Source organism: Festucalex cinctus, chromosome 7 (assembly GCF_051991245.1).
Source record: "Festucalex cinctus isolate MCC-2025b chromosome 7, RoL_Fcin_1.0, whole genome shotgun sequence".
Lineage (NCBI taxonomy): Eukaryota > Metazoa > Chordata > Actinopteri > Syngnathiformes > Syngnathidae > Festucalex > Festucalex cinctus.
This window is the reverse complement of record NC_135417.1, coordinates 24,236,891-24,381,069: the sequence shown is the minus strand read 5'-3', so window position 1 is coordinate 24,381,069 and position 144,179 is coordinate 24,236,891. Positions and strand designations below refer to the sequence as shown.

Genomic DNA, 144,179 nt, shown 5'->3' with positions numbered 1-144,179 from the left:
CCAAACATTCACACCTTTCAGACACCAGTGTGAGTGGTGCTGGAGGTAATCTGTGTGAAGTGTCTTGCCCAAGGACACAAAAACACATGACTTGGGGAGAGCAGGGATCAAACAGCCAACCTTCTGGTTACTCGACGACTGGCGCTACCTCTTGAGATACGGCCGCCACACACCCTGGAAAGCCACTATGTCCATCGATCCATCCATCCATCCATCCATCCATCCATCCATCCATCCATCCATCAATCCATCCATCCATCCATCCATCCATCCATCCATCCATCCATCCATCCATCTTCTACCGCTTATCCGAGGTCGGGTCGCAGGAGGCAGCAGCTTTAGGAGGGAAACCCAGACTTCCCTCTCCCCAGCCACTTCAAACAGCTCCGCCGGCGGGATCCCAAGGCGTTCCCATGCCAGCCGAGAGACATAGTCTCTCCAGCGTGTCCTGGGTCGTCCCCGGGGCCTCCTGCCGGTGGGACATGCCCGGAACACTTCTCCAGGGAGGCGTCCAGGAGGCATCCGAAGCAGATACCCGAGCCACCTCAGCTGGCTCCTCTCAACGCGGAGAAGCAGCGGCTCAACTCTGAGTCCCTCCCGGATGACCGAGCTCCTCACCCTCAGCCACTATGTTCATTTAATTAAAAAAATTACTTTCAGTAATTGAAATTGCTGCTTTTTTGCCTTTTATATTCTTGGTGGACGGTGTGAGTGGTTAGCACGTCCACCTCCACGTCCACCAGTTCTGAGGACTCGGGTTCAAGTCCAGGCTCCGGCCTTCCTGGGTGGAGTTTGCATGTTCTCCCCGTGCCTGCTTGGGTCTTCTCCGGGTACTCCAGTCTCCTCCCACATTCCAAAGACATGCATGGTAGGTTAATTGGGTGCTCTGAATTGTTTCTAGGTGTGCTTGTGAGTGTGGATGGTTGTTCGTCTCTATGTGCCCTGCGATTGGCTGGCAACCAGTCCAGGGTGTACCCCGCCTACTGCCCAAAGCCAGCTGGGATAGGCTCCAGCACCCCCCGTGACCCTTGTGAGGAAAAAGCGGTCAAGAAAATGGATGGATGGATATATTCTTGGTATAGGTGGAGGGAGACTAGCAAAGAATTTCATTGCTCAGTGATATCATTGTGTTTTTACTGTGCACATGACAAATATATAAAATGTTTTCTATTGTGTTGAATGTCTTCAGTGAAACATACAAACACTCTACACCACCAGTTCTTCTTTATGTGAAGTCGGGAAAATGTGTGGCTTCAGTTTGCTTCCTATTTGAAAATCCGTTTCATATATATATATATAAAAAAAAAAAAATGTCTGTGGCTCGGCTGTCCTTTGTGTTTACCACAGGAGGATGTTTAACATTTATGATTTTCTGCCCATATAGTTTTCAGATCATGCTAGTGAGAACGAAATCATTGTTTACAAACACAAGAACGAGTTGGTTTAGATGGCCTGTGTGGAAGCAGCTAAGGATAGTGGATTAAAAAAAAATGTGCAGTCCCGTCCTCTCAAAGACATAAGAGCCAACAAATTTGACTTTGACCTTGACTTGTGTTTTTGCAGAGTGCCCTGACCTCCACTCTGACCACAAAACCCAGACGTGACTGCCAGGCTAAACTGCTCGTGGAAGTGGCTACAAATCTGTGGCACCAGAATTCCACAGGGCGTATCCTGCACGGCTGCGCGTTGAGTATATCGTCTTCCTCACATACATTATGCTCCATCTACGACATCTTCCCAGAGAGCAAAGTGAGCTTTTCAAAATAAACAGACTGCTGTGTAATGGACATGAAAACCAGGTCAGAAACTTGGCAGCTGCCGACATTGTGCAAGATTACTGCTGACAATTGCTGATGGTCTTAGATTTCATGATGCCTTGTGTTTTGGATTCGTGTTGACGATTTTGGTGGGCCACTCAAGCACAAATCACACCCCAGAGTTCTTTAAATTATGGGCCGGTTTTTATATTCCTATTTTTTATTTCATACTTGTCTATGTGGATTTATAGTTATGCTCATGTTGAGGGTGATGTATATTATGTTGCACATGCAGAAGTGTTTCCACAACACTCAAAGCTCAACTAATTTCCAGCCACTATTCCATTTGCTCACAAACTCCAAAACACTCTACTAATTTACATCTCTTCTACTTTTGGCGCAGTGCATGCACCAATCAAATCCCAATTTGAGATCAAATTGATCTCAGTCACTGTGGATCAGCAAAATTGCTAAAGGCGAGAAGCCAGGTTAACGCACACGCCGATGCCAGTAAACTTCTCTGCAGGCTCCCTGAGGAACTTTCTGCTGCTCATCACGGAACAACTAACGCGGCCAATATTTTGATAGTTACAAGAAGAAGTACACACCTAAGCTTCCAGTACACTGTAAGATGACCATCAGTGTGCTGAAAGATGACCCAGAAAGTGCCAACTGTCCTGTTTGTTATATTTCCACCCACATCTCAGGCTCCTGCCACTTTTTCCATTTGAACTGCTGCCAGCACGCAATCCTTCTCATATTATAAAAACGTTCGGAAAGAAGCCCATAGCAATTCAGTTCTGTATTTTAAAACGTGAGATTATGAAATGCTTTTCCGACCACAAAGGTTATACACAATTAAGCTGCGAATGAAGTTGTGGAACTTGCCTCATGCATTTAATTAAACACTGTCTGAATCTTTCAAACCAAATTTTGCTTGCTTGCTTATATACTTCCTTCACAATTAAGGTTTGTAAAAATACAAGACTCCAGATTGTTTTCTAGTCCCAAGTCTGGGTGGGTGTTTCATTTAGGAAAAAGAAATAAAGAACTGATGTTGGGGATCATATAGTCAGACTTCATGCACACGTGCGCAGATCAAATAAGCTGTAATTAGATGTTGGCCACCTCTGTTATTTGCAAATTTAACACCATTTTCCACATCCAACCCACAATCTTTTAAGTGAAATGGTGGGAGACAATATAAGTACTGAAGAATAAAAAAAAAAATGAAAATTTATGTTTTTATTGTCCGAGCTCTGCCACACAAAACATTTTATGTGCATCTTATTTGCAGTCAATGGAATGTAATCGAAATGATTTTGCAATGCAGAAACGATTGGCAATGCCAAAAAACAGAGAATAAAAAAAAAAAAAAAAAACTGTAGATAAATGGTTCTGATAATGGATGGATGCATGCACGGACAGACGGACGGGTATTACATTCGAGGTGGATTACCTTACCTTTTACAAATATGTAAACAAAAGTGAATAAGAAAAGGTGTGAGATCATATTTGAATGGACTTTTTCCTGAAGCAAAAAGGTGAAAGAAAATGTCATAAGATGATGGGACCATCATTTTATTGTAGGCCAGTAGGAACAGAGAACTTTCAGTGTAACTAAAAATACAAACAAACAAACACAACATTCAGGTTCACAGAGAACAACGGAATCTAAAAAAATGCTGAACAGAGATTTTAAATGCATCTGCATGTGGAATTGCAGCAAAATGTAATTGTACTGTAATTTCCCAGCACATGTGCTTCTAATGTGGATATATAATCACACAAATGCATCGCTGTTCCTTGGGTGTTGTCTCACAAGTTCTGAATTTTTTTAACTCCTGAAGTCCACTTCACTTCTTCCATGTGTAAATGGCAGTGTGTGTTTGAAGACCATCAGAGATGGGAACTAACATGTACTTTGTACTTTACTGAGTTTATTTACTACTAAGTAATTCTACTTGTATCTGTTCCATTTTAACATAAGTATCTGTACATTTTACTATTTTGAAAACAGGTTCTTTTTTTTTTTTAATGCATGAAAATTAAAATAATAGAACTAGGGAAAAAAGCAGCCATCAGTGATTCTTGGCTCTGCCAATCATATAAAGCAGGGGTCTCCAACTGGTGGACCGCGGTCCAGCTCCAGACCCTGAGACCCTTTTATCCGGACCTCCAAGAATTTGTACTGGGAGGGGAAATAGATTCAGTTTTTTTCTAAAAGGTCACCGCTCGCTACTGGTATACGCGTATGCTGATCTGACGAGGTATGCTGATCAGACAGAACAGCACCGAGTTCCAAAATCTGTAAATGTTGTCGTGCAACTTCGGTAAGCACTCCACTTGACAGGCTGTCTGGGAGCATTTCCCACCTACAGGTTGCTTATATACATGTAGGTTGTTCTGGCTGAGTGAGGACAGACGAGAATGCACAAGAGTCAGTTGAAAGATGAGCGGACGCTCAAGACACGCCCAACGTCCATATAAAATCTGAGCAGTTTACGTGCCGAAAATCCAAGCACTTGAGTAGCAGCAGTCGGACTCGGACAAATAAAAGAAAGACCCACTCGCAGCCCTGCCACCGCCAGTATGTGGCAGATGACAGCAGGTAAGTCTCATCATTTAATTCCAATCGCAAATCTTGCACATTAGTTAACTTTGGTGAGCAAACTTGTTTGCAAACACCAATGCCATTCAATAGGTGTGACAATCGTGTATGTGACTCCGCATACTTTAACTTTGTGCTCACTTTCTGCTTCATGTAAAAATTTTGTATGTAAAATGTTCACAGGGACACAACAGAAAAGTTAGCTAAAGATTGTTGGCTAGGTAACCTACCTGTCGGGCTGTCAACTTTCTCATCCCTAAATAAGGGACAGGTGCACGGCAGGGTGCCATGGTGGTGTGAGCATGATGCGTGAAATCAGTGTATATTCTGATTAGATTCGAAATGCTCAGTTTGTACATTCCCTTTAATCCTTACTGCAGGCCATCATTTTATAACCTCATACAAAACCTAAAAAAAAAACACAATTTGTCTTTTTCCCTAAAAAAATAAATAAATAAATAAATTGCAAAAGAGGAGCGTGACTCACCAAATTGACTTTTTCCATGGATACTTTTTGCTGCTTCTGGCTGACTCGAGCAGTCTTCTGTCCTTCTCACAGTATTTGTTCATAAATAGTACGAGAATACATCTTGTATTCCCCCCTGAGATAAGCCTGCTTACAACCGCCCCTGACGTAGCATAAGGGACACCCCTTTTTTTCTTTTTTCTTTTTTTCAACCATACTAAATATGTCAGTTGGGGAAGATGCAGGTTGCCTTAGAAAGAGGACATGGGCGAGCAGAAAGTGAAAAGTGTGGATTTATTGAAAGGTGGGTTCATGCTCATTCAATATATGGACCTGAGATGACATGCGCACATTCATGTACTGTACATTTTTCCCACAAACTTCTCTATTACATCCACTGTGCCGTATGAAGTTGGGTACGTATTGTTGCAAAAACCCAATACAGTATATGTGTACTGTACTGGATTTTCTTGGCTTGGCAGTGCGGCAGTCCCGGTTGCTTTGAAATTGATTAGAAGCTGTCAGCGAACTCCGCTTCCAATACTGGGGCACAGAAGATGAGCGGTGCTTTTCTCCAATCAGCGATTAATCTGATCTCTCCACTATCACCTTCCGCTTCAGATAATTTATTTAGTTGTTTTTAGCTCGCCCTGAAGTGCAAACCGGAAAGGACGAGAGGCACAGTCAGTCAGTCATCCAGTCTGATCATCGAATGGTTGAGTAATGTCACTGTGGTTTTTTTTGTTTTTGGTTTTGTTTTGTTCTGTTTTTTCATTTGCTGTTGTGTTTTATTTTTTGTTTCCTGTGTTGTTGTTGTGTCTTGCCTTTTTATTGTTTTGTTTAGTTGTTTGTTTTGTGTTTTGATTTGCTGTTGTCTTTAACTTTTTTGTTACTTTTAGTTATTTGCTTTGTGTGTGTGTTTTTTTTTTTTTTTTAATTTGCTGTTGTTTTTAGTTTTTTGTTGTTTCATTCAGGTTTGTCGTGTTTTTGATTTGTGGTTGTGTTGGCTTCTCAGTCATTGCTTTTTTTTTTATTTGTTTTTGTCTTCTTTCATTTGCTGTTGTATTTAGTATTTTGTTCTTTTGTTCAGTTTTTTGTGTTTTTGATTAGTGTTTGTGTTTAGATTTTTGTATTGTTTAATTATTTGTTTCTATGTTTTGTTAATTTGTGTTATGTTTTAGTTTTTTTTCAGTTATTTAATTTTGTGTTTTTTCATTTGCTGTTGTGTTTAGCTTTTTGTTTTTGTTTGCTTACTGGTTTGTGTCTTTTCGTTTGCTGTTGTGTTGAGTTTTTTTTGTTCAGTTTCTCTGTTATTGTATGTGTGCGTGTGCGTTTCTTAATTTACTGTAGTATTTAGGGTTTTGTTATTTGCACTTAAAGACTGCCATAATACAGTGGTCATGACTGAGCAATGGTTTTCTCTCTCTCTCTCTCTCTCTCTCTCTCTCTCTCCAACTCACACAAACATCTTTTCACACTAACAAATGAATGGAGTGAGGGACACTTAAGCAGGCAAGCAAAGAAATTGACTAAAATTCTCACTCGCATATATTTACAACTCATGATGATATAAATCACCTGCCCTATTTTTGGTTGGAGTGGGACATGTTTCTTTTTCCTGAAATTCCTCAAAAAGATCATCTGTGATTTATGGCGTGTTTTCCACTGAGGAGACTGATACTGGGTTCTGGATTCTAAACATTGCTCAGCCATGTTTATTTTCTTTTCATTTAGTACTGCCTCCGCTGATACTTTACCTTGGTGATTTAAGAAGGCTGTGAGTGCTTTTGGAATAAAACCAGCTGGCATTGTATGTGTGGGTGTGTGTTTGTGTGCCTGAATTTGCTTGTGCACATCCGTTGTACTTCAAGTTATTTAAAAAAAAATGGCAAATTGTAAAAGAAAAGCTGGAAACATCTTTACCTGGCTGGTAAGATGCACACCTGCCATAAGAATATGTGCTCATGTGTCGAAGGAAAAGTGTTTTTTATTTTATTGAAATTTTTTTTAACGAATATATATATATATATATATATATATTAGTTCGGGTTAGGCTGTTAGTGTTGTGTGAAAACTACACAGCCAAGTTTCACAAAAATGTTTTTTTTTTTTAGTTGTTTTCTGTTTTTGCTAATTTACATACAGCACATTAGTTTTTGCTAATTCACATACTGTCGATTACCACCAGTATAACACACGCTGACAATGAGGGTGTCACTCCCACCTGCCATAGTGGATGTGCAATTACGCTTTATTCTAGTACAGCAAAAAATAAAAAAAATAAAATAGCATGTTCCCTGTCATGTCTCTTTGCTCAGGCTTGTTGTACTGTGTTTCAGCCCAGCTTGATTGACGGTGGGCAGATTCGCACACAACACAACTGCGGCATGTAATCAGGCTGCTTTATAAGGACGCTGAAACTGCCTGCCAGCTGTCGGACTTTTAACCATATAGCTTACCCATGTGTAACAACAACTCGTTTGAATTTTGCAGTACTTGTACCCCTCCAGCCACCGTGGCAGTTACAAGTGATCCGTCGTATACTGCACCTTCCACATCACACATACTTCCGCTTGGTTTGCCAACTTCTCCTGGAGAACCTACTCTGTGTTAAAGCTGAAAAGTGCGAGTTTCATTGTGGAGCAAAGAAAACTTAGTGTTGACCCAGCCAAGATCTAATCCGTGGTCGAATGGCCAACTCCGACAACAAAGAAGCAGCTCCAGACGTTCTTGTTTTTTGCCAACTTCTTCCGACGATTTATTTTCAACTATAGCCAGAGAGCAGGACCTCTGACGTGGCTAAGATTCCATTTAAACGGTCCCCAGAAGTCGAAAGAGCCTTCGCCGAACTTAAGCAATTGTTTTCGTGCTCGCCAATATGAACTCGAATCCCGATCTCGTTTTCATTGTTGAGTTTTATGCATGAGATTCAGGAGAGGTGGAATTCCTGTCCCAGCGCTCTTCAGTCAACCATCCCTTTATTCTCCCGACGCCTGAGCCCAGTCGAGGCCAACTACGATGTAGGAAATCGTAATTTACTAGCCATTGATCTCGACCTGCAAGAATGGAGGTATTGGCTGGAAGGAGCCAAGGAACTGTTCACTGTGTTCACAGACCATAAGAATTAGGTATACAGTAGCGCGGGCAAGACACTCTATTCCCGTCAAGCCCGTTGGGCTCTGTTTACTCGCCCGTTCAACTTCGTCCTGACATACCGCAGTGGGTCCAAGAACAATAACACTTGTCTAGGCTCCATGATTCTGCCACTGACGACACCAGAACTAAGAGTATCATCCCTGGAGACAGAGTGATGGGAGCACTATGGTGGGAAGTGGAGAGGAATGTCCAGGAAGCCCTGAACCAGCCCCAAGTCCCTGAAGGATGTCTGATGGGGAAAATGTTCGTCCCTGACCAGTTACGGTCAGAGGTGCTGCAATGAGGACATCAACCTTGCATGTCACTCCGGAGAAAGTTGCATGCACTTCCTCATCGCAGAGTGATTTTGGTGGCCTGGACAGAGAAAAGGCATCAAATAATTCAATGGCGCTTGTTCTGTGTGTGCATGCAACAAATCATCCCACCAACATCCTGCTGACCTACTGTGCCCTCTGCCCACACCTTCGCTTCCTTGGCCACACATATCCTTTGACTTTGTCACAGGACTCCCCGCTTCCAGAGGCAACACGGTTATACTTACCATTGTGAACCTGTTTTCCAAGATGGCCCTGATCAAGCTGCCATCAGCTCTCAAGACGACCATTCTGTTGATCAGCCACGTTTTTTGTCTCCATGGCATTCCTCTCTCCCTGGTATGAAAGAAATTTTGCATGGCCATGGGGTATCGTCATGTCTGTCTTCCGGTTACCATCCCCAGAACAATGGCCAGACTGAGAGGGCAAACCAGGACTTGGAAGTAGCTCTTCGCTGCGTCTGTCACCAAAACCCTAAATCCTGGGTCACTCATCTGGGTGGAGCACGCCCACAACACACTCGTCTCTTCCACCACCAGTCGATCACCCTTTATGACCACTGATGGGCACCAACGACCCTTGTTTCCCACTCAAGAACGCAGAGTAGCCATACGCTCCGTGCACGTCACCTCTGGAGGACCCTTCAGGTGTGGTGGGAGACCAGCAGATCGCCAACCGACGACTTGCTCCTAGCCCCGGACTACCACCCTGTCCGAAAAGTGTGGCTGTCGCGTGATCTGCATCTGGAAGGTCTCCTTGCTCAATCAAGCCAGTGGCCACTAGTCTCCTGGACCTTCCTGCCGCGTCTCCTTCTCGGCTGGTTGATGGAAACCCACTGTACACAGTTAAGGAACTGCTCGATTCCAGGTGAAGGGCCTGGGTGTACAGCAACTGGTTGACTGGAAGGGATATGGAGCATCAATGGTACCCCCACTCTTGGATCTATGATCCGTCTTTACTGCGCGACTTCCATCCTACCCGTCCACCCGTCGAAGCCAGGTGGAGGTTCTGTTATGTCTCCACGCTCAGGCTTGTTGTGCTCCATTTCAGCCCAACTTGATTGACGGTGAGCGTATCCTCATGTAATGCGTGTTTGTAATCAGGCTGCTTTATAAGAGAGCTGAACCTGCTCGTCAGTTTAGACTCCCTGTTCCTTACCTCGCTTTCAACCTTGTATTGTTACCTCACCTCGATCTTGGATTTTTGGAAGTATTTGTCTAGTTCCTTCTTTCTGCAAGGAATTGTTTTTTTGTTAGTTAACACTTCTGCGTTATTCTTGTGTGTGTGTTTTTTGTTTACATTTTTGCCCCTTGTCATTTGGTCAGCATTTCCTGTTTCTACTTTTCCATTGTATGCAGTTGGATTGGTTTTTTGAAAATACATTTTTGTAAAACCTCAGTTATCAGTTTCTGTGATCTTCAAATCTCACCCATAACACCATAACATTCAGCGGGGACTGTATTAAACCAGTGGCCCTGCCACAGATAATGATGGGATATTGTATATCACCTAGTTAAACAATGAGTCCCAGATGTATTTATAATGCTTTTTTGGAGATGACAGTGGAGCTCGAAAGCCATATGCTCAATATATTTTTATTTTGTCAAAGTAAAATAGCAATTCATTGGCTAACAAATCTGGCTTCCACATTATGTGATGACCAATCTTTGGTGTCAGTCCACTAGTAGTCACAGACAATATGCCTATAAACCTTCTTAGGGAACATTTTCAGGGTGAAATAGGGAGCTCATTAAGATCAAATGTTGCGTAGACTGCCAGGTGGCACTCAGCTAGCTGCTAAGTGTTGCTCATCAATCAATTGCTCAATTCCTCATTCTGCCATCTGTCATCATTAGCCCACCCAACTAAGCAATCAGATGATCAACAATTGAGTGGAAAATGTATACATAGCCCATCAGCTAGTGCAACTTTTTTGCCTTGAAATATGCACAGTATCATTCAATTGGCTGATACGTTCACACACAGTAAGTGTGTGTGCAAGAGAATTGAAGTGAAGATAAGTGTGCTGCATGGGTGTGCTAGTGTATGTATACATGCACGACCTGGAGTTATTTTCTATAACACCCCCCGCTTCATTTCAGGTTTGGTTTGGGTCCAGGTGGCTGGTGTTAATGCAGTCCAGATGGTTGAGATAGTAGAGAGTGGCCAAATTTCTCCAGCGTTTTGGTCAAACCAGGGCCTTGCTAATAAAAGCAGGGGAGATTTTCACAGTTCCACAGACAAAACCTCGCATTTTGATTCTCCAGGGGACCAGAGAGCGAGAGGGACCGCAATGTTATACTTTGTTTTTATTAAAGTGGGGTGATTGACAGCTCGGAGAGAATTTTCCAGCATTAAACCAAGGGCCTTATTGGAGAGGACAGAGTGGAGAGCTGAGGGACCTGGCGAAACACAGCAATTCTCTGACAAGTTGCTACTGATGGAAGGCTTGGCCCCTCTTGCAATCCTCCCCTACTCCCCATTCCCTAATTTCTCTTGTCATGCTCTCCTACTTTCTCTGTTCCTGCGCCTCGGTCTGCTATCCACACAACTATTTGCTCTGTGATATACAAAAAAGATTAACATGTTAGGCAACACTGTATTAATTAGTTTGCTAGAACAATCATGCTTGGAGGTTATTCAAATTTTGGAGTGTCTCTTGATACATACAAACTGTCAGTGGTTTATAAGGTAAAATATGCAACTCTTTTTTTATTTTTTTATTTTTATTTTTTGTGCATTTACATTCTAGTGCTCGCATGCAAGATCAACTGGTGACAATGGTGGGCGGTTCGAGCCAGCACTGCTGGCCAAAATGTTATCGGAAGCAGTGGCATACTTACAAACCAAACTGTATTTTCTATGTGATGTCTGTTGTGTGCTGAGAGGTTTGGATCCCAAAGGCGCAGACACAAATAAGATTTTATCTATTTATTCACATCGAGAGGCAGAAACTCAGAGACGCTGTACACAGGAACAGGTGGACAATAATCCGACAACCACACACACTTGTCAGACAACTTATAAAGACAGTAAATCGATCTCATTGGTTGTGACTAGATATGTGGGCACCAGTACTGACATGGAATCATCTGATTGGCTGTTGACTGGTTTCTAACCATATAGAGAGATTAAAGAGTCTTGACATCATCTAGTTACAAGCCGATTGCACCAGTTCAAATAAAACACATAGAACCAAACATTAGACATTTGCCTCAAACAAATCATCAATTCACATAAAGTCAACTATCAGACATTTGCCGCAAACAAAACACAGTCATGATAGTTTAACCCGGCGTGACCCCAGACATGACAGTACCCAAACATTACTCCTGCATGACTCAATTCATATCAATGTTAAATATAATTATGTACTTTCATTTATTGCCAACTGGCTATTCTCTTCATTGTATAACGTTTCTCTTGGATGTACTGCTCCCAGTACATGTAAAGTATATGGATGTTTGATTTTTATTGATTTTATTTATTTTTTTGTCCCACAATCATGCCATAATCTGGCAGGGCCTTCAGAATCAACAGTGCTGGCTGATGTCATTAGCAATCAGTTGTCAAAATCTTCAGCATTTTTCCATATTCTGATTGGTTGGTCAGGGCAAAACTTGTTCCAGCTAACTTCGACTTGCAAAACATAACTGTAATGCTCTGCACAATATTTTAGTCACGTCATTCTGAAATAGGGTGTGTGTGGTGTAATGCCTTGGAGGTGGAGTGGTTGGACATCTGACCCCAGGGAACATGTTATAAAAATATTTTGTTGATATATTATAATAGAGTGAAATTGCATATCCACTACAGTAGGTGGCCATGGTTCCCTCATTATCAGAAAGTGTGTGATTTTGCTTTCCATTCCAGACACCAATAAGTTATTCCCTAATAGCTCTCTAAGTGTAAATCTCGATAGCACCCTGTAAAATTTCATGGAATTATACATTCTTTATTTTCCGCCCATTCAAAATCAGTGTTGCCGGTAACGCGTTACTTAGTAACGCGTTACTCAAAAAAGTTGCTTTCTAAAGTAATTAATAGTCTAACGCGTTACTTTATTCTACAAAGTAGTCTGATTAAAGTTACTGTCCAGAGAATCAATGCGTTACTCCACATTTTCATGAAGAAGGCAAACTATCTCACTGTTGTAACAGTCACAAACAACTACTGCAAACTACGAAGATGAGGCAGAAGTCATTGATCACCACACTGAATTCAGCCATGGTCTGGTCATGAATGGTTTGCACATTCAAAACAAAAGTGATGATACTTTTACTACTAGTTTTATTAACCAACAGGCACACAACACAAAAAAAAAGTGTGCATTATGGACCATAAAAGTGGTAAAAAAATTTTTTGATTTCCATCCTCAACTGGTCCGTGAAGCATTATGGGATGAGGTCGTCTCCGCCCTCTCGCCAGGGGGAGTGACGTCAGACAAGTTACGTTTTCAGTAGGGGTGGAACAAAAAAACGATTCGACCGAACCATCGTTCGTCAAGGGGAGCTAAACGACCGTATCGGTTGCGAGTGAGGCTTTATGGTTTTCATAACAATAGCAAGAGTTCTGCGCCGTGCTCTACTTGTTTTGTTTACATTTCAGTAGCATCACCATTCAAGCTACTTCCGTGTTTCCGTGCTCGCGACACGGCGCGCGCGCGCGCAACGAGTGACAACTTACAAATGGAGACAGTTAGCAGAAGCCGGTGCCGTACATCTCGGTATTTCCCATGGCTATCGAGTCCTCTCGGTGCACTTGTATGTCCCGGGCCGGCGTTGGTACTGCGCGCGAGCCAAAAAGAATAACTCCCGTGACGATCCAATGCATGGATTCAAACGACACAGGTATGTCCCACAGCCAACACACCAGCTAAGCTAAAAGCACACTGCAAGTATCTCATTTCTCAGTTTGTGGCTCCCTGTCAATGTCTACAACTAGCATGAGCAGCAGATAGGAGAACTGAGACGTGCCCGCGATTACGACAGCCCAAAAAACAAAATATAAACAGTAGTGATTCTGTGGTCATCATCGTGTCTCAGATTAAAAAAACAAAAAAAGATGTCATACATTAACCAAAAATGAAAGTGATGACAAAAGAAAAAACAATTGTTAAATACAAAAATTGTTGATTAAAAAGGGAAATGAACTTTTGGAAATATTTTTGCATATATTAAGTGGTTAAAATGTGTTTGATAGATTTATTGTTCCATAAGGTGGCTTCATATTTCTTTTGGCTGGACGGTAGGTTTATTTCATGTCTTAAATTTATGTTTCTGAAATACTTCACAATGTGCAAATATTCTGTTTAATTGTGTTGGTGTCTGTCTAAAGGTTAAATATTTATATTTAACATTAAATTATCAACCTTTTGTTTTCCTGATCCTTATTTTGAAGAGAAAAAACAAACAAACCAAAAAACAATTATAACTGTCAATAACTACTAATAAATATTTAAACTGATACATGTGTACACACTGGAATAGCGGAATAAACAAACAATAGAGGAATTTGGGGGATTTTCATTTTCAACCTGGATAGATTTTTATTTTTTGTTTTATAAAAAGTATTTACGTTACAAGAAGTCAAGAGAGACTGCCTATTTTGTTTTTCATAAAAGAAACCTTTATTTTCATGTTAAAAATGCACTTTCAATAAAGTATTTGGAACTCCGTTTCTACTGCATTATTTTTATGTTGAGATGGTGTTATCGGCAGCTGCTGAAAGTAACTAAAAAAGTAACTTTTAATCTAACTTAGTTACTTTTAAAATCAAGTAATCAGTAACGCAATTTAGTTACTTTTAAAACCAAGTAATCAGTAAAGTAACTAAGTTACTTTTTCAAGGTAACTGTGGCAACACTGTTCAAAATAAATACAGTTATTTTTACTAATGTTGTTAGTCTTAGGAAATTGCTGAACTAGTATCTCAAGTTACACTTATTACAGCTGTATTATGTCTGTTTGGTTCAGCTTAAGAGCTGGTGCCCTCAGGTTTTACCTCACAATTATGAACATGTGGAACCCGACATGAGAAAGTGTGGTAATGGCATAGCAGGCAGTGACATCACCAATGGGCTCCTAATGATATCGGTCTTTATGTTCTGTTTTTTCAGTCTTCCTTGTTCTGACTACTCACTTTTGTTACAGTATTGTGTTGAATAACATAACAGATATAGATTCGGATATCAAGTAAAAAATACATTTCAGAAAACAATGGTTCTAAATTTGTACAAAAATACTGGCATAGAAGAATATAAAAACCAGAGTCATACGCAGCTTCTTTCCAATCCAGCATCCTTCTTACACTTGTAGATAGCTGCAGACTGTTTAGCTGCCACATGCTTGTCACTTGGGATCAATGTTAGAGTGTTACTGCTTAGATTATTGGTTGATTAAATGTTTATGTATGTGAAAGTTAACATAAAAAAAAAAGATTTATGACATGAATGATGTTTTATTAGCCCTCCTGGTTTGTGATTAAAGTTGAGTTTTTTGTTTTTTTTAAGTTAATCATTTTTAATCCAATTAAGTAATTATTAAACTGGTTAATGCCTAGACTTACTTGTATGACAATATCAATCAATTAACCCATCAAAAATTATTAATAAAGAACCTTAAAAACAGCAAATGTTCAACAAAGTGTTCAAGAGTACGAAAGTGGTTATATTCAATTCAATTCAAAATTTTATTTCACTCTTTAAAAATGAAAAAAGAAATGAAAGGGGACAGAAAGAAGTAAAACTTGTGATATCTGCCTCTGATCAGCACAAAAGAATAATCAACAAAAAAAATAAATGGCAACAAGCGGTCAAGACAATTTTACATTTAAACAAAAATAATTCAACAGCATGACTTTGTGCTATATATATTTTTCCAGTAATTGTGCTTGTATACATAAAAAAAAAATACAGATAGACTGAGATTTAGTTGCGTAATCAAGACACCTTGAGTTGAAATAGATTTTTGTTTTGTTTTTTCTGTACAGTATTTAGGTTTGGAAAAAAATATGTTCCTCTTAATTTGTACTCACGTTCCCTTTTTTGAATTTGATTTGCATGTTGATTGGTACAATTTCATGATGGACTTTATACATTTTTTAAGGGGGTTAAATTCCATCAATTCATTATGTTAAAGTTTTTAGTTGTATAAAATATTGGACTAGTGTGATCTCTGTATCCACATCCGAAAATGACACAAATAGCATGTTTCTGTGGAAGAAAGATGGATTCGGTGTAGGTTTCGCTAGCACATCCCCACACTTCAATGCAATTGGTCAGGTATGGAACGATCAACGAATTATATAAAATTACTAAAAGGCGCTGTCTGCCAGTTTCAATCTGGAAAAGGCACTTTTTAAATACAGGATTTAAACAATCAAACTACTTCTCAATTTACAGATCAGGGCTTGTCTTCATTTCTGTTGGTGAGTTTGTCTTAAACCCGCACCCCCCAGCCTGTATTTTACCATTTTGTGTTTGTTTTGTAAACAGCTGGACGTTTCTGTGAGAAGACAGTATTTACAACCCTCCAGCCAATCGCAGAGCGGGGGGGTCGTCTCGCAAACGGGGACGGCCGAACGTGTCAGCTGCGCCACGTCACTCCCGCGGCAATTTGAAAGCACGCACGGATTTTTTTTTTCCACTCACTCATTCACCCTTTTAAGCTTCTGTGAATGTGAGAGTGAAAAAAAAATAAATAAAAAATCCGTGTGTACTTTCAAATTGCCGCGGGAGTGACGTCACGCAGCCGACACGTTCGCCCGGCCCCGTTTGCGACACGCCACCCCCCGCTCTGCGATAGGCTGGAGGGTTGTAAATACTGTCTTCCCACAGAAAAGTCCCGCTGTTTACAAAATAAACACAAAATGGTAAAATACAGGCTGGGGGGGTGCGGGTTTAGGACAAACTCACCAACAGAAATGAAGACAAACCCTGCTCTGTAAATTGAGAAGTAGTTTGATTGTTTAAATCCTGTATTTAAAAAGTGCCTTTTCCAGAGTGAAACTGGCAGACAGCGCCTTTAAGAATATATAAAAGACAAGTTACAAAATCAACCAAAACGAGTAAAGAATCTGAAAATGAAACAGATCCATGCTAGGGTGAAACCAAATGAATTATTATTTTTTTTCACTGAGATTTACAAACCTTTATAGAGGCACCCTACCCATTGTATAGTTTCTGAGCAGTAGCTGAGTAGTGTAATCACATCTGAGCAAGTTTTTCATTGATTTCTTGAACATACAATATGAACACATTAAAAAGGGGGAAAAAAATACAAAATTGAGAGAAAGTAAAAGGCCATCTGAAGATGTCTTAGTTCAGTGCAGTTTACCAGATCAAAGTGAGTAGGATAAAGTAAAAAAAAAAAAAACAAAAAAAAAACATATCTAGTCTTATCCCCTGTTCTCTATAAATTAATATTCATATCATGCCAATACTAGTAGGTTATTCAGATACAGTCATGTATTCCCAAATAAAAACAAACAAAAACACACTCTACACATGTGCAAATAATGTACATGTATATTAGAAAAACAAATGAAGAAAATGTAAAATGTCACTTAAAACAATGCTGACACGACAAGAGGAGGTAGGACTCAGACGCAGAGTGTAAGTTGGCCAACAAAGCTGCAGCTTTAATCGCACGAAACGCAAATCGCCTCTCAAGGAGGGAAAAAGGCTGACCAAAAAGAGCTCCAAACTGGAGATACAAAAAAGGGCACTCAAAAACAGGGACAACAAAAGGCGCTCCACAAGGGAGGAAAACCAGGGCAAACTAAAGGCGCAAGGCAAGGCAAGGCAAGGCAAGGCAAGGCAAGGCAAGGCAAGGCAAGGCAAGGCAAGGCAAGGCAAGGCAAGGCAAGGCAAGACATCAAACAAGGACTGTGGTACGATGACTGGGAGGACGCTTCCATGCACTGAGATTTGTGACACTTCGGCAACCAACTGGCGAATGAAAGTGGCTTTTATTGTCCGGGTTGATTGGAAACAGGTGGTGCTGATCATGGGCGTGGACCGGTAATCATTGAGCTGCAGGAAGGGTAAGTGACCTGGGGTGAGAGTAGAGTCAGGACTATCAAAATAAAACAGGAACATGACTGTAAAACAAAAGCATGAACCGCCACTGGTGGCGGCGTGACAAATGCCTGTACAGTAGACTTAGACTTCGACTTGACTTTAGTGATCCCTTTGGGATGGCTCCCTCTGGGAAATTTACATGTCCAGCAGCAATAAGAACAGATAATAAAATAAAAAAATAATTCAATCAATAAATAAGGTTATTACACCAGAGATTGAATTAATAATAAAAATAAAATAAAAATTCAATCAATCAATAAATAAGGTTATTACACCAGTGATTGAATTAATAATAAAACTAAAATAAAAATACAATAAAAAATAAAAATTCAATCAATCAATAAATACGTTTATTACACCAGAGATTGAATTAATAATAACAATAAAAATAAAATAAAAAATAAAAATTCAATTAATCAATAAATAAGGTTATTACACCGGAGATTGAATTAAATAAATTAAAGTGCAGTAAAGTGCCATATTTGTGAAGTGAAGTGCATGCTACACCCTCATCCCCCCCAGTGAGGAGTTGTAGAGTACAATGGCATGGTGGACAAAGGAGTTCTTTAGTTTGTTGGTCCGGCACTTGGGGAGCGTCAGCCTTCTACTGAACAGACTCCTCTGAATGCTGATGACAGTGTGCAGAGGGTGGCTGCTATTGTCCATAATATCCAGCAGTTTGTCCAGAGTCCTCTTCTCTGCCACTGTCACCAGAGAGTCTAGCTTCATGCCGACCACAGAGCCGGCCCGCCTGATAAGCTTGTCCAGTCTGTGAAAGTTCTTCTTGGATATGCTGCCCCCCCCCCCCCAGCACACCACGGTGTAAAAGAGGATGCTGGCAACCACAGCCTCGTAAAACATCTTCAGAAGTTTGCTGCAGATGTTGAAAGTAGATAAACATATTATGATGACTGGATCAAGTGATTCCAAATACAATTGATCTCATTGCGAAATGTTTCAAAATAAATCAAATCACAAAACAACTAGTGCAACAGAATGGCTTGAGGTTAGATGTGTTCAGTAAAATTACTGTTATGGAACACCCCCTCTGCGATTGGCTGGCAACCGGTCCAGGGTGTGCCCCGCCTGCTGCCCAGAGCCAGCTGAGATGGACTCCAGCGCCCCCTGCGACCCTTATGAGGAATAAGCGGTCAAGAAAATGGATGGATGGATGGATGGATAGATGGATGGATGGATGGATGGATGGATGGATGGATGGATGGATGGATGGATGGATGGATGGATGGATGGATGGATGGATGGATGGATGGATGGATGGAACACCCCCTGTAAAATGTAATTGCAAATGTGTCTGTGCACTTTGGTGCCACTGGATGGGGCCGATTCCAGGGCTCTTGGTGACATCTGGATGCTGTGGCCCCCAATCTTTTTCCCCTCTTTTTTAAATTCAATTCAATGTAAACATGAATTTCCCCCATGGGAATTAATAAAGTTAAAAGAACTATTATTGGATTGAAACATAATTTTACTTTGTATTGAATCTCTTTTCCAGACAGACATTAAGTCTGAGTCTAGACAATCAAGAGGATTCTAATGAATGTGGAAAACCGACCGAATAACAATGAATGAGAACATCAGGAATCAAGACACTGGCTGCCGTGGACAACAGCAGTTTTTTTTTGTTTTTTTTTAAATACTTTTTGGCCAAATCAACTTCAACCACAGACTGAACTGCGTGAAAAGATTCTTAACACGTAGAGAAAAAAAATGGGAACAAGACATCTTGCAAAGCACACTACAATGATTGATGATAATATGAGTCAGAAACACTAACAGGAATGTATGTGTGCATAAATCAGGACTGCAATGCAAACTGACTATAAACGCACAAAGTCACAACTGTGGTATACTCATCAGGAGGAAATGCCTTTTATGAAGCAATTACAGGTGATGCAGGCTGCGAGAGCAAACAGGCACAATGTTTGCTCAGGGTACGAAAAGAAGAAAGGTGAGGAAAGAGAGAAGAGTGAGTGTAAGTTGGGGAAAAGCAGGCCAACTACATGGAGTGCTGATGGAGGTGGAGTCCAGGATTCGGCACTTTCACAGGTGTGCACATCAGGGGGGTTGCAGAGGAAGGAGTTGCTATGTGTGTGTGCGTGCACGTGTGTAGAGGCCAAACTGGCCACCTGTCTTTGCCTCATTGTAGCTTTAGTGTTTCCTTTCATCCGGCCCTCAGCAGCACAGCTCCCACTAGGAGCAGTTAGACTCCTGCCGAGAGAGACCGCGTGTGTCTTGAGTGTGTGTTTTCGTGTCGGTGTGTTTGCGTAGCTCTGATCCCAGTTGGGCTAGAAAGACGAATGCTCCTAAAGGTGCATTTCCCTCCTTCCTGCACGTTTTATATCTTTGTTCTTTTTGTTTTATTGAGACAGGTTGAGTAGAGGCAGGAAGTTGGCCATCAAGCCGACAGAGCAGGAGAGTATACCGGAGGAAACGCATGCTTCTAAAGTCAACAAGTTTATTGCTCCATGAACATCCCTGCTGCCAGTCCATCATTAATTAATATATCGCACTCAACTGGGTACCATTTGACAACAAAAAGAAATGGATTCTCACTGCTCCATTGTCTTGGATGGTCAATTTTATTGAATTCTTGGGATCGTGATTTCAATCCTTTTTCATATACATTTCAAAAGTTGAACATGTCCATCCATCCATATATACATATATATATATATATATATATATATATATATATATATATATATATATGTATATATATATATATATATTTTTTTAATACCGTTTATCCTGTTCAAATTCACAGCTGATTTCGGCCAGTTGAGAGACTAAACTAGGGAAAGACCGATTATCAGCCAGGCCGATTATCGTGCAGATATTCAGCATTTTAGCAAATATCGGAATTGGCCTTTTTTGAAAAAAAAAAAAAAAAAAAAAAAAAAAGATGGCCCATAAAAGATCTATTTAAAACTGTGTTAATCTCAGGGAGCTAAATTTTCAGGTAACTTTATCAAAGATTCTTCTGACCCTGGGTAAGCTCTGCACGTTTTGTGATTTTTAAAATTAAAACAAAGATGAGTAAAAAATGTAACATTTAAGATGTTTCAACATTTTGGAAAACTTTATTTACTGGAGAAATTAATATGGAGCTATTTACTTAAGTTTTCAGTTAAATTTTTTTTAAAGTCGTGCTGATGACCCTGGGAACTGCCTGAACCTTTTGTTAGAATTTTAAAACAAATATGCCTATTGTCTAACTAAAGAATAAAAATAAATAAATAAATAAATAAATAAATAAATTAAAACATTTTGCAAATCTGAAAAGTTGTTCAATAATTTCAATTAAGGACTAGAATTTGTATTTGTATTTTTTTTTTTACATATTCACACCAATATTTGTTTCCCTTTTACTTAAAGTGAATATCGGCTCCATATATCAGCTGCGATTGGCTGACAACCAGTCCAGGGTGTCCCCCGCCTACTGCCCAGAGCCAGCTGAGATAGGCTCCAGCACCCCCCGCAACCCTTCTGAGGAATAAGCGGTCAGGAAAATGGATGGATATATCAGTTATCAGCCTCCTTTGCTACTAATAATTGGTATCGGCCTTGAAAAAAAACACATTGGTCTAAGTCCTGGATTGGTTTAAAGTCAGTCACAGGGCACTGTAAAGACAGATATACGTTTTTCTGCTCACGCATACAATTTCACCAAGTTGGAAATGAACTTACACTACCAGTGGGTCAGTCAGGCAAAGTGCTACACCACCAGTAACATGTGGGCAGACATATTGATTGCAGTTGTGAATGATTTGGGTTAAAATAACTACATTTAAAAAAAAAAAAAAAAACTTTTTGGATCAACAAGGTCTTGCAGTTTTATTTTGTCGGCGATAACTGATCTTAGAAACAAAGTTAAAGAGAAAATGAATTCCAACGTGATATGGAGAAAATAGGAAACATTTCAATAAACTGAATTGTCTGTGATTATTCAGATAAAATATGTTTTGGGCATGAATGCAATTATGGTGGCATGGTGAGTAAGTGGTTTACCCGTGCACTTCACAGTTCTGAGGTTGTGGGTTTGAATCTGGCCACCTGTCTGGCCCCCCCAGTGCTTCTGTTGGTTTTCTCCAAGCTTCTTCTCATGTTCCAAAAATGTGCTTCTTTGCTTTATTGGATACTCAAAACTGTCCTTAAGTGTGAATGTCAGTGTGAATTGTAGGTTGTGCTTCTGTGATTAGTTGGCAACCATTCCGGAGTGTACCCCACCTCTTGCCCAAAGTCAGCTGGAACAGGCTCCAGCTCACTCATCACCCGAGTGAAGATAACCAGCAAAATGTATGAAATGTAGGTGAAGGCAACCCGTTTTTGCACAACATCAGCATATCATGCTAGAGCGCAGCTCCACAACAATCGGAGCGGATCGGCTCTGCAAAAATTAAATGATAATACAATAATTAATAATAATAATAATAGTAGTAGTAGTAGTAGTCGTAGTAGTAATCAGCCGTGAATAATATACACTTTCACTTTTAACTCTAAGACATAATTGATTTATCCAAAAGTCCATACCAAACTAAACCTAAAAATTTGGCTATAATGTTTGTTATTCCTATAAACTTGTCCCCGTCTCCCGCAGTTCCAAAATCCCATCTGTGCCCCTGCCAACAAATACCACTGAAAAAAACATAACAATACAATTGAAATGAGGCTTGTTATGGCCTTCAACTGCCTCCTTCACTAAATACTTTGCTCATCATGAGATAATGACATAAACGTCATACATTTTTTGAAAGACTGACGTAATTCTCTCGTGACTGCGCCCGAAACACCAGTCTGTCAACAACAACAATTTTTGCCTCCTCGATTTTATTGATTTAACTCCCTTTTTTGGACTTCATTTCTGCCTCCTCGCTTGCCTACCTGCACTTGGGTCCTCCACCACCACCCCTACCTGACAGCAAAAAAAGTTATAAATTGCCCATAACTTGTTGCACAAAAAAAAAAAAAAAAAAAAAAAAAGTTGCCATGAGTTCTGGTGAGGTTCCTCACTAGCCTTTTTTAACTTGCAGGATAATAGTGTTTATAAAAGTATTGATTTTCTCCACTAAAGGCCATATAATATTATATATAATATATATAAAAATCTAACTTTCAGGCACTATATGTGCGGCGCATTAATATGGCGTTATTGTGACAAGATCCGGCCTTTACTTTTAAACTTAGCACATTAATTCAAGTTAAAATATTTAAAGGGATTCTTTACTTATTTAGCCATTTTTGGCAGTCAAACATTAATATTTTTCCAATAATAAGTTTGATATTTTCATTATGTTTCATGTACAATTAGTACCTTTAAAAAACACATTTTGCAACTTGCTGTCGACTGAAAATGACATCACAAGGGCTCAGGTAACCAATCACAGCTCAGCTTGTGAATGTCACATGACCAAACCTAGAAAACAGGTGAGCTGTGATTGGTTACCTGATCCCTCGTGATGTCATTTTCAGTCGACAGCAAGTTGCAAAATGTGTTTGTAAAGGTACTAATTGTAAGTGAAAAATAATTAAAGTATCAAATTAATTATAGACAAACTATTAACTTTTTATTGCTATAATGGGCTAAATGAGTGAAGTGTCCCTTTAAATGTATCTTTTACTTGAACAAATTACCTCAAAGAGTTACTTACGTTTGAACATATGATATATGTTAAGAATTGAAAACATTGATATGTCAATACGTATTATGCATTTATAGTAAATTACTAATGGCTAAAAGATTTTTTACAGTGCAGAACACAATTCTTCATTAAAGGTTCAATCTAATTCTTTGCTTACCAGAAAAGCCATAGGTTTAACGTGTGAACGGATTTAAAAAAATTTTTCCATATTAATCCTATTTTTTATATTGCTTCATTGTTCGGATTACCTTACCAGCATCTATTTTACTTCCTCAGCAGCCAAATTTCCATGAGGGCATCTTCTTCTGAGACCGTTTTATTGTTCAGAAGCCTGCCAATCGTCCACCTCCGGTTCACCTTAGTCCAAAACCGCCCACTGAAATACGCAACAGCTGTCTGCCCCTCAGCTGATCTGTTTTCATCAATGTAAAAATCAGAGCTCATTAGACAGCTAAGCTATATCACAGATCCTGTAAAGTGTGTATGACTGCACATTCACGCATGGGTCCACTTATTTGTGCACGGAAGTTCATCAGTGCGCAAACTTTCATCCGTCTGCATGCGTGCATGTGTAGGCGTAGGAGGAATCTGATCTGGTCTATGTGTGGGAGGAACCTCCCCCCAATGCTGTCCAGACAGACGGCCTGTTAGAGAGATCAGACTGTCAGACCAACTGAACCAGAAGTCATTAGTACGCACTAGACATCAGCGCTTTCTTTTACGCGCACTCAGTCCACATTGTCTGTCTCATCGCCAGGGGCGCGAACAGGGATTTGGGGCCCTAAGAAATAATACCACTCCATTACCACTAATTGAAAGTAGCATTGCGAAACTGTAGCACAGACCTTCGTCACCTTTAAATGGCAGAAACGTAATAAATGTTTTGTTTTTGTTTTTAGGAGGTCCTTCGTGTCAATAAGGACATCCTCCTCTCCAAAAAGATGAGATGATGGCCAGGGTCCGAGGCAGTTGTCATCCAAGGCTCACGGGACTGTCCTTACCAAGATGAGATTTTTTGTCAGGGTTGTCTCCTTTAGCTTTTATCTGAAAAGGTTGAGCCACCCTGTCTGGACATGCCCACGTGCCAGTGGGCCCATCACAGCATACCACAAGGGGGCTCCATCTCTTCCCCTGCAAGAACTTGGCTTCCGACTGACAGGGTACCCGTTCATCGCAATTACCGTCCTCCGGGTGGATTGCCCCAGGAGAGTAGTCTCGGATCTGCCTGTGAGTAATTACTAAGGAAGCCGACACATGATATGCCCTTCTAACACCCGAAATTAATGGTTTTTATTAGGAGTGTTAAAAAAAAAATAGATTCGTCAATATATCGCGATTCTACAGCACGCAATTCTCGAATCGATTCAATAGGCAGGCGAATCGATTTTTTAACATCCATTTTTGATGAAAAAATATTCAACAAAACGTCTAACTTTCACACCTTAAGCATGGAAGAATGTTATATTAATGGAACATTAAGTCTTAATATTTTATTTCAATGCTGTTCTAACATGAAAAAGGTTACAACCTGTTTGTTATATACAGTGGCTCACAGTTATAACACTTGAAGTTTGAGGTCAATAAATAATAAATTTTCACACAAATCTTACAGTGTACATGTACAAGTTTACTGAATGGTATTTTCTAAATTGAGTAAAAAAAAAAAATCGTAACAATCGACTTGTAAATTCATATCGGGATTAATCGGTATCGAATCAAATCGTGACCTATGAATCGTGATACGGATCGAATCGTCATGTACTAGGCAATTCACACCCCTAGTTTTTATCATATTGATTTTTTTTTTAAAATTATATTCATAAATTATATATTAATATAATAAATGCAATGTCACTGTAAATGATACAATATATATATTTAGTTACAAAATATTTGTTATATTAATGTATTTATAAAACCTTCAAAGCCGGCATCATTTCTGAGGAGGCGCACAGTAACGACTGACCTCTGACAATGACATTGGCAATGATGAGAGGGAACCTGGTGTGTTCGTTTCAGATACAGAAGATGAGGACTTTGAGAGATTTGTGAATGAGGATTGCTCAAAAGCACCGTGAGCACATTGTTAAATACTTCAACAAAGTACAACCGAATTCAGTTTTGCTCCTCGGCCTTTTTAAAAACATATGCTACCATTTTTAGGGTGAAGGCATGCTACCATATGTTTTGTGCGATCGTATGCTTAACCGTGCCTGCGTCCTATTAGTGCCGTGCGGCTTATGTGTGTGCTAAATACAGAAATAGCACCCGTAACTGAGACTGCGCCTTTTAATACGGTGTGTCTTATGGTCGTAAAAATATGGTAGATTGAATAGATGTCAGAAGTCTGTCGGAAGACTCATGGAACTGAGCCTAGTTGTTCTGAGGATTCCAAAATCAGTTCTAAAAGTGAAAACTCCCCTCTTTTCTCCACTGTGCAGGAAATAAGAATGTTGCTAACATGTAGACCTCGGTTGGCATTGGAGCTATTCTGGGTTTTTTTTTGGTTTTTTTGTTTTTTGTTTTTTTCAAGTTCCTGGACAGAACGATTGTAAACTTATCACCAGAGGTGGGTAGCAACGAGTTATATTTACTCCGTTACATGTACTTGAGTAACTTTTTTATCTAAGAGTAGTTTTACCACACAATACTTTTTACTTTTATTTGAGTACCGGTAGATGTGTGAAGAAAGATCGCTACTCTTACTCTGCTATATTTGGCCATACGAAAGTCGTTTCTTTTTCTCCTTTTTACATTATCTTTAGCAGAGAGCCAATAGCGGTTCTGCCACATGACTGCATTTCACCAATCAGACGTAGCGTCACACCCGTCACCATGGGCGGGCCATACGGGTCCGTGCCCGCCCACCAAGATGATTGTGCCCACCCAGTTGAGGCATGAGTCTCTAAAATGGTTCTCCTTTTTTTATTATTATATTTTTCCATTCATTTGGTTTAGCACTTATATCCGAGTGTCAGTAAACTCAACACAGGTCTTGCGGTGTCGGAGGTATGTTACGTTTGTGTTGGCTGCTTCAGTTCATTGCTTCTAATGCTCGCCGCTCGCCGAATTGTTCTTGTTTCTGGCGTCGGCTACGGCCAACGGTGGCCATTTGTACAAGTAACGTTTTCTGGCGGCATTGTTGTAAGATGTCACAATATGAAGAAATAGTGGTATGGTTTTGTCTTATCTGCAACAGCCATCACAGTCTTTCTGAAAATAATGCAAGGTATGCCTTACGCTGACTTATACGCATACGCGACAAATACAGTGTTCCCTCGATTTCCGCTGGGGTTAGGTTCCAAAAAATACCCGCAATAAATGAAATCCGCGAAGTAGTTAGCTTTTTGTTTTACAATTCTTATAAATGTTTTAAGGCTCTAAAATCCCCGACCGCACAATTTATACACTTTTCTCATTGAGGCATTTACATGTTCTCACATTTCTCTCTTGTTCAAACTTTGACAATGTTCAAACCTTCATAAATTTTATAAAATCAGTATATTACTGTAAAAAAAAAAGTGCAAAATTGCACTTAAAAAAAATCCGCGATACAGCGAGACCGCGAAAAGTGAACCGTGTTATAGCGAGGGAAGACGGTATGTTAATGTTGGCGTTCAATGCAAGAGTCATGTACATTTTGTACAAGTGAAGCTGCATGTTTCTGAGGACGCTGGTGCACAAGACAAGTGAGGAGGGACATACTACAAACTTCTTTCGTGTCGGCAACTAAAGAGTCATTTGGAAAAAAAAGAAAAAACTATACGGGACCCACATATTGTTTTGGCATCTACAATGAGGTAGGATTTTGCTTTCCTTTTTTCTTTGTAATTCTGCTGCAGACACCGTTAAAACAGGTGGCCGTTCGAAGCAATATGTCAGCACATCCGCCCTATTGGATGTGGCAATTGTATTTGCCATTACATCGGCAAAAATAGTAAGATTGACTTTGAATGGGATAATATAATCAAAGGTAATAATAATTCCTTATTAATCCAATGAGTTGTGGCTTGATGATACATCTCCAAGGAGAAACAGAAGGAGGCATCTTCACAAATAGCTTCACTTTGCCTCATCCAATATGGCTGCGGCGTCAACGTACTCACGACGCCACTGCAGTCTACTTTATGTGTGTATACTGTAAATGCGGTCTATGATAATACTGTCAGCGGGCGCCATTCAATGGATAGATGCACGACAGTGCTACATAAATTTATCCAAATATATTGGGCAAGTTAATGCTGTCAGTATGGTATTCATAATAATTGGGCCCGCCCATGCATTTCATGTCCCCCCCTTAAGCCTGGGCTCTGGTGACGGGTCTGCGTAGCGTGTTCGGATATGAGCATGACTTGACCGATTCGTACACAAAAATACGATTATGTGAAACAGTAAAACCACTGCAGCAGAATTGCTCAGATTCTCTGCTGGTCATGTCAAATGTTATGGACAATTGTAGCTCATCAGCGTTCATAAAACTGCCCTCTATAAAAAAGAACGGAATTGTTATTTGCAGCTTTATAAAAGACAACTAGTGTTGTTTGGTCCTATGAAATAACAGGGACCTCTTACATTGAAATTATGACTTATAAGTCTTTTCTTTCTCAGTGTTTCACTTTGGAAAAAAGAATTTCAAGCATAATATCTTTAACTGCACTTTTTTTGTTGACTTTCCCAAGAGGATTCTGCAACTATCCTTAGTTTATCGTTTGGCTACGTTTTTCCAACTTTTGCTGGACTCCTTGTTGCATTTTTTTCCCCAAGTCACTTTCACTTTTCTCCCAAATGAAACACTTCCATGTTCTCCCTTTATCACCATTAAATTATGGTTTTGTGACGTTTGTGAGATTGTACACACCTAATAAATCGACCTTTCTTGTCAGCATGTGTGTGTTTTAGTGCATTTTCCACCAAAAAACAAAAAAACCCTCTCACTTATGTTGTTTTATAGGTTGGACTTTTGTTGTTGTTGTTGTTTACTTTTTATTGAGCCATCTTATCAGCTCCACTCAATACAGCAGTTCAAGTTTGTCATCGTATTTGTAAGGCAGAGCAGAGATGGGACATCCAGGTTCAGAAAGTAAAAACCCTGCAACATTTGCTTGAGCCACACGTGCTTCTCTTCAACGGAGCTCATTTACCTGCCAGTTGAGTATAGGCACCTGTGGCTAAAGCCAAACTGTGGCAGAGTTTTTACTTTCTTGGCTACTTGTATAGGATGTCGTTCTTTTGGTCACTGGGTCCGCTTTTCCTTGGCCAGGACAAAAACCACACTCAGGAATCTGATATTCGACTTGCAGACAGACCATGCTCTCCAGCACCCCCAAACTGACCATACCAGTAAGGCTGAGGAATGTGATCCTCCTGCAGTTGAAACATCTTTTAAAAAGGGGGACCACTACCTTGGTCTTCCAATCCAGTGGTCCTGTCCCTAATGTCTACCAAGGGAGCCCTACAATATCCAGTCTTTCGGAATTCACATCACATTCATCATAACTTGCTAGAGAGTGGGTGCACATTGAAGCAGGGTTCCTTACGCCCAATTCACACTGATTGCGACACGTTTTACGTACGGATTCCGCACGGACTGCAATTCACACGGCATACATTGCGTGTCCGGAAATCTGAACCCACCAGACCACAGGATCACGGGGGTTCACGCTGGAGAGTTGAGTTCACGCGATAACAACCGTGTGTATAGAGTCCAATTTGTAAACAATAGCCACACTTGTCTGTCGTCACATCAATATGCTTTTTGGACATTATTTCTAGGACTTCTACCATGGCTCTTAGTAGTGTTATTTTGTCATGTTTAATTTATTATAAGCTATTTTGTTTTTCTTAAATATCCGACTCATGTCATGCTATGTAGTTAGCTAGCTTCCATCCATGTCTTTGGAATGTAGGAGGAGACCGGAGTACCCAGAGTAGCTAGCTTCCCTCCCCAAAAAAGAAGTCGGTTTGAGTCGGTAATTGTTTTATTTTGAAATATACCATATTTACCTTGATGCGAGACGCCTGACTTCCTGTCCGGCCTGTGTCATTTCTTCAGGTTCATGTGGAGTCCGGAGAAAATAGGACGCTTGTGGAAACCTTCCGCATCGTCGCAACCGTTCCACACCAGAGATGCGCCGCACCGGAGCTGGTGTGAATTGACACGCAGACTCGAATGCTTTCTATTCTTGCGGTGTCCCTTTCTGCAGTCAGTGTGAATTGGACATTAGGAGCTTTGCAACCATCTTGGCAACCTTAACCCTAGAGATGGGAGCGCCTGAGTTCCCAGATTCTGTTTCCTTCAAGTCAGTCAGTCAGTGCTGGTGGAATTGGAATTGGAACTGGAACTGGAGCATTCTCCAAAATCCCCTCCAAAATGCTATTCAGGACTCACCCACCATGGCAAAGGGACACTATCTTCTTCTTGAACCCCAATAGGAGTACAATACATACATAGATGTAGAAATACTGTACTTAATTTATGTTGATGTCTTATTTTTATTCACTTATTATTTAGTCACAGACCTGGTAGACAGATGGGCAGGCGGGATAAGTGTTGACATGCAGTATATGTGCCTTGCTTTGTGAGTTGTAGCTCATATAGGAGCTTTGTTCCACTCTCGAGGTTGTCGTTCCAGGATTTTATGCAAGGTCAAGATGGATTTTGTTGTAAAACCAGCAGAAAATCTATAGAAAATTGGGATGATTTGTCTGAGGCTGTTCACCTGAAGCCATATATATACTCTAGCTTGTTATTGTAGTTTAGTAGAGGAGTACTTTGATCAGCCTGCAATAGTGGAGACATTGCATGATATGTTGCTTGCTGCTATGCCTTTCTGAGCTCAGGAAGAAGGAAAAATAAGACATGTGTCAAGTCCATTGGAATGCTAAGACAAAACTTAACGTAGGAGCCAAGTTCCTTTCCAGCCCTGACGTATGCTCAGTCAAATCATTCTGATTTCATAGTAATATAGTAGTAGTGCCACGGGTTCAAAATAATTAAGCACAAATACTTTGTTACTATACATGAGTAGATTTGTCATGTATCTAGACCTAACTTTGCAATTGCCATTCTAACATTATTTTATGAATTTTCACCGACTACTTGGAAGTACTGAATATTTATATATAGTTGTTTTTTTTTAACAAACTTCGTTTTTGTGTCATTTGCTGTCAATCAAAGATGATTTTCTGCCACCAAATTGTCAGATGCGTAAATGTGCCTGGCACTTGTCAAACATGGGAACGCCCACCTTGGAGCAGAGCGGTCTGCCAAAATCCCAAACAGGCACAGCGAGGCTTTCCGCACTGTCTATGAGATTTCAGCGTATACTGTAGACAGGATGGATAGATAGATAGATAGATAGATAGATAGATAGATAGATAGATAGATAGATAGATAGATAGATAGATAGATAGATAGATAGATAGATAGATAGATAGATAGATAGATAGATAGATAGATAGATAGATAGAAAGAAAGAAAGAAAACAAGGTAACAAGTGTTGTGAACCTACACACCCTGGAAAGTCATCACCACTAGGCCAGTGGCCCTCCAGGGAAAAGGAAGGAAGAGCCAAGGAGGAGGCGGAGAGAGAAAGAGCATGTGGAGAGGTAAAGAAGAGGACAGCAAAGGGACACAGGCAGATGTCCAAGAAGCTATACCTGCAGATTCAATTCCACCTCATCCATCCCCGCTTTCCCCCCTCTTTTCGCATTCCTCTGTGCTCCTCTTCTCCGTCTCATCCTGTATCCTCCTGTCTCCCTCAGCTCTGATCTTGCTGCCCCCAAAGAGCAGAAAATGGAAAAGAGTGAGATGGGCGGGGGCAGCACGTTTGGTATAAGGTACAAGGAATGGAACCAGAAAATAAAAGTAGAATTCAGGTGCAAGCATCTGTAGCCGGCCAGAGCCAGAGTATTGCGCCTTTCTTTCTTTCTTTCTTTCTTTCTTTCTTTCTTTCTTTCTTTCTTTCTTTCTTTCTTTCTTTCTTTCAAAACGATTACTCATGTCCAATATATTGTTAATGTCTCCATATATTCACAATAAGATGTGATGAATCAGACGCATGACAAAGTTGTATTCCACCAAAATATGAATTAAATGTACTCTTGGATACAAAACAATTTATTGACCAACCCAGCACAACACAAAAATATATTCTCAGAAAACAAGAAAACCACAACAAGAGTTCCAGCATGTAACCACCATATAATGCCATAAATGTGTGACAAAAGGCAATATTTTGTGCAAGCGACTCTTAATTATTTTTAAAGAAATTGATATGCCTGTTAAATAACATAGTTTCATATAAAATGTTATGTCACATAAATATACATTTATATTACAGTTTACACAGCTTTTGATGAATACAAATTTGTCTTTCATAGGTTTGGGTGTTTTTGTGATCATGTGCCAAGTGCTCTTTTCACTCTGCGAATACAGTATTAAAGTCCCACAATTAAAGGGTCTTCATGGCTTTTATAGGCACGTCAAAGAGAGTCTTGAAATGCTGTTTTTCCAAAGTGAAAACACTCAAAAAGTTCCTTAAGTGCACTGGAGAAAAAGTTATACTAAGACTCATTTTGTAAAGTTTGTGTAGAAAATCCGATGAGAAGTGCTTGAAGTACTTGAAAAAATGTCTCAGAAATGTGGCACGTCTGATGAGTCCTCAAGTTGCTGTATTCAAAAACAATAAATCACTGAGAGCGTCGGCCTTTTTCTCCATTCGCCTGTTAACTTCGGATGGCCGTCTTTCTGTCTCTGTCTTTGTTCTGCAAGAGAAAGCAACTTTCAGATCATTGTGTACCCAAACCAAATACATGATGAAAACAAAGTGGAATTAAACAATCACTTTTTATCACCAGTTTTTTTTGTTAATTTTAAATATTTAAAATTCAAGGTAACTAGTATTCTAAGAATGAATCCCCCTATTTGATTTAGCAAAAGGAAAGTTATGTCTATTTATGCAGCATCTCATATTATTCACACTATTAATTTTGACCACCGATGATCCTTTAGCTTGAGAGCGGATGGTTAGCTGCATGCATTAAAGTAAAGCATTTAATAAATGTTAATAAATGTTTGAATGACATTCAGAATATTTGTTCTAGTCAAAATATTGCAGTCATTTTTCTTTCATTTTAAATTATGCAAGTAATTAACTGATTAGAAAAAGAGGAGGATGAGAATGTACAGTGGATCAAAAATGAAGGTGTCCACATAACATTAAATATAGAAAGAATTAATACATAACAAATGGTCTTCAAATTTAGTGGGCAAAATGTTGAGGAAAAAGCCTTTTTTATTATGTGATTAATCATGATTAATCAAAATTCTAAAATGTGATTAACCTGGTTTAAAAAATGTAATCATTTGACAGCTATAAACATATATATATATATATATATATATATATATATATATATATATATATATATATATAAACACATCTATTATGATAACAAGAAAAATGTAATAATACATCCATCCATCCATTTTCTTGACCGCTTATTCCTCACAAGGGTCGCGGGGGCTGCTGGCGCCTATCTCAGCTGGCTCTGGGCAGTAGGCGGGGGACACCCTGGACTGGTTGCCAACCAATCGCAGGGCAATGTAATAATACAGTGAAATCAAAAAATGCGGAAAAAACATTTAAACACGTCTACTTTACTGTCAAATTATGTTAATCTGGGTATCTAACATTATTTATGAATTACAAAAAGTGAAATAATGTGCAGAAAGAAATATATAAATCAAGTTTTCTGTGTTGCAAGAGGGGCCTCAGTGGCCTCCTTCCTCCCTCCTGTATCCATTTAAGAGCCCCTGTAGATCACGGCGGTAGCCAGCTAAGAGGCCTTTAAGGTTGCGACCATGGTCATTTTTCAACTTCGCAGGCTGTTGTTTGTATTATGTCAATGGAAAGAGTGATGTGTGATGTCACAAACACAGAAATCTGCTCATTTTCGCTTTCCCATTTATGTGCACGAATTATGGTTGCCCAAAGATTAACACATTATAAAAAACATATACATGTTGGTTGCTGTGAAATGTGAAACAGCATCAGTTTTGTATGTTCGTTTACATTCAAACATTGTCTTATGTCTGTTTTGTTTTTTGTTTTTTTTAAATAATCTATGTTTGTCATAATTTTTTAGTATCCAAATGTAGCAACTCTGTTCCAAATCCTCCGTTGAAAGTGCTGTAAGTTGATCTGATTGAAAGTTTACCTCACACTGTAAATGGCATCGTTTACTGCAGAATTAACTCGTCAAATGAGTAGCAGAGACTTCTGACTTTTAATTGAATGTGATTTCCGTCTGACATCATGAACTGGCATTTGACAGAAGAGTATTTATCTGTGGTATCAGAGCAGCGCACTCTTGATTTCCTGGCTGCTGGACTGCTTCTCTATCTGGCCAGGAAAATAACATCACTTTTTCCCTCCCCCTCACTTCTCGGCTACTATTAAACTTTCAAGTAACGCTCGAGGGATTTCAGCAAACGGACTACTGAGTGATACGCAACACATCATCCCCGCTTCGTTTATTGTTTTTTCAGGGCTGACGTTTCATAGATTAACTCACAGCTGACAAAAGATGTGCAGCCTTTCATAAACAAGAGAAATAAAATCCAGAGAAAGTTCATTTAATTAGGCTCTAAATGTGCTGACATAGTAGTAGCAGGATTAGAATATACTTTCTCTCAGGTGAAGTCAACGATGAAAAAGCGCTCTTTCTTCCTCCCGTCTGTCCTCTCCTGACTTGCCTCTCGGATAGTCTCGACTAACCGACTTCCCACTCATCAGCCCCAACACCTGTTCCACATTTCCTTCCAGACTGTGCAAAAGGTGTAGGTGTTTGGAAAGAAAAAAAAAAATCTGCTTGGCCGACATCAACAACGGTGGGTAAGTGATAGATATCAGGCCAGAATGAGGGGGTGAGATTATTGGATTAGGGCAGGAGTCTGTCCTCCCACTCACTAAGGTGATTTGAAATCAACAATCATTCATTCAGACAGCTGAAGACAGAAAATCAATTATGGGATTTGTATTATGTTATTGCTGCTTTGTTTACATAAATCTGACACAAATTCTAGAACAAGAATGTGATTAGTTCAGCCTCTGGGACAAGAACAATCCAAACCACAGAAGGTGCTCCTTGACCTTTTGTGTACATTGATCACCAGCAAAGACAGCATTATTGTCCAAAATGGAGGACTGCCACTGCGGTTTTGGTTACACAATGAAATATTTGCAAAGTGAACCATGAGAGGATATAATAATATTACAGTGATTAATAGACTAAAGGAACATTAAACCATAGTAATATTGTTGCCTAAACCACACAGCTCAAAAATACAATTTTATTGCGTTAATTAAGTAATATTTTAAGCCTGTTGGTACAATTCAAGAAAAATTCGGTGCAGGTGTTTTTTATGTTATGCTATTTTGTGACCTGATATTATGCCAGCAGTTTCACTTACTCAAATTGATTGAACACAATTGTAAGCAATTATTTCATGTAAAAATACCATAATGTTGTTTTTGTCATCAACTAGTATTGTTTTTTTTGTTTTTTTTTGTTTTTTGTGTTTTGTTTTTAGGCAACACTATTGCCATGGTTTAATGCTCCTTTATTTCATTAATCACACAAATCTTGAATTTTAAATGAGACAATTCAAAAACTGGGGGGGAAAAAAATCAAATATATGATGACTTGCCTAGTATCTGACCATGATTCGATTTGATAGGAATCTATAAGTTGATTATTGCAATTGTTTTTTTTAACTCAAATTTAGAAAATACAAAACAGTACATTTGTACATGTACACTGTCAGATTGGTATGAAAATGTATTTATTTATCTGAAAGTTCAGGCTTATAACTGTGAGCCACCGTATATAACAAACATTGCATTTTTTTTTTTTTTTTTTTTTTTTCAACGTCTTATCATCATTGGTCTTTTTTTTTGTGTGTGTGTGCGTGCGTTTGTGTGTGTGCGTTTGCGTGCGAACATTGCATTCTGTTTCATATTTGAACAGCAAATAAATAAAATATTAATGTTCCATTAATATAACATTCTTCCTTGTGTAAAGTGTGAAACCTAACCCTAAGTACATTTATTTTGTTGAATATTTCCATAAAAACAATATGTTTAAAAATTGATTCGGCTGCATATAGAATTGCTGTAATATTGCAATATATCACCAAATTGATTTTTTTTTAACACCCCTACATCGCAGTTAGCACAAATATAATATTCGGTTGGCCCATAATTGTACCTTTTAATTCTTTCTTGACTTTACTGATTGGCTTAGAAAATTTCACTGCGTCATAGTGTGGTGTTTGGGTCCATTTAACACCCACTTTAGTGACCAAATAAGTAGCTAGCTTGATAAAGGATTCAATTACTTCACCATCAACCAACTAAAATGTCACCAGACTGTGGAAAAATCATACGGTCCTCCAATTTGTATAATTAGGAATTTACTTCTGACCGCCATCACCTGCACTCGTGCCCCTCTGGGTGCTGAGCGACAGTGCCACAGCTGCTGCTGGCGGTGGAGGGCAGTCGAGCTGGGGTGTGACTAGTTCAGTTAAAAAAGGGAGAGGAGGGTGGAGGGGAACTTTAAGGCTGACTGGGTAGTCAAAACAATCTCTTGAAGACTAATTCCAGCACAGTCTCATGACATCCATCTCTCGCTCACCAAACACACACACACACGTTTCCCATCGGAGCCATTTGTCCGATACTAATAAGATTACCTGATAATGTTTACTTTAGATACGATATGATGATCTTAGCACACTGAGTCAGTATTATTGAGTGTTAATCTTAATGGGAAGACAGTAAACATTCACTTATCAAATACACAAGTGAACTTTCATTCAATCCAGGTCTTTTTTTTTCTGTGGATTTTCCATGCTCTCGGTCTAGTTCCTTGTGTTAATCCATCCTGTCAAATGCAAACATCTAATTTAGTTCCTGGCGGTAAAAAGAGAGGAATAACTGGTTGGAAAATATAGCTTCATTGGGCCCGGCTCTGTAAATCATATATGGAGATTGGTATTCAAGCATGAAATAAAAACTGCTCATATTCCTAGAGCTATAGTATGTAGTAGATAAATTAGCACTTGGAGTGTCCTATACACGCTGTAATTAGCTCCATAAAAGTTCATACATTTGACAGCAGATTAGATTAGAGGCTCACATTTAAATAGTGCAGTAAAGTTGACGTCGCAAGTGAACACACTAACTAAGCCTCACTCTGCCATTATGTGGCTTTGATACATTAGACACGCACTTCACACTCACTGTGGTTTGAAAATAAGCGTCTTCACAGTATCGAATCATGGTTGACCTGTATCGTTCCACCCCTAATATATATATATATATATATATATATATATATATATATATATATATATGTGCTGTCAAAATTACAGCATTAACATATTGATTAATTAAAAAATAGCACATTGATCATGTACGAACGCAGATTAACGCTAGAATTTTGACCACAGATGATCCTTTAGCTTGACAGTGAATGGTTATGTTTTTGTTTTTTGGTTGTATTTGTTGTTTTTACACAATCTTAAAGGAAATACCAATATGGCAGCAAAAAAAATTAAAATAAATACAACAAGTGAGTTAGAAAGCCATTATGAGCTTATCAAAGAGAAGAAGAATCTAACATTTACCCGTAGGCAGTATTGTGACCCGTTTTGGGATTTTTGGTGGTTCTGACCAAGTCATTTCAAAATAAGATACTGCCTACGGGCTACATAACAAAAATATACTACCAATGCTATGTATCGCCTCAACAAAGATATCTTCAGCATAAGTGAATTATTACTTTTGCAAAAATATTTCCATATCCATAGCAGCACACATATTAAATACAGTATATACAATTAATCAAGCTTCTGTAGCACCAAATTTCTTTTACATCGAAGCTTCCTTAAGTTTCATTTTATATTTAGAAACATAGATTCGGTTAATAAATGTGAATTTCCATCCATCCATTTTCTTGACCGCTTACTCCTCACAAGGGTCGCGGGAGTGCTGGAACCTATCTCAGCTGGCTTCAGGCAGTAGGCGGGGTACATCCTGAACTGGTTGTCAGCCAATCGCAGTAAGTGTGAATTTGTATTCCATAATTAGACCCCACGATATCTTAATAAAACTGACCTCGAGATGTGTGATACAATGGGAAGTGCAAATTGTTGACTTGTCTGGTTGAATAAGAATTAAATTAAGAATTACAAATTAAAAAAATCTGAAAACTTTGAGGCAAGTCTGAACCCATGCACATGTGTTTAAACATAACTACAGGCATTAAATTAAAACATTTAATAAATGTTTGCATATGATATTCAGAATATTTGTTTGTGCCAAAATATTGGGGCCATTTTTTTCCCCATTTTAAATTATGCAAGTAATTAACTGATTAGAAAAACACAAGGTTGAGACTGTGCAGTGAATCAAAACATGTTAAAGACGTCCTCATAACATTCATTAACTGTCGAAAGAATTAACACATAGCTGTTCTTCAAAGTTGCTAAAAACCTTTTTTAAATTAAGTGATTAACAATGATTAATCAAAATTCAAAATTCCAACATGTGACTAATCTGATATATATATTCCCCCGTCAATGAACATCAACCTACAGAAAGGTTTTCATGTTTCGATTAAAATAACTAGTTTTGTTTGGAGGTTATGCAGGAACAACCGTTTTCCCTTGAGACCGAATGACAACAAAACGATAGTTTTACTAATAGATTTTGTTAGTTATATGACCCAGCTTCATCTGTTGCTGTTAAATTGGGCTTTAACTGTTTCCATCTGTGCTGAGAACATACAGACAGGTCCACGCATGACGGCATCGAGTCGCACGCGCTGATCAAGGCGAACACACACACGTCAGTCGTGGGCAAGAATATATGTGAAAATTGCCCCTCCTATATTAGCCACCTTTGATGCACCTCATTAGCATCAGCTAAAATTAGAGACAAAGTGGCAACGGCAGCAGTATCAGCAAATGAGGGTAATTTAGTTTTCATCTATGACCGTGAAATGTCTACTTTCATGCACACAAGTGATGTCATACTTTTTTCCATCCAAAACAGACTAATAACCAAATGACTGTAAAAACCACAGTCATTAATGTGCTCCTAAAAGTGCTATCCATGCAGTTAGGCTCTCATCGACGCATGCTCCATTTGGCCTCCATAAAGAAGTAAAGTGGAGTTTAGGCAAAAAAAAAAAAAGCTAACTGTCCAAACTGTAGGACAAATGGCAGGCTGATTATCCCACTGAGTCTGTGGCTATTTCTCTCCCTTGTTTTCTCTCCCTGGCCATGTCTGTTTCCACAACTTCCTGCACGCCATTAGTTAGGACGTGTTGAAAGGGCTGTCGTGATGCAGGCCTCCTTAACTGAGCAATCATATAGGGGCTTTTGGATGTCTCGAAAGCAGCAATGAACTGCCGTCTGGCTCTGGAAGAAAAACGAGGAGACTTGGAATGACATGGTTTTGATCAAGTCTGTTGCGTGCTGCACACTGTGCCCAATGGGTGCGTGGTTAGGCCTGCATGTGTGTGTATGCATGTCGTAAGGGTGTGAGTGTGAGCGGGGAGGGAGTTTTTTTTTTTTAACAGAGCACTTTCCAGGCTTCTTTAACGTCACCATCAAAGCTTAACGTCAATGTGTTTCTAATAGCAGCAGCTGAATTAAACACGGGCTGTACGGGCCTCAGCGCAGGATAAATCATTTTCAGAACAATTAGCTCATTTGTTGCTCTGCTCTGCACCGACAATGATTTCCAGACTCAGAGAGCAAGTGTGTGGTGTGTGTGTGTGTGTGTGCCATACAAGCAAGTTACCTACTAAATTTCAGTGGCAGTGTCACCAAATACACATGCTTATATATATTAACTGGTATGGACAATAGTCACCCTGACTCCCCAAAACGATAGGCCTGATGCACAAACCCACAAAAAGAGATTTCCAGCTGTGCTGTCTTCCTGCTCAACCACACACAACAGATGGAGACTTTTACTGGAGCGCACATGTAATTAAAAAAATAATAATAAACAAATTTAGAAACAGTGTACATCACTTTGTTTTGTTTACAAGTTTCAGTAACAACATCCCTCTGACTAAATGAAAAATATCTTAAAATACAAGGCTATCAAACTTATTAAAGGAGTTGGATTTTTGTCACTTCAGAAGTTTCATAAATTATCTTTGTGACTGAATTTTGATTAATGGTATGGATATAAGGTTAACAATTTAAGGGGAAATGCCTGAATGGCAGATTGACTGATTGTCTCAGTGACTTGAAATTTTACTCTTCATGCTTTGGGCCAGAAAAAGTGGCCCAAATGTACAGGCAATAGGTCAAGTTTTTTTTTGTTTTTTTTTTAATATTTTGTATGACAATGATAAATTCAACTTAGTCGGTAATGTGAAATACAGTGGGCGGCTGCAATTTTTAAAAATTTTAAATGAATATCCCTTATAAAAAATAATAGAAATACAGTATGGTAGGCTTTCTTTTCGGTTATAGAAGAAGTTTTAAAAGAACTTAAACATTAATAACGGCAAAAAACAAAGCATGCCTTAACTTTAGTGACAATGAGTACTGCTTGGAATAGAAATTGGCATGAATGAAGCATTTCAGTTTGTAACATTATAAACTGACATACAAGAATAAAAAGCAGTTATTCAGTCATAATCATTGAAAAAATAAATAAATAAAACTGAGGACGAAGGGAGTTTTACTGCTAAACAAATGACTTCGCTTTTAAAGACAACCTGCTTTCGATGTACCTTCCCTTCTTTTTTTGTATTGTTGTAAAAGAATATTATACAGTATATGTTTATCATCTGTGCAATATTATATTGTGAATCACAACGTACAGTACACCCACTTCATTTCTAGCTCTCAGGTTTCCATCACATTTCTCCTTATGGTCACCTTTTCTGTGGTGGCCTTTGTGCAAGTATCACAAAAAAAAAAAAAGACTAAAAAGTAAATGTTGGAATTAATTATTTAAATGTGCACTAAACGACTCAAGAAGTGAGTATGACAGAAGACAGTGCAATTGGAAAATGTGATTGATGTGTTAGGTGAAAAAAGCAGAGAGACTGCTTCGATGAAACGTAACAACCACGTGAACTGAGGAAGAGTGCACTCAGTCAGGACACCAAGTTCCATTTTCCTTTCCCAATCGTTTCCCCTGTTATCACCCGCTCCGACTGCCGTGGAGCCCGCTTCCTTCTTTCGCTCTTCGACAAATAACAGAAGTCCATTTTGGCAGCTATAGTGGCTTCCAATATTTTCATTGCCGAGACATGGGTTCAGATGCAATTATAAGGTTCATCCATGTTCGTTTGCTGTACTGTATTATAAAGGAGAGCGTGAAATAATGCTGGGACCAAAAGCCCAGGGAATTGTTGTCAGCTAAAGAGGCCCACTCCAGTCATTAGTGTCACAAACTACATGCATCAACCCTCGATGTTGTAGTGGATGACAACATTACTGTTAATATGTGTACTTCTTTACTTTGAGTCATTTTAACTGACTGTAACTTAATGAAGTATCACATATTGATGAATGTGATAAAGGCGATTTTATGTTTTGGAAATCAAGTTAGGGTAGGTAATGAGTATCACTTTAATACATATAACGCCATTATTAGATACACAAAAATCTATACTTGATCAACAACACGTTTTTGCATTGTTGGAGTGACTGTAATATGACTGGAAGTGCTTCTAATTTTTTTTTGCACTTTTAATGTAGCCAAGTAAGATAAAATAATTTCAGATCTACTAAATTGTGCAAATTTGCACCACTGCAAAAAATAAAAATAGTAAATATTATTATTATTATTATTATTATTATTATTATTATTATTATTTTTACATATTAAACATTTGTAAATTAATACTTCCATGAAAGCAAAACTCTCACTCTCTTTGTGAAGGCCGAATTATAAAAAAACATATATTGGATCAATTGTGTACATTAGGTGTCGAGTGAATGTATATGAAAAATGTCTGCAATAATAAAAAAAAATATAAAAAAAATAAAAATAATAATAATAATAATAATAATAATAATAATAGCTTGGATTTACTATATCACATCTTTCAAGGGTACAAATTTTTCTATTGATAAGGGTTTTTTTTGGGGGGGGGGGGGGGGGTTGTTTGTTTTTTTAGAGAGAAACGAATCTAAAATGCAGTCCAACATTTCCAACATTTTACACCACATTACCTATAAAAACTCTACATCATATAACATATGAACACATTAACACTACCGTCACGCACGGCACCGCACCGTTGATTTGCGCATGCACTGAAAGCACAGACCGTCCTCAAGTCAAACGCTCTTCAACTTTCTGACTGACTTGATTTGAAAATCATAAGATGCTTAGTGATACTGTTTGACTCAAAGTCTGTAGGTGGTGTTAGTGAGCTATTATTTATTTATTTATTTATTTATTTATTTATACTGCAGCTACTGTTGCTGGGTCTCATGGGTCACTGCTTCCAGACTAAATGCGCAAAATAAAAAATCAATTCCTCAATCTGTACCAAAGGTAAATACATTATTTTGTGGCTATATGCAACACCCAACTGTAAAGTTTAGCATCATTTGTTAGCTGCTAATTAACTAACTCACCAACAAATGATAATCAAAAGATATCCTATCTCTATATGTCTGTCGGAGGAAATAACAGTGGTGGTGGAGGCAAGGCAACCATGAAAAAAATATCTATTGTAAATACTGTAACTGCTGAACTGTATAGTATTTGTAAGTATTCCTATACTTGAGTGTAATACTAGCTGGCACCACTACAGTGGCCTGCATGAACACACAAAATGCATGTCCAGCATACAAAAGGCTAATAGGAAACAGAAAAATGTGGCTGAGGCTGACGCCCTGGAGACACAGAAGTTTGAAACCAGTTTTCTACCCAGCATGCATTTTCAGCTCCATCATGCATCAGCAGTAGTGAGTTGACAGCAGCAGATAGTATTACACAGCTCCTACTGACAGCGCTGACCTCCATGCGGCTGATCGATATGGCGACGTGGGGGTGAGGGAGGCTTGGGGAACGGGCTTGAGGAAAGAAGTGAAATGGAGATGTGGGTGAGCGGTGGGCACGTGCCAATAAAGAGAAAGTGTGAAATAGACAGTGGAAGGTTGTAGATCAAGTAATGCAATGTCATTCTTAAGGAAAAATTGGCAACACAAATTGTTTTTGGTTGAGTGGTTGGTGCTTTGAAATCTGACAACTCAAATATCATGAAAAAAAGGTTGAACAAAAATGAAGTAGTAAAGATAGTCACATTATTTCATCAGGTTAAATTTCAAAGTACCATCGCCAATTACTGGCCTAGTACAGAGTTCAGTAGTTTTTTTTCTTTTTTTCTCAGGTTCGTGTAAACAGTAATTGTTTTGACAATTTAGTCTCACAAGACTTTTCACTTGCCTTAAGGTTAAGTGTTCTAATTGTTCTGAGATTATTTATAGGAAGTCTAGTGCTCTCCTCTATGTCTTTAACTCTTGTAGGTGTGGAGGAGGGGGAGACACACTGCTGAGATCCAGGTTATCCCTCAGCAAAAGGGTCTCTGGGTTTAGACAGTGAGGAGAGTATTGGCTTTCACACACTGCTAGGCCAAGGGGGGAGTCTGCCAGATGTCAACTCCTTCCTCATAAATCCTGCTAAATGGGCAATGTCCAGATTAGAGAGGCAAAGTTGAGTGGACATCACCTCTAGATCACTTTCGCTGCTGGAGGTGTATACAATTCAAGTTCAATGTTTTCACGTCTCTTTTCACCGCAGCACTTTGCTGACGCCAACAGTGCTCTCAATCTTATCATCCACTTCATGCTGTGCCTTAAATTTGAGTTTTAAATGTTAAGCTAAATGGAGCCGTATGAGAAAGTATGTGTTAAATATTGCATTTCTTTTGTGCAAGTCCTTGCTAGTCAAATTCTTCAGGATCTCAAGTCAGTCCTGATTAAAATGTTCACTTTTTTTTTCCAACAAATGTTTTAATACTAATTTAAACAAGTGTCATGATTTATGTTTGTTGATTTAGTTTTGGATTTTAGTTGTCATGTTTTCCTGGTGTCCGTTGTCATTGTCTGTCTTGTTACGTTTTTAATGTGGCCAACTGTGTTTGTCAACCTGGTCCATTGTGTCATCCAATCAGCTCCCTCAGCCACGTGTGTCGTGCCCAGTTCTCTCTTGTTGTCTTGTCTCTCTATTTATATGTTTCTTGCTTTCTTTCAATCCTCGGTGGTTCATTGTCCTGGTCACGTCGCCCTGTTTCGATGAAAGTCATGTCACTTCTTCTTCCTATTGTTTAGTTATTTGTGCACCCTGTTATGTTGGACTTTTGTTTATTCAGCATTAAAGTACCACATTTGCCTTTTTGTTATTTTGATTATTATTATTTTTTTGAGTGCAAACCTGCATCATCACCCTGCTTTGCTGCAATTGGGTCCTCAACCCCACACATAACATATATTCACTGATATGCCCTTTGTTAAACTACATGTCTGTGAGACTTTCCGTTTTTTTGATATATTCTTTAACTATGACTCACTTTTGTCAAATGTTTGTGCAATAGTTCTAGAAACCACCATGATCCTTCAAGCCACCTGCCTGGTTAAAATGTCAGTCCCAACAGTACAATTAAAAGCCCCAAAAGCAGACTTGAAAGAGTTTTGGCTTTTAATGTCCCTCGGGGCCACTCGAGTTTATAGGCTGCGTCACTGATCTCACATCAGCTTTTAAACACCGAAATGACCTGAAACCATTAACTGTTGTGACCAGATGCTCAACTTTTGTTGATTTAAAAAAAATGCTATTTTTATATAATTTCAAGTGCACTGTACTGTCAATTGTGTATTTTTGGCATTTTGCTCTGTATTTATAGAACAGGACAATGAAAGTTTCCGCACTTATTGATGCTATTTAGTTATTTTCCTGCTCACCATTTTTCTCTGGTTGCTGAGGCAGAACGTGCAAATGTGCTTGGGCTGGCCTGACTGGTCAGATCCTCGGTTGGGGGAGGAGTTGACGTGGAAGAACGGCGGCGACGGAGCGTGGCAGGGTTGTCCGTCATGAAGCCCCTCGCCCAGGAGCAAAACGTTCCCCAGATGACTGATGTAGCTGCTGGCCAAACGAAGCGTCTCGATCTTTGACAGTTTCCTAGCCATGGAATCAAAGTGACATTTATCACAGTGATGAAGCAAATCATGATATACAATGTTGTAATAAAATCAACTTATATTTGGGGGTTTGTCAATGTTGCTGACCCGAGGAGTTTGGTTTGCGTACCTGTCTGCAGGCTCAGTGGGGATGAGCGTGCGTAGCGCCGTGAACGCGGTGTTGACGGAGTTGGTTCGATCCCGCTCGCGAGCGTTGGCCGCTGTCCTCTGACGGATTTCAACAGGGGGAGATGAGCCCGAGGGTGCCAGCCTCTCTAGAACAGCCTCGACGGCTGCCGAGCCTGCTCCTCCCATGCACAGCTTTCTCTTCCTGCTCATCTTGATGTGAAAGGCCGAGGGGGACGCGGATGACAGGCGAAAGGCCGCAGAATTGGTGGAGCGCTCCTCCGAGCCTGAGCCTGAGCTGCCATTCTCATCATCATCTTCGGACAGGAGCGCAATGTCGCCGTACAAGAAGCGGCCTGCGGGAGACGCCGTGCGTAGCATTGCGAAGGTCATCTTGAAGTCAATCCCTGGAGCCTCTTTTGGACAGGTTTGTTTAAACAAATGACTCTGTAGACACCTAACTGGCTTAAAGTGGTCAACCAGGTGAGTAATGGGATAAATAATTTTGTTTTTTAACTTGTTCCTTGTAACAGCGGCGTGTTTGCCGAGTGATGCTAAATCTGCAGTGCAACAGGTGGCTGCAGCTTCCAGGATCCTCTTCTAATCTTCACATCCCAACAATCACAAGGTCAATGACTTAAATCCTCTGGAAGAAAGTTTAGTTTTAATGGCACACACACACGTGCGTTGTTGATTTGCTTCAAGCGACCTTGAAGCCAATTTGGCTCAATTTGTCTGCTTCAGTCCCAACTAAAAAAAAAAAATGACTCACCGCCTGTGGCAGCAGTTTGTTTCTCTGTCTTTCTCTTTGCCGCTGTGCTCCACGTGTGCCTGCTGTCTGAGTGTTTCCGTCTGCCTCAGGGTTTATAGCTGGTGGGAGGGCCGAAAGACTCCCCCGCTCCTCCTTCCAAGAGGCGCGGGTCCCTCTGCTGCCGTCTAGAAGTAGGCCAGAGAGACCGGAGGCAAACCATAGGCAGGAGTTTGTTTTGGCAGTACACCAGAAGCTTTCGGGGGGGATTCCACCCTTGAACACAAGCTGCATCGCTCTCGTTTGTTCTGCGGCTTTGGTGCCCACTGACGCTCATTTCTGTCAATGAGTGGAGAGACTACTTGGATAAAAAAAATATGTCTGCAATAAGACAGTGATGTGAAGCAAACAGTGGCTAGATGAAAGACTAACTGAGTAGAAGTTTGCATGTGACAAAGAAGATCAACACATACAAATCCGCAAAGTGTGTCTATATATATCTGCAAGCTCAGTCCAGCTCACCATGGTACGGTTTGGCACAGTTAACCGGATTTGCAGGCATTTTCACTGCTGGGTGTGTGCCATGACTGCAACATGATCCAGTGAATGTAGCCTAACCCAACATTAATCTCAGCAAAGAGAAATGTAACACGGCAAACAACCATAGAGGGCATACAGTATTTGGTGAGCTTTCCTTGTGTGGCATGTAGCTGTTTATGAGGGTACAATAAACATAAGAAGAAGTCACGCTTTAGTTGGGAGAAAAAAAAGCTTCTTTTGTATTCTTCACTTTCTGTTCAAGCCGAACCAGACTGCAATCGTCAAATTCTTGTCGTTATTCTAACTGTGCTTCCGTCATCGCTAAATTACAGCTGCTATTTTAGGACCGTCAGTACATATTTCACCGGTCAATCCGTCATCGTTATTATCGTGATGACAAGTGGTGATAATTGTTTTCAAATGAACAGTCTTTATTTTAGTGAAGTGACCAGGTGAAATGAAGGATTACAGTTCCTTCTTCTTGGGCTCCATCTTCTTCTTCTTCTGCTTCTTCTTCTGTTTTTTAACAAACAACTTTTGGTGCATAACCAACTCCTTCTGAAATGGAGCGTGAGTCTGTCAGCGAAACGGGAGTTGATCAGTTGATGCTGACCTGGTTATTGATGAAAACATTGACAACCAGAAAACCATTTCCGTCAATGTTTAGTTCGTCAATTTTTCGAACTTTCCCGTCATTCGTTATTCATCAAGGAAACGGGCAATATTGACGGAATGCCCACCTCTGGTTATAAATTAATTAGTGACAGCAGAAACTTAAGATATTGATTAATGCACCAAACTGAGCAGAAATGCTCATTGTCACCTTGCGAATGTGTTCAGCTTGATAACGATACTCCAAATGTTTTTTTAAATGTTGTTCATCCTCTTTTTTTTTCCTTTTTTTTTTTTGACAACCACAGAGTTTGAGTTGTGAAGCAAGAGTTTGCCTTTCCCCGTATCATCTTTTCCTCCCTCGACCTCCCCCCTCTGTGTTGTTTATGTCTCTGGACAGCAGCAGGCCTGGCGGCCAGCAGCCGCAGCCCTGGAAGCGGGCCATCAGTCGGGGCTTGTGGCTGAAGCCGGGAACTGGATAATTTTCCAGCAATGGCTAATAAAAGTGGTGATACTAGCAGACTTCTCAATCTGTCGATTTATGTGTATCTGCCTATCTGAACTCATTGCGATGTTCCAAATTGTGCAATTGGTTGCCTTGGTCATTTTTTATTTTTTTTTAACTATTCATTGTTCTTTCCTGTATGTGTATGGAATGTGTAAGTGTATGGATTTTTATCAACCATCACTATACAATTCATGACTTATTCCCAGGGAACTGACTGGACCTTGGGTATTTTTTTTCTGGTGTTCTAAAGTGTACCGTTCTCCTCAGTAGCCCAGTGCTGAAAGCTCTAAACTCAAGTGCCATTGCTGGTATGCCCCTTTTGTGTAAATTGGCAACAGCAAGTTATAGTTGAAAATTAATAGCACAATGAATAATCTGTCAGTTACATAATGTTGCAGTCAGCATTCATCACTCCTGCCTCTCCACTTCCACATGTACAGATTTGATCCTCTGCAGTGTCAGACCTCATGTTTGTGTTAAACCATTGACATACGCTCCATTTGAATACATCAGTTTGTATTGGAATACTGGAAAAATAATGTTGTAGGCAAATACATATATTCATATACGGTAGATTACGCCCTAAAAGTGGGTGGGACAAAATTGTATGAAATGTAGTCCTATAAAATACATTAAATCACCACTGAGTTTTTCAGGGGGTGAATTTTAGTGCAGAGATCATTTTTACATAATGTCTGAGTCTGGGGACTCTGAGGTGGGCTCTCCTATCTCTGGGGTCGAAATCACTGAGGTGGTTGGAAAGCTCCTCGGTGGCAGGGCCCCGGGGCTGGAGGAGATCTGCCAGGAGTTCCTAAAGACTCTGGATGTTGTGGGGCTGTTGTGGTTGACACACCTCTACATCGTGTGGACATCGGGGACAGTGGCTCCAGATTGGCAGACCTGGGTGATGGTCCCCCTTTTTAAGAAGGGGGACCGAAGGGTGCGTTCCAACTACAGAGGGATCAAACTCCTCAGCCTCCCTGGTAGGGTCTATTCAAGGGTGCTGGAGAGGAGGGTCCGTCGGGAAGTCGAATCTCGGATTCAGGAGGAGCAGTGCAGTTTTCGTCCTGGACGTGGAACAGTGGACCAGCTCTACACCCTCAGCAGGATCCTCGAGGGTGCGTGAGAGTTCACTCAACCAGTCCACGTGTGTTGTGGATTTGGAGAAGGTGTCGAGCGTGTTCCTTGGGGAGTCCTGTGGGGGGTGCTTCAGGAGTATGGGGTACCGACCCCCTTGATACGGGCTGTTCGGTTAGAGTTTGGTCCGCATTGCCGGCAGTGAGTCGGATTTGTTTCCAGTGAGGGTTGGACTCCACCAAGGCTGCCCTTTGTCACCGATTCTGTTCACAACTTTTATGGACATAATTTCTAGGGGCAGCCGAGGCGTTGAGGAGGTCCGGTTTGGTGGCCTCAGCATTGTACCTCTGCTTTTTGCAGATGTGCTGTGCAGTGCTGTTGGCTTCATCAAGCCGTGATCTCCAACTCTCACTGGAGTGGTTCGCAGCGGAGTGTGAAGAGGTTGGGATAAAGATCAGCACCTCCAAATCCGAGACCATAGTCCTCAGTCGGAAAAGGGTGGAGTGCCCTCTCAAGGTCGGGGATGAGTTCCTGCCCCAAGTGGAGGAGTTCAAGTATCTTGGTCTTGTTCACGAGTGAGGGCAGGATGGAGTAGGAGATCGGTAGGCGGATCGGTGCAGCGTCTGCATTGATGCGGACTCTGTATCGGTCCGATGTGGTGAAGAAAGAGCTAAGCCAAAAGGCGAAGCTCTCAATTTACCGGTTGATCTACGTTCCCACCCTCACCTATGGTCAGGAGCTGTGGGTCGTGACCGAAAGAACAAGATCCCGGATACAAGCGGCCGAAATGAGTTTCCTCCTCAGGGTGTCCGGGCTCTCCCTTAGAGATAGGGTGAGAAGCTCGGTCATCCGGGAGGGACTCAGCTGCTCATCCGCATTGAGAGGAGCCAGCTGAGGTGGCTCGAGCATCTGGTTCGGATGCCTCCTGGACGCCTTCCTGGAGAGGTGATCCGGGCATGTCCCACCGGCGGGAGGCCCGGGGATGACCCAGGACAGGCTGGAGAGACTATGTCTCTCGGCTGGCATGGGAACGCCTTGGGATCCCGCCGGCGGAGCTGTTTGAAGTGGCTGGGGAGAGGGAAGTCTGGGTTTCCCTCCTAAAGCTGCTGCCCCCGCGACCCGACTTCGGATAAGCGGTAGAAGATGGATGGATGGATGGATGGATGGATGGATGGATGGATGGATGGGTCTTTTATATAAGTGCCAATGTCCATCCCAATCAGGTGTCCCTTAAATTTAAAAAAAAAATGCCATTTTTGCATATATAGCTCTCTCTTTAAAATTGTCTGTCATTTTTTTTTTCTTTTTTTTCGGTGGTGGGGGGATTTATATCCCAAAAGGACTAGTGGTATCGTTATTGGTGACCAGTCAAGTGTTGGGTACTCAAACTGGTATATATGATATGACTAAGCAACGCTCCCAAGGCTTATGCTAAGTTATTTGTAATTAAAAAAATATCTATTCATTTACTGTGACATTCATAGTAACAGTAAAACAACTGAAAATTAAAGAGTGTGTGTGTGTGGGTGTTGGGTTGGATCGTATGACAACTAATTTTGGGTGACTACTTTCCCACTGCAATCTTTTTTTTTCCACCAATTTATTTAAAATCTGTGTAATAGTAATATCTTTTCTGAGATAAGTTTGATCAATTTTTACAGTAGTCCATATACTTGCGGACTTTAAGGTGATGTGTACATTTACTGCACTTTACTCCATAATTAAGATCCATTCATAATGTCATTTCATTGCCAATACAGTCTGATGTTTTTTGGGGGGGTACAGTTTTTAGATATAGTTGTTATGAAGAATGTTTTGACTATGTTGCCTAAAACGCAGCAAGTATGCGATCTGAACTTGATGTAAGAAAATGAGCAAAACTAGTAATTTCATAATCATTAATGCCAGTGCCCACTGTCTACTTTGGCTAAATCTTTTCTCCCCATGGAACAAATCAGAGTTGAAGTGGTTTTCATAACCTAGACAGTGTACTCCACAGTAGAGTGGGCGAGGGCAATAAAATACTGAGATATTTGCCAAGTCTGCTCCAACCAAGTCGTTGTGGTTCATCATTACTTCCTCTGATTTGCATCTCCCATGTGTGGGTCTGAATCTCGCACAGTATCCAATTCTCCCTGAATTGATGCCTGCAGGCCAGAAAACATAATGCAGACATAGGGGCTTTTCATAACCACACGTGGCAGCATTTTACAAAAGAATGTGGGAAGATTAAATAATTTGATTTACAGCTCGGTAATTGTGACATTTGCATAAAATTGACATGACAGGTTGACCCAAGGTCACCTTTGAGGTATGTACTGTATATATTTGAATTTCGGCCAATGAATAGAGGTGGTGTTTTAAATTCTTTCAAATGGTACCGTTGCATTCTTTTGCCTATAGATGAATCAATGACTAGTTGGCTTTTCCTAGCATGTAGAAAGTCCAATAGACTGAATTTGATAGCATTTTTTTTTTAATTAATTGTGTGCCGATTGTCTCCGGTTCGAGTCCAGGCTCGGACCTTCCTGGGTGGAGTTTGCATGTTCTCCCCGTGCCCGCGTGGGTCTTCTCCGGGTACTCCGGTCTCCTCCCACATTCCAAAGACATGCATGGCAGGTTAATTGGGCGCTCCGAATTGTCCCTAGGTGTGCGTGTGAGTGTGGATGGTTGTTCGTCTCCGTGTGCCCTGCGATTGGTTGGCAACCAGTCCGGGGTGTCCCCCGCCTACTGCCCAGAGCCAGCTGAGATAGGCGCCAGCAGCCCCCGCGACCCTTGTGAGGAATAAGCGGTCAAGAAATTGGATGGATGGATGGATGTGTGCCGATTCATATTAAAGAGATAGTTCGGATTTTTTTACATGAATCTATTTTATCCTCACCTCCAGTGGTGTGCGATCAGCACTGACTTACCCTTGACCGTGTTCTGTGACACGAGTTCTGGTCCGGTGTTGGACGAGAGGAAAATAGTCCAGCAAGTTGGTTGGGGCCACCTAAATAAAGCATTTTTCTTCTAAAAACAATTTGTGTTCAAAAGAGTGATACATTTGCATCACAAATCTCCCTCCTGAAAAAAAGTCAGACTTCATTACCGCCGGGCACTACTTCTGTTCGTTCGTATCACTGCGTGGCGCCCCGCATACAGCTGATAGACATGCACTAATCTACAAGTTGTTTGTCTTTTCGAAGGCGGAAGGCGCGACTATCAGCTGTCTACAGGGCGCCGCACAGTGATACGAACCAACAGAAAAGTAGTGCCCGGCGGTAATGGCGTCTGACTTTTTTTCAGGAGGGAGTTTTGTGTGCAAATGTATCACTCTTTTGAACACAAATTGTTTTTAGAGGAAAACGCTTTATTTAGGTGACCGCAGCCAACTTGCCAGACTATTTTCCTCTCATCCAACACCGGACCAGGACTCATGTCACAGGACACGGTCAAGGGTAAGTAAGTGCTGATCACACACCACTGGAGGTGAGGATGAAATAGAGATTCATGAATAAAAAATCCGAACTATCCCTTTAATATGAATTGGCACACAATTAATTTAAAATATCCCATCAAATTCAGTCAGTGCTAATCGCGCACACACTGGAGGTTAGGATGAAATAGAGATTCATGTCAAAAAATCTAAACTATCCATTTAAAACACCTGTGTATTACTAATTTTGACAAACAACAAACAATTTACTGTACCTCAACCACTTTGAAAAAACTATAGCCTACCTCTATAAGAGTTGTGTTAATATATATATATTAGGGGTGTCACGATTCGCCAACTCCACGATTCGATTTAAATTTCGATTTTGGGGTCACGATTCGATTTTTTTTTCGATTTTTTTTTTTTTTTTTTTCTCCGCTCCCCCACTTTATAACACAGAGGCATATGCTTCTGTAGGCTAAGGCTAGTCTATGATCATTGGTTCTATTCATTGTACAGTAAATCTTATTTCAAAAGATCGGCTACATATAGGTGATGCAATTTCCATATTATTTTTGTGTAAATTTATGTAATATATGATAATTGACATTAGGCAGGAATGATCAAATTCAAAGAATTTATTTACAATATAAAGTTAACCGTCTTGTTCTTACTGAAGTGTAAAATAAAAAATAAAAAAACAAAAACAAAAAGTCACAGTGGGTGCCTGCCATCTATTGACTGTTTTTGGTTACAACAGTGTGCTGTGCGTTCCTCTTAAAATAATGTGCAATGTGCAACAACAACAAAAAATATATTGTATCCAAAGTCATGGAACAAATACAGCCTGAACAAACTATATCCCAACATTTACAGTTGCTGGGCATACTGTAGCGTGGTTCAAGTACACTAATTAAATGTTTGAATCCAGCGTTTTCCAAGGCTGCAGGTCTGCTGCTATAAATAGACCTATGGATCTGGCGTTTCGCGCGAGCTGAAGTGTGTGGAAGTTTCACTGTAAATGAGGATGAAATAGTTGGTTGGACCGTTGTTTTCCCACTTCTAGTTGAATTTGATAAATCTAAATCTTTGTGATGCCTGCGTAAATGTCCCGTCATGTTTGTCGTGTTTCCCGTTGTTACGGCTGGCGGCTCGGGCCATTCAGTTTGAATGCGCCAGCGCGACACTCTGATTGGAGGACTGTGCCAGCGCGACACTCCGATTGGACGACTGTGCCAGCGCGACACTCCGATTGGACGACTGTGCCAGCGCGACACTCCGATTGGACGACTGTGCCAGCGCGACGCTATTGTGTATCCGTGTATTATACCCCTATTAGTTATTGTTTCTCCTCCGTTCTGTCAGTTCTGTCAAATGCGGTTATTATTTGTTCACCTTCCACTTTCACTCCCTTGTCAAACCCCTGCCTGAAATTTCAATTAAAACTACTCAGATGTTAAAGTCGACCCGTGTTTATCTACTCTATATTTTCTGTTATTGTGTTACTTCCCTTCCCCTTGACGAGCCGGGCGTAACACCGTGGCCGAGTACAGTACGCGCACATAGCATATCTTGCAACTGTGGTCTTTTTATCGACAACGTGAACGTTGTCGACATAACTCACCGGGAACGCAAAATGTTTCCAAACTGGTGACGAGAGAAGCGGGAGCGGCTTGAAGCACCATTGCTGTGTCTGTCCGCGCTTGCCATCATGACTGCAGGAGAAGTCAGCTAACAAGTGCCGTTAGCTAGTAGCTGAATGGCTGCGTCTCATTTGCTTTCCTGGGAGGTGGCGGTGGCGGCGGTGGCGGCGGGCGCGGGGGGGGGCATCGAATCGTGTGTCCTCTCTTCTATTTCGATGCTCGAAATCGTGACGTAATTTCGATCGATTTCGATAAAAAATCGAAATCGTGACACCCTTAATATATATATATATATATACATACTAACTAAACATCAAACATCCCAGTTTAAACTGGACAGTATTTAATGTATAGGCTACAATATTTGATTTTCAGCTAAATTTTGTGTCCTCCATTTTGAAAGTCTTGTCACACAAATGCTACTTATTTTATTTTTTATTTTTGCTAACGTCAGTGAGGTATTTAGTCATAGACTAAAACAAAATAACAAGGCTAATAATAGCAGCTTCCCATCCCATAAGACTGTATAGAAATTCTAAATGCTACTCCAGTTTTGCTAAAAGGAGCAAAAATATTCAAAACACCAATATACTGTAATGCAGTGCAGACCTACACCCTATTTCAAATCAGTACAGCTCTGTACAGCAACATTTGAAGGTGGGTGCTATATATCTTTCTCAAGGCTGGTTCTGGATCTTATTAGGTTGTGGCTACTTGGACACTCAGTAAGTGCTGAGCTCTTCCAGCAACGCCAGATCAGGGTAGCTGTTTGACAGGCTGCAATCACATCATAGAATACATATTTTCAACATCCAACACTAATGATGTGAATGTCTATTTCAGAAAATAAGCACAATATAACAGATGAAAAGAATATTCTGTGCTCACTTTAATCATCTCATATGAAGTAAGCACAGCAAATCACTAAAAGGTATTTTCACGCATCACCACTCTCACCATATGATTATAGCTCTAAAATAATAATCATAGTTTATATATCTAGTCATATTCCCCCTTTAAAGGCTCATGCAGCGGCAACAGCACAGTAGTAGAAGACCATCTGAGAGTCATTAGCCTCCTCTCTCTCTCCTCCTCTCGCTTGATACTCGCAGCTCAGACGTATTATTCATTAGTCTGATGAAAAACACCCACCAACATAGCTCACACACGCCACTATCACCCCCGCAGTCTCAGGCCAGCTGAACAGTTCTGGCGTGGGACCTGTCGGAACTCGGAAGCAGGCCTGGACCCAACGCAGTACCACAGAGCAGGCGTCTGGAGGGTGAAAGAGTCTCCAAGGAAGTGAGCAATATATCGCGGTCCTTGGACGCTCGTTTTTAGCCTGACGTGACAGCAGCAGCAGGACGAGGGAGGCGGAGGAAAGAAGATTCGGGACTTGTTACGGTGCCACTGAGCAGACGTCTGGAGAGGGTCATTACCAAAATCCAAAAGCATCTGTCTACTTTCCATGGCGGGCAATGAGAAGAGTATGAGAAGAAAGGGAAAAAGGGAGACGGAGATGGGAAGACAGAGGAAGAAAAGTGGGATGGAAGGGAAGGAAGTGAAAGAGGGAGGTAAAGAAAACCGAAGGGGAGAGACTTGGCTGCCAATGCTCCAGACTTGATGGGATTTTGCATGGGGAAAAATGGTCGGAAGTGCCGCCACCCACCACCCCTCCCTCCCTTAACCTGCACCCCCACCACCACGAGCCCCACTTTCAGCCCCAGCTCCAGCCACACTCTCGTGATTCCCCCCAGAGAGGCCAACTACAGCTGGCCTTATTAAAGCGAGAGAGTCAGAGACAGAAAAAAAACGCGGCAGAAGGAAAGAGAGGTCACACAACTGGAAGACATCAGTTGAAACCATGCTCGCTCTTTTAGCTTTTTCCATTCATATCCCGTTTTATGATGGAGTGATAGAGTTTCTCACAAACACGCTGGTGGTGCACTGGGTTCAAGCACATCATAAAAAAGCTATTGTTTGATTGTTATTGTCACCATGCTGTAAAATAATGACACAAATGTTGCTAAATTCAAGTCTGGCTGACTTTTATTTGCTTTGTTTGAAAGGCTGTCGTTTTATGTTTGAGGATGTCTCTTTTAGTCCACTTCAGTCCTGCAAGATTTGCAAACAATTAGAGTATAAAAGAAATTCGGTGGGATGGAAATCTGTTTCTAATCCATTTGCTGGTGTTCTTTTACAATTTGCTGCAGCATGTCCACATTTAGTTTAGCATGCTGTCTTGCCTGGAAGGGTTTCCCATCACACATGCGGAGACACGCATTCACACCTTCGCACAGTGCATGCGGAATCTACCGGCTACTGATCTCCTCTGAAGAAGAAAAACTTTCAAATCTATATTCATAGCTGAGCTCAAACGTAAAATCTAAATGTCCTGCTTGTCGTGCCAACCAAGTCTCCATGTGCTTGTTTGGGATTTTGTTTAATCTCTCCGCGACATGCTGGGCATTTTGTCATGTGGATGGTGTTTCCTTTGACATGCGCCGTTCACATGGCAATTCGGTGGCTGAACGTCGATTAAACTGTGCTTGCTGGAACCACGTCTAACTATTGGCGCAGGGAGTGTAACCATGATTGATCGAGGTGCAGGCAGACAGATTCTGCGCTTACTCCATAAATATGACAACAGCATGCATCGAGCTCTGAATCATTGCAGAAATTGATTAATTGAACACATTAGTGTTATTATCATCTTTATTTGGGGTGGTAGTAGTAAAACACCAACTTTATATCATCTGCCTATGGAGGTCTGCTTGCAGTTCCTTATACGCATATTTCGTGCATCTTGACCTGCCGAGGGACTCAAGCACATCTGTGTCTTCTTCTGCCATTTCAGGGTTTTTCAGTGTTTCCCTCTCACATAACATTTACAGTAATTAAAGGAAACACTTGGTGGCATATTTTTTTTTGGCTGTGTTCATGTCCTCAGCAGTGCAAAATTGGCCCTGAAACCAGACTCATTGCTGTAACCAGCAACCTTACCAAACAGACAGTGAAAAGATCCAATTAGAAAAGTAACATCATAAAAGTGGGACATATGTGCGGAAGAGTAGTAAACACACGGACGTACAGGTACATATGAAATGTATAATATTCACCGTGAGTAAACAGTAATGGTGAGCGGATATGGAGTGAATTCAACATGGCTACTCGGAGAGAGACAGTAGTGAATGACATTGTTGCGGAAAAAACTTGATGATTCGTGTGATGATGTGCTTCCGGCACCGAAGTGTGACGTTGCTCACAAATAAAAATAACATCACAGCAAATGAATGAATTTGATTTCACTGTTAGAAATCGGTTGCGACGGCCGAGTGACCAGACCAAGATTAAATAAATAGCTTTATTGCCTGTTACAGGTAAAAACAGAAATGTTTTATATTACGGCTGTAAAACAAACTTCCCTTTCTTTCGTTCAAGAAAGTGGGTGTGGCTTGCCAGGCTAGTGCAAAATGCCCTCTCTCAAATGTGCCATGTACTACGAAAAATACCAAAACTTAGTCTATCCCGCCCCTGTGCCGATTTAAACCATGCCTTGCGCCAGTCTTGCACTGGGTATGAAAATCTTTTGGCTGTGGTGTCAGAGCAGCAACACATGCTTCATCAGCAGTTTCAGTTGGCTTTGGCTTTTATTTAGAAACAACAACAAAATAAGTTCAGTTCTTCCGTTCAATCCCACCTGTATGGTCATGTTGGTCTCACAGCTGAAAGGTAATGAGCTTGAATCTCAGCTATAATGCTGTGTTGAGTTGTTGTTCTTCCTGTGTTTCCAGGTATTCCACAGGTATTGTAATTTCTTGAGCATAACCCTGATATTTTTTATTTTTTTTGCTAAAATAAATAAATAAATAAAATAAATAAATAAAAAATCCAATAGGGGGGGTGTATACACTTAAACCTATGAGTGCAACTATAACTGTACAAAAGCTAAATGGTGCTTCACAACACAAAAATATGAATGTCACCAAATTTCACATGCACATCTCTACTTATGTTAACTTCAACCTTCGAAAATATCATAACAATTACCACCGTATTTTCTTTATTTTCACCACAATAATAGACACTGTGTTGTTAAATGAATGACAATCAAAACAGTATTATCTTATAGAATAATATAATTGTAGGTTCCTTAAAAGGTGTCTACTAGTTAGTGAGTTTTAAAGATTTTTAATTTTTATTGCTCAAATATATCTGAATTATGGTAAGCAAGCTTCCAAGGTTTATATGAAACCAGCTGAGAAGCACAGGAACCAGAATGGCACTCAGGAGAGTGCAGACTTCAGCCAAAGTTGAACTCGAAATAAAAATGAAAAAAAAAATTGTGGAGTGATATATTAGTATTCAAGTTTCCGTCTATGTTACCACTCACTAGTTTACAGAGTTTATTCACCATTTTTTATTGTTGGCAGGGGAAACGCAAATGGATTCTTTTGTTTTGTTTTGTTTTTTTATGTAAAGGTAAAAAAAAAAAAACTAAAAGAAAAAGTGTCTCCAGTTTAAGCCGTTTACCTGTACCAGCGTACTGCCTACCTAAGAGACAAATCACTTGTGACATCATCACCACTAAGAAGGTGGTGGGGGACGAGTCACCCACCTGACTGATTGAGCAGTACACTTCCTCTTAACGTCACTTTCTCACCCTCTGTTTTTCTTCCCCCTCCTTCATGTGCCACCTTCTCAATTTAACAGCAATGTTCTTTTTTTTGTTTGGGAATGTGCTTCCCCTCATACACTTGTGCTCAGACAGGCGGGCCAGACTTTCCAGATCCACACTTCAATCCAAATGGGAAGTTTTTCATGTGTGGCCTGCTTCAAATTGTCCGAGGCACGCTTTCCTTCATGAAAAACTCTACTTTTATTTGCAGGGTCACTTGTGATAAAGTTGGGACATGAGTGCATGCTGTTTTTCCAAACTTTTGGGGCAACCGGTTGGCTTCAGAACATTCCATGGTGTAATGGCTGCCTGCTTTAAATGCCAAGCACATCACATCACTGAGCGGGAAAAAGAACGACAGAAGTGGTACAGACATTTTCCAAATACCCAAAGATGACAAAATCAATTTAAAGTTACTATTTAAGCTTGTGTGGCAATAACTGACTATTCTAAAAATAATGGCCTTTCATGTTGTTTTACTCAAAGTTCTAGGGCAAGGAACCATACTTGGTTACTTACTGGAACATGGTTATTTCTCCAAATATAATATATACTGAAAACCTGATAAATAAAATAAAAGAAAACCATATTATAATGATTAACCATTATTAGGAATACAATTAGAATTATTGCAACCTGAATTTGTATTTAAGTCAGAATGTGGCGTAGTCTATCACTAACCTGCGTTAAGTACTAAATTTAGAATTATAGTAAATATTTGTGTGAAATACACACAATTATAAATATGAGTGACATAGAAAAACATTTTGTTCAGTCTTATGCCACACTGCACAAACTAGCTGAGTACCTGCCAATGCTAACCTCACAATGTCATAATTACAGTAAATATTTGAATAAAAAAAATAAAAAAAATAAAAAACATGTACAGTGGAACACCGCTATTTGTGGGTGATAGACCAGGCCAGCCTGTGAATTTGCACCCATTGAAATAAAGCGATTTTTTTAAAAGCTCAAATAATTATTCAAAAAAACATTGATAAACATTTTCATATGAGTTTTCCATGAAAAAGTGGTGGAAACGTGGTAGGTTTGACGGTTTACCGTGTTTTTAAAAAGTCAAGGTTTCAATAAGCACTAACACTGGCAGTCAGTGAGCCCTTCTTTTGACGTCGAAGAAGTGCAAAATATGATTGGCTGCTTGCAGAGTTGTGTAAACGAGCGCCCCTTTGAAGTTGCTTACTTCCAATAAACTCCACACAGAGGAGGGAAGGGACAAGACGAATGAGGCACCACAAATAGGGATGCATTTTAGCTCTGTGCATTGTCCTTTAAAAAAAAAAATTAAAAAATGAATATTTAGCCCTCAGGACAACATGATAGCCCACAGGTCTGTTCTAAAAATAGCTCACCAGGGATGGGACAATGTGACTTACTAAGAAGAATTCAAACATAGGCAGAATGTGTCTTCTTTACCAAATATTCTGTTTTGTTTGAAAATAAAATAGATTGTTTTCAACGTAGGAAAAAAAAATGCTGTTTTCATTTTCTGAATATTTCAAAAGAGGTAATTTCACAGCTGTAATTTTAATACAATGATACTGCAATATTTTTGCTCACATTTACAACACTGTCAGAATCTAATATCGGCCCATGCCTACTGTAGCCAATAATTTTAAAACAATCAAATGAAAAGTCAAGACAGCAATTGAGCGCATCTGGTGACCACAAATTCTTATGGCGTGAGCCATTTGTAACGTGTTGCAACCATCGTAAACTGAAGGTCCCTCGACTCTGGCATTTTTCTGAAATTGGAATTTGCTTCAATGAGTGCCCTATAAAGGGTTAAGAAAGAGGAATCCTGGCCCTGCACTGGAAAAACAAGATCAAATTGAGACATTTCATTCGTTCCACTAATGCACATTATTGGGCTGAAGGGAGTTCTGCATTGTACATTGAGGTCAGCTGTGGTCATCTGTGGAGCTCCACCTGATGATAACCGACTATAACACAATGGAAAATCGCACTCATACATTTAATGGGAAAATAGATATTTCATTATGTTAAAGAAGACTAAGAAAAAGAAACTGAGGGCTATAGGGTGTGTGTGAGTGCAAGAGGTGAGGGCAAAGTCAAACCATTGTGTGTGTTTGATGTTACAGTCTTGTAAAGCAGCAGCTGGAGAGGGTTGTCCCCTGAGAACCACCGCAGCCGGCGAGTAAACCACACACACACCCACACTCGTGCGCACACACGCACAAGCCCATACAGAAAAACACAGTAATCCAGTCTTTAATAAAGCTATCGCCAAGGAAACAGACCAGACCTGACCAATCTGAGGCCCTTTTGAGGCGAGTGTGACACGGTCACACTCGCATTCATACAGCTTCATATCCTCTCAGCTAGAAGAAATTACTGGTTGTTGCAAAAAATAACATGTCTCTGGCTTTGAGTCCTACAAATCAACCATCTCATTGATGGTAGAGCAGTACAACAGTAGTTGAAATATAGATATAGCGGAACCTCTGAAGTGATGTTGCTGGACAATTCAGAATTGGACCAGGGAGGGGAAAAATATGGATTTGAAACTTCCAAGGTCAGAATATCAAGTCAGATCTCAACAAACCTCATGTGACCTTGCTTTTCATCCATCCATCCATTTTCTTGACCGCTTATTCCTCACAAGGGTCGCGGGGGGTGCTGGCGCACATCTCAGCTGGCTTTGGGCAATAGGCGGGGGACACCCTAGACTGGTTGCCAGCCAATCGCAGGGCACACAGAGACGAACAACCATCCATACTCACAAGCACACCTAGGGACAATTCGGTAGTAGTCTAACCTTGGTATTCTGATTGACTGCCAGCTATTTTCACAGAAGCCTTTTTTACTGGATTTTGACTGATATTGCAAGGCCCACATAATATTGTTTTGTATTGCTATAAAAACATGGAACCTTTCAAAAGAAAGATTAAAGTATCTTCTATCGTCAAGAAAAAAAAAGTATATTTCTATCTGTTTCTGTTTTGCAGCAATTAGCATTTGAATATAGCTAGTTTCATCATTATTCACAAATCTATTTAGAATTTTGAGTAATTGAGCTTTTTTTTTCATCATGGCCCTGGTTGATCTCTTATACTGTGCTGCCACTTGCTGGCCGTTTTTTGTAATAACTACCATTTCTTCAACCGTTCTTTGCAGTTGAGAGGCTGCAACACCTGTGTATGCTCTAGCATTAAAAAAAGCAAAACAAAACAAACACAGGTATAAATACGTCTTTGGCGCACTTAAACATTTAAAATAGAACGTATTAGAACGTATAGAACGTTTGTTGAACAATGGGAGAAAACAATAAGTTAAGTTACATGAAACATGCATTAAGACATTATCACAATTTGATTTAGTCTTTCTGATTTTGACTCTTTTCCCACATAAGAACAACATGGAAATGTTTTTGGTGCGTTATCTCATGTTTTTAGTTGTTATAGTGGAGGCCAGGATAATATGGCTGGAACATGTTGTAAACTTATATGCTTATATGCAACATTTTTAACATGAACATCATGCAAATCGGGATGCGATTGTGATTGCTTATGTAAGATCCAATCATGAACCAGAAGTGTTGACATCATCCAAACTATGCCTTTTATTGGTTTAGTCACATAACTATCTCATGTCCACTGCAATCATCTATGAGTCTGAAGGGGTTAATTTTCTATAGCACTTGTCATCATTAGGTTCTGAAATGTAGAGAAAGACACATTGAGGCCAATGCCTGTGCAATAACCTTCTAATCTGGGTAGGCAATGCTCCAGTGGCATAAGCTTATTGGTGATTAAAAGCATATTTGCCGGTACTCATTTCCATGAACGGCCATACAACCTACAAAATAATTGAAATTTCAAGAGCCGCTGACTTTGGTGGGGAACAACCTGGATGGATCACCAGCCAATTGTGAGTTGTTTTTTTGTTTTTTTTTATATATATATATTTTTTTTTTACATGGTTTCTACATTTTTCTGGTTTTATATTCACAGTGATTAACTTCTTTTTTCTTATTCTTTTTTTTTTGGGGGGGGGGGGGGGGCACTGTTGCACAGACAGAAAGCAACTCTAATTTAGCATGTACATCACTAGGCATTCCGCAGACCTGCGCGTTTTCTATTACATGCTACGAAGCACATCTTGCAATTTGTTGACAAAAAAGTAGACTAGGTTTTTGTACTCAGTACAATCACATCAAACTCCTAGCGCAGGTGGTGTAGCGGGATTTTGTCGAGATAATATGCAGGCACAGGCAGAGCGATTCTGAGCGCTGGGGACGTGTGATGATGTCAATGTAATTGGTTCAGAAATTTGACAACTGTGTGGGACAATCCCTATGAATTATTGTAGAAATGGAATTATAGTCATTATCATAAAAATATTGGATGCACGATCGCTGATGCACGGCAGTCTCCAATGGAGTATATGCCACGGAAGAGGCAGGACGTGATTTTTCACATCAGGTTATTTCCGATCCGGGTTATGAACGCGCAACCGAGGGGCACAAAGTCGGAAGCACAAGTATTTTTGACGCAAGCCCACACGTCGCAAACTGAACCGGAACCAAACTGAAAACAGTCCCGCCTCTTCCGTGGCATATACCCCATTGCCCACATCACATGTGTAACAGACATCATTTGCAAGGTGAGATCTTGCATATATAAACGCACAAAGCACGCACCGATCTCATGCCTCAGTCAGTTTGGGTGCCACGCCATGCACGGCGTGCGCTCTGCCTGCCCTGATTTGAATGCAAATAAGGGATGCCACTATGATTGGTGAGAAAATGCTACATACCATCCATCCATCCATCCATCCATCCATCCATTTTCTTGACCGCTTATTCCTTACAAGGGTTGCTGGCGCCTATCTCAGCTGGCTCTGGGCAGTAGGCGGGGGACACCCTGGACTGGTTGCCAGCCAACCGCAGGGCACACAGAGACGAACAACCATCCACACTCACACCTAGGGACAATTCGGAGCGCCCAATTAACCTGCCATGCATGTCTTTGGAATGTGGGAGGAGACCGGAGTACCCGGAGAAGACCCACACGGGCACGGGGAGAACATGCAAACTCCACCCAGGAAGGCCGGAGCCTGGACTCGAACCGGAGTCCTCAGAACTGGGAGGCGGACGTGCTAAGATAAGAACATTTTATGTGAAATAGTTTTAGATCCAAAAAGGTGCAACTAACTAACTATCTTCTGACACACACACACAAAAATAAATAAACACAGGGGTAAAATGGTTGTTCTGACTAAAACTAGACTAAAACATTGATAGTTTTTGTTGACTAAAACTAGACGAATAAAATTATGTTTTCTTGGACTAAAATGTTAGCTTTATAGTTGACTAAAAGTGGACTAAATAAAAATGGAATGAGGTTGACTAACTGTGATAAAAAAAAACAACTAACAAGCGTGACTGAAATTGGACTATAACAGACTAAATTTAAAAATGGCAGACAAAATTAACACTACTGTAATGTAATTTTCACTGACAGCAAGTGGCAAAATGGCCGCCTTCTGATAGATAAAACCGGCTGGATTTGGAAAATGCTACATACCATCCAACCTGCGCAAAGTCTAGAAAAATTCCAAAAGAAAGAAAACTGCACCAATGCGAACCCTTCGACTTTGCACGAGATTTGCACAGGCCACCAAAATAGGCCCCTCACTACGAAAGGTGTTTATAAAATGAGTTGTGATCTTCATCTTTATATTTGACCTTTGTGATATTGGCTGTTTTGTTGTTTTCTGCAGCTTAATGTCATCTTAATCAAACACCAGCATGACAGTTAAAATTATTTAAATGTTACTTTGAATTACAAGAAGGTTAATGATTTTGCAATGTTGACTGTTTCGCAGTTTCTAATTCGACCCAGGGTACTGCGTTTAATCTCACAGGCTGAAACAGTATTGACAGCTTGCTCTTATAAACAATAGATCTACTGTAAACCCCATTGAGGCACCTGAATGACCCTGTGAAATAATAAGATTAATTTCCTATTATTTCATCTTTGATGAATATCGTATTTTGCTCCCTAGATCAATTGTGCTTTTCAGATGGATAGAATAGAACCACATGTATTTCTTCTTCTTCTTCTTCTACATCTTCTTTATGAGCAATGAAGTTACAGACAAATATACAAAGCAAACACAACCACAAAAATCCTTTTTTTTTCTTTTTCAAGCAGACCACTATTTGCGGCACACTCATGTGTCATTAGGTATCCCCCCCCTTGATTGTAGGAATTATATTGGATGACATCATGCTGCAGCTGACTAGGCCCAAACTCACCAATTTTGGGGTTGTGGCCTGTTTCCAGGGAGATGATATAATACACTCCAGATGAGCCCCTCCAAGGATTGTCTCATTATCACACACACCACAGATGTACCGCCACTGACTGTGTGTTTATGGGTGTACTGTGTGTGTATATGAGTACGAGAATGTGTTTGTACATGTGTCTGCGACCATTTAAACTCTACTTGCAGTCAATTACCAGAAAATGACTTGTGCGGACTGTTTTCCCTCCAGAAAAACTAATTACAGGGTTTGGGTTAAGGTTAGAATTGGGTTTGGGATTGCAGGAAAGTCCAAGATTGAGTTGTTCCATGTGGACAACGTGAAAGCAGGGGTGGCGACTCCAGTCGGGAACACGCTCCAAATCTAAATGCTGCCTCTCAGCTACCCCAAAGTATATATTTGGATATTCAGACTTTTGACTCAGAATATTGCATCATCTTTGAAGATACTTTTTCGTTATTAATAGAACAACTGAGCACATAAATTATTCAATTTTGGCTGAATCATCTCTCTGAGGCACACATTTGACCAAAATTGGACATAACTGGAAAACTATCAGCGCCTACAGAGTGTAATTCCCTGAAACAAACAACAACAAAAAACAATCATTGAAGAGCTGTAAGGAAATTGGTTAAGGAAAATCTGGCAATTTGACTCACTCGTCCATTGTCGGATAGACACCAAACATTGTTTGTTTGACGTAGGACCATACGACCACATGTACATGTGCATGTACCGTATTTTCCGCACTATAAGGCGCATCACATTATAAGGCGCACCTTCAATGAATAACATATTTTAAAACTTTTTAAAGTTGCTAATGTAGGGGCTGGGGTTACGTTATGCATCCATTAGATGGTGCTGCGCTAAAGGGAATGTCAACAAAACAGTCAGATAGGTCAGTCAAACTTTATTAATAGATTACAAACCAGCTTTCTGACAACTCCATTCATTCTAAAAATGAATAAACCGCTGTTTTATTATTTTCTTTGAGGTAAAGTATTAGTATTAGCTAGCGATCCAAGATGGCGGGATTTTCTGCGCATGTGCATCACCGTTCGTGCAGGGTCACCGATAGCGTCTTGACAGCGAGACCTGTTGCGGCTCAATATTGATCCATATATAAGGCGCACTGGATTATAAGGCGCATGGTCAGCTTTTGAAAAAATTGAAGGCTTTAAGGTGTGCCTTATAGTGCGGAAACTACGGTATATACAATTTTGAAAAAACAAAACAAAACAAAAAAAACTATTTCCTCTGCAATCTGGTACCAAATGATACAATGCCGGAAATGGGCCATGTTCGGTAGTTGGGGGTTGACTGACAGAGTGTACAGAGAATGCGTACGTTATATATTTACAGCCATGTTGATGCGCTTGGCCTTGAATTATGGCCTTCAACTAAAGCCAGTCTAACCCCAAGACTCATTTTGGTGGACGTCATCAAGTTACAAGCCAAGGAAATAAATGGTAAGAGAATCATCCAATTTCAAATGGTTAAAGTGTATCATATGAACCATGCTGTTCTTTAAATCCCAGATGCCGCAAATGAAAGACCCTTAACAAGAATTTATGATGAGGTTCATATTGCTTTTGTGCATTTATTTCTACACTGCATATAAATTCATATGTCAGTTTTAATCATAGGCCTGAATTCTGTTTCACTGCCGTTTTTAACTCTTTGCACTTTGCAAGAAGCATTTTTGTTTTTTGTAGAAAACATACAGAAAACGTGAAAAGTTGATAAATTTACTTATCAATACAAGCGGTCCACGGCTACAACGTTTTTCCCCGATTAGGGTGGATCAATTAATCAACTTTAAATTGACATTACAATGTAGTAGAATATAATTTTCAAATCGCAAGGGCTGTAATTTAGTAGGTATGCTTCATTTTCGCCAGTCAGTAGACTCTATTTTATATGAGGGTCATTCAATAAATAATGTGAATTTTTCAGTATAAGGACTATGCAGATAGAAGCTTACTTTTTTTTTTCAACGTAGTCTTCCAGCACTGTCACACACTTTTCCCATCTGTGCACACGCTTCCGTATTCCCTCAGCGTAAAAATCTTTGGACTGATGTCTCAGCCAGTCGCTCACAACACTTTTGACTTCATCGTCACTTTCAAACTTCGTGCCTCTCGTGAATGCTTTCAAGGGACCAAACAGGTGAACGTCTGAAGGGGCAAGGTCTCCTATGAAGTTCAACTGGTTTGCACCCTTCAGCAGCCCAAAACTTGGTAACTGACCATGATCAATCCTGGAGCATGCTTCTTGGTCGGCCATCTTTGTTAAAACTGAAAGTTTTTCTTTAATCTGCAAAAGAAATTAAATTCAAGTGGATAATGAGGCAAAACAGAAATACAAAAAACAGAAAGCTTCTATCTGTATTAGAGGTCCTTGTAAAAAAAAAAAATCACCTTATTTATTGAATGAATGAATGAATGAATACAATTTATTCGATCAGTCTTAAAAGAGAGAAAAAAAATATAATACACAGGTCCGTCATAAAAAAAAAACAAAACAAAAAAAACATACAAACCGAAAAGGCACAGACTGAAGCTCACGCTTATTTTCGCCTACCTTTTTTTGACAATATCAGACCACTCAAAGCGATTAACTCAAATATCACACATGAATAAAAATAAAATCAAGTAATTAATTAGCAAGAGACAAGCATCAACTTAACGTTCTCAGATTTTTCAATATGAGAATGACCCTTGTGTATGAAATCAGTACATGTTTGCGGGCCTGCGGAGGCAGTTCTGGCTAGATTTGCACCCTGTGAAGTGCAAAACAACAGCCACAGACCATGACACTCCACCACCATACATGACTGTAGACAAGCCACACTTGTCTTTAACTCCTCAGCCACACACTTGACACCATCTAAACCAAACAATTTAATTTTTGTCTCATCAGACCGCACGACATGGTTCCAGTGGTCCACGTCCTTAGTTTGCTTGTCTTCAGCAAACTGTTAGCGGGCTTTCTTATGGATCATCTTCAGCCTTGCAGATCATTTTGGTGGTGGCAATCTTAGCCAAGGCCAATAGCCTAGGCCATCTTTATGTTGAGCAACAGTTCTTTTTTTTCCTAGATCTTCAGAGAGTTCTTTGCTATGAGGTGCCATGTTGAACTTTCAGTGACCAGTAGGAGAGTGTGTGAGAGCTGTAATACTAAATTCAACACACCTTCTTCCTAACCACACCTAAGAACTTGTAACATAAGTCACATGGAGGGGAAATAACAATCCATCCGTCCATTTTCTTGACCGCTTGTTCCTCACAAGGGTCGTGGGGGGTGCTGGAGCCTATCCCAGCTGGCTATGGGCAGTAGGCGGTGTACACTCTGAACTGGTTGCAGGCCAGTCGCAGGGCGCACAGAAATAAACAACCATCCACGCACACAAGCACACCTAGGGGCAATTAGGAGCGCCCAATTAACCTGCCATGCATGTCTTGCAATGTGGGAGGAGACTGGAGTACCCGGAGAAGACCCACGCAGGCACAGGGAGAACATGCAAACTCCACCCAGGAAGGCCGGAGCCTGGACTCGAACCCGAGTCCTGAGTTTACTCGGATGTTTTCTGATTTACAGTAGGTACAAAATTGTGTGGCAGGTATGGAACTCCCGTCTTGTAATTCAGGGTGTACCCTACCTGCCGTCCAAAGTCAGCCGGGATAGGCTTCAGCTTACCTGTGACCCTTATAAGGATCTTTGTATTTCAACAAATGAATTGATACAGATGAAAAGCAATGCTTGTTAATTCTCAGAATCCTCTGAAGTTAATGTTCAAATGAAGAGGGAAAAAAGGGGGGAAGTGGAGGAGGACGTAATGGGGTTTCCGACAGTAGCCCAGACCTGACAGGTTCCTTCATATCCGACTTTATTCAGTCCCATTGAGGGACTCCACACATGGTAAAACCATCACAGGCACTCAGAACACACCGACTCCCACACACTTACACACACGCACAGACGACACACATGGCCTCTCTTGGTCTCAATCAGGAAATGGTTTTTACTTCTATTTGAAAACACAAGAAATAGAGTGGGGGCCAGGCAGAGGGGCGTTTGGCTCTGTAAATAATTTGTGCCACTGCAGACTTGAAGATCTAGACCAGCTGGGAGAATGCGGACAGTAGAACAGAACAAGGTGTGCTGGCAAGTTCCCCTGATCTTCCTGTCATGTGATGCTTTGGCAGGGATTTTGAAACCACTCCAAAGAGGCTGCTCACTGACAGTTAAATGAATGTAGCGCTGCAGTATGAAGTTGTAAGAATCCGTTGAAATGGAACTAACACCCGCGCACCCGGAGACAAAGTGTGTCTAGGGTTTCCACACTCACCGCACACCGCCCTCTCCCACCTGGACTTGGCTAACACCTACCGAATGTGAGAGTGATGTTTATTGACTTCAGCTCCGCATTTAATATCAGAGTTCTTGCCAAGCATGTTCTTAAGCTATGGACCGTGGGATTTAACTCCTCCCTTTGCAACTGGATCCTAGACTTCCTGTGGAGCAAATTCCAGGTGGGATGATGGGCAGCCTCACATCTACTGACTTCACCAGGAACACCTCTGTAGTCCCCCCCGTAGAGGTAGCATGTTCAGCACACCCACCACGGATCTAATTTCTGATAATTTGATGATGAGACCAGCCCGCACGGATGAGGTCATGCTCAGGACAATACCTACATTCTCAACATCTGCAAAACCATCGACTTGATTGAGGACTGCAGGGAATGATGATTGACATACACGTCAGATTTATGATGGAAAGGCAACTTTTATTGATTCCCATTCATAAAAAATGACCTCAACCGGTCCAGACAGACTGACCCAATTATTGAGAAAGAAGAACACTGACTGAACGTCTTCCCCAAGAAGGCTCAGAATGTTCAGACCTCCACAAGCATCTATAAATCAAACGTTGAGATCATCCTAATTAGACATAATCTCCACCTGGTTAGAAGATCCTCTTATGTGAACCACACTGCTCTCATTAGTGTCATGTCTGGGGTCACGCCAGGGTCAAGTTTGAGTTCATGACCTGTTAAGTTGGGTTCTTCATGAGGTCAAGTGTCTGTTTTGTACTGATATAACAAGTGTCTGTTTTGAACTGATGCAACCATAATTTAATCATCATCTAGTTTCAACCAGTTTTAGGCTATGTGATGTCAATCTTTAATCCTTTAGGTTATGTCTGGACCGATGTGATGTCGTCCTTTAGTCCTTTACTTGCTACAACCAATCAGATTGATTCACTGTCTGTAGGTGCAGTCTGAGAAGTGTGTGTGTTTTTCGCCGGATTATTGCTTTCTGTTCTCTGTGCAACTCTTTGTTTCTCGTCTTGTCAAGTTTGTTCTACGCCTCTCAATTTGAATGCATAGTTAAAACCTTATTTGTGTCGACACTTTGGGCTCCAACCTTCAGCACAGGACAATTAGGGTGGTGTAGTCACCTGACCATTTTCACACCTGGCAGTCAGACCAGATCATCTGAGCTCTTTCCATTTCTCATCCAATTATTGGTACAGACAGTATCGTCCAAAAAGTCAATTCACATTTCATTTTAGCCTGCTAAATGTTTGCACAAAAGACTGATCAAATAGGTTATACTAATCTCATGAGGAACACAGAGTCTCTGGATCCAAATCATGTTGACTTAAAAATTTGCACAAAATCTCTGTCCCACAAATTGTTCTGCTTTTTGTGCTGCGCCACACGCATGGACCATATTTGGCTAATATGTGGGGGAAACCAAACGACACAAATCTCAGCAAGGCAGTAGGAACGAATCCAAGTCTCCACTGTCAAAGCAGGAAAATATTTAATACATTTACCACCGTATCCTGGATGTTCGGAAAGTAGCCCCTCGTGACTGGAAGGATCCGCTGCAGTATAAAGAACTTGATCCTGAATGCCCAGTGACGTGGCGAACGTGCGGTGCGTGGAGCACGTGTCAGTGTGACAACTGAAAAAGACAGCAGGACTTTCGATGGACAAAACCCACTTTGCACCAAGTAGACAATTTGGTTTGTCACTCTGATAAGTGAAAATGCTTTGATAAAGGAATGCAACCTTGACCCTGTTGACAGTCTCCACAATATGCATCTTTCACAATGAAACGTTGTCCAAGTCCAAATGCAGAGACGAAAAAAAAAGGACATGCTGGAGGTGTTAATGTCTCACACATGAGGCCTTGTGATTATTGATCAAAAAGGATTGTGTCAATTGCAGTGGTGAATGTCAGGGCCATCTGTGTTGGCTTTACCACTATCAGGAGCAATGACCCACATTTGCTTATATTTTGGTCATGTTATTGTAAAAATTAGAAGTATTGCAATGTATGGTATTAAAATTTGGATTAGGTTTGGTAAATCTCCACTAAATGCCAAGGTACCAAATGCAAAGCCTGCTATTGGTCAGGTGGTCTTGTTAAGAATAGCTAGGAATAAGATTGTGATATTTTTCATCTTCATTAAGTCAGCATTTGTCTTGGTAGGGTATACTTAAAAGTGCAGAATCAGAATCAGAAGAGTGCAGAATCTTGTCTGTTTTGATCAAATACACCAGAATTGTGTTACACCACCAGCGCCACAACTTAGACCTGGTTTGGCCAGGTCTAAAGTCAAGTCTACGTTTTCACACCAAATTGTGAGATGTGCCAGGAGCGTGTAGCACAATACACCTACTGAGGTGGAATGTGATCTACCAAAATCCCAAACACGGTAAATTAGACTTGCAACAGCACAAAAAAATGAAGATGCGTCCATTTTTGCTCCAAGTGTGCCTGTCTATGAAAATAAGGCCTAAAGCGTTAAACATTTTCTCACCACCTTGTTTCCTGATTATTGTGGGGCATGGCCAAACCAGGGATCAGTGCTTCACTTGGGCCTCTTTCATGGGTTTTAGATGTTTCCATCCTCCAACACAACTGATTCTAAAGGTCAGGATCAGGCTTCTGCAGAGCTTTTGGTGAAGTCTACTGCACATGTGACCTGGGCAATTGGACACTGCCTCCCACCGAAACTGTTTCACTTAATGATATGGAATAGTATACTTTAGCTAAAGGCCTTTCATTAGGTACATTGCAATATTTGTGATGCCTTTTTTGTGTGGTATTTGGAGATGACATCGCTGTTGAGTAGGGCTGTGCAGATCAATCCACATATCGATAGAATCGATACTAATGTGAATATCGTATCGGATCGATACCAGAGTGCTAGTATCGATATTTTACATTTATTTATTTATTGTGGTTTCTCACGGGTCCCTTGCACAATCCATTTGTAGCACATGCCTATGTGCCAGGCTGCCAATCACAGCAGTGGGCAGCGGCAGCGCTGGCAATAACAATTAATTATTTTTACAGTGAATGACATAATATGACAATGAGTTTGAACTTTTCCAGCTACTAGTTGAGCTAAGTATTCATGTAGCACAACATGTAAGTATTGTTTATGTAATATGACTAGACTAGAGGAACCTCGGTGGCTATTTCTTTGAATGCAGAAGAGTGACAAGGACTAAGAATATGACGATTATTACTACTTTGCAAATTTAAATAACAGCCCAGGTACGTTTCCATCGAGGATATTTTATGGCATGTTTAAGAACCTAACAAGAAAGTCTAATTAGCAAAAGAAAAAAAGACAAAAGATCAATACCAAAATCTCAGGTATCACGCAGCTCGACTGTTGAGAAATCCTGTGAAGATGATGAAATCAACGAACACATGGATACAGCACAGATTGTTTCTCAACTTATGTCATGCCAAGTCAGTCTGAGGTCCTCTCACAAAAATGCACTCTGGCTGGTTGAAAATTGGTTTTCTGTGTCAATTTTTAAGTATGACATACAGCAGAGTCTCCTCTATCACCTTTTCCATTCCACGAGTTGCAAGCGGTACATTGATGTCTATCACAGTGACGGCTTTTTAAGTCATCTTTAAACCCCAAATAAGTATTGAAAGGTAGCTTGTTCATTTATATTTTGATCATTCCGTATTTATTATTTTCCAAGGTTATGCTTGTTATATGCTCCGTTTGCGTGACCCAGGAGAGTAAAATGAGACTTTGTTCCTTCCAAGTCTTTACTTTTGTTTCTGCAACAATCAGGCATTCTTGGTGTGCTTTTGATCTCTACGCACTTGAATGTAGATACTTTTCAGACAGGCTTGACTTGTATTGAGACTTTTTGCTTATGACGTCAACCAAAAAGTCAAGGTGCTTGGATGAGATGCAAATGAGGAGTGATGAGATGTAGTTTAGCCTGTTGCCGCTAGACGGGGTAATAGAAGTGGGTGGGGTGAGGGCAGCCAAATACTCTTACCCATAATAACCAGCAGACGTGACTCATTCAGCACAGAACACCACAGCAGCCACAGACAGGTCTCTGGCAGACACGTAAATGAAACTAAACTCTGCACAGTTTATGAATGAGATTACAATAATTTCATAGAGCAACGACAACTTCAAATTTCTTGATGCTTGATGATGACTGTCTGGTTTAGTTATCTAAGCATATTAATGATAATTTATAAAAGTTTCTTTTCGAGGAAGCTCCTTTCTCACTTTTTTTCTTTTTCCCCCCTTAGCCTGATTCCCAACTTGCTCTTGTGATTTTCTTGGCCAAAGTCCCACTCATCAAATCATCGTGTAGAGAGCCTAAAAGGCAGCACAAAAACAACATATCACCTTGTCAGAAATGATTGTAGCTCTGATCCTCATCATTCTTGCCCAGACTTCCCCCATGGAGAGGTCCACTCAGCATGAAGACTAACACATGTTATTTACTTGTGTGGACTCCTTCCAACAGCAAAGAACCTGGGGCGCTTAGAGCCTAATCTGTGGGCACTGGAATATCACCAAAATAACATATTACACAACGTAAAGAATGGCAGGGGAGAAAACTGCGAGCGGTCACATTACATGCAAACTGCAGGCAGGAAGTGTTTTGCAACAGTGGAAAATCTTCAGGTCCGCTCTGACCACCAGACGGTCACACTTCATCTGTGGTGAAGAGATGGATACCTTCCCCACCATAAAGGTTGTCATACATTTGTCCATTACTCCCCCTGTTTCTCTCCTCTCACATTTTTGTGGATTTTACTTCCTCTTTCTTGTCCGTCTGACAATCACACCACTTTTAAAATAGTGCCCTTTGCTCATGTCTTCCTCGATGCGCTTATCCCTTTGCCAAGCACAATGACAAGAGATAATGTTTTGATCAGCTTTGCTTGGATTTTTTTTCTTCTGAAACTGTGTGGAGAGGTAGCGAATGTGTCGAGGAAGAACCAATAACTAAGAACCATAAAAATGCTGTAATTTGTTTTCTGTAGTCATTCTTTTAATGTAAAGGAAGCACTGTCCTTGCCACTGACTGGACTACAAAGTCAGCAAAAAAGCCTTATCATCAACTCTCAAATCTTGTGTGTTAAGACTAAGACTCATTTTTCCTCCCCTGCTTGAAAAACAGTCTGGGCCAACATTCGCAAATGTTGAACCTGTTTAATATTTCCATTCGCAAATCTTCATGCGTGTGGTAAACACAGTGTTACGGCGTCCATAATTGTAATGATAATGATAGCCAATTAAGAACCAACCTGAAGATCGCGCTAGTTTCTAGTTAGGTCATGTACTGTATTTTTAAAGTGATAGCTAATTCCAGTTCCTTTCCTTCATAAAAATAGCCAGCCATGCTTAGGCTATATCTTTCCATCTTTAATAGCTTAGAAGTCGAACATAACATTGGTACTCAGACCCAAGATGGCGAGTGGCTGCAGGTGTTTAATTATGTAAACCTCATCACAATTTAACATTCATTTTAAGATTTTGTGAATCGTACATACATATTTCCAATGCTGCACTCGGCTGCTTGCTTACACAAAACTAGCTTTGGTGTCTTGTGCTGCAACAGAGGTCACCCGTTCTCCGTCTATGGGAATGTTATAAAAATAAAAGCCGACTCAAATAAGTTCAAATGGATGGACACACGGTGGGCAGGTTTGGCTAGAACATGAATGTGTCTGCTAAGGCGGCAAAAAACATACAGCATTTTTTTAAAGAAAAAAATCAAAGACTGTAGCCTATTGTGTGAATGTAATCAATTAAACTTCCCATGTTGCAGTGCAAATTACAGCTCTTTACCACAAATTGTATTTACAGTGTAATTCTGGCTAAAACCGGCATCCAGTATTACTGCTTATTTTACAGTGCAAAGTGAAACTAAATGTCTTAGTAAATTTGACAAACCAAAGCAGAGTGTTGAGAGCCTGGGAAGCCACACCCACTCTCTTGAACAAAACAAAGTTCATCTGGTCACTCGGCCACTGAAAGCGAGTTCAACCTGGCTCAAAATGAACCATCCATCCATCCATTTTCTTGACCGCTTATTCCTTACAAGGGTCGCGGGGGCTGCTGGCGCCTATCTCAGCTGGCTCTGGGCAGTAGGCGGGGGACACCCTGGACTGGTTGCCAACCAATCGCAGGGCACACAGAGACGAACAACCATCCATACACACAAGCACACCTAGGGACAATTCTGAGCGCCCAATTAACCTGCCATGCATGTCTTTGGAATGTGGGAGGAGACCAGAGTACCCGGAGAAGACCCACGCGGGCACGGGGAGAACATGCAAACTCCACCCAGGAAGGTCCGAGCCTGGACTCGAACCGGAGACCTCAGAACTGGGAAGCGGACGTGCTAACCACTCGGCTACCGTGCCGCCCAAAATGAACCATGCAATCAAATTTATTTATTTCCTGTGACGTATTGTTCGGTGCCGGAAGTCTATCATCACACAAATCAAGATTTTACCGCAACAACCATGTTGAATTTACACCGTATTCGCCACCCGCTACTGTTTACTCATGGACTTACATATGAATATTATATATTTCATATGTGCGCGCATGTGTTTACTATACTACTATTCCACATATACCGCCGTCTCGCTTTTATGGCATCATGTCCAGAGCTCTTCTCTGATTGGATTGTTTCACTGTCAGTTTGGTAAGGTTTGCCCTGCCTCAGAAATGTGCTTGATGCCGACAGTGACCAGAATCAACCGCTGGTAACAGCAATGAGTCTGGTTTCCAGGCGAGAGTGTTGATAACAACAACCCTACCAAATTTAAATGATTACATCGGCTGGGCTCATCAAACTCATACATCAAACTCATTTGAATTAATTACTGAGAACTCTAAGACGCTATGGAAACACAATTGTAAATTCGCTGCTGAACTTTTACAACCAAGAACTCCCTTTACCAAGAAGTCAAAGATCCTGGGCTTGTTGGTGGAAAAGCATCTTATTTTTTTCAAAATCATGAAAAGCCATTCTCTTCGCTCTCAAACGCTGTGAGCATGCCCATTGAATGCCCTGAAACCATGCCCTGCTCAACTGTCAACTGTAAATCAAAACCATTTCAATGACCCGAATAATGGATGCTACTCTCTCAGTGACATGTGCAGACTCACGGCCACCAACAACGTACTGTAAAGCGGCAACGCCAGCCCAAAGCCCCAAGTCAGATTACACCCCGGCTGTTCTGCCTTTTTCTCTCAATCTCACAACCAACCACGAGGCACTCTAAAGAGGGCAATGTACTATCCGAAGGGAAGATTTGTAGCCATAGCTAGCTTGCTAACTGAAAGTCACTGAATGTTAGAAAGGTTCCAAATATTAATGTTCATTATTATTATTTGGCTGTTTCTATATTAAGAGTAGAGCGATGTCATCATATTTACCTCTCACGTGATGTGTGTGACACATTCTGGGTTATTGTCCATTACTTATTGCACAGCAGTTTTGTGCAGTTGGACTAATATGCCGCCATGATACGAGGTGTTCCGAGCGGTAGCAATCATAGCAGCCCATGCCTGTACCTTTAGGACTGCAACGACTACTAGCCTCTCCAACAGTCGCAATTGCATTGTATAACCACTGATGTGAAAATGGGCGCTCAAGGTCTTATATTGTGGGGAGGGGTGACTGATGCCGGCATGCCGTGCAGCAAAATTTTAGCCACATCAAAAAGAATTTGGAAAATTAGTTGTAACAAATATCTCCAAAAACTGTATATAGATAATTTTGGCCAATTAAGTTCAAATGGATCCACCACACCCTAAACCAGACTAAAAAAATGGTACAGCCCCATTATCACTCAAGTGTTGGTATATTATCACTCTTGGACACAGTCTACTGGCTACTATTCGACTTCCCCTTCTTTCCTCCTATGGAACCCAACCTCATCATCTCTTTTTCTCCACTTCATATTCACTCTTTCCTCTCTGTTTGTGGTTACTCGCACTTAATCGAGCTCCATCCATCTGTTTCTCTTCATTCGTTTAGCCATGTCTGCTTTTGATTAAGATTACATCAGGCTTTGACCTATTAGTGTGTTGTGATCCTTTTGAAGTCATTCTGTGGTTGCAGGTCAGGCTCAAAGCCCACCACTCTTCCGACTTCATGCAAGGCATACTGTATTCTGAGGAGGGAAAATGCAATAGGTTCTCATAATTCTCAATCTTAGAATTAAATGACTTTTTTTCCCCTTGGGGACCCAAGAACATTAAATCATACGAGCGTTTCTGTCATGTGGAGTCTCACAATTAAGAGTGCCTGCCTGCGACCCATTTTGCGTCCCAACCCATAATCCAACCTAGCAATCTGTAAACTGGAATAGATTGTTCATTTAACCTCGTATCCTGAGGATTTTTATTATTTTTCGAAGGTAACTTTCCCGACCAAAGAATTTCTGTTCCTTATTAGGCTAACATTTCAAAGTCAAGCTCAGCTCTCGCTCACTAAACATCATGCAGATGTCACTTACAAAGTACCACTATTTTAGGACCCAAATGAGGAATGGATAGGCTTTTATTTAATACCATTACGCTCATTAAAACACAAATATGGTTTAGTGCACACATCAAACAATGGGCTTCCATTTCCAGATGTTGATCACAATATCATTTTTAAATAAAATTCAGTCCAGCTTCTATGCTGCATGAATGAATTGAATGCTAAAGTGATGGCGTTTTGCCTTAATGATGGACTTATACAGGCCAATCATGACGCTAAGATGACATCTATTGGCCACGATGTGGCAGAGCTGCATGTTAAAGTCATTTAGACTCATCAGACTAAATGGATATGGTTGACTGAAAGGTCTTTCCACCTCCTCACGTCTGGTTTGGGATAGATTAGGTTGCTGACTTTTTTTTTTTTTCTTTTTTTTTTTTTTTTGCAGGAGATGAGAGGACTCATCAAACGCCTTCTTGGAGTGTTTATATTAAAGCAACAGTATGTACAAATATGACCTTCAATTTAAAGAAATCATTTTGAAGAAGATGCATGTTGTAGTTACTCTAGCATTTGCAGTGCTTGCACAAAATTTGACGCACATTAAAATAAACAGCCCATGAATAGTGTATATTTATTTTATGTTTATCACATAGATTTATTGGCTTGGATTTTAAGATTTAAGAATTAACACGCAACGGTAGATCTTTTCAAACATTCATGGTTGGTTCGTTTTCAAAAGTCAAGTAAAAAATGTTCCCCTCAATAATATTATGTTCTATGCACCCCACTAGTCTAATATTGTGTTTGTGGAATATAAATTACACAGGAAGATCCATAAGTTTTTAGCCATCTTGGGCGACGGCCGTTTTGCCACTTGCTGTCGGCTGATGATGACATCACAGTTGCGCAGGGCTCAGGTTATGACCAATCACGACTCAGCTTGCAAAAGTCACATGACCAAACTCAGAAAACAGGTGAGATAGATAAAAATGGGTGGATTTTGCTGCTTAATTCATATTCCACAAACGCAATATTAATCAGAATAACATGTTTAGAGTAGTGGTGCCGCATAGAACATGTTATTATAAAGAACTTTTTTTTTTTTTTTACTTGACTTCCCCTTTAAATAATATGTTATCTACAATAAATCATGTTAAAAGATCACTTCCTATTGTTTGCAATTTTGCACAACCACTGTGTGAGTTTCCTCAAAGGAGTCTTGGGAATTTAAAGTGAATTCTGCGTGCTAAGCTTTATTTCAATTTTATTGTGTAAAATATTAAATATTTCCCTCTGGAGCCGATTGGAAAAGGCGCAAAATAGAGCTTAATGTAGAGTGAACTTTTGATTTGTGTCTATATCAGATGGCCAGAAACACCACTTCAGCTGGATGCTAATGTTACTCTGTGGATGAGTTGAAGTGAATAAAAGCTGATAATATGTCAAACTTAACAGCCTGCCGTGCAGCTCCAAGAAAATCAACCCATGCAGATTGAAAACTTTATCCCTCACTTACACTCAGGGCTGGGGTGAAAAATGAAAACATGCTTTGACGTATGACAACTCAGAAAGCTGGCTGTGTACGTCCAACAAAAAAGTTACTCTGAACTTAACAAAATACAGTAACTGGGTCTTTTTTGCTTTAAGACTTTCAAAGTTTTCAAAGAGTGGACATGTGTGGCAGACAACAGTGTGCAGTCACAGAGAAGCCATCTTATGACAGTTATTCGGAAGATGGCATTCTTCCACAGTACAATAACCTCTTCAAGTCTTAAATATTGTTACAAATGCAGTCTGTGGTATGGTTTAAAAAAAAAAAAAGGAGCACATCTAGTTCAGGTCATTTAGTTAGCATATCATTGGTTATTGTAATACTGTAACACTGCATTCAAATGCACTAATTTCACATTTGCAGCGAGAGACGTGAAAATAAGTAACAAATAAAAAGTACAAAAGATTATAATCGCCCGTCATTTTTTTTAGATGTTTCAGGAAACACAAAAAAACTGAACCATTTGCATCATGAGGAGATGAGTTGGGGGAAAAAATGACTTGGGCAATTATTTTAAGAGGGTGACAATATAAGATAGATAGCAAAGCGTCTGAAACAAACAATTCTTCATCTTCCTTTGCCCCCTCCTCTCCCCCTTCCCTCCTCCTCCCTCCAATGATTCTCCTCACAAGCGACTCTCAATAACTCTCATCACTGTTCAGATTGAATAGAGCTGAATGAAGATATTGTACTTTAAGGGGTGAGGGATTTTCAGTATGAAACTACTGTTGCAATTTATTTTATTGTTTTCTGCTGCTTCATCTTTTGTTGGTTTTCTTCTTCTGTGACATTGCGCAGTCCGCGGAAATGTTGGCAGGTGTATTACTTCTGGGCACAATCCTTACAGCTTTACCAGGTAGGTGAAAATGTGCAATACATCATATTTTAGAACCTAATGAATGAGGATTCATTCTGATTGCATTATTTTTTGCATCATTTCAAGGGATATGTGGTGTTTTGATTGGTTTGTGATTTTAAATGATGTCATGAACCATTTGGCCATGGCCTTGTACAAAAGAGTTAATGATAAATAAAGCAATATTCTAAGTCTGACATATTGGTTTATTAAGGTCCTGCAGCCAGGTGTCCTTGCCTTTACACTCGGGTTATTTATAAGTATTGATTGCATTTTTGTGCAAGCTAGTCACCCCTGCAGGCTGCGAGCAGGACAGAATGTCACTATGAATTTCAGTGCGTCTATTTGATTTGATGCTGTTTGACACTTTATTCTCCAAGGAGACATATTTTCACTTGTGTGTTTTGGAATGGAGTGCTCTCTTTCGTCTAGAAGTATGTATTCCACATCAGAAACCTCCCTAAGCCCATTTCTCATATGAAGAAAAGAAAAAAAAGTGTCCAATGTTATGTTGTCATTCTTGAAGAAGGCAATAACAAGCAATGACAATAGCGGGTTATGTGAAGATCTCCTTCATTACTCTATTTGGTTTGTCAGCTGCCATTGATCTTTAAAGGAATGCAAGGCTTATGAAATACTAACCAGCTATTCTCTTACCTGAAAACAAATGTTAAGCGATTACGATTTTATAGCACTTTTAATTAATATTTTTGCATTGAGTAAAGTATCGACCATTTTGGACAGTCACGTGATCATCGTGACATATCGCGTACGTAAATACACATTCATGACATGGCTGACAGTAACAACAATGATCGCGTCCCATACGGACATCAAAGGTGGAATTACACCCTATAGCAAAGAAGCACTTATTCAAAAGCAGTACAGCCACGGAGGACTCGCCAAGGATTTGTGTCGAACCGAAAGCGGGGACAAGGAGCACTCATTCAGCCGGCCGGCTCATTGCAAGTCGTAGTTGGGGACCGTCTACAAGTTGCGTGTTACAGATGCTCAAATTACCAGTCAAGTCACCATTGACGTTGTTCACTCTTGAAATGTAATTTGTGGACGGTCCCTAACCTGGACGGTAATCATCCGGGTGACTTTTACTCTGCTAGGCCAAGCTACATGTTGTATGCTAAGCACGCTTTAGCCCTACATTAGGGCACCGCCCCACCCCCACACGGAATGATATGAAATCGGACGTGTTGAGGATTTTACTCTGAACAGGATGGGATAGAAGACGGTCTTTTTCTTGCCCATTACGTCAACAAACTCCCATTCAAGTGAACGACGGCAGCTGCCTTTACGCACAGGATACGTCATCACGATCACGTGACCAGGATAATGGCGTTCACAACAGTACGTTCTTATTTTGATACTTAATCGGTTTAAAAGGTCTGGAGGACCAAAACTGCCAAAATTCAAAATAAATAAATAAATGACTAAAAGTGAAATTAAAAATGAATATAAAAAATATATATAATTCGAAAATTATAGTAAAAAATATATATATAAATGGAAATATATCCATTTTTATTTTCACTTTTAGTCATTTATTTAGTCATTTATTTATTTAGTCATTTATCTATTTATTTAGTTATTTATTTATTTATTTAGTCATGTGTTTATTTAGTCATTTATTTAATTATTTATTTAGTCATTTATGTATTTAGAATTTTGGCAGTTTTGGCCCGTACTGCCAAGTCGAAATGTTATTCAAATGAGGGGGCGGTCCTAAGCATGTCTTGGGTTGGACTCCACCGTTGCAAATTGCCTGTCATTGGTCGAGTGAGCAGCTGGGCTCGCCGGCTTGCATGGAGACTATCTTGTCCACTGTCATGTACCTCAACTTGTGACTTGAGTTGTTATACAACAAGTGAAAGCAGACAGTGGACACGATAGTCGTCTATTGCTGGAGCTCTCCATTGCAAGCCGACAAGACTTCCTCGTTTGCCGAGCTGCTCACTCGACCAATGACAGGCAGTTTGCAACGGCGGAGTCCAACCCAAGACATGCTTCGGACCGCTTAGGGCCGCCCCCTCATTTGAATAACATTTCGACTTGGCAATACGGCCCAAAATCTGCCAAAATTAGAAATAAATAAATGACTAAATAAATAAATAAGTAAATAAATGACTAAATAAATACATAAATGACTAAAAGTGATAAATAAAAACGGATTTATTTCCATTTATATTTGTTTTTATATATATATAATTTTCGAATTGTATTTTTTATATTCATTTTTATTTTGACTTTTAGTCATTTATTTATTTATTTATTTATTTATTTAGTCATTTATTTATTTAGAATTTTGGCAGTTTTGGTCCTTCATATAAAAGAACATTCAGGGAATAAGATGCCAGAGATATTTGCACTTTTATTCTTCGTACAAAATGCCTAATACAATACTGGACAATAAGTTATAAGTCTTGTATCGCTTAAAAAAATCTGAATGATCTTTGTTCTTTGCATGAATTAAGAGTGAACTTTATACTTACATCCATCCATTTTCTATAGCATGCGTTCTTGTTCAGGTCATGCCAGCTGGGGCAAAAGATATTGCATGATTTAGTGGTAGCTTTTTGCACAGTTCTGTCATTTATTGTAATCACGCATGGTGATGTTGACAAACTGTCTGATTGTGCAACAGGGGGCCAAAGCAGGTGGAGTGTGTCCTTTTCCCGACGAGAGATCTGTGTGTGGGCAGGAACGACTGTCACACTGCCCTGTCGCTATGACTATCCATCCGGTATCTAATATATGTTTTCATATTTATGACCTTGACTTGCTTGACTCAATTTGGATAATATAGCTATACAGTGAATCCCCATTATATAGCGAATCTTCATTCGTGCCCGGCTGTTTCATAAATATTTATTTATTTATTTATTTATTTATTTATTTATTTATTTATTTATTTATTTATTATGTATTTTCACAGTAGTTTTTACAGCATATCTATGCAATCACTGATTGGTTGGATCTCCTTAAATGGGGTGGTTTTTAAAACTCAAATTTGTGGTGACGATGAAGGCTTGTTAACCCCCCCTCATGATTAAAACTCATTCACTGCCAGTCATTTTAGAAAATTTTAAAATTGTCAATACTCACGTGATATTACATTCAATAATTATATATACCGAATCTACCAAATAACAGAATAGACTCCCTACTTTTTGCCCCGTCCCATTCTTTTATAATTGACAGTAGAAAAATGTAGGTTTGCCAAAATACAGCCATTTCTCCCATGGACTCTGAAACTGTGTTTATTTCATATAAAATGGGGCAATGATGTCATCTACCGGTGGTTGGGCATCAGTAAAGTTGTTTCCAAGTTTGATATTTACAGTGGAGTATGCTCAGATTCGCCCCCATTTAGCACCGCTCTAAAAAATACAATTGACAAGTATACTTGTCAAAGGCAGTGAATGAGTTAAGACTATCAGAGAGACATGCTCATTGGCTTGTTTATACTGTGCAGTAGTGTGAAACTTTACTGCGTTATATTAAGCGCTGACAATGTCAAGTAATTCAGGTAACCAAAAATTGGACACTTCTTGCAATGGGTATCATGTTGTTCAAGCGGTAATAATGTTGAGGCAGGTAAGGAGTAGCATCGTAAGGTAGGGCTGTGCAATTAATCGAAATGTAATTACAATTTAAATTATTACACTCCATAATTACAAAATCGTAATAAGAAATTATTTATACTGATTTTGAGTTGAAAAAGTTGAGTTTAAAAATTTGAACCTTTTTTTATTTTAAAATGACTAATTCAATGTATCTTGCTTGTTCCAAAAGGAACTTGCATAATTATAGTGTTTCAAAGAAATTGATTTGTTTATTTTATTTTATTTTTTAATTAATTTTTTTTTTTTTACATGTTTAAACATTTTCGTTTTGTACCCAAAAACAAATGATTGTCCTAATCGTGATTTCATTTATTACCAAATTAATCGTGCTTAATATTTTTTTAATAATTGAGCAGACCTATCGTAAGATTTTTATAATTTTTGTAGATTATAATTTATGCACCTTCTCCTGAAGCTTGACATTACACTTTACTGATTTTTATTTTTTTTTTCCCTCATCATCTTTGTAGGCCACACAGTGAAGCAGGTCATGTGGTTTCGTGTATCAGCAGATGGTCGAAGGGAGTTCACCTATCACACGGACCTAAACCAAATCAGCCTGTCTTATCGCGGACGCACGCGGTAAGGGTATTTGAGAGCAGGTGCACTATATGAGCAAAAGCAATAGCTACGACACATTTCCCCTAACTGTTTGACAAAGACAAACAGTGAATGTCTGGTTGGAGTTTGGTGTGGAAGAACTTGATACTGACCTCATCAAACACCTTTGCAGCAGGAAAATGAGATTATGAGCCACACCTACAGTGATCTGTGGCGTCAACAATGTTCTTCTGGATGAATGGACAAAACTTCCCACAAAGACACTTTAAGGCCCGGTTTCACAGAAAAGACTTCGGACTGTCTCAGACTAATATGCTGTTTGAGCTGGCCTAATTTTAAGTCACTTGCACAGATGTATCTTTAACAATTGTCAAAGCCTGTTCGCCTGTTCTGTTTTAAGTAAAGCCAATTACAAGAGTGCGGATTTTTTTTATACTCTGAGGGGCATATTCACGAAAGGTTTGTGTCGCCTTTGCACGGCACTAACCGGTAAAAATGGAGCAATCCGGGAGCGCCTTATTCACTAAACATGCGCAGATGGGGAAATCCGTCACAAAGTGCTCTGCCAACCAGATTGCGCCACGGTGCGCCGGTGTTATTTGAGTGTATGTAAATTAGGTAATTTGCATAAATTTGATGCAAAGTATGCCCACCCCAATGCAAATGAGACTCATTGATATACAGCTAATTCACTAATGCCAGCGCTAAGAGCCGCACAGAGTTTGCGTGACGCAAATAACGTTTATGAAAAGCATCTATATACCTGCTGCAACCTCGTTCCCGGGATCATGACAGCAGTGCATGGAGACGCATAGTGCGCGTCTCTCTCTGGCTGATCATGAGGAGAGAGAGAGAGAGAGAGAGAGAGAGAGAGAGAGAGAGAGAGAGAGAGAGAGAGAGAGAGAGAGAGAGAGAGAGAGAGAGAGAGAGGGAGAGTGAGAGGGAGAGGGGGCGAGGGAGAGGGTGGGGGGACATTTTTCTATGTTGGTTTAGGACACATAACGTAACCCGGGCTGATCGGCAATGGTGGGGAGGCATTTTACAATAATTTTTTTTACGCCGCAGATGCATACTGTATGCCCACGCCAACCTCTGAAAATATATATATTTTTTTATATAAACGATCGCACCAATAATTTGTACTTTATGAATGAATGACATCGTTATCGTCCTCTCTGCTCTGTACAGCTTAATGGTGCTCTAAACGCTTACTCTCGGTCCAACCTCGCTTTCTGATAATGTCATCTTTCTCACAACTGTTACTATAACAACCATGTTCTTGGCGCAAATCCGTTGCCATGTGTGGTAAATCAGGTGCAAATTTGCTCCAAGCTGTCAGTTTTGTGGGCGTGTTGGCGCCGGTATATGATTAGAGTAATATCCTTCGTGAATAGGTCGGTAACTGGGCGCAGACTGTGGGTGCAGTTGTGGTGCAATATTTCGCGCTATTACCGGATGCAGCACATTCTTAGTGAATATACCCTTGAGTCTTTACAGTTTTTTTAACATGTTCTTTTTCTTTCAGCCATGCTTTCGGGCCAGAATTTCCTCCATCAAACCTATCCTGAATTCCATTTCAGGTTTTCATGAGCACCATACTCATTTAAGCTTACTCCAGGGGCCTCATTTATAAAACTCTGCGTGAAAACCTGCACAGAAAAGTACGTACGAACAAAACTCAAAACTCACATACGCAGAAATAAATTGAGATATAAAACCACACTGTAACAAATTGCCGGAAAAATACGGGAAATTTTCAACAGGAGTGCACCGTTTTTCATTAATACAGTTGAATATTGTAAATTCTGACGTTATGGAGGAACAAATACAGCAAGCTTCTGTAAAATAATGCGGTACAAAGCAGTTCCCTTTCTTTTATTTTTTTTACAGTAAGGCACTGCAATTGTACTGCGTAAGTATTTTCTTTTTCATTCAACTACGATCCTTGCAATTTTCTACTCCTCTGGACAAAATTCACAGACGGGCGTTCACATCAGTATTTCATTTAAGACTGTGGGCATCCTAACAAGAAAAGGAAGCATTAAGTTTCATCCGGAAAGGGATTAGATCACGGTATTTTATTTTAAGCCCTTCCACAGTTAACTATAGGCATATAATGATTAAATCTTACCTTTGACACCATGGCAATGTCATTTTTTTATGAAATATTAGGTGTTTTGCTGGGGGTTTTTTTAATGCAAAAGTAAAACGTCCGTGTGTGGTTGCCGCACCCCCTCTCATTCGGTCCGGCTGCTGCTGCAGCGCTGTATTTGAGCGCTCCTATGAATGGGCCACGCAAGCTGTCAGTTCTTCAATAAACATTTGAAACAAAACGGCTTCTTGCCGCAAGAAATCGAGGAGGAGGAGGGGAGAAGAGGGAAGAAGAGAAAGGAAAGAAGAAGGGGGGGGGGGGGGGGGGGTCCTTGAGTAGGACATGAACCCTGGACCTTTTGTTTACATAGCAAGCACACAAACCACTACCTTATTTGTTCAGCTAGGATGAACTGCGCAAAAGTTTTAATTGGAGTTTACACAAGTGTCAGCCAAAACCTAGGATTTTAAGACAGCCAATCAGGGCTCTCCACTGGTAGCACTGATGCGAGTAACATTTTTAGTTGGTCGCACAGTGGAGGATTTGGTCGCACCATTTTTTGTGGGGGTACAGCATGACCTTAGGCATACGCAACTCGATAAATTTGCAAATATTTTATTGGAACATGAGGTTTGCCTGCAACAGCTGTAGCTATCAAAACAAGTCAATAATTTCGTATAACTTAACTCATGTGAACATTATTTTGTTTAGCTCAGTAAATGTCAGAATTTGTCCTCGGCCGATGTTCCCCTGCCCCTTTCATCTGTATCGTTTGAACTGTCCAAGCCAAGCTTGCATTCCTCAGTGCGTGCGGATCTGCCATAACATTTCATGAGTGGCAAGTCACGCCAACATCGAACCATATTTACAATTTAATATGGACCACCATGGATGAAATATTGCGATTCACGACCGGCTAGCGATGCTATTTCTGAATGGAGAGTTCTGCCGCTGGAGCTCTCATTCAAGTGAATGGGAACACACGACTAGTGAGCAATGTGCACTCGCGATTGTTTTTTTTAACCACAAACATTACAAATCTATCCACAAGTACCTTTTAAATTGTAAATATAGTTCAGCGTTGTTGTAAAATATTATTATATTTATTGTATGTACCGTAATTTTATGACTTTGGCGAAGACCGGTGGGCGCCTTTGCTTCTATCGCGTAAAACAAGGAAATGGGCGTGTGCCACGGCATTGCTCTCTGTGTTGCTCTCGCCCAATCAGATGACAGGTCTCCCGACGACCGGTGCTGCAGAATCACTGCCGATAGGGTTCTAAACAGCAGTTACAACGGAACCGCTTAGCCCCGAAAGAGTCCCATGGGGACAAAAAACGCTTCAGTGTGGAACCAGTCCGGGTGGAAAAGCTCCATATACATGTTTGTATGTAAATTGTAGTCTGCGCGGTGCGCATGTACGAGTATGCTGTGCCCGATCAGGAAATAGCCAGCTAATCACATTGCAGCGGGTCATGTTTCACTATTCAATTGAGTCGGCGCACGGCGATGCTCTCTCGTTGCTATGGGAGAGCCAGCGGAGGACACGGCGACTTTCGAATGCATGTTTTAAACATAATGCAGAGGTAGCATTAATGCGCTCGCACCATGCGAGCGGTATTTCTTTTTCACCGGCATGCACTTGTTTCCCGCATTTGCTAGTGAGATGCTCGCACTGTCGAGCCCTGCCAATTGTCATTGCACTTTGTTTGTTTGTTTGTTTATTTATCATATAAACATAACATATACATAAACAAGTAACAAGTAAAAATTTAAAGAAAGAAAAAAACTCATAGCGATCATTCATGATGGTTTACATGTCCAAATGGAGTAGGAAGAAGTTGAATACTTATCAAGTCCTACCCTTTATTCGTTGTATATTTTAACTTATTTCATTATTAATACAGTAAATTAATACATTACAATAAAAGAAAATGTGTAATCCTGCTCGTGTAAACAATTACACTTTAACATACGTACATTTTTCAGTAGCGTATGCACATGAATTTCTTAGGCATACACAATAATACATCCTCATACTCACATATGCAATTTTCATTACACTCATAATGTACATAAAAAAAAGAGAAAGTATATTTCTGCAATTTTACTAGCTCATGTCTGATTTAAATAATGTTCTTGAACTTTACTTTTAAAAGTTTTTTTTAAACTCAACAATTGACTTGCATCTTTTCAAGTCAGTACCAAAATTATTCCACAAATTAACACCTGTTACAGAAACACACCTTTGCTTAATATTTGTTCTTATTTTGATTTTTTTGTAGACACTTGTACTCCTTATGTCATAAGGACTCTCTCTAATTTCAAATAGCTTCTGAGTACTTTGGCAGAGTGGATTGTTGTAAGCTTTATACATTATTTTTGCTATTTTAAAATCAACTAAGTCATAAAATTTCATTGTGTTTAATAAATAGTGAATGTGTTGGTTGTCTATATTTTGATCGATTAATAATTCTTGTGGCTCATTTTTGCAATTTGAAAACAGGGTTGGTATTTGTTTTATATGCGCTTCCCCAGATTTACACACAAAAAGTCAAAAATTGTTATAATAATGAACAATATAATGTGTATAATGATTTAATGTTTCGGTCATCCTTAGTTTTATAGAGTATCCCTATGATTTTTGACATTTTCTATGTGTGGCTTCCAACATAATTTATCATCAATAACTACTCCAAGAAATTTGTTTTATAATTTGGACTTGATGAGGGATTTGTCTCGTGCCAAAAACTATTAACTTGGTTTTGTTTAAATTTAATGATCATTTGTTTATATCAAACCAATTTTTTATTGTATTCAATTCATACTCCACAGTAGTCAGAAGCTGCTTCAGGTTATCTCCTGAACATGAAAGCGTTTTGTCATCAGCAAATAAGACACTTTTAAATATTTTTGAGACACAACATTTATGTACAGTATAAATAGTTTAGGGCCTAGAACAGACCCTTGGGGAACTCCTTGAGTAATCGTCAAGTGTTTTGATTTTATATTGTTAAACTGCAAATACTGATATCTATTTTCTAAATAACTTTTCATCCATTTATATGTTAAACCTCTTACACCATATTTCTCTAATTTATTCATTAATATAGAATGGTCAATAGTATCAAATGCTTTCTTTAGATCCATAAAAATCCCAACAGTATTTTTTTTTATTATCTATGTTGGTAAATAGTGCTTCAACGAGTTTCATGACTGCCATTGAGGTGGTCCGTTTTTCTCTAAACCCTTATTGATTTTCCCTTAAGAGCTTATGATTCTCAATAAAATTGTCCAGTCTGTATGAAAAGTCCCAAAGTTAATGTGATTCAGTTGTGTTACAAGGTCTCAGGTGTAAATAGGGACAAGTGTGTTAAATTTGGTATTAAAACTCTCACACTCTTACATACTGGTCACTGAAAGTTCAAGATGTCACCTCATGGCAAAGAACCTGAAAAAAAAACAAAAAAAAAACTTTTGCTCTCCATATGGGGTATATGCCACGGAAGAGGCGGGACTGTTGTTGTTTTTGTTTGGTTCCGGTTCGGTTTGTGACGTGTGGGCTGTGTCAAAATACTTGTGCTTCCGACTTTGTGCCCCGCGGTTGCGCGTTCGCAACCCGGACCGGAACCAAACTGATGTGCAAAATCACGTCCCGCCTCTTCCGTGGCATATACCCCATAGACCTAGGCAATAGGTCGCTTGCACATGTCGTCACTTCCGCCTCGGATTTCTCGTAGTCGCCATGCTGGGTGGCCTCCATTTACGTAGCGATTCGGTCTAACACGTATCTATCACGTTTGTTTTCTGCGTTTAAAATGGTACATTGTTGCTGCATCGTTGGCTGTTCGAACAAAGCCAAGGGGGAAAATGGTCGGTCTTTTTTCCGAATTCCGAAAATAATTAGGAACCAGGGCCTGGAGACAGAGGAGTGCGGACTCCGGAGGGAAGTCGTTACTTTGGGCTCGTGTGTGCAGCGATCACTTTGTGAGCGGTAAGCTTGTTTACCTTTATTTAATGCATGAGGATTAATAACGTTTCGACCGCCCATATATGGGCAAGTTGCTTATGTTTTGGATTCATGAGCAAGCAAGTTCGGTAGTACAAGCTGGCTAGCGGACGTTAGCCGAAAGCTAACATCGAACATTTTCACCCAAGTAGGGCCAGTGCAAAGTGTTTACTGCTGAAATTGGATTGATTAGTCTTGGGCTTTTAATGCCGATAACATGTTTTTTGGTGGCAAAATGTAAACTTGGAAAAAAAAGAGACAGAAGGGGCTGATGCAAGAAAACAGACCCCCGGGGGTGATGCAAGAAAACAGACCCCCGGTAGCCTACACATCATGCTAAAGAACTTATTCACGGCCACCCTACTGCGGTAAAATAACCAGTCTTTCCATATTTTATTTGTTTATATATTTGTTTATTTTAACAGGTCGCCCTGCGCCCGTTTTTCTGTCCAATCATCCCGACTGGGCTCCAACATTAAAGTTGGGTCCCAAGTTACAACATCTATGTCTCAGCCCAGTCGGTGCCAAGATATGAACGTGCACAGGAGAGACAAGGAAAGAAAAGACGACTCGAAGTGGCAGAGATTGTTGCAGGTATGCAGCCAGATGGCTCCAGTAACCTGTACCCTCAAGTACTGCTGACATCATTGACTCTGGTATGCCACTCAGAATTCATTACATGATATATTGTATGCATGAGTGAATGTATGTGTTTGTTTGTGTGTGTACACGCACCTTATATTTTAGAGACATTTGGAAGTGTTTATAGAAATAAGTATTTGCCTGTAGCAATGTTCATACATTAAAAAATGCAACAAAATGTGTACATTTCTTTTACACTGACAAAAAAACTATACTACTTTACTATATTAAACCTATTACTGGTACCGTATTTTTTTGTGATTTTTTCTTTATTTTTTTCTTTAGGGATCTCATGCCACACCGACTTGATTGCCAATGACATGATGGAAACGAAGGCGAGCATCAAAGCATTGGAGGAGGACAACATGCGACTGTTTGTTTGGCGCTAATAAAGGCAGCGTTTATACAAATTCTATTGTTGGGTTTGTTTACAAAGCTATACATAATACAAATGACAGGATTTGACTCAATGTGCAATATGGTCCCTCTTAAAGTAATGGCATAAATCTCTATTATTTCTAAAAGCACAAAAAATGAAGTGAATAATGATTAGATGTAGTAATTTCAGGGTTAAAAATTGAACTGTTAATTAATGTAGTTTATTTTAGCACAGGTGCCTACCATCCTGAGATGACGGTATGATGTAATGTTGATGGGGTACGCAATGACTTTCATTATACTATGTACAGAGGAAAAAGTTGCTCTCTTTTAAATTTGTTTAATGAAAGACAAGTACCAGTACTGTGTTTCAGTTTTCCCAATAATCCTTGTTTCACACTTGTCACAAAACCACTGTCCTTTTGGCAGTCTAGATTGGCACACTTCAAGTGATATCATTTGATTTTACAATCTGCTGCAGCACAAAAAACTACTTTATTCCGCATCTTTGAAGTACATGAGCAAGTGGTAGGTGACAGCGGCTGAGCAGGAACACTGGAAGTCCACTGCTGATCTAGTAAATGCTCTCCCGAGCAGTTCAGGTAAGGAGGGGATTTTGGGAAAAAAAAACTCTGGCTTTTCCAACTGGCCAAAACGAGCGATCTGGGTGGACTCGCTCAATCACACTTTGTCCACACCACAAAGTCGCAGAAGTCCCGTCCAGTTAAACTCATCTGTGCCTGAATCTGAAAATATTACAAACATTGTAATGAAAATCTGAAACATAGAATTAAATAAGAAACTACAAAAAGTAAAGCCATACATACCTGGTAATAATATTGGTGTTGTCGTGACAAGTGATGGGAATTATTGCCATCCGGCACCAGACAGAAATTGGGTGTTGTGACAGCCTCCTTAACCGTGAGATCATAAGAAAAGCTGTCAGTATGCTCAGTAGTTACCATGAACACGTTTTATTGTACTGGAAACTGAAACTAAAAATACGTCCTCTGAGAGTGGTTAACCTTAACCATTTAGAATAAGTTGATTAAGTAACATGTAACTAGTGAAAGGGTAGCATTAAATTTAATTAAGCCACGGGGAGGCTGTGCATAGTTACTTTTTATTCTTATACGCTCTGCCATATTTGCCTGTTATAAAATTGTTAGAAAAACCACATCAGGTAAACCTAGCTGTGCATGTAAACACAATAACAGGAAGCCTGAGAACAAATCAACATTTTTGTGTGCAGAATTACCAACACCATGTGGTTTACTTACGTGCAACAGCAACAGTTTCTTCTGATGCGATGTTAAAGTTTACACTCTGTATCCACCCGCTTACAAAATAATTGTAAGCCTCCAGGGATTTGTTGGCGTGTTATGGAGCATGTTGTCAACACGAGGTAGGGAAAGATGTCCAGAGATGTCACATTTGGCCAGCAAGCTTTCTCCGTCAAAAAAAAAATCACCCTTGGTCAGGACGTAATTAGGATCAATCCCGCCACACAGAGACACCTTCTGCCTGTATCGTTGTTTTTGATCTTCCGGTAAATCGTGAAAATACTGCGAAAATTACATCAGGTTGATAAGCTCTACCGTGTAACTCGCGAGTGTACCTTGTGAACCGGCAGACACCCAATATGGCGCCCGAAGGAAAAACTCCCATGATGCATTACGATGTGCAAGCGACCTATAAGAAGACTTCCAATGACCTGAAATTGAGCTGCAGTACAGTGACTGAGACCATCCGCGGCTTTAACAGAACAGGTTCCACTTAGAACAGAGCTCGCCATGGTCGGCCAAAGAAGTGGAGTGCACTTGCTCAGGGTCACATCCAGAGGTTGACTTTGGAATATAGAAATTTGAGTGCTGCTAGCATTGCGTTGAAGGGGTGGGGGTCCGTTTGTCAGTTCTTAGACCATGGATTGCATGGCTGTCATTCTAGAAGGAATCCGCTTCTGAAGATGATGAACAATGAAGCCCGCAAAGAATTTGTTGAAGACAAGAAGACTAAGGACATGGATTACTGGCACCATGTTGTGTGGTCTGATGAGACCCAGATAAACTTATTTGGCTCAGACAGTGTCAAGTGTGTGTGGCCTTGAGAGGCTGATGCTAAAAAGGTGATGGACTGGTCAAGTGTCTCCAGACCTAAACTCTATTGAACATCTCTGGGGCGTTCTCAAACGGAAGGTGGAGGGGTGTCAGATCTTGAATACGCGCCAGCTCCATGGTGTCATCATTGAGGAAGGGAAGATGATTCCAGTGGCAACCTGTGAAGCTCTGGTGAACTCCATTCCCAAGAGAAGCAGTGCTGGAAAAGTAATGTTGGCAAGACCAAATATTGGCATGTTTCACTTAGGGATGTACTCACTTTTGTTTTCAGGGGCTTCCTTATTAATGGCTGTTTTGAGGGAACAATAAATTTACACTGTTATATAAGCTGTAAAGTGGCTACTTTTCATTGTGTCAGTGTCATATAATAATGGCTGCAGAAATGTGAGGGATATGTTCACTTTGTGAGATACTGTATGGTCAATTAAGAGACTTAAAGGCCCAGTCTTCCAGTTTCACTCAGGAAAATGCACTTTTTAAATACAGGATTTAAACAAACAAACTACTTCTCAATTTACAGATCTGGGCTTCTCTTAACGTGTGGTGGTGATTTTGTCCTAAACCACCCCCACCGCCGCCCCCAGCCTGTATTTCGCCATTTTGTGTTTGTTTTGTAAACAGCGGGACGCTCCTGTGGAAAGACAGTGTTTACAACCCTCCAGCCAATCGCAGAGCGGGGGGTGGCGTGTCGCAAACGGGCCCGGGCGAACGTGTCGGCTGCGTGACCTCATTCCCGCGGCAATTTGAAAGCACGCACGGATTTATTTGTTTTTTCACTTACTCACTCACAGAAGCTTACATGTGTGAATGAGTGAGTTTGTGACCCCCCCGCTCTGCGATTGGCTGGAGGAGTCTTTACACAGAAACGTCCTGCTGTTTACAAAACAAACACAAAATGGCAAACTACAGGCTGAGGGCGTGGGAGTTCAGGACAAAATCACCACCACACGTTAAGAGAAGCCCAGATCTGTAAATTGAGAAGTAGTTTGTTTGTTGAAATCCTGTATTTAAAAAGTGCATTTTCTTGAGTGAAACCGGCAGACTGGGCCTTTAAGCTAACCTAGTGTTTTTTTAAATGTGGGAGGAAGATAGAGTATCAGGCAAAACCCCATGCAAGCACAGGAGAACACGCACATTCTACACAGGAAGGCCTGAGTTGAGATTAAAACCCTGAAACTCAGAAATGGGAAATGCATGTGCCTGATCATCTTCATTCCTGTGGGTTCAGTCACCAGGGGTCCCAATACTTCTGTCCCCATAGGAGGTAGTTTAAAAAAAAAAAATTCAATCTACAGTATGAATGTCTCATTTTTACTTTGCATTGCAGCTACATCGGTGGGAGCTACTCCAGCTGTTCGGTCCAAATTCGGGCTGTCAAGCTGAGTGATGCAGGCCAGTACCACTTCAGGTTTGAGACAGACCAACCACTGGGAAGATGGACCTCTCCAGACACCATCACTCTAGATGTAACAGGTTGTTTGTTTGCCAACTAAAAGTGCTGAATCAGATGTGACAGATACTACAGATGAAATTCAACAAGTCTGTCCAAGCAGCGCTTTTCTTGCCAGGCATTCACACAAGACTTCACTTTGGTTTTGTGAATGTGTGCATGTGTCAGACCTCCAGGTCCAGCTGCATCCAACCAGGCCAGCCAACATGTTTGGCTTTGCAGAGACTGTGTTTGTAGGCTGCCAGGCCGCAGGATGTGCTGCCCCAGGAAGGAGCCTCGCATTGTACAGGTGATTGTATGCGAGCGTGCAATGTGCTCATCAAATGTGGTTTAAAGCTTAAGAAAAACAACAACAGTGTCATGTGATGCTTTGGACACAGGAATGGTCTAAACCTGGGTTCCTACGATAAATGGATGATTATCAAACGCTTCGACCGAGTGCACATTGGAGAATATGTTTGTCGACCAATCCCACCACAAAATGTGCAGTCCCCACCCCTGACTCTGGCTCTTGGCCGTAAGTAATTGCAGACAAAAGTTCACACACACCGCACCCACTTTCTTTTTGTTTGCAGTAGGATTTTTTTTTTTTATATATCATGCCTACATTTGAAGCAAACATCTTTGTTTTGACTTCGGACCGGCTTTGCATGCATGCCTCACAGTTCTGAGATTCTGATATGGTTCGAATCTCAGCTCTATAGTCTTGTGAATTTGTATGCTCACTATGTGTTTGCAAAGACTGTCACTGGGTCCGTTGGAACAGGGTCCAGCTCACCCACAACCCTCATGAGGACACCTGCTATAGAAAATGAGTAGCTAGATGATTAATTAAGTTTGACCACCAAAAACGTTTAATGACGAATGCTAAAATCCTAATGAATGCGCCATAAACGTCAATTGACGTCATCTACGTTTTTTTTCTTTTTGTTTGTTTGTTTTTTTTATCAATGGGCAGTGCAACATCTTGTGATGCGCTGCTCACTAACTATGGCCAGCAGATGGCAGCATTTTTTATCTCTTTTAAATGAGCTCAAGGTGTATGAAATTCTAATGAAACATGACGTATCTGGACTGGAATGGACTGGACTGCGATGAAACAGAACGTTTTCAAGGATGACATGAATGATCAATGCCTTTGTCACATTAAACCGAATTCACAGAGCATCACTAAACAAAAATACGTATTAGTACCAAAGTCACTGTTGTGCAGAAAATGTATCATTTCACAAAAAGCTTGTTTTCTCCTTATTTTTTTCTATTTTTGCTCAAGTGACTCAAATGACCTAATTTCAAATGGGGATTACTAAAGAACGGAATAAGGTAGAAACGTACATTTTTTTTCTGAAGAAAGAATGGAATCCAATTTTTCATATGGGATACACAATGTTTATGTTGTCATCGCGCAAAATATTCTGTTTACCTTGAAAGATGAGTGAAAATGCTCAAAATCAGCTAGCACTGTCGGGGTTGTTTTCTGGACATTTGCCAGTCAAAGAATTAAATGTGACATTATTCATCATCTAATCACATTTGTTTGTTTTTACTTCAGATGCTCCTCGTTCTACCTCCATCCAAGTTTTTCCTTTAGGGGAGGTGTCAGAGGGTGGTTCGGTTACTCTGTCGTGCAGAAGTGAAGCGGCGCCACCGGTAGAGAGCTTTGCCTGGTTCAAAGGTATTACAATCTAATGAGGCCATGTAGAACTGTACTGTATCATAGAGACAGTTGTTCCTCTAGCTTTTTCAATTTCAAAAGATGCACTGGTATTTTTGTTGTTGTTGTTGTTGTTGTTGTTGTTTTTTAATATATACAGAAAATGATGTATGATGTGTCTCACATCTCCTCCACAGACATGGAGACTGGCAGCATCCCAGACAGCTTTGGGCCTCAACTCCACCTTTCTCACCTCAAATACACGGACAGAGGAGAATACTACTGTGTGGCACGGAACTCCCTCGGAACGGAACGCTCCAAACCATTTCTTCTCAACGTAACATGTACATGCTTACTGATTTGATGCTAAGAATTAGGAGCATAAAAGTCAACTTTTAAATAATTGTTAATAATGATGGTGATAATAAGAAACTGTAACATACCAAGTCGGTCCAACCCCTACAAAACCCAGTGTCCTAACCGGCATAAAGGAGTTGGGTTCCAAGTTCTACATAGATGTAGCCACAGTTGGAGTCAAAAGTTTACATACACTCATCGTGGGCATGAATATCAAATTAATTTGGAAAATTGAATGTTCGGTTGCAAGTTAGCTTTAGCTAAGCCCTTTAAAACTCGAATACTCGTACCTTGTACCAAACGTATAGGAAATGCTTGTTTTGGAGACATTTAGCTGGGGGTGAGGCGACCTTACATAGTGTGACCATGACAGCGAGGCCATCCACACTGTAATCCCATTGAATCCATTGAAGACATCGCTCCAATTTGTGCATTCCTCATATACGATTTAGACAATCTGTGGGCATATTGCTTCACGATTTTGCTTGTTGGAGGTCCACAGCTTGTTGGAACCTTGTTTGGTCTAGTTTTAGTGAAGCTGACAAAAGTTTTGTGGATCGATTTTACAGTGGTTGTCGATGCAACTTCGAGCCAAATGTCGGAGCTGTGGGCGTTTGGGGGTGTGGTTTCAGAATGGTCAATTCAAAAGACCTGACACTGCCAACGTTGTATCAACAAAGTATTGAGCAAAGGCTCTGAGTCTGAGTACAAACAATGTCTGTCTGTCTGATGAAATGAAACCAAAGCAACGTTAGTTGATCATGGGCTGACAATGTGATGCGAGAGGTTGCCTAATTTTTGGTTTTGGATGGATGGATGGATGGATGGATGGATGGATGGATGGATGGATGGATGGATGGATGCTTGGATGGATGGATGGATGGATGGATGGATGGATGGATAGATAGATAGATAGATAGATAGATAGATAGATAGATAGATAGATAGATAGATAGATAGATAGATAGATAGATAGATAGATGTTTATCTTTCTGTGTGTGTCAATAGAATGTCACTGTTTCAAAGTCCCTTTTTTCTTTGTCCCTTTTCAGTCCCACCAAAAAACACCCATGTGCTGGTAACACCGTCTGGTGACATTCGAGAAGGCTCTTATGTGAACCTCAGCTGTGTTAGTCGTGCCCACCCACCTACCAGCAGGTGGTATTTCATGATCAATTATCATTATGATTGTCCACAAAATGCAGTTCACATGACTGTGATCTTTTATGGCATCACTTGCATATTAATGTTGTAATTGTCTAGTCTGCTTCTTGTTTTTCGTCTTTCATTAGGACTGAGTAATTTGAATTCATTTATATTGGGCATTTTTTCAAATGTAAGCGGTTTTACGATTGAGTTATTGCTCAGTCCTACAAATCACTTTTATCATGATCATCCCCATCCTCCTTTAGGCATGCTTGGTATCGCATCCTAGGAGACCAGGTGTTAGCAAAAGGAAGCGTCCAGAACTTGACGTTCCCATCAGTGCGTGCTCACCACGCTGGTCAGTACTACTGCACGGCATGGAACCGATTAGGACACCAAACCTCTCATACCACCGCTCTCACTGTGCTGTGTAAGTTGTGTTTGATTGTAACCATGCTTGTTCACTGAGGGAAGATCAATCAGAGACAAGCCTGGGAATGATGTGTCACTTCTCATATTGTATATCTGCCTCCTCTCCTCAATCACTTTCTAGTCAAGCTTTCTGTCTCTCGCTCCCTATTTGTCTGTCCAGCAGCCTCTTCTCACAGTCTGCTGGCTGGCATTGTTCAGTCCTGTTCAGATCTTACCATCAAAACATGTTTCCCCTCTTTTTTTTTCTTTTTTTTTTTAATACACCTGATTTATTTGGGAAAATGTTAAAATACAATAATGAAAAAAGGTATATCTAGAATACAGGAAGTGAAAATGGAACATCTACAGCTCTCTGTGCTTGAGAATTTTGACTCATTTATCCAAAAGTTTTTTTCTGGTTTCAAAATCTCTGCTGGCAGCGTGGTTGAGTTTGTGGAGTTTGCATGTTCTCCATGTTCCTGTGTTTTCTGTTGGACACTGGAAGACATCCTCCCATTTTCCAAAAACATTCCTGTCAGTTTAAATGGAGGCTTTAAATTGTCTATAGGTGTGAATGTGAATGATTGTTTGCTCTTTTAATGTGCTCTGCAATTGGCTTGCGACCAGTCCAGGGTGCATCCTGCCTCTTACCCAAAGTCTGCTGAGATAGGCCAGAGCTAAAATAAATAAATAAATAAATAAATAAATCAAAATTGGATTCACAGTAAATGCATCTAAGCATTCCTTTCTAGACCTTTCTATGGAGTCATGCTGTTACACAACACAAATCTACACTCCCCACAAAGTTGAAACTTGCATCGAACTGAATTAAATGTCTCGTGAGATGAAGGATCAAGAGGGGAACTTAGCGGGCTAAGCACAACCTCTGATTGATAAGAGTGCAATCAGTTGTTCTCGATACTGTAGTGCAGGGTTCTCAAACACAACTTTTACAGATGGTCAAAAGATTTTTTTCTTAGACCTACTGAAGAGTAAAAACAACAACAACAACAACAACAAAAACAAAAGCACACACAAAACGCCGAGGCCAATGGCATGGCAAAAAAATTGGGGGTCACAATAACATTAAACTTTAATGTCAATAGAGATCCGGACGTTAACGTCACACATTCCAAAATGGGCATGAGCGCAGCCATTTTGGCAGCATAGAAAACGCATCTGCCACATTGAGTAAACGGGAAGCGCCACACTTAAAAAAATGATTGACAGCTGTTGTGGACCAGCTGCCACATCCAGAACAGGCAGAAAAAGAAAAAAAGAAAGGCTCGAGCATGCTCCAGGCTACCAAAAGAGGAACAAATGCTTAGCCAGTGTTGCACTTTGTACATGTTGGCTAAATCACCAGATGCTGTTACCAAATGCAAAATGTGAGGGAAATAATCTGTTTTGTTCGTTTGCGCTGCTACGGTTTAATAGCTATTACACAGTTGAATCTAATAACTGACCACCACCATATAGAAGACTTTTTACGGTATAAATGACGGAGGCTGCAGCCGAATTAGCAGCTGCTAAGTTGCTAATGTACCTAAATAACACAGGCAAGACTTGTGTGAAACTGCTACCTTCGATGGCATTTTGACCACATATACAGGGGAAATAAATCAGGATTGTACAAACTTGTAAATCCTTTGTATGATCAGATTTGAAAGCACTCAGCAGCAAGAGAGGAAGTAATTCCACGTAGCAGCGTTGCCAATTTGGGGGGGAGCACTCCTGACATTTCATCGGCAATCCATCATGTCCACCTCGCGTATATCATGTCATTTTTATCAAAGTGACTATCAATGCTCTTGGGTGGAAAGTTGATGGACAAAATACTAGTTTTTGCCCTCCTCGCCGTTCTAGTCCATTAACGCTGTGCCACTAATTTCCTTCTGCAGGAAGGCGCGTTCAGAGAAAGCCACATGACATCTCTATTGGGGGACTGCAAAATATCCTGCAGACCACAAATGGCCCCGGGCCATAAGCTTGAGACCACTGCTGCATAATGGCATTGTGAACATTGATCTTGACATTAACATTTTCATACACAAACCGTTATATCTTTCTATCCATCCATCCATTTTCTGAACCGCTTGTTCTTCACAAGGATTGTGGGGGGAGCTGGAGCCTATCTCAGCTGGCTATGGGCAGCAGGCGAGGTACACCCTGAACTGGTTGCCAGCCAATCACAGCTTTATATCTTCCATATGACCCAAAAAATAATAATGAAAAGGCTTTTTTGTTTCATAAAAATTATCTCCGAATGTTACAAAACAAGACATTGGCTTGACAGTTTGGGGCAGTCCTTCTTAAATCTTACATCCACGACAGTCGGTGGCACTCTCGTTGTTCAAGTGTGCGCAGGGAGTATTAGCTCGATGGTGTAGGGTTCACCAATTCCCGTCCTCGAGGTCTGGAGGCCTGTAGGTTTTAGATGTTTCCGCCTACCAGCACATTTGATCAGAATTAATGAAATGAAAGATCAGGATTGCTCTCAGGCATGGTGATGAGCTGATTATATGAATCTAGTGCTAGTGGGTGGACCGTGGAAACATCTAAGACCTGCAGGACTCCGGACCTTGAGGACCAGAATTGGTGAACCCTGATGTATAGTTTTTTGGCAATAATCATGCGCACACAGTACAGAGCAGAAGATATGAAGTGCAGTCAACAAACTCTTACTTAACCCTTAAAGGCAGGGTCTTCCGTTTTCACTCAGGAAAATGCAGTATATAAATATAGGATGTACAGTCATGAATTCCTTTTCAATCGACACCTCTGGGCTTCTGTTAAAGTGTGGTGGTGATTTTTTTGGGGCGTCAATCACTGTCAGCAGACGGGGCCGGGTGAATTTGTCGGCTGCATAACGTCACTCCCGTGGCAACTTGACAGCACGAAAGTTGTTTTTTTTCACTCACTCACTCACTCACTCACTCACTCACTCACTCACTCACTCACTCACTCACTCACTCACTCACTCACTCACTCACTCACTCAAAAACCAAAAATCGGTGCGTGCTGTCAAGTTTCCGCGGGAGTGACGTCATGTAGCCAACAAATTCGCCAGGCCCCTGCGAGTGAGTGACACGCCCGCTGCCACCCCCACTCTGCGATTGGCTGGAGGGGTAAACAACTTTCTGTCCACAGAAATGTCCCGCTGTTGACAAAACAAACACAAAATGCCAAAATACAGGCTTGTAGTTTAGGAAAAAATCACCACCACAGATTAACAGAAGCCCAGAGGTGCCGATTAGGAAAGAATTCATGGCTATACATCCTGTATTTATATAGTGCATTTTCCTGAATGAAAACGGAAGACCCTGCCTTTAACTATTTAACAGAGATGGAAAATAAAGGTGGAAAGAGACTAAAAAACTATGTTAAAGTTTTGTTGTAAATTGATCTACATTTCTTTCTATTTTAGTTTTCTTTAATTCTAGTGAGTATAACAATGTTATACAGAGGCATAGTTACAATAATTTTATAGAGAAACGATGCTTCGTATTTATAGTTTGGGGTGTGTGTAATATTTTCTTCTTTCTAGTAACAGAAAACAAATTAAGAAGCACTGGTTTAGGCCCACAAGAACTCCAAACGGCTTTCTGAAGTGATGTCTACTTTCAAACAGACCCTCCCAAGAACACTTCAGTGCTGGCTCGTCCTTCCAGTGTGGTGGATGCTGGTCGACCTTTGACTCTGACCTGCAGCAGTCAGGCCAACCCAGCCGTAGACAACTTCACTTGGCATCGTTTAACCCACAACGGTGCAGCAGTACAATGTTCGTGGCACGATAACAAAATGTTTTCACTCCAGTCAAACTAAAAAGCAAGCCCAACGAACATGTAAGTTGCTATTCATTTGTCCACATCCCGCTCTGTCTTTCTCTCTGCATTCCCTGATGTAGCGTGGGGTAGCCGGACGGGTCCTGTGTTCACATTCGCAGAGGTCGGACCCGGAGAAAGTGGTCAGTACTACTGTGAGGCTAGAAACCGCATCGGAGTTCACAGCTCTCCTGTCCTTACAGTACGAGTCAGAGGTATTTGGGTGGGACACATGCCATCGCACTGCCAAATGGGTTTCTTTGTCTTTCTTTAAGATGTGCATTTTAAATATCATACAAACTACAATAAGACATTATTAATCCTGCAGTGGTGAAATTAAAGCTCCACAGCACCAAAGTGGACAAACAGTACATAATATGTATCAAAGAATTTAAAAATAATAATAATAATAAAATAGGTACAGTAAATGGATGATGATTACATATAGCCGGTTACATTAATAGTTTCTATGCTTGGTTTTTATAATATATTAAACATGACTCTTATTCAGGTGTACATATTCATGTTGAAGCAACACATTACAGCAGAAATGTTTATAAAGAGATTATAGTGAATATAAAGACCTGTTTTTGACAGCAGCATGGAAAGTAAGGAGGCTCCATGCTGTGAGACACAAATTGTTGCAGCTGAATTTAGTGAAGGTATGAGTCACATTCACTTCCAGTCTGGAAGCTATTGTACTCCGTCTCTGCATTGTGGCACATTCCACTGACAATTTTAGATGGAAAGCAAAATAACAAAGTGTCACCAAGAAGAGCAGCTTTCTACTCTTCCCTATAAGTATTAGAACTGAAATGAAAATCTATTATGATGAATTTCATTGCGTTTGAGAGGATGAGTGCAAGGAAAACTTCCAATTCCTCTCTGGACTCTGTTGCATCTGTTTCTGTGAGTCATGGTGAGTCATGTAAAGCTGTCGTACTTATGAGGGAGGAGGAAGAGGAGATGAGGTGTTGTGGAAAATGACTATTTGAGGCTAGACAGCTGAAGAAGGGGAGCTCGCTTTGGAAATCACAACTGGAAACACGAGACTCCAGTCTAGACGTTGGCAAAATGGTGCACACCTCTTTTTCCATATCTCTTAATGCTCACTTTCTATTTTTATGTCTGCTGAACTATTTCTATCGCAGTTATTTTGTGCCTATTCTCTCCATTTCCATCACCAGGACGACTAAAGGTTATTGCTTTGGCATCAGCGGTGGGCGTGTCTGCTGGCCTCATCACTCTGACACTGGCCATTATGATTAGGTGACATAGCAACCTTTATTAAAAGATTTTATTTGTATTCAGAGACTGTTTAGTTAACATAAGTATTGTTTAATGATGGGTGAATGTGAGCCTTTGTAAAGTGCTTTTCTTCTCTTTGGTTTATCAAAATAGTTTGCTGCTATTTTCAACCTCCATGGATGATGACACAATATATATATATATATATATATATATAAAAAGATGTACATGGAGAGGTGTAGCCATTTGCATTTCAGATGCATGAAAGCTGAGCCAATGCTTGCTAGCTCGTAACAAGATGATATATGTAACAATTGTATTCTTTTCTTGGTATTTAGGTAATAAAAGACTGTTCTTACCTATTTTCTGAGTTTGGTAATGTGACATTCGCAAGCTGAGCCGTGATTGGTCATTATTACCTGAGCCCCCTGAGATTGATAAAATCAGTTGGATTTTGCTGCTTTATTCATATTCCAAAAATGCAACATTAATCAGAATACCGTGTTTAGACTTGTGGTGCTGCATAGAACATACTGTAGAAAAAAAAAAAAAAAAAAAGACTCACAATTCAGTGTTTTCAATTAACAACACAAATAATGCAATTTCTTAATTCAATTTAGCTACTAATTATAAGAAATGATTCAAGCCTTAGCGGGATGGTGGATGACCGGTTAGCACATTCACCTCCCAGTGCTAAAGAGTCAAGATCAAGTCCGGGCTTCGGCCTTCCAGGGTGGAGTTTGCATGTGCTCCCCGTGCCTGTGTGGGTCTTCTCCGGGTACTCTGGTCTCCTCCCACGTTCCAAAGACATGCATGGCAAGTTAATTGGGTGCTCGAAATTGTCCCTCGGTGTGATTGTGAGTGTGGATGGTTGTTTGTCTCCATGTGCCCTGCGATTGGCTGGCAATCAGTTCAGTACCTGAAGACAGCTGGGATAGGCTCCAGCACCCCCGCGACCCCTGTGAGGAATGTTAAGAAAATGGATGGACGGATTCAACTGTTCATTTGTAACTTACTGCTGACTCTGTAATGACACTGTATTATTTTTTTATTTTTCAAAACTTAGAATTGTTTAAAACTCTGCACCTTGGAAGAGGTTGATCTTCAATCTACAGTATATTACCTACTCAAATTAAATATTGGCATCATGATACTGGTATCTTCATAGCTGATGTAATCTTGTGTCTATTGTCCACAGTAAGAACATGCACACAGTTGACATGGAATTAGTTGGTGGAGCAACCAAGGTACGTTTTTTTGAATACAAAATTTATGATACATTTAACATAATGATTTCACTTTACCTTTTAATAGAGTACCATGTCATTCAGGATCATTCTAATACTAGTTTTTGTGTGTTTTAGCGGCCCTCAGTTACAGCTGACACCATGTTCTATGAGACGACACAACCGATGGTGCCATTGAGAGAGACCTTAATGGCTGACATACCAGTAGGAAGAACTAAATGTATTAAAATCTTTGAATCATAGAAAAGGCATGAAGCCATACTGTACACTCTTTTGTGTAGGAAGAACCTGAAGACTTGAGTGACAGCTCCCATCCCGCAATTGTTCCTCTTAAGGATGCTCCTCCAATCACAGGAGCTGAAACATACAGCCCCGCCTCCAAATACATTACAGTCCATTACTCCAGGCTGTCAAGGTATTAGCAAAACTACTTTATCTAATCTGCTCCATATTTTTTTAAAAAAATTCTCTCTCTTTCTTACGCATTAATTTGTCATCTGAAGCACATGACTCCCACCTAAAGTGTTGACAGCAGAACTCTAGACACGTTATTATTACGACATCATCTCATTGTTCTCTGCTTTCTTTATCCTTGTGTTGTTGAAAGGCAAAAGTGAAGTATGTGGTAATGATGCTGATGTGATTCAGATGTGCTCATGAGCTCATATGGTTGCCCTTTGCTGCTGATGCTGATCCAGGGGAGAACAGCTACAGGTCCAAAACCTGCCACTTGGGGGCGATAGAAAACCAAAGGAGCCCACGAAAGTTGTTTACAGTCTACTGCCCCACCATTTGCACCACTGACCTGAGAAGGCAGTTCAAGTCGAATCTACATTTCAGAGTAAATGTAAGTGCATAGATTTTAATGTAAGTTTGGTGACACTCACAGCCACAAGACAGGGTTCAATTACACATTTAATTAGCTCATAGATGAGTCGGGCGTCCATTTCCAGGTCAAAAAGGAGGACTTGTTTTAAAAAATTAATACATCAGACTCACGATGTAGTTTTGCATGGTTTATAGATCATGTTTGTGTAACTCAATTGTAAAAAAAAAAAAAAAAAAAAAAAAAAAATCAATAAAAAGTCAAACATCTTTTTGACCATTTATTTAGTTTACAGTAGGCTACTATCTTTTTAAACCACAAAGCAGTGACATGCTTTTGTAACAGTGCAACGTGCCACAAAACAATAACTTATTTTGAAAAGCAAATAATAATGAAAAAATGTCTTCAAGGATGACGCACCTGCTACTCGCCTCTTGCTTCTCCCGCGTGATGTTCTTAATTTGCCATGACCACGTCCACATCACACCGGGAAACCGTTAAATGAGTCTTGACTGCTTTTGGCCAGGAAATTGTGCTCTTTCGTCCATTCATTGTTAAAAAATGTCTGTTGTTTTGACATTTTTTGCTAGCATTGCCTTTTTCTTCTTCTTTTTTTTTTCTTTTTTTTGCTTGCTAGCGCTGCTGTCAAAGAAAGCGGCGAGGAAATGATGTAGTCAGATAGCCACATGTGGAGCTTTGTTTACATTTATTGAATCAATGATATACGAGATTTTTAACTGAAGCCACTCTTGGCCAATCATAGACCAGTTGTGACAAATGTGGGGTGGGGCTGATGTTGGGTCTAAACTCAACCACGGCTCATTTTCTTTGAAAGGGAGGACAAACCAGCATCCTGCTTGGGGTTGCGCAGGACCAGAGATGAGAAAAGTCATTCTGTACTTGAGTAAAAGTACAATTACTTGCATAAAAAATGACTTTGGTAAAAGTAAAAGTACTCATTCAAATAATTACTGAAGTAAAAGTAAAAAAAGTACAGGCTCTAAAATGTACTTCACAAGTAAAAGTAAAACGCATTTTTACCGGATGTTTCCTCCCTGTGTCATATAATTTTAAGACAATTAAATTTAAAAGATCATTACTTAACAAATCCTTAAAACTGACTAAATCGCCTCATGAAGCCCTTGCAGCATTTTTTTTACTCCTCTAGATGGTGCCCTTGGTTTAAAGATGCAATTGAAATTAAGTTTTCACTACTTGCCTTAAATACACATAGGCCTATAAATTATTAAATGTTTGCAGGAGGAAACTTGCATATTTTTTAATTAAAGAATTATAACTGTAATTCAACAAATGATGCCTGTGCCAAATCAAATATTGGGGTTTAAGGAACGATAAAAGGAAAAATGGGGTCTTCACAGCAGCACATACCATACACTTGTTCACGTTTTAATTTAATTTAAAAAAAAATGTTTTAACTTGTTAAAAAATAGTGACCACCCCGCCACGAACCCCCCACCCACCGACATCGCCCCAAGCCCTATGCGAACTGCCTACGAGCTGTATATGTCTAATCTGTACATATACCGTATAGTTTATACAGTAATCTGCTCAGGCAATCGGCTTTCCAGTCATATATTCAGATCAGTGCATTAACCAGGGCCAAGCTAATGAAAGGGCAGACCCGTCACCAGAGCCCAGGCTTAAGGGGGGCACATGAAATGCATGGGCGGGCCCAATTATTATGAATACCATATTGACAGCATTAACTTGCCCAATATATTTGGATAAATTTATGTAGCACTGTCGTGCATCTATCCATTGAATGGCGCCCGCTGACAGTATTATCATAGACCGCATTTACAGTATACACACATAAAGTAGACTGCAGTGGCGTCGTGAGTACGTTGACGCCGCAGCCATATTGGATGAGGCAAAGTGAAGCTATTTGTAAAGATGCCTCCTTCTGTTTCTCCTTGGAGATGTATCATCAAGCCACAACTCATTGGATTAATAAGGAATTATTATTACCTTTGATTATATTATCCCATTCAAAGTCAATCTTACTATTTTTGCCGATGTAATGGCAAATACAATTGCCACATCCAATAGGGCGGATGTGCTGACATATTGCTTCATTGACGGCTAGGCAAGGAAGGAGGCCATGAGGCTATGGCAACCCACAGACTTGCCGTCCACAGCAATATGGCGGGCCAAAATGAATAAAATAAACATTGATCGTAGAATGGGAACACCCCTTATTAAAAACAGATTGGAGGAATTATAAACAGTAGGAAGAGGGCACGTTACGGGATCTATCCCGCAGCCAGCATACCACTCCAAAAACAATTTCCCCCTGTAGGTAAACAGTGAATGAGTGGACAGAGCCCTGGCATTAAGGATGGAGCTGAGGGGATCGGGATGCCAAGTCCAACCCCACTGTTGGGATAGCAGATCCATCCGCCTGAACAGAGGCCACCGTTCAGAGGAGCAGCACCTTCATGCCACCCGACTGCAGGGGTGCAAGGGCTGCCTTCACTACACATGTGAACACTCTGGGAGATGGTGACAGCCTGAATGGGAGTACTCTGAATTGCCAGTGGTGACCCCTGTAGTCAAAGCAGGGAAACCTCCTGTGCTGAGGAGCAATAGGGATGTGGAAGTAAGCGTCCTCCAGCCATGAGGCAACAGCTGCCTTGATATTGTTTTCTAGCTTGATATTGTTTATCATGCCATCTGCTAACTTATGACGGCACAAACGGCCACGTACGTGTTGCTTTGATTGCTTTGTGGCTTTGTTTTGTTCTGTTGGTGAAGAGGCTGGTTCTCGCCTCCTCTCCCACACGAAGATAGCAGCCAGTTGACTTGTGCATACTCCCGGCGCATCGATTGGTGGCTCTATGGAGGACACCGCTTGCTGTGAGCACTGTGCCGTCTGTCTTTTCTCAGCCTCCAACTTAGTGTGGCCTCTCTCCACTGGACTACTTATCAGAGTCTCACTAAGATCCCGGAATCTCATCTTTTTTATTTGACAGACCTTCATTCCTGCTGGTACAATTCAAGTGTTTATCCTTGGCTCCCGGCAGACGGCCATGCCCTGGCACGGATGCCAGGGCATGTTTCTTTATCTTTAGGGTTTCTTAATCTTCATCGGTTTGGACCGTATGCCTAATGTGGAATATTTTGTGTCTTCACTCATTGTTTCCCCTGAGGAAGCCCTTAGAGAGGCTGTGAGATGCCCTAACTCTCAGTGGCGCTTAACGGACAAACTGATCTCTAAGTCGTATAACGCGGCGGCGATGGGAGCACACCTGGCCAATGCCCAAGCTCATCTCTTACTTGCTCTCTCCGCCGCTTTGACAACAAAGTGGAAGAGGCTTCATCATTTATTAACATGGCTTTGAGGGTCTTAGCCCTCCTTACTAGGGAGCATGGCAGTAGTTTGTCTTTTCTCATCCAGGTGTGCCATCAGGTCTGGTTGGCTCAGTCTCCCTTGTAAGAGCCCTCCCAGAAGGGACTGCATCACCTCCCTGTGGTTCCGGGTCAGGTTTTCATTTTTGCTGTGACAGGAGCGCTACAATGTACAATATGTGCAAATGATGCGAAGCAGAAATTTGCTAGCCTTACCAGGCCTTATGCTCCGTCAAGCTCTGGGGGAGCTGCTCTCCCGGCCGCCCCTCTGTCACGTGCTGTGCAGAATTTTCAGCCTACAGGGGTATCTGGGGCTCGTCGTCCCTCACAGAGGCATATCACAGACGCCTGTGAAGTCCGTCCCTCTGGCCGAGGGCCCTCTGGTCAACCCCGAGCACACACTATGCCTCGTCCCTCCCGAAACCCTAAATACAGGAGGGCCAGGGATTGAGCCCGAGGGGCCGGCAGTCAGTTACTTTTCCTGTCAGCAGCTTAACTACTGGGCTGCCCTCGCTTCGGACCCATGGGTGCTCTGGACCTTGACTCATGGGTACAGGATTCAGTTCCGACGCCGGCCCCCTCTCTCCAGCCGGGTTAGGGAGACTGTCATCAGCAACCAGAAAGGGCAGTGGCTCGAGATCAGGAGCGAGCAACCCTCCTTGCCAAGTCAGCTATCGAAGCAGTGGATCCCTTGGCTCATCCAGAGGGATTCTACTCCCCCTACTTTCTCCTTCCAAAAAGACAGGCGGATTCTGTCCTATCCTAGATCTGAGAGGTCTCTACCGTTACCTCAGGGTGCTAACTACGTCAGTCGTGTTGAGGACAATAGCTCGAGGGGAATGGTTCACTTATTGCGAGGCAATACAAGATAGGAGAGGATACGAAAAACCGTACTATCACTAGCAAATTGTATTCAAAACAAGTTAAAGCAACAGTTGCTGACATACACCATACATAACCATGAATTTGAAGCTGTACTCATCAATGAGGCGCCAAAATCATGGGAAGATGGAAGGAGAGTTCCAGCATCCACACATATATCTCAAAAACTAGAAAATACACTGAGCCGTCGCAGCCAAGGAGGGTGGGGAACCACCACGATTACAGGCCACCAGGAAACGAAGAACTGCGGTAAACAATGTGAGTGAACCGCATGAGAAGGGTAAAAAACTGGGTTCTGGCTACCATCCTTGTTTATAAATGAAGCATCAGCTGGAACCATGGACATGTCCTTTTATGAATTATTTTCTCGAGTGACACTTGCGCGTTGGGGATTTCTGTGCTGTTTTCAGCGCTGCCATCTGGCGGTTGTTCGTTGAAAAATGTTTATTTTTTTTATTTTTTTTTTATTTTTTTCATTTGTTATACATTGATTGTGTGCTCTCTGGTGTTGTGCAGTTTTTCCAACAGTGTTTCCTCTGTGGTTCAACAACCACTTGTCATTGACAGCGAGTGCGAGTTCTGAACATGATCACACATGCTGATTCATCATTGTTGATTGTTGCATTAAACCAAACACCATATTGTGGATCTGCTGCTGACAAACTGAGTCCAAGTTCTTTTCAACATATCATAAAACAAGCAATCTGAAATTATCTATGGTGAAAAATAATACTAATAATAACTTTCCTTGCACTATGCAAATTTAGCCTGCTACTGCATTTTAGACTGGAAGACAAAAGAAATAAAATGAAATACTGTATATGGCACATGACTGGCTGCTTTCTTATAAATGATGCTTGCTTTTACTTAACAGAAGGTAAACTTAAATCAAGCAATTACATTTGTCTTTTTTGTTGCTAGTACAGTATAGGCTTTGTTGGTGTTGGTGATATATTCCTTGAAATCATTTCTGTTTTGTACTTTTTTTTCATGGTCTTCAAAAGCCCCTAAAGATAAAAGTCAAGTGAGGTGACAGCTGGGGAACTGGTATGCCACAACAAAAGGCCATGCTGACCAATCTGGAAAACTGCTGATCAACTTTTGACGCACATCAACACCACAATGAGAAGGAGCTCCATCTTGCTGGAACCACATATAACCTTCATGACGCCGATAACCTCTCATTTGGTGGAGAACCATATTTAAATGTGTATTCAAAAAAATGGTTTTACTGAAGTTATGTATGGAAACCACAGGGCATCCTGTTACTAAATTAATAAGCACAAACCTGTGCAAACAATAAAATGGAGACTGGGGTCAATCTTTTTTTTTCTGCTAAGTGAGATTACAAAACACAGTCAGGTCAGTCTGGCCTGTGTCAGGTTGTCATACACCACCACTAGTTTAAGTTCACTTTAAAAGCAAGTAGTCACATCTGAAATCATCTTAAAGTACAGTATATGCTGCCACATTTAACACATACAGCTAAATATTTGATTTAAGGAACATAAACAGTATTTCAAAGACATTTTCATGCATCCAGTTACACAACTTCAATCTCCTTTTAATTAAGGCATTTTATTTTTTTGATATTAAAATAAACAATTTTCATCCAGTGCAGCTACACAGCCAGTAACAATAATCATGGTTTTATGTCGCAAATATTTCTGCATATTTTTTTTTACATTATTTTTCTTTCAAAGGGGAAATATAACTCATAGTAGTAACGTTATTGTCTGCTCCAAATTTCTTATCTGTAGAGAAGATTAGCACCTCGTATATAATACTATACTTGAGAATAGTAATTATACAGTACATACTATTATGTAAAACTCAGTACATGCTATTATGTAAAACTACACATATTTTCTGAGAACATGGTTCATTACACTGTTAGCATAAAGAGCCACAGATTATTGGGTAATCCATAACACCATGGATTTAAAAAAAAGATACAGATATGCTACATTCACAAGACAGCAAGTATTATTTACAAAACTGCAAAATATTGGTTTCAATATGACCATTTATCCTCAGTCTTCAGGCATGTCATCATAGAGTTAAGGAAGCAGATCAGAACATAATTGCCATTCCACATATAGCAAGTCATTAAAATGTATGGGGTTCATCATTACTGATCCTTAAAAAGATGACAGTTCTAAACAGCACGAATGAAACTATACAGCACCATGGAGTTCTTTACAACTGTAACCCAAGGACCATTTGGTTCTCATTTGGTGCCACTTGTATACAGTATAGATGGTTCAACCAGGAGGAATGAGTGCTCAATAGTGTTCAAAAGTGCTTCCCTTTTGCATACATGTTAAAACAACACATTTGGATACTATGTGGAGCCTCCATTTTTCAGTGAACGTGGGCCTTTGAAAAAAAAAAAAAAAAACAGGAACTCAAATTAAGTTGACAATTTCAAACACATTCATACTCATTTTTTAGTGAGAGAAGCAGGCATACACGGTTGCACGTCATGTCCGTGCCATTTTGTGAACCCCCGGTGTGTTGTTATAGTTCTGCAGGCCCATAAAAAGCAAAAAAGGAAAAGAAAAAGAATGAACATCAGGTGCAAAAATGTTTTTAATAAGCCACATAAAAGGTAGCAAATCTCTTTACCTTCATGGCAGTAGATAACCATGGCAGAAATCGGGACACCCTGGTGTAAACGCCTGGCTTCTTGGCATCGGCACATCCTATTCCCCAGCTGACCACCCCCAGCAAACGGTATCGGCTGGTTTTGGACAAGCGGTCCTCTGCCATAAACGGGCCGCCACTATCTCCCTGAAATATCGCAAGAATTGAGGGGATTATATAAAACTATAGCATGAGCATATCAGCAACGGCATACACGGCAAAACTCACTCAGAAAAGAAAAAAAACACACACAAAAAACGCACGCTCATAAAAAATATTCACTAAAAAGCCCCAAAATGTACTCACTTTTGGACTGTTTTTTTTTTTTTTTTTGCATTAGTCAGAAGGTTGTTGTTTTTTAATTAGTGACATTATATGACAATATAAATGAGTTTTCTTCGTCTGATTTAGAGATTTTCTGATGCAAGTGAGAGTTCTTTGGAGGCTGAGTGTGAGCGTAAGTCATGTGTGAGAGTTTTTTGTTAAGTGTGAGAGTTTTTGTGAGATTTATTAGTGACAGAGAGGTTATGCGTTGTGTGTGAGAGGTTTAAATGTGAGTTTTGAGTGTGAGAGTTTTTATGTTGTTATTATTATTATTATTATTATTATTATTATTATGTTGTTGTTGTTGTTGTTGTTGTTGTTGTTGTTAATGCACGCACACATTGAGTTCCTCCAAAAATTGACTTAATTCACAGGCATATCACATTCCCTTCATCTGACAAGTAGTGCAGATTTTTAACATAGAAGGGCCAAAACATCTCTAATCAAAATTAAATAGCACTAAAAAACTAGCCACCAGGGGGTGCTAGAACTGCACAAATGCAACCTGACCTTTTTTTAACAGATGTGCTGCATTGAAATATTGTGAACATGACGACGACGATATTGTGGCAATTTTAATATCACAATGTTGCGCTTATTGTGACATCCCTACTTTTTAAGTTGCAGGACAGCTGAAGTTTGGACAGGAAACAGGAGAGAGAGAGAGAAGGAATGATGCTCTACCACCCTAAACACCACCCATGTGTGAGGCTTTTGGGCCTGAGAGGTTTATTGTTGTGTGTGAGATGTTTTTTTCCCATGAGACTGGGAGGTTTTTCGGTTAGCACGAGTTTATTGCTGCTTGAGTGCTTTTGTGTGTGAGAGAGGTTTATAGGCATGTCGTGGATGATTTGTAGGTGAGAGATTTTTTTTTTACTGTATTTAGAGTTTTTATATGTGTGAGAGTTTTTCAATTAGTGTTAGAGAGTGTAAATGAGTTATGAGAAATGGCCACTGGGTGGCAGTTGTGTGCCGTCAGCCTGGGGCGAGCAGTTAATTAAGTTTGAAAGGTTTCACCTGCTCAGGTGACACAGTCTGCGTCACTGTCATTGTTTGACATGCCAAACGTGTGCTACTGCGCCCGACTGCATGTGTTCCTTTTGTTTGGATCTCAATGTAAGTTTGCTTTTGGCAATTTTCTTCGGTTTTCATCACTGCTGTTGTTGATCATCTGTTTACGCATTATTTATTTTTATAGGATGTGGACCTTGTGACTGTTTCAACTCTTTGAGCACCCTTGGTTTGTGGAACGAGGTGCGTTATTTGTCTTGAGTTATTTAATAGATTGTGATGTCTGTTTTAATATTAGGTTAATTGTGTTTATTTCTAGGTATTTATATCTAGGTATATATTTGTATTATTAAAGTTTGTGTAGTTAATTATGTAGCTTTTTGTTGTAAATTTGGTATTGACCCTTTGCTTTCTTTCTGTATTTCTGTTTCATAGTTTTCACGGTGTCTAAAAATAAACCACACGTTTGAAACTCTCCACCATGCGTGATCATTGATGCCAACGGCAGCTACAGAGAGGTTTTGTATGTGGGAGATTTTTGTGTTTATATGAGTGTACAGGTTTTTGTTGTGTGGGTTTTTATGTCAGAGTTTTATTGGTGCATGAGATGTTTTTCAGTAAATATTAGTGAAACATCGTGATATCGTGATATTAAAACTGCCACAACATCGTCGTCGTTATGTTCACGATATTTAAATGCGACACATCTGTTAAGTCGGGTTGATTTCCATTTCCAATGTTTAACTTTCATTAGTGTTTTGGCCCTTATACATATGTTTAAAATCTGCACTAATTGTTAGATGAAGGGAACGTAACATTATTATTATTATTATTATTATTATTATTATTTATGTATTATTATTTTGTTATTAATAATAATAATAATAACATAACATTGCTATTATGTACAAAAGCACAATATTGTGCTTTTTTTTTTAGTATGAGCTCATTTTTTTTTTACAATATTGAGCTTTTTTTAAATATCGCCAGCCTACGGAGCCCCTAAGGTGACATGGTAGAAAAAAAAAAAAAAAAACTTTGCGTTCCCTCGCAAAACATTTTGCGTTCCCTCGCAAAACATTTTGCGTTCCCTCGCAATCTTTGCAAGGGAACGCAATCTTTGCAAGGGAACGCAATCTTTGCGTTCGAACGCAAAGTTGTTTTTTTCGCTTACCGTGTCACCTTAGCTGCACCGTAAACACTTCCGGGTCATCTTCCATGTGAACAAAAGAGACGTGGAGGGAACGTTTGTAAACATGAAACAAAACAGTGGGAAAGCTTTCCCAAAGCGACTAGGATGGAGCATGCATTTTTCCACTGCTTTGTTTACAGGTCGCTTTTGTTCACATGGAAGATGACCCGGAAGTGTTTACGGCGCAGCGAAGGTGACATGGTAGGAGAAAAAAACAACTTGGCGTTCCCTCGCAAAACAACTTTGCATTCGAACGCAAAGATTGCGTTCCCTCGCAAAGATTGCGAGGGAACGCAAAGTTGTTTTGTGAGGGAACGCAATCTTTGCGAACGCAAAATGTTTTGCAAGTTGTTTTTTTTTTTTTCTACCATGTCACCTTCGGGGCTCCGTACCAACCTCCCCACAATATCGTGATAATTATCGTATCGTGAGCTTCATATCGTGATAGCATATCGTGATGGTTAGATATCGTTACATCCCTAGTAAATATGAGAGTTTTGGTTGTTGTGTTACAGGTTTCTTCTGGTGAGCCTGAGAAATTTTTGGTTGTGCATTTATTGGCGTAAGAGAGGGGTTTCATTTTTTGCTTGTGTAAGATGTAAGCCAATTTTAGCCAACAGTATATGGCATCTGGACAACATTAACAGACATATTATTGGATAGAAACTGACCTGGCAGGAATCTGCACCTCCCTTCTCAAGGCCAGCACAGAACATACTGGCGGTGATCTGGTTGTCGTAGTAGTCAGGCCCATTACATATAGCGTCACTGATGACGGGGACGTTCACCTCGTGCAGAACGTCTGTTTGATAAACTTGACGTAAGCATAGAGTCTTATAAGTGACACAATGTTTACATACACTTACACATCATAAATATATATGTGACAAAAATTCACCAGTGAGTCCTAAGCTTCCCCAGCCTATTACTGTGCCCATCTGACCGTCTCTCAGCCTTTGGCCGTATGCTGGCAGGCAAATGGGTTGGATGTATTCTACAAACAGGAAGAAAAAAAGCATGTATAGCGTTTATCATGATATCACTCAACGTAAATATGTAACAAAACAGAGGCAGTTTGGATTTGGATTGCCACCTTAACCTACATTTTTGTCCCTCATATCAAAATGCAGTTTTAAAGCCAAACACTAGATGGCACACGTGATCAAGCTGACTTGCTGTTTTGAGGGCATTCAATTCAAACGCTTCAAAGCTAGCAACAACACGCAAGAAAAATCACTCACCACCAAAGATAAGTAAGTCTATTTTGGCTTCGACTTCAGGTGAACGCTGGTCAAAAGCTTTATGTAAAGCCTGGTTCACACATAAAGACAATTGGGCTGCTTTGTCCCGATATTGCCCCTTCCCGACCAAGGACGTCAAACGCCCGACAATCTTTTGTTTTATAAGATTATCTTATAAGATTGTCTTTATATGTGAGATGTGTTTAATTAAGGGAGTATGACAACTTTGTCAACTAAATGCTTAAACTATAGCCAAATGATTCTACTGCAAAGTGATTAACTCTTTTACTGCCGAAATCCAAAAAAAAAATAAAAATTTTTACTTATCTCTCAAGGCAAAACAAATTATTGTGTGCTATGACTACATAGACATGGTGGATACCATATGAAAGATTGGATTCCCTTCTTTCATTAGAAAATATAACTACCTTATTACGTTCTTTAGTAATCACCATTTTGTCAAGACACATTTTCTTCAAAACAGTAACTTCGACACTAATATTTTTTGTTTTTGTGACGCTCTATGAATTAGATTTAATGTGACGAATGCTTTATTCACGTCATCATTGAAAATGTTCTATTTCCTAAGATCCGACCATGTTTTAATGTAATTTCATACACAGGTGCCCATTGAAAAGAGATACAATGCTGCCATCTGCTGGCCATAGTTTGTGGGTCTTTTATTTTATTTATTTTTTTCGCCCCATTCACAAAGCGGCGCTGTACAAGACGTTGCACTGCCCATTGACAAAAAAAAACAGTTGACGTGATTTGACATTATTGGCGTTACTTGGTGAGCGTGTCCATAATGTCAGTTGCCGTTTTTGGAAGGAAAAAGAGTTAATGGCAATTTCATATGTATATACAGACTTTATTGGCGTTACTTGGTGGACGTGTCCATAATGTCAATTGCCGTTTTTGGCAGGAAAAGAGTTAATGGCAATTTCATATGTATATACAGTATATACATGCCTACATATAACACAAGATTCTATATTATCCATAGATGTTATTTATTTCTATATTTATGTATTTACTTATTTATTTACTTACTTAATCTGTTTGTCTACTATGTTGCCCAGTGATTGGCTGGCGACCAGTTCAACGTGTGACCCGCCTCTGGCCCTAGGTCAGCTGGGATTGTCTCCAGCCCACCTGCAAACCTATACTGCCTAATTCTCACTTTGATCTCCTTTTTAGCTCGTCATATAAAGCAGACATGTCTATGAGGAAGAAAATCCTTGCACGTTTCCTCTCTTCCCCACTACGACCTACCATTGAAAGTGATGGGCTTAGCGAGGGCCACTACGGCAATGTCCCTGCTGTGGTCGTCAATGTAATCGACCACAAAGGGCAGGAAGCTGCTGTGGTAAACGATAGTTTTCACTTCTGCCACGTTGGCATTGGTTGGCTTATTGTAGATGGAACCCATCAACACACGCCAGTGACTAATAGAGCCGTTACGCCTAGTAAAAAGAGAGGGACAAAAAAAAAGAAAAAGACATTGTATATTATTATTATGTAATAAATGAAACATATCTAAACAATCTTAACAAATAGTTGTTGGAAAATTCTGCCTCCTGATCTTATATTGACACTCTCAGGTATTTTTTTTAAACAAAATTTAAAATAAAAAATAATTGTGATCATTTTATTATTGTCTAAATTAACTTTTATCACTAGCCAATGTGGCTGTGAGTCTCAAGTTACCAGCCAATGAAAATTTTCAGTATTTACATCATTAACAAAAAAAAAATTCTTTTTTTTTTTTTTTTTAAATTAGCTCTGCTGTTTCTATTCTGCCTCCCTCACACTATCTCTGTTCGTTTATCGTACTGGTTACACTCTAGGCCAAGGGTGGGCAATCTCGGTCCTCGGGGGCCGGAGTACTGAAGGTTTTGGAGGTTTCCCTCTTCCAACACAAGCTGATTCCAATCAACAGGATCGTTATCAGGCTTATGCCGAGCTTGCTGATGAGCTGATCATATATCAGCTGTGTTGGAGAAGGGAAACATCCAAAACCTGCAGGACTCTGGCCCTCGAGGACAGAGATTGCCCATCCCTGCTCCAGGCTGTTGCGTAAAATACTCAACTCAACTTAATTTATAAAGCGCTTTAAGAACTGGAATTGCCGTATACAAAGTGCTGTACATAAACATAAATATTGGGTGTGCAGTATAAGAATAAGGTAACAAAACAAGAACAAAACAAACATTTTGAAGTTTACAGGGTTTTTTTTTATTTTTTTTACATCAGTAAATTAATAAGTAGGCGAGTGAATAAATAAATAAATAAATGCATAGACTAAACATCAAATTTATACACACCACAAAACACCAAACAAGTCTCATGGTGCGCCAAAAGCCAAAGAATACAGATGTGTTTTAAAAGAGAATAAAGAGGGGGATTGCCTAATATTTAGTGGAAGGTCGTTCCAAAGGGAGGGACCAGCAACAGTAAAGCTGTTAGCCCTCTGTACCTTCAATAGTTTCTGGTCTGCTGACCTGAGGCACCGGGCAGGTGTGTAGGGCTCAGTGAGATAAGGTGGGGCAAGACCATTTAGAGATTTGAAAACAAATAGAAGAATCTTAAAGTGGACTCTAAATTTCACGTGCAGCCAGTGAAGAGAGGCCAGGATAGGGGTTATTTGCTCCCTCTTTTACGGGCACCAGTAAGGAGACGAGCAGCAGCATTTTGGACAAGCTGGAGACGCTGGAGGGAGGACTGGCTGATTCCAAAGTAAAGTGCATTGCAGTAATCCAGCCGAGGTTGAAACAAAGGCATGGATTACCGTTTCTAAGTGCTGCTGAGATAGGAGATTTTTTACCTTAGCCAGCTGCCTAAGATGAAAAAAGCTGGATTTGACAACAGCGGCAATTTGCCGGTCCAGTTTAAAGTCACTGTCCATCTTGACAATCAGGTTTGAGGCTGTTGGCTTTAGATATAAAATAGGCGGATTCACGCTGCCAATGGCCGTATTAAACATCAAGTAGCATTACAGCAAAGTATTTATAGGAACATAAGGTTTAGTTTTTCAGTTATCATTAGTTATGGCTATTCAATGTATTTTTGTTTTGCTTTTGCATTTAAGTACATTTAATAGTTTTTCCTTTTTTACCTTTCCTAGAATTATTACTTCTACTTTAGCTAGAGGGTTTTTTTGGGGGGGGGTTTGTGTTTTTTTTAAGTATCTGTCGGCGACTTCTTTCGTACAGCATGTGAGCACTTTGCCATCAACACTAATAAACAATGATCTTTAATTCATGCATAAAATCAAGTGTTGCATCTTACTTGGGGAAGCAGTGAGCTGCAGAGACCACCCATCGGTCCGAGATGATAGACCCTCCACACTTATGAACTCCATTGTACTGCAAGCTAACCTGCCACGGCCACATGCCCTGCCTCGCTTCCACGCCACCGACTATGCGGTCTGCTGCAAAACTATTCCTGCCACAGTCTGGTGAGGGAGAAGGAATTGATTTGTGGATGAAATGTGAGTGGAGCAGGTTGAGAGGAAAACAAAGGTGAAAAGGAAGCAATTGTGAAAGATGATACAGGTTAATATCTTACCTTGGCATAACAATGTGATGACCTCCTTTCTCTCACAGTCACTGAAACAAAAGTGATGCATATGAAGAAAAGAACTTTCCTAATCAGAATTTAAAATACTGTAAAATGGAATTTAGTCCAGCAAAATATGTTTCATATTGACAACTGGCATGTATTCGAAATTAGTCGATGGGTGAAAGTATGAGGTGAGAGTTGGGTGTGTTTTTACACATCTTACTAGATGAAATTAAAATGTCAGTGTCGTTACCATAGGAACAAAGAGTCTTTGATTTTCTTGCCATAGCTCAGCTCTTCAGTTCTGACACAGAAGAACTCTCCACCATCGCCGCCGACATCTTGCACAGACGCGATTGAGTAATTCACCACACTGAAAATAGCACGCATTCATTTTGCATTGGTCCTACACTGGATCTTTGAAGATGGTCTCACCTGACAAATCCCACTTCTTCACAGATGACACTAGCCAGAAGCTCATTGGCTGAGGAGGAACACACCTGACGCCACCTCTTCTGAGTGGCGTCGAAGACTCTGAGATGTTGGTCAGCAGAATTTACTTGGACTGTTTGTGATGAAATACACATCTTAGCGGGTTTTGACAGTGACACACAAAGTGTTTACTCTCCAATGTAATTAATTTAATCTGTAGAATTTTTGTGTGTGTAATGAACACGTGCAAACAACCACAACATTTTGACCACATGCATTAGGTAATGCCCTTGAATACAAAAGCTGTATCAAATATTCTGCCTTCCCAATGAAAGAAATGTGCCGCACTATTACTATACAATACTGGATGTTTATTACTGATGTTTGAAGTGGTGTAGAACTGTACTGCACAACTCTTACAACAACACTGTAACATTGCGTAAAAGGGAAGTCAACACAAAAATGTTCCTTACAAATATGCTCTATGCAGCCCCACTAATCTAAACATGGTATTCTTATTAATAATGTGAGTGTGGAACATCAGTTAAGCAGCAAAATCCACCTGTTTTGAGCCATCTTGGGGGGCAGCCATTTTGCCACTCTCTGGTGACTAAAAAATGACATCAGTTGCTCAGGGCTTCGGTAACAACCAATCATGGCTCATCTATTATCTAAAGCTGAAGGTGATTTGCTGTTCCTGAGCCCGGAGCAACTGTGGTGTCATTTTCAGTCGCCAGAAAGTGGCAAAATGGCCGCCCCCTGATGTGGATAAAATGGTTGGATTATTACTCCTATTCCACAAAACGCAGTATTAATCAGAATGCCGTGTTTAGAGTAGTGGGGATACTGTATAGAAAAATTTGGGGTTAACCAGATATCCTGGGTTGTGTAAGTGGTCATGTTGGAGGTGGCCACGGTAGGCAAGTTAGTATATTTTGAAAAATTACCATCGTAGTATCCCATCTCTTCTTCCACAGTGCAATATGTAACTACATAGGAGACAAGAAAATCACACATTAATTGAGGCAGTGCGTATTTTTTAAAGAATGTGTTTTAACTCTTTGACTGCCAAAAACGTTGAATAACAATCAGTAAAATCACGACATATGCCGCCATAAATGTTAAATGACGTCAACTAAGTTTTTTATTTTATTTTTTATTTTTTTTCAGTGCAACGTCTAAGTCATTGCCTGGTCATTGGGTTGTGGAATCAAAAACACTCTAACTATGGCCAGTAGGGAAGCATTTTATCTCTTTTTGTGAACGATCAAAACCTTTGTCATATCAGTTTTTTTTTTTTTTAATAACGTGTGGCAGTAAAAGAGTTAATATGTATGTACAGTATTTTCTACTGTGTTTGTATACATATCTGACCGATGACCCAGATTGCTGCTCCAATGGTTCCCAAGGCCATTAGTATCACACACACACCCATCAGGCGGAAAGGTGTTAACACACAGGTGAGCGAGATCCCACTGCTCCCTGCACACACACATGAATGCGTGTACGTCTGACCAGCAGAGACGCAAACTATACGAGCAACATTAGGACGCACAATAATTGCTATTAATGTAGTAAATGTAGATAACAATGCATATGTTTTACTCTGAATAGAAATCAATTCAGAGGACATGGACAAGGTAACAAGCTGTTTTGGCACGTGGTGACAACCAATGATCAATCATCTAAGCAGGGGTTAGCAACCTTAAACACCAAGAGACACTTGGATCGTCTCCCACAGAAAAATTATACTTCACTAGAGAAGACAAAATTTCATTTCTCCATGTGACAGAAAAAAATATGAACTCTGAAAAAAGTCGCTTGATTTTCAAATGAAGTAGTCAACGTCCAAAGAAGTCCTCCTCTATGAAATTAACTCCAAATTAAAAGTAACCACCAGCTGCAAACCAAAAATTCCCTCTCCTTCTGTGTTCTGACATCATTTTTATCGCATGTGGGGTGTGCAACTGTCAACTTGAATTTAAAAAGGATTATTTAACTAAACAATATAATTACCCAAATAATGTATTTATTTTACCTGGTAGATGTCAGTTTTGAACCTCAGCAGCACAGCGCATCGCCACATTAGGGCTGTTAGACTTAACCTTCATCTCAATACATGATTGTAAGCTGTCATGAGGCACGTAGTGTAGTTCAACATGGCATTAAATGTTATTTTTCCTTCAGAAACCTTTCTTTGATTTATCAATGGTTTACCTACCGGGGGTAAAATGTGTATCCCACATTGCCGCTGTTATGCATATTTGGTGCAACAAACATCCATCCATCCATTTATCGGTCAGGTTGTGGGGGCAGCAGCTTTAGCAGGGAAGCCCAGACCTCCCTCTCCCCAGCCACTTCAACCAGCTCCTCCAGCGGTATCCCAAGGCGTTCCCAGGCCAGCCGAGAAACATAGTCTCTCCAGCGTGTCATGGGTCATCCCCGGGGCCTCCCGCCGGTGAGACATGCCCGGAACACCTCCCCAGGGAGGCGTCCCAGAGGCATCCGAACCAGATGCCCGAGCCACCTCAGCTGGCGCCTCTCCCCGCGGAGGAGTAGCGGCTCGACCCTGAGTTCCTCCCGGTTGACCGAGCTACTTACCTTATCTCTAAGGGAGAGAGCCCGGACACCCTGCGGAGGAAACTCATTTCAGCCACTTGTATCTGGGATCTTGTTCTTTCAGTCATGACCCACAGCTCGTGACCATAGGTAAGGGTAGAAAATTGAGAGCTTCACCTTTTGCCTCAGCTCTTTCTTCACCACAGCGGACCGATACAGAGCCCGTATCACTGCAGATGCTGCACCGATCTGCCTGTCGATCTCCCGCTGCCTCCTGCCCTGAATCGTGAACAAGACCCCAAGAAACTTGAACTCCTCCACTTGGGGCAGGATCTCATCCCCAACCCGGAGAGAGCACACCACCCTTTTCCGACTGAGGACCATGGTCTCGGATTTGGAGGTGCTGATCCTCATCCCAGCAGCTTCACTCCTTGGTACCTTACTGTGGTGGAGGAGTTTGTGTGTCCCAGTGATCCTAGGCTATGTTGGCTGGGGCTTTATGCCTCTGGCAGAGTCGCCCATGGCAAACAGGCCCTAGGTGAGGGGCCAGTCAAAGCATGGCTCAAAGACCCCTTTGCGTTTCCCTTGCCCAGATGCAAGTGACCGGGCCCCCCCTCTGGAGCCAGGCCCGGAGGTGGGGCTCGTTGGCGAGCGCCTGTTGGCCGGGCCTGCACCCATGGGGCTCAGCCGGGCACAGCCTGAAGAGGCAGCGTGGGTCACCCTTCGTATGGGCTCACCACCGGTGGGAGGGGCCAAAGGGGTCGGGTGCACAGGGGGGTGGCAGCCAAGGGTGGTCCGATCCCAGCTACAGAAGCTAGCTCTTGGGACATGGAATGTCACCTCTCTGACAGGTGCAACAAACAAATCAATAATAATGAAAACATTTCTGTATTGTTACAAAATCACATTCATCATGTTTCCACTTTATTTGAAAATAAATGAAGTAAAAATAAAAACAAATTGAAATAAAATATGCAATATTTTGTTTCCAAAGTCACCTAGTTCCAAAGCGGAAGGATGGAAGAGCCAAATGCGGCTCTGGATCCGCAGGTTGCCTACCACTGGGCAAAAGTCTAATGTCCATACAACAAGTGACACGAAGCGAGGAGGTAGGACTCAGACGCAGAGTGACAGTTGGCCAACAAGGCTGCAGCTTTAATCAATTCGAACCAAAAACACCTCTCAAGGAGGGAAAAAAGGCAGAACAAAAAGAGCTCCAAACTGGAGAATAAACAAGGGCACTCAAAAACAGGGACAACTAAAGGTGCTCCGCTAGGGAGGAAAACAAGGGGCAAACTAAGGGCGCAAGACAAGGCAAGGCAAGACATCGAACAAGGACTGTGAAACAAGGACTGTGAGGACGCTTCCATGCACTGAGATGTGACACTTCGGCAACGGAGGGGAGAATGCAGGTGGCTTTTATGTCCGGGTTGATTGGGAACAGGTGGTGGTGATCATGGGCGTGGACCGGTAATCAGTGAGCTGCAGGAAGGGTAAGTGACCTGGGATGAGATGAGTTAGTAATTTCAAAATAAAACAGGAACCTGACTGTGACAAATAAAAGCTTGACCCGCCACTCTGGTGGCGGCGTGACAGTACCCCCCCCTCAACGGCCGGCTCTCGACGGCCCAGGAATCTCGGGGTGTTCATCATAGAATTCGTCGATGAGGGAGGGGTCCACGATGAACCGGGCGGGCACCCACTGCCTCTCTTCTGGCCCGTAACCCTCCCAATCCACCAGGTATTGGTGTCCCCGGCCCCGCTTTCTGACGTCCAACAACTTTCTGACTTTATACACCGGGCCCCCCTCCACCATCTCCGGAGGGGGCGGCGCAGGCTCGGGCGGGACCAGGGAACTGTCCTGGACTGGCTTGACCTGACTCACGTGGAAGGTGGGGTGGGCGCGGAGGGATCGAGGCAGGCGAAGGCGCACGGCGGCAGGACCTATGGTCTTGGCAATCGGGAAAGGCCCCACGAATCTAGGGGCCAACTTTGGACATGGTACTTTGAGATGAAGGTGTTTTGTGGAAAGCCATACCTTTTGGCCTGGCTGGTAATTGGGTGCGGCCTTCCTCTTCCGGTCAGCAGCTCTTTTCACCCTGTCGCCTTGACGCTGTAGTGCCAGTCGAGCTGCTGACCAGATTCGGCGACATCTGCGGACCATGGCGAGAACCGAGGGAACTGAGGCTTCCTCCTCCAGGTCCGCGAAGTACGGTGGATCGTATCCGTGAACACATTTGAATGGCGTGATTCCTGTGGCAGAGGTGGGTAAGGAGTTATGTGCAAGTTCGACCCATACCAAGTTCTTGCCCCAAGTTGATGGGTTTTGGGAGACCAAGCATCGAAGTCCGGTCTCCAGCTGCTGGTTAAGCCTCTCAGCTTGTCCGTTGGCCTCCGGGTGGTAACCTGAGGTTAGGTTCGCCTTTGCCCCTATGGCCCTGCAGAACTCCCTCCAAAAACGAGAAACAAACTGGGGACCGCGGTCCGACACTATGTGCCGCGGGAATCCATGAATCCTGAACACTTGGTCGATCATGACTTCTGCTGTTTTTTTGGCGGAGGGTAGTTTGGGTAATGGAATGAATCGGACCATCTTTGAGAAGCGATCAACAACTGTAAGTATTGTGGTTTTACCATTTGATGTGGGGAGTCCAGTGACAAAATCCATTGAGATTTCAGCCCAGGGTCTTGAGGGGATCGGCAGAGGCTGAAGGAGACCCATCCGGGGTTGAGTCGACGACTTATTCCGAGCACAGACTGGGCAGGCCTTTACATATTCCTGTATCGAGGATTCCATAGAAGGCCACCAGAATCTTCGGGCGACAGCGAACAGGGTCCTGCGAGTACCTGGGTGACAAGACAGACGAGAGGTGTGTGCCCAGTTGATCACCTGTGCTCTTAGGGCCTCCGGGACGAACAGCCGCCGTGGTGGGCACTCCTTTGGCGTGACTGTGTCCTGGAGTGCCTCCTTGACCTCCTCTTCTATTTGCCAAGACATGGTTCCTATTATGCAGTCTTTAGGCAGGATGGGTTCTGGTTCGATGGCTGTGGTTTCCGGGTCATGAATTCGTGAGAGAGCGTCTGCTTTGACATTCTTGCTTCCGGGTCTGTAGGTCAAAGAAAAAGAAAATCTGTTAAAAAACAAGGACCACCTGGCCTGTCGGGGGTTCAATCTTTTTGCTTGGCGCAGGTACTCCAGGTTCCGGTGATCCGTCCATATAATGAAAGGGTGTTCCGCACCCTCCAGCCAATGCCTCCACTCTTCTAGGGCGACCTTTACAGCCAGCAATTCTCGGTCTCCAACGCTGTAGTTGCGCTCGGCCTTTGAGAGTTTCCGAGACAAGAAGGCGCAGGGGTGCACTTTTCCATCCTCCTGGCTCCTTTGGGATAGCACGGCTCCGACACCCAGATTTGAGGCATCTACCTCGACAATGAACTGGCGGGTAGGATCGGGCACTCTGAGTATTGGAGTCTCTGTGAAACGTTTCTTGAGTTGGTTGAATGCGGTATTGGCTTCCGGGGTCCAGGCAAAGCGTTGCTGTGGAGAGGTCAAGGCATGGAGTGGAGCTGCGATGGAGCTGAAGTTGCGGATAAAGCGTCTGTAAAAGTTGGCGAATCCCAGGAATTGTTGCACCTTCTTCCTGGATTCAGGTGTGGGCCAGTCCCTGACAGCGCTGACCTTCTCCGACTCCATCTCGACCTTGCCCGGGGATACCACGAATCCCAGAAATGAGATGGTGTCGGTGTGAAAAAGGCTCTTCTCAGCCTTTACATAGAGTTGATGGTCAAGCAGGCGTTTCAGGACTTGGGTAACGTGGTGCTGGTGGGTCTTCAAGTCCGGTGAGTAGATCAAAATGTCGTCCAAATAAACATATACGAACTGGTCGATGAAGTCCTTGAGCACGTCATTAATCATGGCCTGGAAAACTGCTGGCGCATTCGTGAGTCCAAAGGGCATGACTAAGTATTCATAGTGGCCTCTGGGAGTATTAAAGCCGGTCTTCCACTCATCCCCTGCACGAATACGGACGAGATGATAGGCGTTTCGAAGATCTAATTTGGTGAACACCTTGGCTTGCTGGAGCTGGTCAAATACTGAGGACATCAGAGGCAGAGGATAACGGTTCTTGACTGTGATTTCATTCAAAGGGCTGTAGTCAATACAAGGACGTAACGAACCATCCTTCTTGCCCACGAAGAAAAAACCAGCTCCAGCTGGCGATGACGATGGCCGTATAAGTCCTGCTTTCAAAGACGTGTCGATGTTCGTGAGACATTCAAGGCTTTGCGTTCGGGGCCCGAAACCGAGTACAATCTCCCCTTGGGAATGGAAGACCCAGGAATCAGCTCAATTGCACAGTCATAGGATCGATGTGGGGGAAGTGACATGGCCTTGGTTTTGCTGAACACCTCCCTGAGAGGATGATAGCAGGTGGGAACGGTGTTCAGGTCCGGGTATTCCTGGTCATTCACAAGAGTCACCTGTCGGACGGCAGCGGGAGGTGCCTCTGCCGCTGGCCGCTCCAACCCATGGTGTTCACAGTCCTTTCCCCAGTCCAGGACTTGCCCCGATCGCCAGTCGATGCGGGGGTTGTGCAACTGCAACCAGGGGTGTCCCAGGACCAGTGTGTGTGATGGGGAGCTCAAGACATGAAAACGAAGGAGTTCTCTGTGCTGCCCAATGTGAATCTCGAGTGGCTCTGTGACATGCGTGATGAGAAATAAGTCTTTCCCATTGAGCGCCCTGGCCCTCATATGGGTGGAAAGTGGCTCCGTGCCTGCCTGCAATCTTTCCACCAGACCCCAATCCATGAGGCTCTCGTCCGCTCCAGAGTCAATGAGAGCTAGTAGGTCTGTGGAAATGGCATTGCCGGAAATCGTGACTTGCGTGAGTTTTCGGTTCTTGACCTGTTTGGGAGTCTCGGAAGTCACCGGAGGGCCTCGCTTGGTGGGACAAGCTACCACCAAATGTCCTCTTTCTCCACAATAGTAGCACCGCCCCTCTTGACGACGTCGCTGGCGTTCATGGTGAGTCAGTCGGGCGCGGTCCAGCTGCATCGGCTCCTCGCCAATCTCGCTGGACCTCCCCATGGTGGACGACTGGAGAGGCGCCCCTTGTGGTGACTCCATTGCTGCGGGGTGCCGAAAGAATTCGGAGCCGGTCCTTCGATGGTGACCGTTGGTGTGCATGAGATCTCGCCGTCGGTGATCGATGCGGATGGCCAGCGAGATCAACGAGTCCAAGTCGCTAGGTAAGTCCACGGGTAGTAGGAGTTCTTGCATAGCGGCGGAGAGCCCCTTCAAAAAAATGATCAAAGAGGGCTGTCTCATTCCAGCCACTCTTGGCCGCTAGAGTTCGGAATCGGATCGCATAGTCATTAACCGATTCTCGGCCTTGTCTGAGATTACTTAGCTCTCGAGTCTTTTCCCGATCCATGTTGGTGGAATCGAAAACAAGACGAAGTGCCCTGCTAAACCCGGCTGCAGTTGAGCAAGTCGGGGAGTGCCGTGCCCATTCCGTGGTGGCCCAGTCTCTGGCTCGTCCAGTCAGATGTGAAATCATGAAGGCCACACGGGAACGGTCGGTGGGGAAAGCCTGTGGCGAAAGTTCAAAATGTAAGTCGCATTCGGTCAGGAATGCCTGACATTGTCCTTGGTCTCCCGAGTATCGCTCCGGGGAAGCCAGTCTCAACCCCGCCCCGGTCAAGGCTGGAGTTGGGTTCGGTGGTTCTGCGGTCTCTGGTTTCGTGATGGCCGGCGTGGAGTGTCGCAGGTGGCTCATTAGCTCCTGCACCTGTCCAGCGAGCTCTCCCATCCGGGTGACCATCGCCTGCTGGAGCTCCTCTGTCTGCGACAGGCGGGCGGCCTGTCGTCGAAGTGCAGCCTCCAACTTCTCCGCTGGGTCCATGCTGGCCGAAGTGTACTGACACGAAGCGAGGAGGTAGGACTCAGACGCAGAGTGACAGTTGGCCAACAAGGCTGCAGCTTTAATCAATTCGAACCAAAAACACCTCTCAAGGAGGGAAAAAAGGCAGAACAAAAAGAGCTCCAAACTGGAGAATAAACAAGGGCACTCAAAAACAGGGACAACTAAAGGCGCTCCGCTAGGGAGGAAAACAAGGGGCAAACTAAGGGCGCAAGACAAGGCAAGGCAAGACAAGACATCGAACAAGGACTGTGAAACAAGGACTGTGAGGACGCTTCCATGCACTGAGATGTGACACTTCGGCAACGGAGGGGAGAATGCAGGTGGCTTTTATGTCCGGGTTGATTGGGAACAGGTGGTGGTGATCATGGGCGTGGACCGGTAATCAGTGAGCTGCAGGAAGGGTAAGTGACCTGGGATGAGATGAGTTAGTAATTTCAAAATAAAACAGGAACCTGACTGTGACAAATAAAAGCTTGACCCGCCACTCTGGTGGCGGCGTGACAACAAGAAGCTTGAGGATATAGTGCCATAACTGCTCTCCGTGTTTCTTCTAAGTGTCGACACACTGCAAGCTGATGCTTCGAGGCAACGAGACATGGATTTTTTTTTTTAACTGAAGAAGTGCAAACTTTGCTGAATCTTTTTGTTAGCTGATAAAATGTTTCGCCAATTCATAACTGGATTCGGCTTCCCTCCATTTCGTTTCATCACACATCATCTTTACTATATATATATATATATATATATATATATATATATATATATATATATATATATATATATATATATATATATATATATATTAGGGGTGCTAAAAAAATCGATTCGGCAATATATCGCGATACTACATCGCGCAATTCTCGAATTGATTCAATAGGCGGCTGAATCGATTTTTAAACTTCCATTGTTAATGGAAAAATATTCAACAAAACATCTTACTTTGGGTTAGGGTTCACACCTTAAGCATGGAAGAATGTTTTATGAACGTAACATTAAGCCTTAATATTTTATTTTAATGCTGTTCAAGCATCAAACAGATTACAACCTGTATAAGACTGAAGACAAATAAATAATACATTTTCATACAAATCTTACACTCTACAAGTTTACTGATTAGCATTTTCTAAATTTGAATGAAAAAAATCGCAACAATGGACTTATAAATTCGTATCGGGATTAATCGGTATCGAATCGAATCGGGACCTGTGAATCATGATACGAATCGAATCGTCAGGTACTAGGCAATTCACACCCCTAATATATATATATATATATATATATATATATATATATATATATATATATATATATATATATATATCCATCCATTTTCTTGACCGCTTATTCCTCACAAGGGTCGCAGGGGGGTGCTGGCGCCTATCTCAGCTGGCGCAGGACACCCTGGACTGGTTGCCAGCCAATCGCAGGGCACACAGAGACGAACAACCATCCACACTCACAAGCGGGCACGGGGAGAACATGCAAACTCCACCCAGGAAGGCCGGAACCTGGACTCGAACCGGAGTCCTCAGAACTGGGAGGCGGACGTGCTAACCACTCGGCCACCGTGCCGCCCATATATATATATATATATTTACCAGCAATAGCACAACAGTGATATTGATAATGATTTACATTTAAAATCATGCTCACTTGAGTTTCACCATGCCACGAGTTGTGCATGTTAACGCATAAACAGCATATGTAGTCCAAGCAAAGTTTGAATTGTTTTGACTGGACACAAATGCAGAATTGAGGCCACACTTACCCAAGATTGACAAAAGTTTATTTATATTAAGGTGAGGTTGTTATTCGACAATTTCTGACTTTTAGAACAATAAATGGCAGCTTTCTTTACAAGGATTTCACAACACTACCTACTTTCATAGAAAGCACACTGCGCCGTGGCACAAATATCAACGTATCTTGATTTTCGTATGTAGCTTGCTAGCTATTAGCATACAGTATTATTAGAAATTGGCTGTTATCTATTGGAAAATACATCACAATTGCGCAGGACAGCCACTGATTAAATGAAGGCTCTCAGCACTCGGGGGAAGGTCGCCTCATGCCAGAAATTCGAAGTATGTACTTGGGCCTCGTTTTAGCGCCATCCAAAAGATTCGGACACTTGAAATGGTGAAAAAGTGTTCAACGCTATATCTCAACACTTCAGTGCTAAATCGTTCTTAGTCTGTGTACGTTTTCAGCACTTATCTTCAAACATAGGTAATGCATTTAGAAATACAGTGCTCAACATAAATGAGTACGCGCCACCAGGTTTGTAAAAACACCTTTAGTTTCCTTTCACAATTAAGGTCTTTGTGGAAAGGTCACAGGCAAGGGGCATAGGTGGAAGAGACCAGATAAATATTCAAAGCCAGTTTGTCAAGAGTCTGTCTGTCAAGAGCCTAAGCTTGGCAGAGAACCCCAGGAATTTATGTCCCGTTGAGAACATCATTTTGAGCCGGGCCACTGCTTAAATTTCATATTGAAAATACTTTTTTTTTTTTTTTAGGGCCCCCGTCAGTCATAGGCCCTGAGAATCATTTTCACTATTCTGCCCATCAGTGCTTTGGCGATGTCCAAAAGGGACAAAACCTATCATGATGCTAAACATTCTTTTCCCCTCTGTTTCCCTCGGGGCATCTCTTGAAGCAATCACAGCAGCAAGAACAAGAGCTCCATTGTCAACTTCTACCTGAGACCACTACTGCATCTTTGCTCTGAGTTCCTGGCTTATTTTCTGCTTTATTGGACCTTCCTTACTAGATACATTTATTCTGAGTTGTTGTTGTTGTTGTTATTGTTGTTGTTTTTTTTAATGATTCCACTTGTCGTACATGTGGTGAAAGATAGTTTTGTCTCTGCCATAATTAGGAATGCACACGTCACAGAAATGCAACGGCAAAGGAAAATATTTTCAATAATCACTGAGGAATGATCAGGGCAGTTTCATTCTTGACCGTGAAAATGTGTCATAAAGTTGATAGTAGCCTGATGTTTATTCAGTCTCCTGAGAAACATCAGCAGTGAATATCCTTTTGACCCGTTACTGACGTTTGGACTTTGGGAAACATTCTAAAACAAACTCGAAACAGCAGGATTATTCCTTTAAAAAATGTCTGACTTTTTTTCAAAAACAATGCTGAGCTAAATTCAACATAACTTCACTCCAATTTAAATAGGAAATGAGGCATTAATGTGTCCGCACCATAGCCAGCTCGCTTCCTGACAGCAAAAATTGTGCTTTCAAAAATAATAATCAGCAGGAGACCTCAGTCGATGCCAGGGTTCACATTGAAGCACAATACAGCAGTGGCCTGAATATTCATTCTACATTCACAGTCAACACCTTGTGCACCTCATCGAGATAAGAAACTGCCCAAAGCTACAACTACAAATGCTGTACAAGCAACTCATCCATGGCACTCACGTTGAGGATCTCCACAGTATGCCAAGTGGAACCACAAAGGCTTATTTCATGCCATTGACCAAATAAATAGGAATAGATCATTTATCTTGTCTGGGATGTCGAATTGACAAATAGAGGCAAAGATATGCCATCAGCTTGGAACAAATCTGTTAATAGTTAACAATAGTCAAATGGACTGATGTCTGCTCACTGTCCAAATGCAGACAACATGCAGCATGGCCAACAGAACATTTCATTATGAGCATGCGTGTGTGTGCGTTGTATTTACTTACATTTACTCCTCTTCCCCTCCTTAACAATTTTTTCAGCATACATCTGTGCCGAATAGGAGGGAAACACAAGTGCAGAAGATGTCCTCTTCACCTCTTCCTTCTTCACGCCCTTGATTTCTTGGGGCACCAATGCCACTAAAAAGATAGATAGATCCATCTGATATCGAAACCGGCAAAGAACCTCCAAGTTTTAAGATTTTTATATCTTAAATGCCTGTATACCTATTATTATTATTATTATTATTATTATTATTATTATTATAAATTAGGTATATATTGAGATAATATAGGAATAGTGTATATCTGCATCTGAAAATAATTTTCTCAATTTCATTATAGACTGTAGGAAAATATTTTACTCACATTAATGTACATTTGAAGAAACTTAAATGGCTAAGCTTTCATCAAACATTAGCGTTTGGTAACTTTCTCCACAGACAGTCCAGCTTTCCAAATTCAAATGCATCTTTTAAGTCGGCTCACCTTGTCTCCTCTTAAAGCAGGTGGAGTGTACTGGTAGTTTCCTACAGAACTACACAGGAAATTGCCTTAGTCCACTGGTGACAAGAAATGACAAAAACTATATGTATATTTGAGCGTTGTCAGTTCGAAGTATAAAAGTTTTTCGTCAGTGCCTTTGGGTTCGGTTACTGACCCCAGCGAAGAGCTGGAGAAAAAAAAAAAAAAAAGTTTGTGCGTCGTTTTTTTTTTTTTTTCCTTTCACGCTGTCTATCAACCGAAACCACCGGCGTCAGCAAGCAATATGAAGTGCAACACCATTTGAAAGTCTATAGCTGAGGAGGAATTTGGATGGCTGTCACTCGATGCTTTGTCGTTCTAACTTCTAAGTGGACGTTCTGTGAGAAGGAAAGGAGGAGGGACGCGCGTGACGTAATGACCGGACTTGTGTCCACTCGCTGCTTAAATTAAATTAAATTAAATAAATAAATAAATAAATAAATAAATAAATAAATACGAATATAGAAACGATCATTCAAAATCTAATTTAAAAATATATATTTATAAAAGGAAATAAAAACAACCAAATATTACACAAATACAAGTAAAAATTAAGAAATAACAAAAGATTAATGAATTAAAAATAAATTAATACATGTGGAAATAAATGTATAAAAAAAATTAAATATCAATCAATGAATAAAAATGCTTGGCTCTCATTTATTTATTTAACACTGCAGACGTCAGCAGGAAATGCCAGAAAGGCCCCAACATTAGGGCTGCTCGATTATGGGAAAAAAAAATAATAATCATGATTATTTTGACAATAATTAAAATCACGGTTATTCAAACATTCATTATTCTTTTTTGTGTGTGTAGAAAACAAGAAAATGTTTACACACAATAAAAATAAATAAATAAATTAAATAAAACAAAACACTTTAATTATGTAAGTTCCTTTTGGACCAAATAAATAATATTTATTTATTTATTTATTTATTTATTTATTTATGTTGGCAAAAAAAAAAAAAAAACAACAACAACAACATTGACTTTGGAGTGCAATATGTGCACTGTGCAGTAGGACAATCATGTATTTTTTAGTACATAAGAAAATGTTTAAACATAAAAATATATATATATATATTAAGACAAATAAAATTAATTGAAACACTATATTTATGCAAGTTCCTTTTGGATGAAACAAAATTTATTTAATTTAGTTATTTTAAAATTTAAAAAGGTGCAAATGTATAAATCTAAACTCAAATTAATATTAATAGTTTTTTACAATTATGCTGATTTTGTAATTGTGGAGTGTAATAATTGAAACTGTAATTGAATTTCTATTAATTGCACAGCCCTACCCAAAACAGAGCCCCTGGGATGTATTTCAAAAGGAGGTTCAACAAACTGTGAGATTAACCCTGAACCCTGAACCCTGAAGTTGACATACCCTCATATAGGAAACTGCATTTTCGGTTTCAGTCCAGCTGATTCCAGTGAGTTATATCAACGCTGAGTAGTCTCACCTGGACTTCACCATGGCAACGGGGAAGCCGAGCACGGCACTGCCCTCTGCTTCCGCATTGCTTTTGTATTTTTGTTGCCCCTTCCAACAGAAAATATTCATGCGATCATATGGCGAATTTGACCATGTCTTTATTTCAAAAAAAAAAAAAAAGAACAACAAAAACAAAAAATGCAACACCACAGCTATGTCGAATTTGAACATGTATTTATTAAAAAAATTAAAAAAATATAAAAAAAAAAACAGTGCAACACCGCAGCAGCTCCCCATAGACCAGTGCTTCTCAAATAGTGGGGCGGGCGCCCCTCAGGGGGGCGCGAGGCTCCATCAAGGGGGGCGTGTTTGACCTCAGGGAACATGCTTTTTTATTTATTTATTTTTTTTATTTTATTTTATTTTTTTTACTGTCCTAGATTAAAGTGCAATTGCACCTCCACTACATTAGGGGGAAGTGGCGCTCTCATTATTGGCAGAGTGTGCGCAGGGAGCATTCGCTCGGTGGTGTAAGGGTTTTGTTTGCACTGAGCATGCGCGCTTTGCACACAGCAAAAAAAAATAAAAAATCAGCACAAATTATTTTATATTTTTGTTTTGCAAGTTAGTTGTTTTTTTGTTTTTTGTTTTTTTATATTGTGCTCCTGAGTTAATGTTGGTGATCAGTTTGAATGCATTATTATTTATTGATTTTATGTAATTTTATTTTTCCGTATCATATGGTTTGACATGGTCAGTCAAAAAAAAATTTATAGTTTAATTAAGGGTTTAATTTTATTTTTGAATTTCAGATACACTTTAAAACTTTTTTGTTACAGTTAATAAAGCTATTCTTTGTTGTTAGTTGGTCCATATTTCTCTTCTTTTTTTATCCTCTTATACGTTAATACGGATACAGTGTTATGCAGAGATGTGCTTATAACAATTTTATAGACAAATGATACGATTTATAGTCGCGTGGTGGGGGTGCGAGATGTTTTCTTCTTACTAGGGGGCATGACAGAAAATAATTGAGAAGCATTGCCATAGAGGAAGGTGGCGTGGGAGAACATTTACTGCTCGGGTCAATGCGTAAATTTAAATGTAATCACAATATTACTGGGGAATTCTGTTGAATGATAGCTCATTAATTCATATCATTTAGGTGTAATCCTGCGAGGGAGAAGAGCACTTGATGTAATGAAATATAAAAATAAAAAATATAAATAAAATATATGTATATATATATATAAAAAACTTTAAAAAAAACTTGAAATATCCATCCATTTTCTTGACCGCTTTTTCCTCATAAGGGTCGCAGGGGGTGCTGGAGCCTATCCCAGCTGGCTATGGGCAGTAGGTGGGGTACACCCTAAACTGGTTGCCAGCCAATCGCAGGGCACACAGAGGCGAACAACCACTCACACTCACAAGCACACCTAGGGACAATTCAGAGTGTTCAATCAACCTGCCATGCATGTCTTAGGAATGTGTGAGGAGACCGGAGTACCCAGAGAAGACCCACGCAGGCACGGGAAGGCGGAAGCCTGGACTCAATCTTGCGCCCTCAGCACTGGGAGGCGGACGTGCTAACCAGTCACCCACCGTGCCGCACATCTAACTTTAAAAGCATATTATGCACTATACAGATTGGAATTCATAGTCCGGACTGTTATAAAGTACCAGCATTTGATTTGTGGATGTTTGTTTTTAAAACAATATTTTCTTACATGGTACTTAGTTGTTTTTTTTATTTGTTTTTTTTTAATAAAGAAAGATGGAAGATGTGTGCCCTGCAATTGTCTGGCAACCAGTACAGGGTGTACCCCACCTACTGCCCGAAGACAACTGGGATAGGCTTCAGCACCCCCACAACCTTTGTGAGGAAGAAGCGGTTCGGAAAATGGATGAATGATATATGATGTAAAGCATAATACTGAAAATATTCTAAACTAAACTCAAGCCTAGTGTGGAGGTGAGCCCGACTAAATATTAACTTAGAACTTTTCTACACCAGCTCAGGCTCCTTCACTGCCAGAGAGGTGACATTACATGTTTCTATATGCTTCTGTTATGGTGGGGGTGTGGTGGATGGACCCAGAGGCGGAAAAAACAGGCAGTGAGAAGAGGAATGACAGCAACTAGAATAACTTTATTGACAGTGTGAAACGTAGATAGACGGCATGACGAACGGGGGCAGAACTGGCATGACGAACCTGGACTGACTTAGCGTGGACAGATGCGGAGACTTAGCGTGGACAGATGCGGAGACTTAGCGTGGACAGATGCGGAGACTTGGCGTGGACAGATCCGGAGACTTGGCGTGGAGAGATGCGGAGACTTGGCGTGGACAGATAGGGAGACTTGGCGTGGACAGAGGCGGAGACTTGGCGTGGACAGAGGCGGAGACTTGGCGTGGACAGAGGCGGAGACTTGGCCCACGCCAAGATGCTGAGAGAGACTTGATGCTGAGACTTGGCGTGGCAAGATGCTGATACTTGGCGTGGCGAGATGCTGATACTTGGCGTGACGTGGAAGACTTGGCGTGGATGACTCGAGTACTACAGGACATACAAACATACAAACATACAACGTCTAACAATGCTCCCACACCCGCGTGAGACAAACACCACTCCCTTATACCAACACTAATGACACTAACAGGACAGACCTGGGAGACACAGCAGGCAGAGGGCACTAATTAGGTTACACAAACGGGGAGGGGAGACACACACAAGTGGACAAGGTTAACACAGTGACGAGACTCGGGGAGACAAAACTGGACAAAAGACATCACAAACACCCAAAACCAAACTAAAACCCAACCACCCAAAACCGAAACATGACAGCTTCCGGTTAAGGAAGCTAAAAACACGATCCAATCTTATTACTCGTGATAAGGGGTTCAAGAGCTGTACTTTATCTGATCTCTCACCTAGGAGCTGTTTGGCATGGGTGACTCTACCAGGGACAAAAAGCCCCCGAGAACTTAGCTCCCACTGGGACACACAAAACCCTCTACCACAATAAGGTGACTCCCAGAGGGGTTTAGTCAAACAATCAGAATTTATTCTATGAATAAATGGAAAATGTAGGCAAATCATTTTCTTCTTAGTGTGGTAGTAAGTAAAGAGTTTGACTGACACATGTGGACATTTTAAGATATTTGTAAATTTATAGTACATGTGCAGCCAGCCTCACTGCGACAGACTGGAACTCATTTTCAGACCACCCCACTTTAGTTCACGTTTTAATGAACATACATAATTTTACAGTTTGTGTATCAATGATAGATCATAGGTGAGCATTTCCTCCAACGATATTCATATTGCACTTGATCAAAAATGTAATTTACAATTGAATGCTCTTATAAGGGCACAATCATTGTTTATTTGTAGTGTGTGAACATAAAATGGGCAAAAAAGGACCAAAAGAAGCAAAAGTACATTAAATGGGATAAGGCATTTTATACTTCACAAGACACACTTACCAAATGACGTTAAACCAGCAAGATTCAGGCACTTTACATTTTACTTCCTGTTATTACTCTTGTTTTGAAACGTGTTCTCACCACTTCTGGTGAACTCCTGAGCTGACTGACGCTAACTTGAAGACAGCAACGGTCATCGTAGGAGGCTTTCCCATCGTGCTTTGTTGCTTTTACTAGTAACACTTGTGATTACACTTGTGTGATGTTTTGCCTCTTTTATGTGTTGTTTTTGTACAGACAAGATTTAATATGGATACATTATTGTTTCTATTTGTGGATTAACGTTTTCCTACTTTTAGTATTAAATTATTGTAACTTGGCGACAACCATAGTAACAAAGGCAGGCAGGCAGTGCTATACAATATAATGGCCTATTTAAAGTGCATTAGAGCTACAGCTGATCGACAATGAAAGTAAAGATGTAAAAGATGTTACGATGAAGTGGATATTTTTTATTTAACTCATTCACTGCCATTGACGGAAAAAGATGTCAAATGATGCATTTTTTTGTTGGTCTGGCAATGAATGTGTTAAGGACTGATTCAAAACTAATGTGTGGTTTTGAAACACTGTGGGCTGATGCCTGCCAATTTACAGCCCGAAATACAGGGTGGCCCACTGGAATTGCCCTGCCCCTCTAGATGGCCTGTGTGCAGCTGTCTGCAAGTGTACAATCAGGAATAACCCCGACATTACTGGAACAATGCTCAAAGTGACTGGACAAGTTTTTCCATATTGATTTGCTTTGTTTCTTTGTCATCTATTTGTCTCAGAGAGAGTCATCTTTTGAAGACAGTAAATGATATTGTTTACACGTTTTTGTTTTTAGTCATATACAATATTATGCATTGATGTCAGAGTCAAGGAATTTTGTCCGGAAAGAGCCAATTAAATAAGCAGTGAAAGAACAGGACCTTGTTGATGTAAATTTGTGTAAAGCTGTGATAAGGCCCCACCAACAGATAGTGAGCAGAGCACAAGTGTGAGGATGAAAACCAGAAGGACAGTGACACCGAACAACGGGGCTCTTGTTTACAAAATGATTTTGGACGTCAAGATGTTTTTCTTAACATTCAGCATTCCCTATTTATTTTTTTTTAATTTTTATTTATTTTTATTTTTTTTACATCCTAAATGACGACTGCTGAGGTTATAATTATTTTAGAAGCATATCATTTGTCACTCTGCCTAATTTTTAAGAAACCAGAGAAGAAAGTGAACAGTAGTTTAGTTACACATGAGATTTGGTATGGAAGCAGCTAAGTACGAGTGATTAAAACTGTTATCTAAACATTATTATAGATTTAAATTTTTAATTCACTCTGCAAAACCGATTTCTGCCACCTGTGGCCGTAAAATGAAACTTCACATACCCTTCTTCCTGTACACAATGAGCAAGACGTCACATCTGCAAACAGAGGGAGAGAAATTCAAACCCGAATCAAAAAAAAAAAAAAAAAAAAAAGAAAATTCAAACCCGAATCCACTCTAAAAACTATTGGCCATAGGCTTTCAGCAATACCCAGTGTGAACAGCTTAGGTGTTAATCTACTAATTAGAAGATGTTTCAGTCAAAAGTAGTCAAATAATAATGATATTGTAAAAAAAAAAAAAATGTTTTGGGGCAAATTGTTCCCAATAGCTGCTTAAAACAAACAAAAAAAAAGTTTAAATTCATTGCAATAACTATAAGAAATGGTGTCCAATTTCAAAAACAGAAACACTTAAAAGGAAATAGGATTGACACGGTCTAATTATGATGATGGTGAGACGTCACGATGCTAAAGGCACCACCTGTGTGTTTACATTCTCTTTCTCTATTGTTATTGCTTGTCTGTGCAGTTTTTCTAAAATAACAAAAGAATCTCAGTCACTGCCAATAAGCAGCCACTTGAAGCTAGCTCAACCTGTTCAACCTCTCCACTGTAGTAATGTTTCATTCGAGTCAGAGCGTTTGCTTTCTCAAAGTCATTCTCTGCCCTTCACCCGAAAGAAGAAGAAAAAATGATTAATTTGTTTGACATGCAATAATTTACTAATACTATCTACTCATTGGACTTCCGGCATAAGAAAGACTTCTGGATTGATCTCTGAAGCAACGTTATCATTAGTTGAAAGGTGTTCTACTGGGAAGCTTTTATTCATATTAAGGTGCGTTGTGGGTTTTTTTTTATATTCTTCCTTTTCTTCCTTATCTTGAACAGGTTAGCATGAAATTAGACGGGAAAGTTCCTATTTGGAAATCACAAATTCAAAGGAACTCACTTCGTGTATATAGGGGAAATGTTATTTATTTACTTTTTAAGTGTTGAGTGTGTCTTGAAGACCACAAAGCAACTTCAATAAATGGAAAAATGTATAATTGAGACCAATTCCATAAGCAGCAGGTGAAAATGGTCAACAATCCGGAATAAACTCCAGCAACCTGTGAGCCTGAACAGAATAAGTAATATTGAAAATGGATGGCAGCATGAATGGACAGGACAGGGTAAAAAAACAAAAAAACAAAAAAACAATCTGATTTTCACTTTTGCATTATTTCATGATTATTTAAGAGAATTTAATTTCTCTTAATTATTATTGCGTGACAGGACTATACCCATTATTGTTAGTGGTTAACAATGTAACATGCAGTTACCGTGTCCACATTTCAACAGACTGAAAGGAAAATACGCAAAGGATGAGGAAGAAAATTAACTTGTTGCTGCTGACCTTGATCCACGTCTTCACACCCTCATCAGGTATGCATTTTTTAAACAGCCCAGCACGAGTTCATACGCTATTGTGAAAAAAGTGTTTTCCCCTTCCTGAGTTCTTATTGATTTGCATGTTTGTTACTCTTAAATGTTTCCCATCATCAAACAAATTTAAATATTAGTCAAAGACAACACAAGTAAACAGAAGATGCAGTTTTTTTTTTAAAGTTTTTTTTTTTATCATTACGGGAGAAAAAAATTCCCATCTACATGGCCCTGCATGAAAATCTACTCACTGCTTGGGTCACACTCAACACCAACAAACTGGCAATGCATCTTTTACATATCTCTGGAGATATGTTGGCTCAATCTTCCTTGCATAGTTGTTTTCATTCATCAATACGGGAGGGATTTTGTGCATGAACACCCTTTTAAAGTTTATACCACAGCACTTCTTTGAGATTCAAGTCTTAACTTCAACTAGGCTACTCCAAAGCCTTCGTTTTGTTTTGAGTTTTTTTTTAAGTTGTGATGGAGAACCCAAATGCTTCAGCTTGAGATCACAAACTGATGGCCAAACATTGTCTCTTAGGATTTCCTTGTAAAGAGCAGAATTCTTGGTTCCATCAATCACAGCAAGTTATCCAGGTCCTGAAGTAGAAAAGCAGCCCCAGAACATTACAATATTACCATCGTGTTTGACTGTTGGTGTGATGTTCTTTTTCTGAAATGCTGTTCAATTTATACCAGCTGTAACAAGACACATGCAGTACCTTCCAAAAAGTTCAACTTTCGTTTTGTCAGTCCATACAATATGCTCCCAAAAGCCTTTGGAATCATCCAGATGTGTTCTACAAAAGTAAGACTAGCCTTCATTTTGTTTTTGGTTAGCAGTGATTTTCACCTTGGAATTCTGCCATGGATATAATTTTTGCTCAGTCTCTTCCTCATTGTTGAGTCATGAAAACTGACTTCAACTGAGGCGAAGGAGGCTTGCAGTTCTTTAGACATTGTCCTGGGTTCCTTTTCGACGTCCTGGCTGCGCTGTTGGGGTCTTTTCTGTAGGCCGACGTCTCATGGGAAGATTCATCACTCTTCCGTACTTTCTCAATTTGTGGATAATGGCTCTCACCGTGATTCACTGGAGTACCAAAGCTTTAGGAATTATGTTGTAATCTTTTCCAGAATGATAGACGACATAAATGACTTTATTTCTCCTCTGTTCTTGAAAATCTTTGGAGGGAGGAATTGTGTTGCAGGTTTTTGAAATCTTTTGGGCTGACATAAGTTTGTCCGACATGTTCGGTTTAGATGATTTCTGGATAGAACAGGTCTAGAGGTAATCAGGGTTGGGTGTGGTCAGTGAAAATGTGATTACCGTAATTGCCGGACTATAAGCCGCGGCTTTTTTCACACGCTTTCACGCTTTTCTGATGGCCACCAGGGCGCTCGAGCAGAAAAGGTAAAGGGTGAGACAGGCGGAATATATTTGTCGGGGAAGACACAAGTTGAATGTAACTTGGCGCTTTGTGCATGTATAAAATTAGCATGAACAGACACTCATCATGGAAAATACAAGAAGTCTCAGTCTCAGTGACTTTTACCGGTATGTTATTTTTGTCATGTTTCGGTTTTGGGGGTTGGGTTTCGGTTTTGGGGGGTTGGGTTTTGGTTTAGTCTTGGGTGTTTATGTTGTCTTTTGTCCGGCTATGTCACCCCTAGTCTCGTCATAGTTAACCTCGTCCACCTGTGTGTGTCGCCCCTCCCCGTATGTGTTGCAAATTAGTGCCCTCTGCCTGCTGTGTTTCCCAGGTGTGTCTTAGTGTCTCGTTAGTGTATTAGTGAGTGGTGTTTGTTCACATTTCGTTGGAGCATTGTCTTGTCTTGACTTGTCCAGTTGAGGTGTGCTAAGCTGTGTTTGCAGTGTCAATGTCTGGTCAAGTTTCTTAACATCTGGTCAAGTTTCTCTACGTCTGGTCTAGTTTCTCTACGTCTGGTCTAGTTTCTCGACGTCTGGTCTAGTTTCTATACGTCTGGTCTAGTTTTTCTACGTCTGGTCAAGTTTCTCTACATCTGGTCAAGTTTCTCACCTCCTAGCCAAGTGTCTCCACGTCAACTCAAGTCATCTCCACGTCAACTCAAGTCATCTCCACGTCTAGCCAAGTCTCTCCATGTCTAGCCACGTTGTCCTATCATGCCCAGTCTGTCCTGTCATGTCTGTCCACGTCATGCCAAGTCAGTCCTACCATGTCTGTCCACGTCTTGCCCAGTCTGTCCACGATCGGTCCAGTCATGGCAACCAGTCCTCTCACGTTCCGTCCCATCTTAATTCACGTACTTTACCTGCTTCATGGCAATAAAGTTCTTAAAATTGTTCTCCCTGCCTTTCTCCCTGCCTGGTTTCTCCGCCTTTGGATCCATCCATACTCCACATACCATCACAATTTTTAATCAGCCCTGTTAGTGCTGTGTTACTACCGTATTGCTGCTGTGTTACTGCCGCGTCACAGGCCCTGTTTGGAAAGAAAAGCTAAGGTATATTATTAAACCTTTGAAAACTCTTTCTTTGTACCGTCTTTCTTTGTAAATATCTCGTGTTTCAATGTGGGCACATGCGGCTTATAGTCAGGTGCGGCTTATGTATGTACAAAATGCTTTTTCCTTTAGAAATGTACTGGGTGCGGCTTATAATCAGGTGCACCTTATAGTTGGGAAATTATGGAATTTTTTTTTTAGGGCCCGACCAATATGCATTTGTTTTCGTCCGATGCCAATACAGTAGCGATTTTTGGCAGACAAAAAATATATAGATTCGCGATTAATCTGACAATCATTTAAAAAATAGCGCATGAAATTATGTTCCCCCATTCCTTTTCAGTGGGTGTCCCTTACACGAGAACTTAAGCTATTAAGATTTACTGTGCTTTGAATGACAAGTCTATAATATGACATTATAAACTAATTTCATTTAGTATACAAGGTTGTAGATTTATATGAGTCAATAATAAAACCATTCTTAATTGTTTACAACTGTTGCACGCTATATGGTTAGAATACATAATTGGGCAGGAAAAATAGCAACCGTGATTATTTGATTGAGATTGAAATCATGATTGCCAATACAATTTATGATTACAAAACTTAGCATTTTTTTCAACTACTAAAGCTCAACTACTTAATGTCATCATAACGTCATGCCCATACACCCCTGCACTTTGACCTGTTGAACATTATTGTTTTTGTCAAGTACAAATTACATTCTAAATAACATGTAAGTAAGTGCAAGTGTTGGCGTGCGGCCTAGTATATGTCGCAAACAGTAACCAGAAACGGAGTAGGTTTGTGACTTACGGAAGTCGGAAGTCCCGCCTCCTCCGTGACATAGGCTATAGGCTACCCTATTTGTGCTTTTGTGTAGTGTTATGTTACCTGTGGGTATGTGTTCCCACAGCATTTGTGTGTGAATATTCATTATTTAACTCAAAAACACTCCCCAATTCCATGCTTCTCGTTAGCATTTGTATGGGATCCTACATTAACCTTAGCATTAGCGCGAGGCTAGCGATGTTTTGCATTAAATTTCCAGTGGATGCAATTCTTCTTGTGTGTTTAGTTTTACAGTCAACTGTAATTGTGGTGTCATTAAACAGTTTAAAGGACACTTAGGGATAACAGAATAACATAAGCTGCACACTTGCTCGTTGCTAATGCTACACAAGCAAAATTGCGTATTCACGATACTTCACAGTGTCGGCAAGTTCGGGTTTATAATGTTTTAAGAGAGAAACAATCGGTCATTTGGCCCAATTGGCCGATTGTTTTGGCCGATATTTGAAGGGCAATAATTGGCTGATCATAATCGGTGGCCAATTAATCGGTTGGGCCCTATATATTTTTGAAGGGGGGAAATACTTCATGACACTGTGTACGTATTTTTCTGTCACCATGCAGTGTCATTTCGTGACAAAGCACCGCCTTTACCTTTAAACCTTTACTTTAATTACATGTTTTGCTCCCACATCTTGCAGCACAAAATACGACCACGATTTCTCCAAACACAGCAGAAGAGCTCTTGACACGACCAGAGGATGTCTCTGTGTTTGTTGGGGACCCCGCAATCTTTACTTGTGGTGCACCTGAAGCAGCTCCTGTTGTCACCTTCAACTTGTTTGGGGGTCATGGCAATTACAGCCTCACTTGCCCTGGTGGACATGTGGAAGATATCCCCGAGGTCAGAACAAAAGATTTCGGACCTCATTAGTTAGACAAAAGCAAAGGATGTTCTTTTGTCTATGTCATTAAATCAATTGCAAACTTTTAGAATATGAATTTCTATGGGATGTTTTTAACTCTATACCCTTGTTTTTGTCCTTAGGCTGTTTATGGAAGTTGTCATATCAAAGAAAGACAATC

General features: G+C 40.7%; 4 protein-coding genes and 2 long non-coding RNA genes across 14 annotated transcripts in view; 4 read left to right on the top strand and 2 right to left on the bottom strand.

Moving 5' to 3' along the window:
• Positions 1 to 31,312: 31,312 nt before the first annotated feature.
• LOC144022643 (basic helix-loop-helix transcription factor scleraxis-like) lies at positions 31,313 to 44,797 on the bottom strand. The gene is made up of 3 exons (XM_077527612.1): positions 44,409 to 44,797; positions 44,063 to 44,279; positions 31,313 to 31,812 (listed from the first exon to the last, which is right to left on the bottom strand). Exons 1-3 carry the CDS (start codon positions 44,795 to 44,797, stop codon positions 31,774 to 31,776), a joined length of 645 nt encoding a protein of 214 aa, XP_077383738.1. The 3' UTR covers positions 31,313 to 31,773.
• Positions 44,798 to 72,897: 28,100 nt separating this feature from the next.
• Positions 72,898 to 110,320, top strand: LOC144022601 (B-cell receptor CD22). Of its 4 annotated transcripts, none has more exons than XM_077527525.1 (19): positions 78,904 to 79,004; positions 79,103 to 79,160; positions 81,817 to 81,915; positions 83,269 to 83,380; positions 93,925 to 94,070; positions 94,216 to 94,336; positions 94,428 to 94,564; positions 95,600 to 95,722; positions 95,899 to 96,045; positions 97,111 to 97,216; positions 97,471 to 97,562; positions 101,247 to 101,396; positions 101,523 to 101,654; positions 102,627 to 102,708; positions 103,886 to 103,934; positions 104,052 to 104,138; positions 104,216 to 104,349; positions 104,633 to 104,781; positions 110,016 to 110,320. In XM_077527525.1, exons 2-18 carry the CDS (start codon positions 79,112 to 79,114, stop codon positions 104,736 to 104,738), a joined length of 1,872 nt encoding a protein of 623 aa, XP_077383651.1. In that variant the 5' UTR covers positions 78,904 to 79,004; positions 79,103 to 79,111; the 3' UTR covers positions 104,739 to 104,781; positions 110,016 to 110,320. The 4 variants fall into 4 exon arrangements, with proteins under 4 accessions (XP_077383652.1, XP_077383651.1, XP_077383650.1 ...); XM_077527524.1 differs by having other exon boundaries at positions 97,471 to 97,634; XM_077527526.1 differs by lacking the exons at positions 78,904 to 79,004; positions 79,103 to 79,160 and adding an exon at positions 72,898 to 72,993 and having other exon boundaries at positions 97,471 to 97,634.
• Positions 89,145 to 90,512, top strand: LOC144022521 (uncharacterized). Its single transcript, XR_013284350.1, has 3 exons — positions 89,145 to 89,445; positions 89,886 to 90,116; positions 90,388 to 90,512. It is a non-coding gene; the product is annotated as an uncharacterized LOC144022521 (long non-coding RNA).
• Positions 110,321 to 110,570: 250 nt separating the features above from the next.
• On the bottom strand, positions 110,571 to 132,447 carry hpn (hepsin). 4 transcript variants are annotated; one of them, XM_077528139.1, is made up of 14 exons: positions 132,101 to 132,447; positions 131,618 to 131,752; positions 120,787 to 120,903; positions 120,369 to 120,410; positions 119,425 to 119,554; positions 119,243 to 119,362; positions 118,996 to 119,036; positions 118,717 to 118,882; positions 116,701 to 116,891; positions 115,083 to 115,178; positions 114,856 to 114,998; positions 111,640 to 111,804; positions 111,484 to 111,539; positions 110,571 to 111,390 (listed from the first exon to the last, which is right to left on the bottom strand). In XM_077528139.1, exons 2-13 carry the CDS (start codon positions 131,658 to 131,660, stop codon positions 111,495 to 111,497), a joined length of 1,299 nt encoding a protein of 432 aa, XP_077384265.1. In that variant the 5' UTR covers positions 131,661 to 131,752; positions 132,101 to 132,447; the 3' UTR covers positions 110,571 to 111,390; positions 111,484 to 111,494. The 4 variants fall into 4 exon arrangements, with proteins under 4 accessions (XP_077384265.1, XP_077384264.1, XP_077384267.1 ...); XM_077528138.1 differs by having other exon boundaries at positions 110,571 to 111,539; XM_077528141.1 differs by having other exon boundaries at positions 110,571 to 111,539; positions 114,856 to 114,986.
• LOC144022929 (uncharacterized) lies at positions 112,853 to 120,024 on the top strand. 3 transcript variants are annotated; one of them, XR_013284437.1, is made up of 5 exons: positions 112,853 to 113,097; positions 113,180 to 113,235; positions 113,428 to 113,510; positions 119,279 to 119,349; positions 119,449 to 120,024. It is a non-coding gene; the product is annotated as an uncharacterized LOC144022929 (long non-coding RNA). The 3 variants fall into 3 exon arrangements; XR_013284436.1 differs by having other exon boundaries at positions 113,428 to 113,515; XR_013284435.1 differs by lacking the exon at positions 119,279 to 119,349 and having other exon boundaries at positions 113,428 to 113,515.
• A 6,513-nt stretch (positions 132,448 to 138,960) lies between the features above and the next one.
• Positions 138,961 to 144,179, top strand: part of LOC144022960 (uncharacterized) — a 6,843-nt gene continuing 1,624 nt past the window's right edge. Inside the window, exons 1-4 of the mRNA XM_077528186.1 lie at positions 138,961 to 139,221; positions 139,728 to 139,811; positions 143,795 to 143,997; positions 144,142 to 144,179. The exon at positions 144,142 to 144,179 is cut by the window's right edge and continues 110 nt beyond it. Of these exons, the coding sequence (XP_077384312.1) occupies positions 139,751 to 139,811; positions 143,795 to 143,997; positions 144,142 to 144,179 (302 nt within the window). The 5' untranslated portion in view covers positions 138,961 to 139,221; positions 139,728 to 139,750. The remainder of the gene's footprint in view (positions 139,222 to 139,727; positions 139,812 to 143,794; positions 143,998 to 144,141) is intronic.

What these genes read in the sequence shown, in the direction of transcription:
- LOC144022643 (XM_077527612.1), bottom strand. Translation starts at nt 44,797, where the DNA reads ATGACCTTCGCAATGCTACGCACGGCGTCTCCCGCAGGCCGCTTCTTG. An exon ending in CCCACTGAGCCTGCAGACAG is followed by an intron (nt 44,280 to 44,408) that starts GTACGCAAACCA and finishes TTCCATGGCTAG; the next exon opens with GAAACTGTCAAAGATCGAGA. An exon ending in TCAGCAACCAGAGAAAAATG is followed by an intron (nt 31,813 to 44,062) that starts GTGAGCAGGAAA and finishes TTTCTCTTGCAG; the next exon opens with AACAAAGACAGAGACAGAAA.
- LOC144022601 (XM_077527524.1), top strand. Translation starts at nt 79,112, where the DNA reads ATGTTGGCAGGTGTATTACTTCTGGGCACAATCCTTACAGCTTTACCA. An exon ending in CACCGCTCTCACTGTGCTGT is followed by an intron (nt 97,635 to 101,246) that starts GTAAGTTGTGTT and finishes ACTTTCAAACAG; the next exon opens with ACCCTCCCAAGAACACTTCA. An exon ending in ACACTGGCCATTATGATTAG is followed by an intron (nt 102,709 to 103,885) that starts GTGACATAGCAA and finishes TATTGTCCACAG; the next exon opens with TAAGAACATGCACACAGTTG.
- hpn (XM_077528138.1), bottom strand. Translation starts at nt 131,660, where the DNA reads ATGTATGCTGAAAAAATTGTTAAGGAGGGGAAGAGGAGTAAAT. An exon ending in CATCACATTGTTATGCCAAG is followed by an intron (nt 118,883 to 118,995) that starts GTAAGATATTAA and finishes CTCCCTCACCAG; the next exon opens with ACTGTGGCAGGAATAGTTTT. An exon ending in GAGGTGCAGATTCCTGCCAG is followed by an intron (nt 111,805 to 114,855) that starts GTCAGTTTCTAT and finishes GCGATATTTCAG; the next exon opens with GGAGATAGTGGCGGCCCGTT.